This window comes from Arvicanthis niloticus, chromosome 17 (genome assembly GCF_011762505.2).
Source record: "Arvicanthis niloticus isolate mArvNil1 chromosome 17, mArvNil1.pat.X, whole genome shotgun sequence".
Classification (NCBI taxonomy): Eukaryota; Metazoa; Chordata; class Mammalia; order Rodentia; family Muridae; genus Arvicanthis; species Arvicanthis niloticus.
Genome location: NC_047674.1, coordinates 11,427,281 through 11,549,176, shown reverse-complemented (window position 1 = coordinate 11,549,176; position 121,896 = coordinate 11,427,281). Strand labels below are relative to the sequence as shown.

General features: G+C 46.9%; 5 protein-coding genes and 1 non-coding gene across 17 annotated transcripts; 4 read left to right on the top strand and 2 right to left on the bottom strand.

Moving 5' to 3' along the window:
- Nucleotides 1-1,059: 1,059 nt before the first annotated feature.
- Nucleotides 1,060-18,235, top strand: Ing5 (inhibitor of growth family member 5). 3 transcript variants are annotated; one of them, XM_076914703.1, is made up of 8 exons: nt 1,060-1,188; nt 3,558-3,629; nt 7,243-7,409; nt 8,134-8,245; nt 8,396-8,486; nt 11,618-11,753; nt 11,876-11,937; nt 14,396-18,235. In XM_076914703.1, exons 1-8 carry the CDS (start codon nt 1,152-1,154, stop codon nt 14,436-14,438), a joined length of 720 nt encoding a protein of 239 aa, XP_076770818.1. In that variant the 5' UTR covers nt 1,060-1,151; the 3' UTR covers nt 14,439-18,235. The 3 variants fall into 3 exon arrangements, with proteins under 3 accessions (XP_076770818.1, XP_034377168.1, XP_034377169.1); XM_034521277.2 differs by having other exon boundaries at nt 8,393-8,486; XM_034521278.2 differs by lacking the exon at nt 1,060-1,188 and adding an exon at nt 1,590-1,920 and having other exon boundaries at nt 8,393-8,486.
- LOC117722807 (U6 spliceosomal RNA) lies at nt 6,113-6,216 on the bottom strand. Its single transcript, XR_004608577.1, has one exon. It is a non-coding gene; the product is annotated as a U6 spliceosomal RNA (small nuclear RNA).
- Nucleotides 18,236-21,322: 3,087 nt separating the features above from the next.
- Nucleotides 21,323-39,713, top strand: D2hgdh (D-2-hydroxyglutarate dehydrogenase). 6 transcript variants are annotated; one of them, XM_034521272.2, is made up of 10 exons: nt 21,323-21,401; nt 22,392-22,730; nt 25,080-25,137; nt 25,662-25,801; nt 27,641-27,834; nt 30,999-31,167; nt 32,019-32,162; nt 32,891-33,033; nt 36,226-36,391; nt 37,950-39,713. In XM_034521272.2, the coding sequence occupies exons 2-10, from the start codon at nt 22,397-22,399 to the stop codon at nt 38,207-38,209; spliced, it is 1,608 nt and encodes a 535-aa protein (XP_034377163.1). In that variant the 5' UTR covers nt 21,323-21,401; nt 22,392-22,396; the 3' UTR covers nt 38,210-39,713. The 6 variants fall into 6 exon arrangements, with proteins under 6 accessions (XP_034377163.1, XP_076770810.1, XP_034377164.1 ...); XM_076914695.1 differs by having other exon boundaries at nt 21,339-21,401; nt 22,387-22,730; XM_034521273.2 differs by lacking the exon at nt 21,323-21,401 and adding an exon at nt 21,416-21,665.
- Nucleotides 39,714-39,869: 156 nt separating this feature from the next.
- Gal3st2 (galactose-3-O-sulfotransferase 2) lies at nt 39,870-59,089 on the top strand. Of its 5 annotated transcripts, none has more exons than XM_076914701.1 (4): nt 39,870-41,042; nt 56,673-56,767; nt 57,075-57,342; nt 57,764-59,089. In XM_076914701.1, exons 3-4 carry the CDS (start codon nt 57,118-57,120, stop codon nt 58,580-58,582), a joined length of 1,044 nt encoding a protein of 347 aa, XP_076770816.1. In that variant the 5' UTR covers nt 39,870-41,042; nt 56,673-56,767; nt 57,075-57,117; the 3' UTR covers nt 58,583-59,089. The 5 variants fall into 5 exon arrangements, with proteins under 5 accessions (XP_076770816.1, XP_076770812.1, XP_076770817.1 ...); XM_076914697.1 differs by lacking the exon at nt 56,673-56,767 and adding an exon at nt 56,532-56,618; XM_076914702.1 differs by lacking the exon at nt 39,870-41,042 and adding an exon at nt 45,275-46,681.
- A 10,831-nt stretch (nt 59,090-69,920) lies between these two features.
- Nucleotides 69,921-80,134, top strand: Neu4 (neuraminidase 4). Its single transcript, XM_034521899.2, has 5 exons — nt 69,921-70,316; nt 74,071-74,917; nt 76,408-76,640; nt 76,745-77,000; nt 78,524-80,134. The coding sequence occupies exons 3-5, from the start codon at nt 76,440-76,442 to the stop codon at nt 79,504-79,506; spliced, it is 1,440 nt and encodes a 479-aa protein (XP_034377790.1). The 5' UTR covers nt 69,921-70,316; nt 74,071-74,917; nt 76,408-76,439; the 3' UTR covers nt 79,507-80,134.
- A 20,292-nt stretch (nt 80,135-100,426) lies between these two features.
- Nucleotides 100,427-114,372, bottom strand: Pdcd1 (programmed cell death 1). The gene is made up of 5 exons (XM_034521784.2): nt 114,224-114,372; nt 103,375-103,734; nt 102,926-103,087; nt 102,223-102,257; nt 100,427-101,708 (listed from the first exon to the last, which is right to left on the bottom strand). The coding sequence occupies exons 1-5, from the start codon at nt 114,297-114,299 to the stop codon at nt 101,475-101,477; spliced, it is 867 nt and encodes a 288-aa protein (XP_034377675.1). The 5' UTR covers nt 114,300-114,372; the 3' UTR covers nt 100,427-101,474.
- Between the last annotated feature and the right edge of the window lie 7,524 nt (nt 114,373-121,896).

The window sequence follows — 121,896 nt, the reverse complement described above, 5'->3', positions numbered from 1 at the left end:
CTATTTGGATGATAGATCAAGGTCTATGCAAACATTTAAACTAACACCCAAAGAAGATACACAGATGCCACACACATATGTAAACATGCGCAACATAAACATACTGTTAGGAATCATGAATTAAAAGAAGATAATTTCACACCTCTTGAAGAATAGCCCAAATCTACAATCCTAACCATACGCCATGCTGGTGAATATGGGGAGCCAAGGAAACTGTCGGTGCAGACGAGGAGAAGGCAACAAAACAAACAAACAAACAAAAAAAAAAAAACAAAAAAAACGGTGTGGAAAACAGCTCGGCTGTTCTTCAAGAAACCACTCTACTTTTAACATAAGGTCAATATTTACCCAAATGAGTTGAATGTTTATTGGTTATAAGTGTGTGTGTGTGTGTGGGGGGGTGGGCGCGTGCTAGTGTAATAGACCAGAGGAATTAAAAGCAGTGAAAATATTCTTCAGGATGCCGTAAAGGGGATACTTAATATGCATTTGTCAGAAATATTAGACGACACTAAGAGTGGACTCTACGGATTTTAATGTATCAGCACTGTTTCATTAGCTGTAACAGAGTTGCCGTAGGAGTGTAAAATGTATTTTTGCGTGCTTTCTCCACGAAGTGCGAGTCAAGGCAACCGAGTTCCAGCGTGGGCACGCCCCTTCGGGACTAGACAGCCACAAGGAGCATCGGTGCTAAGCGATGCCTGTGAGGGGGTGTCCTTCCGGGAGGCCCACGCAGCCAGGAGAAACCACAGGCAGCTGGTGTCGCTTGTCGGCCGGCCAGACCCCAGGTCTGAACAGCGCGGGCAGAGCGGCAGGTGTCGGCTGGCAGGCGAGGCGTGGAGCCAGCACACGTGCAAGTGGAGTCCCCTGCCAAGAGCTCGACAAGTCACCGTCAGCTCTAGAGACGTAGCTTCCACATTGCAAGCTGAGAACGGAGCTCCTGGCCCACCCGCATTCCCTCAGGGTAAGCCCCACAGCGCCCCCTGGCGACCACGGCCGGCCGGAAGCATAGGGGTGGGTCCTGACATGCCCCACCTCCTTTCAGGCCAATCGGAGCACGCGGCTCATGAATAGTGAGCGCGCGGCGCCGCCCCGCCCCGAGTCCGCGGCACCGCCCGCTCGCGCAGACCCCGAGCGTGGCCGCAGCGAAGATGGCGACTGCCATGTACTTGGAGCACTATCTGGACAGTAAGCACTCTGGCCGAGCCGCCGCCTACGCGGGTCCGCGCTGCCGCTGCCCCCGGCCCACCGCGATCCGTGCGGGGCTCCGGGATGCGGGGGAGAATGGGGACCGATCGTGGGGACTGTGGGGGCTCACGGTCGGTCTGGGGCGGGGCCGCGGATGGAGGGCGTGGGGCGCGGCGCGGGGTCCCGCCGCCTCCGCCGCGCCAATTTCAGGTGCGTCACGGAGGGGTGTGGCCTGCGACTCAGCCCGCCTTCACCGCTTCGGCCACACCCCCGACGCTGACCACGCCCCTATCCCCTCCTCTCTACTTCAGTCTAGGTTGCGGGGAGGCCCGCCCCTTCTTCACCTGAGGCTTGTGGTGCTAAGATCTAGCTGTAGAGCCAAAGCCACTGTTTGCCTGTGGAGCTGTAGGAAGGAGCTCTAGGCTAGTGGGGTGCGTTTTTCGAGGGAACTCGTGCTATCACGAGCCAGCCCGGCAAGGGAGGATGCCCTGTGTAACGGGTTGACCTTTGACATCCCAGGCATTGGTAACCCCGTTTATTTATAGAGGGCGAGATTGGCTCCCGGCAAGAATTGGGAGGAGGATTATTTCCCACTCTACAGTGGAAGAATTGAGACCCTTTAGAGGGAGGTGCATCTAGCCAGTGGGGTGCCTGTTTTCTACTTGGGACTGGGCAGTGGGACTCCAAGGTGAACCATCTTTATTCTGATGTCTATCCAGTGAGCATTCTGAGGTGGGTTCAAGGCGAGTTCATGTCACTGCTGGCATGGTCCCTGTCTGCTCTCCCCACCTGCCCTGTGCCACCCACGTGTTGTCAGGAGCCTTATTGCCCTACAAGTCACTGATAAGTTGGGGCACACTTTTTTAAAACATCTTTTTAAAGCTCACAAGATTAAGACATGGGCATAAATAGAGATGCAGAAGCTGCAGATAAGGGTCCCTCTGTCTGAGAGTAGAGAGGTCCACGGGAAGATAGAAGGGTAAATAGTTGCCAGGGTCACAGGAGTCAAGCTGTAGACAGGAATGTCTTGATGAGCTCAGGAAGTTATAGGCTTAAAACAGCAAGTTTTATGAGGTTTAGCTCTAAAATGCTGGCCTTGTTGACTGTGGAGATATTTGAGTGCAGAAAGAGCCAGAGAGGGAGCTGGAGCCTGCTGTAAACTTAAGGACTGAGGTGTATCTGCACCTGGGGATGCAGTGTGGGCAGAAAAGCAGCATGGGGTGGTTTGCCAAGCAGCTCACTCTAACCACAGGTACTGGTGAACTGCTCAATGCCACCGGTTGCCTTTCCAGTTCTCATAGCTGTGTGGCTAGAGACTGCTATGTTGGGCCCTGCAGGGAGAGCAATGTCTTGGGACAGCATTGTCTGCAGCTCCTGGCATGGTAGGGATCTGGACATAGTTGGAGAAATCAAGGACCCAGGTTCTGGCTGAAGTTCACTGAGTGTGACCTAGGGAGGAGGGAGGGTGTGGTTCAGGGGCGGAGTCTCAGCTGTCTTCCCTGTCTGTGTCTGCTGGGGGCAGGTTTCTGCATCCTCCAGCTTCTGGGGCTTTTGAAACTGTCAGCCTGTTGTGCTCACTGTTTGGTACACCAAACCCCTACAAGGTCTTAATCATTTTGGTCCCCAAACTAGAACAGAAATAGATGAAGCCTGCTATTGCAGGCTTTAGTATAAGGCCCTGGAGATAGATTTTTTTTTAAAAGGGAACTCCTTATTTATTTATTTATTTATTTATTTATTTATTTTTTGGTTTTTCGAGACAGGGTTTCTCTGTATAGCCTTGGCTGTCCTGGAACTCACTTGGTAGACCAGGCTGGCCTCGAACTCAGAAATCCGCCTGCCTCTGCCTCCCAAGTGCTGGGATTAAAGGCATGCGCCACCACTGCCCGGCTTTTTTTTTTTTTTTTAATTTTTTTTTATTTGTTATGTACACTGCAGTGTGCCTGCATGTGTGCCTGCAGACCAGAAGAGGGCACCAGATCTCATTATAGATGGTTGTGAGCCACCATGTGGGTGCTAGGAATTAAACTCATGACCTCTGGAAGTCAGCCAGGGCTCTTAACCTTTGAGCCATTTCTCCAGTCCTCCCCCACTTTTTAAAATAAGGTACATTTTATGTATATGGGTGTTTTACATGTATGCATGTGTACCACATGTATGCGGTGCCCTCCGAGGCCAGAGGAGGGCATTGGATCCCTAGAACTAGAGTTACAGATGGCTGTGAGCCTTTTCATAGGTGCTGAGAGTTGAACTTGAGGCTACTGGAAGAGGAGTAAGTGTTCTTCGTAACAGCTGAGCCATCTCTCCCATCTGTGGAGGCAGGTTTTTGTCTTACTGAGAAGTACAGCAACTTTTCCTGTCTCTTTCAGGCATTGAGAACCTTCCCTGTGAACTTCAGAGGAACTTCCAGCTGATGCGAGAGCTAGACCAGAGAACAGAAGGTGGGTATAGCCTGAGCTGGGTTTTCACTATAGAGAGACAGGGAAGGACATCACAGGGCCCTGAAGAGACCTCGAATAGTAGAGGTCTTGGAAGGAGTGTTGGTCCTTTTTTTTGTTTTTTTGTTTGTTTTTCCAAACAAGGTCTTACTGTGTAGCCCTGGCTAGCCAAGAACTGGCTATGTAGACCAGGCCAGGCCCAAACTCAGCGATCCACTTGCCTCTGCCTCCGGAATGCTTGAATTAAAGATGTCACCACCATGCCTAGTTTAGGTCCTTTTTCTGTGTTTCTTTGTTTTGAGACAGTGTCTTATTCTGTAGCCCAGGCTGGCCTCAAACTCTCAGTGCACCTTTCATAGCCTTCCAAGTATTTGGGTAGGGCAGGGGAGTGCTGGTACTTTTAACTCAGGTTTAGTTTCTTACATTTTTTTAAGTGTGTGTGTGTGTGTTTGCACTTGCCAGGCATATGTGTGTGTGTGTGGGAGGTATACACTTGCCAGGCATTAAAGGGGGTCTCTTGTTGTCTTCATTGCTGCATATACAGGATAGCTGGGATTTTCCAGTTTCTGCCGATCATCTCCAGTAAGTGCACTGGAATACAGAAGCACATGCTGCCACACTTGGCTATTAAGTGTGAGAGGATTCAGGCTCATGTCCATATGCTTTTGCTGCCTCTGAGCCATCTCCTCAGCCTATTTCTTGTAGCCCTGGCTGGCCTAGAACTTGCTCTGTAGACCAGACTGGCCTTGAACTCAGAGATCCACTGGCCTCTGCCTCCCGAGTGCTGGAATTAAATGGGTGGGCCACTGCTCGGCTGTCTCCCATCCTGCACAGGTTCATATCTTATCTCCTCAACTCTCATACTATTAACTATTTTTTAAAAATTACTTTATTTGTACCAGTATTTTGCCCACATGTCTGTGCACGGCGTGCATGCCTGGTGCCTCCAGAGGCCAGAAGACGGCATTAGATCCCCTGGAATTGAAGTTATGGACAGTTATGAGCTGCCATGTGGGTGCTGGGAATTGAAACTCAGTCCTTTGGAAGAACAGCCAGTGTTCTTAACCTCTGAGCCATCTCTCCAGTTCCTATTTCCATACTTAAGAAAAAGACATATTTGTTTTATATTGTGCATAATTGTTTTGCCTACATTTATGTATCTGTATTACTTGTGTGCCTTGGTATCAGAAGATAGGGGATCAGACTCACTGGAGCTACAGTTAGGATGGTTGTGAGATGCTGGAGGATTAAGTCTCCAGCCCTATATACTTAAAACTTTTTTTAATGATTTGTTTATTTATTTTATGTATCTAAGTTCACCATTGCTCTCTTCAGACACACCAGAAGAGGGCATCAGACCCCATCGCAGATGGTTGTGAGCCACCATGTGGTTGTTGGGAATTGAACTCAGGACCTCTGAAAGAGCAGTCAGTGCTCTTAACCACTGAGCTATCTCTCCAGCCCTACTTAAGACTTTTGAAAAAGATTTATTTATTTTTATTTATGTGTATATGCCTGTGTATGTGTGTGCAGATACCCATGGAGGCTAAAAGAGGGTGTCAGGTCTCCTAGCTGGAGTTAGAGGCAGTTATGCACTGCCATAGTGAGTGTTGGAAGTCAAAGTCCAGTTCTTAGGCTCTAGTGCTCTTAACCGCTGAGCCATCTCTCCACCTCACTCTTTTTTAATGTTAATTGATTTGTGTATGTGAATACTCATGTACATGTATTTCTGTCATAGTGTACATATATGTGGAGATCAGAGGATAACTTGGGGATCGATTCTTTCTAGGAATTGAACTCAGGTCATTGGGCTTGATGGCAAACATCTTCAGCCACTGAGCCAGTTCACTGTCTGTCCCTCCACCCCTCCAAATGGGGTCTCCCAGCCTGGGCTGGCCTTGAACTTGCTGTGTAGCCAAGGCTGGCCTGAAGTCCTAATCCTTTATCCTCTATCGCTCAAGTACTGGGATTGTAGAAATGTGCTGTCCTGCCAGGCTTTCAACTCCCCGCTTCTAACCCACGGATCTTGTCGCTCACCCTTCCTTCCCTTGTTCCTTCCTTCCTTTCTTTCTGTCTTAGGTGGAACTCACTGTGTAGACCAGGATGGCCTGGAACTCACCCGAGGTGCACTTGACTCTGCCTCCTGAGTGCTGGGATTAAAGGTGTGCACCACCATACCAGGCTTCTTTTTTTTCTAAATTACATTTTATTTGATTTTGTGTACATGTGTGTGCTTGCAGTAGTCTCTGTGAGGTCTACAGGACAATTTATGGGAGTTGTTTATTTTCTTCCTGTCATGTGTCCTGGGAATTGGACTCAGATGGTCAGGTTTGGTGGCAAGTTCCTTTACCTGCCACTGTCATCCTGCTGGACTTGTTACCCTCTTGTTGATTTTTCTTATTTTTAATCAGTTCCAGACTGGTTTTATTATTTATGACAGTGAAGATGTCTTCTGGTTTTTTGTTTGTTTGTTTGTTTTGTTTTTTTAAAACATGGAATGCTCCACGGATTTGCGTATCATCCTTGTGCAGGGACCTTGCTGATCCCTGAGTTGTTCCAATTTTATTATATGAGCTGCCGAAGCAAGCACGAAGATGTCTTCTGGACAGCAAGCACTGTTTCCCTGTCTCCAGGGTGTGGTCTACTATAGTCCCTGGTGAAGAGGGTGCGTTTGCAGGGCAGCCCTGTGTTGTACGTACATGACTGACTTAATGTATTTTGAGACAATGTTACTTTGTGTAGCCCTGGCCATCCTGGAACTCACTCTGTAGACCAGAGTGGCCTTGAACTCAGAGATACTCCCCTCTGCCTTCGTGGGCTGGGTGTGCACCTCTAAGCCCGGCTCTCACAAGATTTTTTCTGAGTAACTGTTTTCCTTGGAGTTATTGATAACTTTGTTTTCTTTGCTTCCCACTTTTTGCCCTTTGCTTCCAGCCACTCCCCCGCCCCCAGGCTGTCAGAGTGAGATCCTGCTGGAGGGTCCCCATTCCCCAGACTGTTGATTACCGTGTGTTCTCCCACCCTTCTTTGCTGCTCTTGAAAATCTCTGATTGCATTCTTTTTGGAGAAGCCTGTTCCTTGGATCCTGGAAGTTCTCCCTTTTGATTTGTCCCTGTGTTTTGACAGGGACAGAAGGACAGGTAACTTTGCTAAAGGTGAACTTCATGTGACAGTGTAGTTGTTTCAGCCTTCTGTTTGACTGCTGTTCATCTGGGTGTGGAACTCTGGGTCTTTACGATCTGTTTTCTTCATAATGTTGAGAATATCTCTGCTTTGTCTCCTGACTTGCATGTTGATGTTGAGAAATCTGATATTGTTTAGATTCTGAAATTAAGCAAATTTGGTCTAGTGGCTGGAGAGCCGCCTCAGTGGTTGTCGGATTGTAGAAGACCTGAGTTTGCTTCTCAGCAGCACATCAGGAGGCTCACTGTTCCCTGTAATTCCAACTCCAGGGCATCTGATACCCCTGGCCTCCTTGGTTACTCATGTGCACATATCCACACATGCACACACACAAAACTAATAAAATGTGGCAGACCTTTGATCCCAACAGTGGGAAACAGAGGCAGGCACTAATCACTGCTTCTCACTTCCACTTGTCACCTGTCCTCATTAGATAAGAAAGCAGAGATCGACATCCTGGCTGCAGAGTATATTTCCACAGTGAAGACTCTTTCATCAGCCCAGCGTGTGGAGCACCTCCAGAAGATCCAGAGCGCCTACAGCAAGTGCAAGGAGTACAGTGATGACAAGGTGCAGCTGGCCATGCAGACCTACGAAATGGTGAGTGCAGGGGCCGGTGCAGCCTTCTGCTGCCTTCCGTGCCCCTGAAGGAGAGAGTATGCAAGTGTGTGAGGGGGTATGGGGGTGTGTGAGGGGATACGGGGGTGTGTGAGGGTATATGAGGAGAGTGTGTGAGGGGGTATGGGAGTGTGTGAGGGGGTACGAGGGTGTGTGAGGGGGTATGGGAGTGTGTGAGGGGGTACGAGGGTGTGTGAGGGGGTATGGGAGTGTGTAAGGGTGTATGGAGTGTAGGTGTGGGAATGTGTAAGGTGTATGGAAATGTATGAGGGTGTATGAGTGTGGGTGTGGGAATGTGTAAGGTGTATGAGTGTGGGTGTGGGAATGTGTAAGGTGTATGAGTGTGGGTGTGGGAATGTGTAAGGTGTATGAGTGTGGGTGTGGGAATGTGTAAGGTGTATGAGTGTGGGTGTGGGAATGTGTAAGGTGTATGGAAATGTCTATCTAGAGTAGGAGTTTTGAGCACCTAGAAAGAGGACACACTGGGGGTCTTTATCTGGGCCTCTTTTCATGATTTTTTTTTTGGGGGGGGAGGGGGTTGTTTGTCTTACTGTTGGTAAAACCATGTTTTGTTTGCTTGTGTTTCCTTGAGGTCTTGGGAGATCTAATCTAGGGCCTTTGCATAGGAAGCAAGGGCTGAGCCACCGAGCTGAATCCCTGACCTTCTTTTTACTCTGAAGTCAGATTTTAAAGTGTCCTTTTGCAGGTGGATAAACACATCCGAAGGCTTGATGCTGACCTGGCACGTTTTGAGGCTGATCTGAAGGACAGAATGGATGGAAGTGACTTTGAAAGCACTGGACCACGGAGCTTGAAAAGCAAGTTGGCTGACATTCTGTTTATTAGTGATTGCAATTTTGAAGGCTCTTGTCTAAATATTAGGAACAGGAGTTTAAATGAATCTGGGTGAATCTTGCTCCACTTTGGTCTATTCTGTGAGAATAATGGGGGTCTTTGTTCTTCAGAAGGTAGGAGTCAGAAAGAAAAAAGAAGCTCCCGGGGCCGAGGCAGGAGGACATCAGAAGAGGACACCCCAAAGAAAAAGAAGCATAAAAGCGGGTAAGAGGGTTTTGTTTGCTTGTTGTTTTTTGAAACAAGGTTTCTCTGTGCAGCCCTGGCTGTCCTAGAACTTGCTCTGTAGACCAGGCTGGCCTTGAACTCACAGAGATCTGCTTGCCGCTGCCTCCTGAGTGCTAGGATTAAAAGTGTGCACCACCACTGCTCAGTGCTTTCTTTTAAAATGACTTATGTGACTGTAGATATAAAAGCTGTAGAGTGACTGTCTCTGATCTCTTAGGGTGATTTCTTCCTCTCTAGTTCAGACAGACTGAGCCAGGGTTTCTCTCCCACACATCCTCCTTCAGGGATTGTGGGAACCTGCCCTGGCTCTGAATTGGGAGTTCTTGTTTCCCACAGGTTGCCCACGATTTCAGTCTCCTTTCTTGCCTCCGGTTCATACTGCCCATACTGCTTCTGGGTTGAGGGGAGACTGGGTGTGAGGATGTCAGGTATCCCCAGTCTGACAGATTCCAGAGCTGAGGGAATTGTCACTCTGCCTTTGTCGAAGTGTAGCTCATTGAGTTCCCACATTCGGTACATGGCCTGAGTGTCGAAGGCTGCCACATGTAGGTCCTAAAGTGTCATGTTGGTAGCTGGGCCATGAGTCCTGCCAAATCCAGCAGATGGAGAAAGCCCCTCTCCCACTAAAGATCACCCAGCTTTATTACTCCAGTGTCCTGCTGCCTCTAAGAGGTGGTTTTGAGCTTTGGGTGGCAGTGTGATGTCTTTGCTCCTTCCCAGAACCCAGAGGCTCTGTGGCTCTGCTGCTTCTGGATTTGTACAGGCGTTCTTGCTGCTGAGTGTTTCACAGAGCGTCCTCAGCATGAGGAGCCAGAAAAGGGCTTCTAGGTGGTGGGGAGACCAGTGCCCATAGGCTGGCATCCTCCTAAGGCCTCAGGCATTATAACTGCTCCTAAAAACACACAGATTGAGGCAGGCTGTTCAGTTTCTCCTTTGATGGGAGCCATCATGTTATGCCTGATGCTTAGGAGACAGTCACTGCTTTCAGGCCCATTTGCTGGGCTGGCTGCTGTGGTGGCTGGATGGTGACAGGCACCTGCTCTGCATTGACTTTATATTGTCCCTGAACGGTAGTGCAGACACTATCCCAGTTTACATGTGTTCAGACAGAGCAGACTGCTGGAACAAAGGGTGTGGTTAGACCTTGACATCTGATTCACAGAGCAGCTTCCACAGAGCAGGCATCCGGAGACAGCAAGCATCCTTGAAATCCTGGCCTTGCTGGATCAGGGTGGTAGCTTGGTGTGACTTCAGAACCGAATCTTTCAGTTTCCTGTTGCTAACCTGGAGTTCTGCATAGTCCTGGTCCCTGTGAGGACCTAGATGAGATGGGCTAAATATTTCAGTTCCAGCTTGGGGGTAGCTGTCATTCTCCATGGGGGACTTGGAACAGTGAGTGCTCAGTCAGGTTCCTGTGGCTCAGTGACCACTTGGCCAGATGATGGGTATCATGGAGTTACTTTCCTAGGACTGTCAGACCATCTGAGCTCTATAAGCTAAGGTCAATGTTAGCTCCTTAGCTGCCCCAGGGCCTCGATTTCTGTCAAGCCAAGGCCTACATGTGGGAACAAAGGGGTCATTTTCTTCTGTAGTCCCTTATTCTAAAGCTTGGATAAGCAGCTAAGTCCCTTCTGGGCTACCTGGATTGTTAGGGAATCCCATGGGTAGTCATGTCAGTGCAAACTTCCTGGCCACATCTGGGGAGGAAAGCTTACCTAGTCAAGAGCCAGAGCAAGTCACACGCCCAAGGGACAGGCATTACCTGTGGGTCCCACTTCCAAGGGTGTCTTCTCATCCTCTTCTGCTCTCCTCTGCTTTTGTTTTCTCTTTGAGAGACAGCGTCCTAGTACGTATGGGCTGGCCTTGACCTTCCTTCAGTGTTCAGGCTGGCTTTGAACTTGGGACCCTCTTGCTCCAGCTTTCCAAGTGCTGACTTAAAGATGAGTGACCCCATACCTGACTAACTAAACCTGGAGATTTTGAGCTTTAGGTCACATGATAGCTGAATGTCTGGGACTGTTGGGTGGAGCTTCCTGTGGGAAAGTACATATGTAGCCACAGGCTCACTGCTGGGCTCAGCTTGCCACCTTAGAGGAGGCTGCATGGTGTCCACTGACGGTAGGGCCATGGAGAGACCACTGAGGCCAGGACGCAAGGCACAGAGTGTCATAGGTCTTTAATATAAAGTTTCCTTCCTGCTTGAAGGACCTCTTGGGAGTTGCTTACAAACAATATTGTAGAGCACTCAGACTTGGACATGTTCTTGTGACATTTCTATTTAAAGAGACAGATGAGTGGAGGCATGGGTTCCCTGCTACAGAGAGACCCCACTTCTAGACCCCCTGAGGGCTGGGCTGGAGTGTACACATCCACGCATATCTGCAGTAACTGCAAAGGCCCAGGGACAATTGGAAATTAACTGGCAAGGAGCCCAGGCAGCTGTGCCATGCCATTCATTTGCCATTTGCTCTCCTGGGGACTGACCACATTGATTTATCACTGTACATTCCTAGTTCAGGGGTAGGTAGGGACAGTGGTAATACAGGTATAGGGACTATACTGTCAGGCTGCTGAAAGTTTACAGTTATTTGAGTAAGTAAAGAGTAAGTTTAATGTCCAGCGCTACAGTGATGGGTGCTGCTGGACTGAGTAGGCAGCAGTTACAGGGGTAGGAGTCTCACTACGCTACTGGTCAGAGACCCAGAGGCAGCTATAGGCATCAGGGAGTGAGCAGAGCAGCGTGTACCATACTGGCTCTTGTTACCCTGGTGGGCAGCTGGGTGAGGTTAATGGCTAGATACGTGGAACCCAAGGGAGGCTAAGAGGGGCTGCCAGTGTATTTTTGGGGTGAGGATACCTGAGTAAGTGCAGAGGATACACTGTCCCTTCTCATGGGACAAGGGGAAATCTGTTGGTTGTAGCGGGCTGGTGAATGCCTCAACCCTTAGGCCAGACTTGGGTAAGACACAAATAGACTCTTCTCTGATGTCAGCTGTCTGCTGACAGTGGTCCATGTCCCTACAGTATGGCCTTCTACAGCGTGGCCTTGTATGCTGTTTTCTGCTGCCTCTTGGTGCCCTTTGGTCATCAGATTCTTCCTTTCCCGTCAGGTCTGAGTTTACTGACAGTATCCTATCTGTGCACCCCTCTGATGTGCTGGACATGCCTGTGGATCCGAACGAGCCTACATACTGCCTGTGCCACCAGGTGTCCTACGGGGAGATGATCGGCTGTGACAATCCGGATGTGAGTGGATCATGAAGGATACGTATACCCGGGGACAAATGTAGACATGGGTGGGTGTTGGCCTTTCTGTGTTTACCATGCAGCATGCATGGTGTGACACAGGCTTTCTCCTTGCTTTGCAGTGTCCCATTGAGTGGTTTCACTTTGCCTGTGTGGATCTCACCACAAAGCCCAAAGGAAAGTGGTTAGTATGGGGTGACTGCAGCCTAGGCAAGTGTGCCTGGTGCTCCGGGTCTTGTATGTCTTGAATTTCTGCAACATTGGTCCTGGCTGGGGAGGGCCGTGGTGGAGAGGGACACCTGCTGCCCAGGTTTATATGTTATTTATACCGGTACTCTCTGAAGAAGAGCTGTTTGGGCTCCTTCCCTCCATCCTGGTGTGCGTCTAGTATGTCAGGCCAGGCTCTGTTGCTGAACTCTATTCCCTTCTAGCTGCAGATTGGAGAGAAGTGATTTTAAATGAAGGCAAGGAGATAAGGCTTTTGTCTCTAGGAGAATTGAGAACTGTAAAGAACAAGAGAAATTAGCTGTGAACTCAGCATGCTCCCTGGGGTCTCTGCATATGCAGGAATCGGCATAGGAGGCTTGTGCATTCTTGTTCTCATCCTACATCTGCTCAGCAGTAGGCTGGTCTTCAAGATGTCCCCAAGGTTTTATTTGATTGAGAACCTGGTTTTGTTGACTTGAGTTAAATATGGATGCATATTCTTGAAATGAAATAGTAGGAACTGTTCCCTGTTCAGAGGAGCACTTGTAGCGTCTCATGGTAGCATTCTCGGTGTGTAGATCAGCCTGTGACCAGTTAGAGAGTCAGCTGGGAGAGGAGAGTGCATGCTCTGCACAAGGGCTTTGGTCAGCGCCCTGCCGGTGTGTGTGCTGTGTGAGTGTAATCCCACTTCGTTGGGATTATAAACTACTCCACATGGCTTCTTACCTCATGTTACAGGAACTATATGGCAGGTCCTTTGGCTGTGCCTGTGCCTTGTGGGAGTTGGCTGGGCTGTGTGGCAGTGGGCATGAGAGAGCAGGTGTGTCACTGGACTGTGTGGCAGTGGGCATGAGAGCAGGTGTGTCACTGGACTGTGTGGCAGTGGGCATGAGAGAGCAGGTGTGTCACTGGGCTGTGTGGCAGTGGGCATGTGAGAGCAGGTGTGTCACTGGGCTGTGTGGCAGTGGGCATGTGAGAGCGGGTGTGTCACTGGGCTGTGTGGCAGTGGGCATGAGAGCGGGTGTGTCACTGGACTGTGTGGCAGTGGGCATGAGAGAGCGGGTGTGTCACTGGGCTGTGTGGCAGTGGGCATGTGAGAGCGGGTGTGTCACTGGGCTGTGTGGCAGTGGGCATGAGAGCAGGTGTGTCACTGGGCTGTGTGGCAGTGGGCATGAGAAAGCAGGTGTGTCACTGGACTGTGTGGCAGTGGGCATGAGAGCAGGTGTGTCACTGGACTGTGTGGCAGTGGGCATGAGAGAGCGGGTGTGTCACTGGGCTGTGTGGCAGTGGGCATGTGAGAGCGGGTGTGTCACTGGGCTGTGTGGCAGTGGGCATGTGAGAGCGGGTGTGTCACTGGGCTGTGTGGCAGTGGGCATGAGAGAGCGGGTGTGTCACTGGGCTGTGTGGCAGTGGGCATGAGAGAGCGGGTGTGTCACTGGGCTGTGTGGCAGTGGGCATGTGAGAGCGGGTGTGTCACTGGGCTGTGTGGCAGTGGGCATGTGAGAGTGGGCATGTAGCTGGGCTGCCGTGAATGTTGGTTACTCTCCTGAGGAAAGGAAAAGAGCGAGCATGTGAGGCATGGGATCTGACTCTGAGTTCAAGTTAGATGCGGTGATTGTTTGTAGGATATTCAGGTCGGGGTGTCCAACTGCACTGGCAAAGCTGTTGGGGTGCTTCCTCTGAGAGTCTGGAAGCCTAACAGCTGCCTCATGTGCTGGGCCAAAGCCAGACAGAAGAGCTGGGGAATGGGGTTCCAGTGTGGTCTTTCTGTAGATTGCCAGAATGGGCTTCCTCGGAGGGACACACAGCTTCCGACTGACACAGTCACTGTAGTACAGGCCTAGGTACTGAGCTTCTCAGTACAGAGGGAAGTGATGTTAGCTGTTATGTGTGTTAGAGGTATCTCCCATGTGGGGAACTTACTAGAATGTCCCTTTGGATCATGAGTGGCTGTTATATTCTTGAGTGTCCGTGAACACTGAGTTTCTGATGTGTGCTTGACCTGTGTGCTTGAACCATAGCACTGTGTGACCTGTGTGACCCATACAGGCTCCAGGGCCCAGTGCAGCTGTGCCAGAAACTGTTATCCACTGGCTTACCAGGCCTGTATCTGCACATGTGGTCTTCAGTATGTCCAATCTGCCAGCCAGCTGTTGGTGTCCACTCTATAGTAGACACCTCATATTATGACCAGCCTTATCAACTTGATCCTAAGGCTGTGCTGGTATGTATTCTTAGTCAGCTTCAGATATGCCTGAACCCGTAGTTCAGATGTCAACTTTCCCCAGAGGAAAGACAGCACCTCTTACTTGGTGTAGCTGTTCTCTGACACTTTCTTACCAGAGTCCAGCTACCCTGCGATAGATATGCAGGAAGTAGTCCTGGGTGTCCTGCGTGCCAGGAGAAATGGTGATCCAATGCCTTTCTTGTCACAGGTTTTGTCCACGATGTGTTCAGGAAAAGAGGAAGAAGAAGTAAAGAAGAGGCTGTGTGCCAGGCCGAAGAGCAAGCTAATATATTTCCTCACTCATGTTGCAATATTATCTTTCATTTTAAAACTACCTTATTTCGACTGATATTTAATAACTCAGTGGCCAGTTGTAATTTTGGATATTTCCTAAAACAAGAAGCCGCTGCACCATTTGCACAGAACAATCTCCTAGGGACTTGCCACAGTGACTTTAGGAGCAGGCTCCCCCATCCCGCAACCTCCCAGCACCGGGAATGGCCACTATCAGTGCTGTGTGTCAGTTTGGGCTGTAGGCAAAGTGCATGGTGCAGGGTGGACACATTTTAACCTGTTTACTGCCACTGCTTTGTGATGAGAGGGTCAGCCTTGAGTGTCCACGGTTTCCAGGACTGTCTGTGGCAGCACACCTGTTGCTCTGTGAGTAAAGTATTATCAGGCACTGTTCTGTGCTGTGCTCTAACCCTGACTGGAGACCAGGGACTCTTGGCCAAGATCCCTCTGTTGTGTCTGGAAGGGACGGGGGCACTTCCCAGGTGGAAGTGTTCTCCGTTGTCGTGTGCACCACCTTTTCCTGTGAGCTTCCAGCCCTCCCTGGAGATTGTGTCTCCATTAGCCTCGGACTGTCAGTTACCACAGCCAGCACTGCCCAGCGGCGGACAGACAGCCAGGCTGAACTTCCTGCTCTGTTGGGATTCCCGCCTATTTTTTTACTGTGAAGATGAAATTATTGTACTAGCATGAAGGTCATGGGTCTGTGTGTCTATGAAGTGAGTCAGTCTGCTGTGAGCTGATTGTAGATCTCTGCTGTGTTGCATCCCACTAGACCAGCAGCTTACGTTCAAGGGACTATGATTATGTGACATGATTTGTGATTCTGTGTGCCCAATAGCAGTTCTGGAATGAAGGTAGGAAACTAGAGTGTACTCTTTGTTTAACCACTGTCCACAAAACCAGTGTTGGAACTGTCTTGAAATAGTTGAGGGGATATATACACAGGGCCTGGTGAGCTGCATCTGTGGTGGTTCCTTTAGTGTGACAGGATCCTGAGCTAATGTTGACTTAGAATCCTCTGGCATGTTCTTCAGTAACTCAGGCTCTCAGAGAAGAATTAAGAGAGCCCAACTGGTTCTTTGCCTTGCCTCAGAAAAAGACCTGCAAGACAGCTGGGTTATGCAATTTCTAATGTAAGGAGGGGCCTGCTTTTTATATAGCAACAGGTACATTGTTTTCTTATGATGGTCACAGACAAAGCAGAAGGGAGTTGTCTCCGCCCATCCCATGTCATCATGGTCAGGTTCCTACTGGACAGCAGTGGCTGTGTTTGTGCTACTGAATAAGTTGGTCCATGTTGACCTTTCCTGGACAGTAGGTACCAGGCAAGTTTGCTGCAGTTGATAGGCAGTTGCCCAAGTTTCTCTCTAGGCTAGGAAGAGCTTTGGGAATGGGGCTGGCATTCTTCTTGGGGAACCCTCTCAATGTCAGATTAGATAGACATAACTTAGCCTTTAAGGGTTGGTTGTGAGGGTAAATTACAGGAATTTTTTCCCCTTTTTTTCCCCCTATAAAAAAGACTAGGTCTCATGTATCCTAGGCAGGCTTTGAACTCCAGTGTAGCTGAGAATAACGTTGATCTTTTGATCTTCCTTCTCCTCCCGAATGCTGAAGTTACAGGTGTGCACCAATAGGTCTAGCTTTGCAATGTTAGGGACCAAACCCAGAACTTTTTTTAGTTTGGTTTTTCAAGACCGGCTGGCTCTCTCTGTGTAGCCCTGGTTGTCCTGGTACTCACTCTGTAGACCAGGCTGACCTCAAACTTAGAGATTCTCCTGCCTCTGCCTTCCAAGTACTGGGACTAGGACTAGAGGCATGCCCCACTGCTGCCAGCTCCAACCTAGAACTCTGCATTAGGCAAGCATTCTGCAGATTGAGTCACACCCCAGCCTTTTCTTTATTCTTTTACCATTTGTTTTCTTTCTTCAGTGCTAGGGGTTAGGCCTCATGCTTCCTTTTAATCTTAAATTTTAGATTATTTATTTATTTATTGGGAGGCAGGGCTTTATTATGTAAAAGACTAGCTTTGAACTTGCAGTCATCCTGCTGTAGCTAGGAAATGTTGGGATTTCCGATGTGTGCCCTCATGTCTGGACCACCTTTTAACAGTTTCTCTAAGTACAGGAAGTTTTTAATCAAATCTTGCCTGACGATGCCTTAGAGACTGGGTCAATACTAGAGATTCAGCCTGAGGCAGCTGAGCCCTTTGATGGTCAGGAAGAAGTGGTGTCTGCTGGTGGAGGTGTCAGAGGCTGGGTCAGCTTCATCTTCTGGCTCCCTGAGGTCATGCTGGCTTTTCCCCTGAGTTCTTCTACCTGGGGCCATCCTACATATTGGCTCTGACTTTTATTTATTTTGTAAGTTTCTATGATTATCTGCTTTTTCTTTTTGACAGTTATAATGTCATGAAAATAAGCTGCATACTGCTTCGAAAAACCAGAATTCGTGAGTTTGGGGATTTAACTCAATGGTGGAAAAACTTGCCTAACAAGTGTGAAGCTCAATGTGGCGTTAGCTGCATGTAGGTGAACAAAGCTGCCTTCCAAAAGTGATGCCCTGGCAACAAAATGTGTGTGTTGGGGGGGAAGGGGGGTGGCGGAGGGGGGAGCAGAAAGGAAACTCTTTGGGTCATTGTTAGTACCCTGATGGAAGGCTTGTTCCCGCTGTTACTATGTGTGAGCAAGGAGGAAACTCAAGGAAAAGTCCCAGCACCAGTTCTGCCTCAGGTGCTGAGAAGCCGTGTGCACACCACTCAGCCCTGTTCCAGAAGCCCTAGTGTCTCCATCATTGGACCAGGCCTCATTCATGCCTGCCTGTCGAGATCTGGCTCTTGAGCTATCCGAACTTCATAAAAAGAGTGGGTAGGGTGACCCCCACAGGTCACTTTGGTAGCTGCTTTGCCTGAGCCAAGGCTGAGTCCTCCCTGTGTAGTTCCCCTTGTAAGTACATGAGTGTTTTGCTGAGAGGAGAGGAGTCATCTTCCTTTTTTTCTGTGCACATTATCAGTAGTTTCTTAGAAAAGAAGCATGATGAATTAATAAAAAACTGAGCCCCCAGATCTGTGAACATGTTAGTGGTATGATGGTCCAAGCAGCGCTGACCACTCACCTATCCAGTAGGTGGGGTCAGAAGGAGACAGGCTACCAGCCATGTCTTCCACTCTGCAGTGAAGAGCCCTGTGGTGTGAGGGTTTGTGGATGGCTGGCGAAGTGGGCACCTGCTTGCTCCTGTGTATATAGCATCTTGCCTTCTGTCCCTCACCTGTCCCAAGAAGGCCTTGGCAGGAATGCTTCAAGCAATAACATCATCTAGACAGCAACTCCTCCCATGTGGTTGCAGTGCCAAGGTTGGCCCTTAGGGGGCTGGGAGGTTAGGTAGGTCTTCAGGGTTTGAAATCTAACAGTGAGGAACATTTGTTTCAGGCTTTGAAACCCTGTTTTCTATGAACAGAGATTGGTCTTCGCTGTCTATGCTGAGAGGAGCTTTAAAGTAGGGGAGGTCTAAGAAATGTCTTTTCCCTTAGAATGTGCTGTGGTGTTTGGTCTTCACCACACTCCATCCATCAGGATGATTCAGCTTTAACATGAATGTCACATTTTATTTTCAAGGAATTATTATTACCTATGTCCCTTTGTAAAGGAGAGATACTATTGTAAATCTTTTTATTAAATAATGTAAAGATGTATATCTGTATTTTTGGATCATGGATTATGGATATATTGTTTAATAAATAAAGTATTTTTGGGAAGAAACATTTGAAAGTAGATCATTTTGAAAACAGACATGTAGATCCATGTGCTGTGTCAGAGGTGAGCGTGCCACTGAGGGACTTGATGGAATTTGGTTTTGATTGGGTATTCAGGGAGGTCAGTGGCCCGTGCTGGGTTTCCAGGCTCCCAAGGAAGATGTATGCATGAATGGGAGTACCAGGGACTGCTTTATAAAGTAGTACCGAGGGGTGGGGATGTGTCTCAGTGGTAGAACACTTGCCTGACATGTGCAAGACCCTAGGTTCATCCCCAGCGATATGAAGGAAAGCAGTCCTGGGCCTTCCCTGGCAGTGGGAACCTAGACTTGGGGGATTCTTGAGAACGTTAGCATGCCTTTGACAACATCCTAGACTGGTCGGGTAGTTTCCACACACATACAAAAAGGCCCTAAACAGTGCTTAGCAAAATTTATCTCCCACAGTTCTGAAGGTTTGAAAACAAGGTGCAAGCAAGGTTGATATCTGCTAAGGGCTTTATGTAGCCTTCTGCCTTCTCACTGTGCGCTCATGTGACGGTATGTGTGGAGCTAGGTAGGAAGAGAATTCTCTAGTATTTATCTCATTTTGTAGCCTTGGCTATCCTGGAATTCTCCCTTAGACCAAATGCCTGAAATCCCAATACCTGGGAGGTCAGACAGGTTGATCTCTGAGAGCTTTAGGTAGCCTAGTGTATATAGCTAGTTGGAAGCCAGGCTGCCCTGCATAGTGAGATACAGGACTTTGAGCATGCTAGGCAGGTACTCTACCAACTGAGCTACACCCAGTCCCCGGTGTTTCTTTAAAACAGATCCTGAAGGTTCCAGCCATAAGGCCCTGCTTATTACCCTTAATTACAGGCATGTAGGCTCTGGGGTTAGGGCTTCCACATGCAAATCTGGCCATATACATACTGAGTTGTCTTAGACATTTCCTTGGACAGTGCTGAATTACCATGGTCAGAATGAGACCCAACTTTTCACCCATCATGGAAAATACTTTGTCAGAGGCTGTGGTTTTAGGGGAAGGGTCCTGTGGCTCCATATTGGCTCTAAGACTGCATATTTCATGAAAGTTAAGGGAAAGTCCAGTTCTTTGAGTGGTGGCTAGGTGAGAGACAGCTGATATTGATGAGTTGTTACTAAGTCCAAGGGCCCAAGATGCTGTTGGCTTTGGTGATCAGGTGCTGGGTGTATAAAAGAACCAAACACCCAGAGGGCTGGGTGTCTTTCCTGAGCCTGTAACTGACTGTCTTAGGGTTACTATTGCTGTGATGAAACACCATGACAGGAAGCACCTTGGAGACACAGTTCCACATCACCGTTCATCACCAAAGGAAGTTAGAACAGAAACTCAAATAGGGCAGGATCCTGGAGGCAGGAGCTGATGCAGAGGCCATAGAGGGGTACTGCTTACTGGCTTGCTTCCATAGCTTGGCTCAGCCTGCTTTCTTACAGAATCCAGGACCACCAGCCCAAGGATGACACCACCCATAATGGGCTGGGTCCTCTCCTATCAATCACTAATTAAAAAAATGCCTTATAGGGGGATCATATGGAGGTATTTCCTCAACCGAGGCTCCCTCCTTCCAGATAACTCTAGCCAAGTTGACATAGAGCTATCTAGCACATTGACATTCTCGATAACTTCTGAATACTCTTAGAAGCCTATGGAGTATGGGCTAACCTAGTAGAAAGGGACTAGTAGAAGCCTCTGGAATGTCCTTCCAATCAGTATAGGAACCCAAATGCAGTTGTGTCTTGGACCTGGACATTGCCAAGGTGATGTGTTAACCGTATCCCAATGCCCCTGCCTGATAAACCTGGGAGGGTGAGCAGACCTGAGGAAGGGAATTGCTCTTCTGAAGGCACAGCCGTACTTGATCCACCCCCTCCCAGCACATGGCATGTAGCTGTTGACCCCTAAATGCTGCATCCTCTTTTCTTTTTGGTTTCTCTGTGTAGTTCTGGCTGTCTTGGAACTTGCTCTGTAGACCAGGCTGGCCTCGAACTCCGAGAGATCTGCCTGCCTCTGCCTCCCAAGTGCTGGGATTAAAGGCGTGTGCCACCACTGTCCAGCATATTATTTTATCCAGTTTGCAAGGACTTCCAACAGTGCCTTGGCTTTTAGTTGGCAAAGTACTATCTATACCTCTGTTCTTACCTCAGCTTCAGGAGCCTCCTGCTCTTCCTGGTATAGAACTTTAAATTATCTTAACATCATATAGAATGTACTTCCAGGCTTGTTCCTCAATGAGAAATGGGAGTGGGTAAGCTAGAAGAAGTGACAGTTTCTGGAGCTGCCCCAGGAAACTGGGAGATGGACCCTGTTTCAGATACCAGGTCTGTCCAGCCAGCAAAGTCGAAAATACTGGGGTTATTTATCGCTAAATATAGCTGGGGGATGCTGAAGTAACAGAAAAATTGCAAGAAACAGCAATTACCTGTTCCCTAGTTGAAGGGGGACAGTATCACCCAGACTGAGCCCAGGAAACTACTGCCGGGCACCTGCTCTGTGCCTTGGAGTTGCCATAAGGTACTGTGCAGAGCTGAGACAGAACTGCTCGAGGAGTGAGTGGGTGGCTGGCGTTGGCCCCAAGAGGTCAGGGTTGCTCTGTAGAACTGGACTGGCCTCTGTGGGTCCCAATAGTTAACTCCCAGCCTCGAGCCTTTGCTGTTTCTTTGAGGGTTGGGCTTTTGGAATCCTGTCTGCTGATAGACCAGTGACCCTAGGTGAGACGGAAGCCCGGAAAGAAGAGAGCAGAGATTCATCGGATCTACAGAAGTCCCTAGGGAGACAGAAACAACAGGGTAGGAGAGAAGCTTCTAAGGGTGACAGTGGCCCCTGCGGAAGGAGCCACAGTGAACTGAAGAAGTGGCCACTTATCTTTCGGGACCAGTTGGGAAATGTGCGTGGAGTCGGATTTTGGTCAAAGCAGGATACTCTCCACTTTGGGACCTGAGGGGACTCAGGTCGGGTCAGCAGGAGCACAAATACAGCCGAAGGTCTGGGAAGGGCGAGCACACTTCAGCAGGGTGGAGTCTGGTCGGAAGGGCGGGCTGACACACATGCGCAGTCTCTTGCTCCACCCCTCTAGTACAGGCCTATGGTTGTGGAGGGGTGGGAACCGGGGTGAGGGTGCCGATTCGGTTTTTGCACTCGGACGGAAGCTAGGGTGCGTAGTGGGCTGGCTGCAGTTCCTGGGTGGAGGGCGCTGGTGTATGGGTCTGTGCAGTCCGGGCTGTGGCCTGTCAAGTGATTGCACAGGTCAGGTGCGAGCCGGGATTGCCGGCGGGGCGAGCCTACTTGCAGCGCTTCTCACCTCCTACACCCCAGGGGTGTGTTGGCTGGGAATGTAAATAGTTGGTTCGCCTTGACGTCACAGCGCATTGCGCATGCGCATGCTCTGCGCATGTCGTGCTGCGTTTTTCCGTCTCAGGTAAGGCGGAAGCAGCAGCCCAATAGAGCGATCCTTCAGGTGGATGGCGGCCTCTTCTGGATAGCTACCAGTAGGAGGTGTCTTACCTGGGCGGGTTCCCTTCCCTTTCCTCCTTTAAGCCATTTTTGTTGATTACCCAAGTTTTGTAAAACTTGTGGCGGAGTATTACGTAAAATGTAAAATTCGCCTTCCGATGGTGTTTGGGTGCACAATTCCGGGATACGGTCCTTTTTCGTGCAAAAGTTAAAATACAGTGTCAGGGAGAGCCAGCATCGCTCACAAGTATACACTCAGTGGGTCTCAGGACTGTAAGACTGCAGGGCGAAACGTTAAGAACTGAACCCTCCTGAGAATCTAGTCCTCTGCATCCTGCAGCCCCAAGCCACCCTGTTCCTCTAGGCCAGTGATTCTCAACATTCCTTAACGCTGGGACCCGTTAATATAGTTCCTCATGTTGCCGTGAACCCCAACCATAAAACGTTTTCAATGCTACCTCATAACTAATTTTGTTACTGTTGTGAATCGCAATGTAAAAATCTGATGTGCAAGATGTCCGTTATAGGATCCCAAGGGGTCGCGACCCACAGGTTGAGAACCGCCCCTGTAGGCAGCTGTGTGTAGGTGACTTCAGATGTGGTGCAGAGGCTATTATGGGGGCTTTCTCACTGCTTCATTGCTTATGAGTCGCAAATTCAACCTCCTCCCTGCCCTCTCTCTCAAGAGCAGAAGCAATGGTGCTCCATTTGGTGCCCAGATGGTCTGCAAGGCTCTTCTGGGCGTCTCCAGGATGGAGGAGGACCTACACTCGGGGAGCTTCTGTGAGGTTGAAGTGGCTGGGTTGCCCTCGGGGCATGTACAGCCCCTTGGCTTGCAGAGCGTATTCCGCGGTCGCTGGCGGCCCTGAGGTAATGCTGACCCCTGAGCGATACCCGGTGCAACGGCTGCCGTTTTCTACTGTGTCTGAGGAAGACCTGGCTGCCTTTGAATACATCATACCTGGCAGAGTTATCACAGATCCAGAGCAACTGCACGCATGCAATGTGGACTGGCTGAGGACCGTGCGAGGTGAGTCAGGACCTGGGCAGTGGGGTAAGAGATCAAAGCGCAGGAAAACATGTAGGCAAGGGGAGCAGAGTCACTGGCCGTTTGTCTCACATGCCTTTGATGACACTACTAAGGTCTTCTGAGACTAAAATCGGTGGACTAAAAAGTGAAGCACTTGGCTAAAGTGAACTTGTGAACACCGCTGCCTGCATCTGCTCAGCTTCTCCTTAGCTGACCAAAGGCATCCCTCTCAGTTCTAGAAGCCTGGAGTCCAAAAGCAGGTGTGTTCTCTGTAGGCTCTAGGAGAGGGTCCTTCCTGTCACTGTGAACTTCTGGTGACCCCAGGTGTTCCTGGTAACCTTCCTCCAGCTTCTACTTCTTTCTCTATCCTTGCCTCTTCTTTCTTGTTTTTGTTTTTTATTTTGAGACAGGGTCTCTCCGTGTAGCCTTGGCTGTCTTGAGACTCTCTGTAGACCAGGCTGACCTCAAACTCACAGAGATCTACCTGCCTCTGCCTCCCAAGTGCTGGGATTAATGTTTACCAACACCACCAAAGGGCATTTTCTTATGTCTTTAAAAAAAAAGATTTATTTTTTTTTTTTGTGTGTGTGTGTGCGCGCTCGAGAGAGAGAGAGAGAGACAGAGAGAGAGAGAGAGAGAGAGAGAGAGAGAGAGAGAGAGAGAGAGAACACTAACTCTTGGAAGCCAGAAGAGGGTATTGGACCTCCTGGAGTTACAGTTTTGGGTAATTGTGAGCCATCTTATGTGGGTGCTGAGAATTAAACTGGGGTTCTCTACAAAAGCAGCAAATGTCTTTCATCCTGAATCGTCTCTCCAGCCTCCTCTTCTATCTTATAGAAACTCTTGTCGGTGTATTTAGGATCCACTTAGTCCAGAATGATCTTAATGTGAGATTTTTTTTAAAGGGATGTGTATGTGTAAGCATGTTTTTGTGCACTTGGGTGCAGTACATGTGGAAGCCAGAAGGTGGCGTCAGATCCCTGGAGCTTCCAAGTGTGGGTGCTGGGACCAAACTCTAGGCTCCTGAACTGTTTTTAACTAGTCAGCCATCTGTAGCCCTTATCTTGTCAAGAGCCTATGTCTGTATTGTGCATGGGGAAGGGGTCCTGCCCCTGTGTGTAGCCTTTCTCTGGCTTGGCTGGGACTTTTCCAGCTAGACTTTGCTCTTGGTTTGGCATTTCTCTGTACTGTCTTGGTGGTTTTGAGCCCCTTGTTCATTGTTTTTTTTTTTTTGTTGAGCTCATTAGCTACTAGCTCCTCATTTTATCAGTTTCTAGTTAGAAGGGTCGACATGTATTACAAGAGTGGACTCTTTCTGTTGTTACACTGCCTGCTAGGAGCAGGCCCTTTGCTGGGCCCCCAGTGTCTGCTGGGAAACCCACTGCAGAGTTCCTTTCTTGCTCACCTTCACTGAGCTCGCTCATGCAGGATGGCTCGACACTCTGAACACAGCCAGCAGACATTCCACTGGTGACCAGCGTCCCTGAGGTAGGACAGCCAGCCTACTCAGAAAAGGTGTTCTGATGAGAAGCAGTATGTCTCTCAGAATCACAAAGGTAGGAGCTGTGTAGAGCTTGAGTCTCAAGGTGACATGGTGAGAGAACAGAGCTGCTCCGGGGTGTTTCTGCAGCCACCACTGCCTTAGGGTTCGTGGGGATGCTGGGAAGGTAAGAAGAGGCTAGACTGTCCTGGGTGGCTGTGGTTACAAATGCTGCCCCAAGTTTAGAGAGTCTCCCAGTTGCCACTGGGCATCAGACTAGGGCAGTAAGAAGTGAAGAAGGCATGAAAGGCCTAGGAAGGAGATTTGGTTTGGGGGACAGGTGTCAGGGGGGAGAACACTGCAGGAAGGGAATTCCCTCTCCGATGGAACCTAAGATACGCAGGACGGATAGATCTGTGAGTCCGCTTTTCAGCCACTGTACTAATTGGTTAAAGAAGGGAATTCTGTGTTAAAACCAACACGCAGTTTGAGGAACACCAGGATGTCTTCAAGTCTCAAGGGCTTCCTGAGTCTGCAGAGAAGCCCGACAGAGCTCATTGCATTGATGCTGAAACCATCTTCTCTCCCACAAGACCAGGTGGGGAGGGGCCATTGGCTGTACCAGTTGCTGTAGCCATCCAGCTGATGCATATTCCCTAGGTAGGCCCAGGACCCTCCGACATCTTCCTCCTGTACTTGAGTGGCTGTGGGTCTGGTGGCCGTGCTGGTCACCTCACTGAAGGAGAGCAAATGCCACAGAGGACATTCTTTTGGATAAGCTACAATGGAGGGTGGGCATGGGGAGAGGAAGGATTGTGACTGAGCCACTTCCCTCCGCGTGGGCTGACAAGTCTGTTCTCTTGTCACAGGCTGTAGTAAGGTGTTGCTGAGACCCCAGACCTCAGAGGAAGTCTCCCAGATTCTCAGGTAAGAGGAGGTCACCTATATTCTTAGGTAAGGAGATGTCTGAAAACAGGGTGCCTTACCACACCTTGGGCCACAGTCATACCTACTCATTAGAAGATAGTTGTCGAGGACATCTCTTTCTCTACATCCTCATCTGTAAGAATACCGACCAGCTGTCGGATGCTTCACAGGCATAGCCCAAGAGCTGGTGGGTTGGGCTCAGAACTCAGCATGGTGAGGGGGTGAGGGTGATGGTGATGATGTGCTGACTCTTACCCATGAGAGGTCTCTGAAAGTACTAGAATTAGGCCACATGTACCACTTCCACAACCTTAGAAATGTTAGCCTCCCTTCCCCTAGGTACAGCTTTGGGATGGACTCTCTCTTAGACTTCTTCATGGGGTACTGGGAAAGAGCCCCCGTCAAGGCTGTAGCAGAAAGGCCTAGAAAGGAGATCTGGTTTGGGAGACAAGTATCAGCTTATGTCCTTTGGGGATAGTTGTATAGGCATAGCTGGCTTGCTATCCACACTATGTTTGCCCCAGGCATTGCTATAAGAGGAACTTGGCTGTGAACCCACAGGGCGGGAACACTGGCATGGTGGGCGGCAGTGTCCCTGTCTTTGATGAAGTCATCCTGTCTACTGCCCTCATGAATCAAGTCATCAGCTTTCACGATGTATCTGGTAAGCTTGTGTGTCTGTGTGCTCCGAACTCCTCTGTTCGTCTTGCCGCCAGGTGAGGTTGTCTTTCCTTGCTAGCACTGAGACTATGGTTAGGCTAGAAATGCATTCAGACATTTGTGTGTGTTCACGTGTGTAAGGTCCTGGCTGGGACATGTTGGTGACCTTCCCGGGATCTATAGGGTTTGGAAGGTATTGATGAGGGCAGGGTATTGGCGGTTGTGGTGGCTTAAGTTGTAATTGTTGGGGCAAAAGAAGATTAGTTTTGGTAATTTTTACCTTTCTTAAATTCTTGGTTATTCTGGGGCCAGAAGGCAATGGCTTCAGGCAATTAACCCCTGTTGCTTAACAGCAGAGAATTAGGAAAAGGATTTATTACTAGTGCTCCTTTCTTTGGCAATGGAGCCCATAACTGTTTGAACCAGAGAGAAAAAGGAAAGAAAAGATGTCCCTCACACAGACACATACACACCAGGTAAAGTGGAAAATGGTCACACCCGTGCATTTGGATGGATGGATGATGGATGGATGAATGGGGCAGAATTCCTAAGCCACCAACTTTATTTCTTTTCTATGGCCTTTTTATACTTTCTTAGACAAAAGTTTTTTTTTTTTTAAATTACCTCACAGATAAAATATTACACAAAGGGGGAATTACAGAAGGATGTTGGTATTAAGTTCAAGGCAACATTTCATCCTGTAAGCTCATTATAAGTTCAAAGCAACAGTTTCACATTGTCTTGCCTTATCATAGTGCACATCCTTGGACTTAACCTAGAATGAATGTTTTTCCTTGATCACAAATTTGTCCCAAGCCTGTTTCTCCTTTTAGTGTAATCATGAAAGCTCATTGTAGTCCTTATTATGCAGCCTTTACTTACTATTATGAGGAGTGGGCACATTCTACTCTTGCTTCTAACTTTATTATATCTCTCTAGCAAACAACTAAAACCATCTCTTAAAACTTTCTTCCTAAGATTATTTGAATCAAATCAGGAATTCTATAAAATAATTAGTTCATATAAACAGCATTAATTCATGAAAGTTCATCTTTACATTGATCTGCAGGAAGTCTACTCAATAGGGTGGGCTAATGGCCAGGAATCCTTAGGCTATGTTAGAGTGACAGGAAATGCATATCAGCTTCAAGAAGCCATCCTGAGATGAAGTCTCTTGGGACCTTGCCTCTCAGAGTTCACCCATCTTAGGCCATGCAAAAGGGTGGGCCGCTTCCAGGAAGGTCACCTGCTAGCCATAGCCTTTCTAGATAGTTCCTGTCAGGGACAGAACTGTCAGCTGTGTCAAGGACATCTTCTGTGTGCTGTAAGTCATTAGGTGGCTCACACAGTGGACATATCACACAAGTCCCATCTGCATCCAGTCCTTGCCATGGCAACTCTTCCTGGACATGTATGGCCATACAGTGATACCTGTGAAGGGATTTCAAAGCTTTTCTTCAGTACTGAGGCTGCATAGCTGACAGGGGACTGCTGTTTGCTGTTGTCGGCAACATTCTCGCCACCAAAAAGTAAACATTGTAACTCAGGAGCCCAGGGCTCCCCAGGCTGAGGCTGCTTTGTAACAGACCTTTCTAATACTCCCTCATTTTAACTATACAGGAAGCTTTTCTTCTCCATTTTTGCCCTTCTTGTTTTTCATGTTTTATATTGTAACTACAAAGGACTAAGTATTTTTATTTTGTCTAGAAGGAAGAGATGGCCACTGAGGAGAACATTCCTTCTGGGAAGTTCTTACCTCCAGGGGAGTCTGGGGTTTCTCAGCAGTGAGTTTTCATACCCCTAGAAAGCCAGAGGTTGTTGGTGACTCAGTTGCTCTTTGTAGGAATTCTGGTTTGCCAGGCAGGCTGTGTGTTAGAGGAGCTGAGCCGGTATGTGCAGGAGCGGGACTTCATCATGCCGCTGGACTTGGGAGCGAAGGGCAGCTGCCACATTGGGGGCAATGTGGCAACAAATGCTGGTGGCCTGCGGTTCCTGCGATATGGCTCTCTTCGAGGGACTGTCCTGGGCCTGGAAGTGGTGAGCCGGATTCTAAAGGGTGCAAAGCCTGCCCTGGGGGATGTCTTAGCTTCTGTCTGAGGCTGTTGTCTTGGCAGTGGTATAGAATGTGAGGTTATATTGTTGTGTGTATATCCATTTCATGTTAGGGACCCTATTGTAATGGTTTCTGGCTCTAGAAGCTTCAGAGACATGTGGAGTTCACATAGGAGCCACCAGGGGTCACTTTCTCAGACAGTGACACTCCACTTGTACCCGACTTTCAGAAATTGGAGAATGACGAAGATTTGGTAAGGCCAGCTTGGTATGGAGTCACACCCCTGCTAGGTCACCTCCAGGACCCTTGAGTTTCCTTCCCTGAACCTTTTTTCTTATTGATGTGAAAATAAAATAACTGACAGAAGTAACTAGAGGGAAGAAGGGTTTACTTTGACTCATTTTGAGAGGATCCAGTCCATCATGGCTGGGGAAGGGTGGTGGCTAGAGTGTGAGGGAGCTGGTTACATTGTGTCAGGAAGCAGAAACAGATCAATTCTGGCTCTTGCCGTTTTAGTCAAGCTGGGGGTTGTTGCTGTTCACATTCAAGGTGAGTTTTTCTACCTCAGTTAAATATTTCTAGAAACACCCACATAGACACCACAGGCCTAGGGCTTCCATGGTCCTCTCTCCAACCTCTTCCTCTCCCTCCCTTCCTCTCCCTCCTTTCCTCCCCCCCCCCCCCGCACTCCCCCCATGTGATGTTGAGTGTTTTTAATCTATCATTCTTTATTTTTTTATTTTTTTATTTTTTTGGTTTTTTGAGACAGGTTTTCTCTGTGTAGCCCTGGCTGTCCTGGAACTCACTCTGTAGACCAGGTTGGCCTCGAACTCAGAAATCCGCCTGCCTCTGCCTCCCAAGTGCTGGGATTAAAGGTTATCTATCATTCTTTACCTTGTTTTCTGAGACAAAGTCTGTTATTGAACTTGGAGCTCACTGATTGGCCAGACTGGTTGGCCAGTGGTCCTCCTTTCTCTGCCTCCCAAGACTGGGATTATAGGCACAAGTAGATATGTCAGGTACACGCACCTCTATTTGTTATTTGTGTAGTTACTGAGTCAAGGCTTCACTGTGTCACCCTGGCTGTCTAGAACTCTTCATAGACCAGGCTGACCTCAAACTCACAGAGATCTGTAGTGGTGAATTAGCCAGCTGCTTTGGCTCCCAGCAGGTTGAGTACACACATACATACACATACACATACACATACACATACACATACACATACACATACACACACACACACACATACACATACACATACACATACACATACACAACACACACACACACACACACACACACAAACATGCGCACACCAGATATATATATATATTTTTTCTAGACAGGATTTCTCTGTGTATCCTGGCTGTCCTGGAACTCACTCTGTAGACCAGGCTGGCCTCGAACTCAGAAATCGGCCTGTCTCTGCCTCCCAAGGGCTGGGATTAAAGGCATGCGCCACCACTGCCGGGCGCAGATAATTTTGATATGCCTTGACTAGCTCAATGGCTGGGCACTTCTAAACTTCCCCCAAGGCTAGCAAACACTCCCCTCTGGTATTCCTGAGTTAACATCTTTCAAAATCTATATTTCATCTCTGCTACCCCAGACCTAATGGGGAAGTGACCCCTAGGACCACTTTCCTGGATTCTTATGTGCCTGCCAGCCTTTAAGTTTCATTTTTCTGCTTCTCCATCATGGTGACTCTCCTCTTCCTTCTTTCTCAATTCCTTGCTTGCATAGTCTAAAAACCCTGCCCTGTCTCCCTGCCCAGTCATTGGATGTATGGCAATTCTGTTACCAGTTGAAGCCAGCTGGGAGCAGGGACCCTCAGGTCTGGAAGCAGGCTTTTGGGAGCCCAAGTAAGACAAAGCATTAGAGTCAATTCCCAATAGAGACCCTCCTGCCTCAGTCTCCTGAGTTCTGGGATTAAAGACATGTGTCACACATATTTATTGTGTGTATGTAACATGGCACATATGTGAAGGTCAAGGACAGATTGTGGACACTGGTTCTCTATTTCTGCTACGTGGATTACAGGGATTGAACTGGTTTGCAGGTGTAGGTGCCCTTACCCGCTGAGCCAGCTCACGAGTTCTAGCCCCGGCTTTTTACGTGGGTGCTAGAAATGAGGACCCAAGTCCTCTGCTTGTACAGCCTTTTACCCACTGAGCCGTCTCCTCGGCTCCTGTTTTTCTATTGGTAAAGTTGACAGTGAAGGCTAACTCACTTTATCACACCTACTGCTGGGTTCTAAGGGCAGAGCCTCTGTCCTATGTACCAGGTAACCAGGGCAAATGTAAAACCACGCCTTATCCAGCAAGTCCCAGTGTCCTAGTGGTTCTGTTTTCTGGCTGGTTATTTGTTATTATTATTATTATTATTATTATTATTATTATTATTATTATTATTATAATATTTACAGTCATGGAAATTCAGCATGCCTCTGACTTAAAGTGCTAGCCACCAAGCCTCAGGTAGAAAGAATTGCAATATGGGACCTAGAAATGCTTTTATGACTGAGGGACTCAGATATGGGGGAACCTGAAGGCAGGATTGCTTTCTGCTGTTCAGTCCTCCCAGATGTGCTCACCTTTCTCCAGCTGTGCTCCTTGATCCCCTTTCGTGGGCTCCCAGCCCCTTAGGTGTGTTCCCTGCTCCTAAGCTGTGTGTTGGCTACTCCCAGCTCTACAGGTGCTTTGTTTCTCCCAGATCTGTTCCCTGCCCTTTGCAGCCATGCTTCTGGCTCTTCCAGTCTGTGCTCCCTGCTCTTCCTAGCTGTGCTCCTCACTTGCACCCACTCCCTGCCCTCCACAGGTGTGCACTCTGTCTTGAGTGGGTTTTCTGCCAGCAGTCAGACAATGAACGTCTTGGCTTAAGATTCGGTTGGGGTGGTGGAGCCTTGTTCTTGCTGGGGAGAAAAGTTATCCTCTTAGTCTGAGTGATCCATCCACTCCAGGTTCCACTCATTCCCAGGCTTCATCCTGAATCAAATGGGGTTGGAATGGGCAGGATGGGTGAGGCTTTATGCCTGGCTACTTTTTTTGGGGGTGGGTGGGTGGGTGGGTATTTGGAGTTGGGTCAGCATTTACAGAGAAGGGAAGGGTGGTCGATGCAGAAAGGCCTGTCTTTTTCCTCTTGCCAGGTACTCGCTGACGGGACCATCCTGAATTGCCTGACCTCTCTGAGGAAGGACAACACAGGTTATGACCTGAAGCAGATGTTCATTGGGTCAGAGGGCACCCTGGGAGTCATCACTGCTGTGTCCATCGTGTGCCCACCCAAGCCCAAGGCTGTGAATGTGGCTTTCCTTGGTAGGTCCCTCAACTTTCTTCTGAGCCAGCTAGCAGAGAGTGAGCGGCTGCTCTGGACATGTCGGTGTGAAGGTGGAATGAGAGGAACCCATTGCTCCTTGCCTCTCTGTTTCCCATCTGGAGGATGTCTGGAGGATCTGGGTCCTGGCCCTCCAGGTGCTTCTGAGTGTAGCCTGAACCAGAAGTGATGATTGTTACTGTCAGAACACACTTCACTCTCACAAAATTGAGATTTTTCTTCTCTGTCCCACCACACTTGGATTTAAAAAGTATGTTATGTGACCCTGAGAGAGGCAGGAGGCATAGTGGTAATTGCTTTGGAGCAGTGGGTGTCTCTCTCTCTTTCTCTTTGTCTCTCTGTCTCTCCTTGTCTTTCTCTCCCTCTCCCTCCCTCTCCCTCCCTCTTCCTCCTTCTCCCTCCCTCCCCCTCCCTCCCCCTCCCCCTCCCTATCTCTAGCTCTACAGTTGGCTGTTGCTTCTGCATACATAGGACCTTCACACCGTTCAGCCTTCCTTTTCTATGCAGCAGATGTGAAGCCAGCTTCTGTCTCTGGCCCACTTCTGACAGCTCTTGGTCTGCCCCCACCCCCATCCCCGATTCCTTTGTCTACTCTGAGTGCCCTGTGGCAGCTCTTAGGCATAGTTTCACATCTAGAGACCTTGAAATGTACTTGTGGGCTGATCTGTGGACTGTTTTCTGGAGCACCAAGCCATCAGTAGTTACTCCACTTGTCGGTGTGAATTGGGTTGATGTTGCTGCTGTGAAGGGGAGAACTAGCCAGTGGTGGGTGAGGGCCTGGGTTTCACTGTTCTCCACTCTGTGGTGCCTGATGCCCTGTGTCGCATCGCAGGCTGCCCTGGGTTTACTGAGGTTCTGCAGACCTTCCGCACCTGCAAAGGGATGCTGGGCGAGATCCTGTCTGCGTTTGAGTTTATGGATACTGAATGCATGCAGTTGGTTGGACAGCACCTCCACCTGACCAACCCAGTACAAGGTATCTACCCTTGGGCAGCTTGGGTCCACTGTCTTGCTGCTTCAACACTGAATGTCTCAGGAGGATGGGTGGGCAAGGAGCACTGTGTGGCTATGGGTCATTGTGTATAGGAAAGCACTGCTGTCTTTAACACTTGATTTCAGTCTGTAGTAGGATGAACTTGTACCATTGTTCTGGAAGAAGCCTTAATGTGTTAAGGGCTGGGACAGTGCCCCTTGGTAAGTTAGTAATACAGCTTTAACTTTTTGAAAGTTGAAACAGTAAGTTTTTGTGATACAAATTATAGCCATTAGCATGTAGTGGCCATGTCTGAGGTGGTCATCTATCAACAAGTGGCCTTTCCCTGGGGTTCTGGAGTCTGTAAGAAGAGACAAGACAGCTCTTAGAGCCCACAGTTGCCTTACTGTGCCAGCCCTTCCTGCATCAGGCTGTTGGGAGGTATGGAACTGGACACAGGCATGAGGCTAAGTGAGCAGGGTGGGGCTTCCGGCAGAGGGTCACCTTTGGTCTATTTCTCTGTTAGCAGAAAACTTACATTTAACCCATGTGAATTTTAGCATGCCTGAATGATTTCTGTTTTATAGGTCACCTCAAGATATGATTTCTGTTTTATAGGTCACTTTCACTTGGGAAGAGCTGTCTTTGCTGCATGACTGGGAGGAAAGTGGTTCTAACTCTGGATGCTGGCAGGTGGGGATGCTCACACTTCATCTCCTCCTCCCTTTCAGAGAGTCCGTTCTATGTCCTGGTTGAGACCTCAGGCTCCAGTGCAGGACATGATGCCGAGAAGCTGACCAGCGTCCTGGAGCAGGTGCTGAACTCTGGCCTGGTAACAGATGGCACTATGGCCACCGACCAGAGGAAAGTCCAGGTGCCGTAACCCTGCTTTCCCCTTCCTTCCCTGCTGTTCACATAGCTAGGGCCTAATCTGTCCTGCAGCGATGAGGCCAAGATACCACGGGTTCCGTAGTATAGATAGAAAACCTCTTTGGAGTGAAAAATATATTCTTGGTATCTAGATCATTTTCACTAACACTAAAAAATTACTCCCACACAACTCCCTACCCCCAGGCTGCATGGTGAATAGATCTATATGGCTGACTATGTGCTGGCTATAAGTTGGCTACAGCTCTCCACAGACTTGTGTGTGGAGAAGCAGGAAAAACTGTAAGCACATGCAAGGCAAGCCTGAAGGCCTAACAAGTCCAGGGGAGGAGGGTGTCTGAGGAACAGCTTTGACTGTGGCAGGGAAGCCAGCTGGGCTCCTGGGAGACAAAGGAACAGGAGGCATTTCTGTGTGGGAGCTGCTGTTTACCTAAACTGGGAGTTTTATTTTCTTGGTGTCTGGCCCTGGTCCTGCTGTTTGCAGTATGGAGAGCTGCCAGCAGGGGGCAGAGGGGCTGCAGCAAGTGCCAGGATTGGTCATTGGAGAGAAAAAAGGTGTGTTAAAAACATGGATTGCTCGAGCTGTGACCCCTGGAGTCAACCTGTTATATATTCTATTCAGTTTATTAAAGTGTTTTCTTTATAGTCAGGGTTGTTTTGTTAGTTGGTTGGCCTTTAGGGTTTGTTGTTTTTGTTTCTGTTTGTTTTTGAGACAAGGTTTCTCTGTGTAGCCCTGGCTGTACTGGAAGTCACTAGATAAACCAGGCTGGCTTGAACTTGGAGATCCACCTGCCTCTGCCTCCTGGGTGCTGAGATTAACCCCAACCCCCCCAGCCTGGCCAGATTTTTTTTTCTTTCTGAGATAGGTTCTTATATAGCCTCAGCTAGCCTTGAACTTACTGTATAGCTCAGGGTGTCCTTGAACTTCTGATCTCCATCCTCTACTCCATACATGCTGAGATGTGCTCACATGCCTGGTTCACGTGGTGCTGGCATCCTAAGGCTTCATGTTGCTAGGTGAGAACTCTCCCAACTTAGCTCCATACCGGCCCTACCGTCCATACCCACTCAGTGTTACCTGTAACTAATTGCAACCATTACTTCATACCGAAGATGTTGAGGGGAATGTGGCAGCCCTTGTGGCCTGTTGATTCTGTGGGGATGTCCTTATGCTGCAAATTGAGTTTGGGGCTTGTGGTGAAAACGGTACTCTCTACCTGCTTTTGGCCTCACGTTGTGGCACTTTTATGGTTGGTGGTGACTCTGCATCCACTCCTGATGGCAGAGGTGCTCAGTCTGAGTCCTCAAGTTCCCCACATCCTCTGCTGGGTCCCTCTGGGGTTTCCTAGAAAAGGTCTGGAGACGGCTGGAGTGTTCCAGCATCCTACTCTATACTTGGCTGGTGCTGGACTTGGATTTGGAAACACCCTTTTCTGGAGCTGGAGTTCATTGGAATGACATGACCTGCTCCTCGAATCTTTGTCTGGTGCAAGGATGGTTTTAAAGATGTTCTGCTAACTTCTCAGGTTATATGGAGTCCTGGGGATGCTGGGCAGTCCTGCCCTCTGGTCCTTTGGTTTTTCCTCCAGAAGCCCTGAGTTTTCTTTTTCTTTTTAAACTTGTGTGTGTGTGTGTGTGTGAGAGAGAGAGAGAGAGAGAGAGAGAGAGAGAGAGAGAGAGAGAGAGAGAGAGAAAATGCCTATGTGTGTGAGAGTGCATGCATGCATGCATGCGTGTGTGTGCATGTGTGTGGGGGGGGTGTTTGAGGGTTTATGCTGCAGCACATGTGCTGAGGTCAGGACAGCCTTTGGGAGTTGGTTCTCTTCTTTTACTCTAGGGATTGAGTAAGGTTATCAGATTTGCCACAGCAAATGCTTTAATCCACTGAGCTGCCCAGCCAAGCTGTGCCTTGTGTGGATCTAAAGCTATCCTGAGTGTCATATGTTTGAGGAGACTGCTGTATGTGGCTTTCCCAGGAAGATATAAAGACAGACGGACTAAAGGAGACATCAAGTCTGTCTTGGCATGATGATTCATTAGGATTATTTATAGGGGCATGTCTGACTCACAGGGAAGCAGATGCCTCAGAAGGTCCGAACCTCTTGCCTGCTAAGCATCTATCTATGCAAATGAAGCATCTATTTATGCAAATGAGTTCAAAGTGTTGAGGCATCAAGTGGGCATTAGCTCACATAACATTAGGAACAAACAAGAGTCTGGGAACATTGAGATTATTCACAATCTGCCCTTGCTGGTTTTTTTTTTTTTTTTTTTTTTTTAAGATTTATTCATTTTTATTTCACATGTGTGAGATTTGCCTGCATGCACACATACATATGCATTGTAGATCTATGTACTACATGCACACCCTGTGTCTGAAGAGCTCAAACAAAAGAGGATACTGGATCCCCTGGGACCTGTAAGACTGTTAGCCACAGTATGGTTGGACAGAGCCTTGGTCCTCTGCAAGAACAGCAGTTGCTCATAACCTCTGAATCATCTCTCTAGCCTGAGTTGGCTTTTATGAAAGATTCTGTCGTTCTTCATTGTGATACTGTTAGACATAAGTATTGTATCTTACTTATATCTGCCTCCCCACTACCACCTTCAGTTCCTTCCTCCCTCCCTCCCTCCCTCCCTCCCTCCCTCCCTCCCTTCCTTCCTTCCTTCCTTCCTTCCTTCCTTTTTCCTTCCTGCCTTCCTTCCTTTTTCCCATGGGTCTCTTCCTTGCCCCAGATAGGTCCTCTTCTGCTTTCATGCCACATGTTTATATGTATACATACAGTTAAATATAGGCTCTACCCGTGATAGAAAATGTGATCCCTTTTTGCTTGTTTTTTGAGACAGGGTTTCCTGGTGTAGCCTTGGCTGTCCTGGAACTCCCTCTGTAAACCAAGCTGGCCTTAAACTCAGAGAGATCTGCCTGCCTCTGCCTCTGAGTGCTGGGATTAAAGGGGTGGATTACCACCAGCCACCACCGTCTGGTAGTAGTCTGTCTTTTCAAAGTCTCTGTCACAACATTGTCACAGAGCCAGTCTCTCTGATAGCCTGGTTGGCCTTTGTGCTTCCAGACCTTCTGCCCACTTCTGTGGAGACCTGGATTAAAGCAGCACTATTTCAGTGATCCCTGCCCAGGACCTTGTTGTGGTATTCTCTGACTGTGTCCTCACTATCACAGATGCTGTGGGCCTTGCGGGAGAGGATCACAGAGGCTCTCAGTCGTGATGGCTACGTGTTCAAGTATGACTTATCCCTCCCTGTGGAGCGGCTCTATGACCTTGTGATTGACCTACGCACCCGCCTTGGCCCTCATGCCAAGCATGTGGTGGGATATGGGCACTTGGGTGAGCAAACATGTCAACCTGACCCTGTGAGCAGCACAGCTTCACTGTGGTGAACTGAATTAATTTAAACACATTAAAGATAGCCTCGGAGGCATTAAAATACATTGATGTCACATTAAAGAGAAAGCTTAACTTGCCCTTGAATTAATTCAACGAACAACGAACTAAAGTTTGAGTTCCTGTGTCTGTTGTGTGTCTGCCTATGCCTGCCTGATATCTTTGATTTTGATTATGTTCCTATTGCTGTTTATCTGTCTGTCCCTAACAAAGAACTTTAATCTATATTTATCAGACAGCCCAGGAGAGGTCACATGAGGAAGTCATTAGTGGTAATTTACAGAAATCTTTAACAGAATTTCACAAGCGACTGGATTATTTACTTCAGCTTACCCCTACTGGCCCCAAACCACTCAGTAAAGCAAACGGAGCTATAAATATCAAGTGTTGATTCCAACATTTATGGCAGATATTTGTCGTTCAAGGTCATTTTTCAATCTGTTTGCTGTTTTTAGCAAATGATTATCATCACCCACACTGAGAGTGGGGAGAAGGGAGAAGGGAGAGGGAGAGGGAGAGAGAGAGAGACAGAAAGGGAGAGGGAGAGGTATTGCTTTCTGGGACAGGGGCATGGAAGAGTAACAGGATTATACGTATGCATTAGCTTAGGCTATAAAAGCTGATTACACAGGGAAAATCCAAGACAAGTAAGGTTGGTTGTTTTGTTTTGTTTTTTTTTTGTTTTTTTGTTTTTTTTTTTTTTTTTTTTTTTGAGACAGAGTTTCTCTGTGTAGCCCTGGCTGTCCTGGAACTCACTCTGTAGACCAAGCTGGCCTCGAACTCAGAAATCCACTTGCCTCTGCCTCCCAAGTGCTGGGATTAAAGGCATGCGCCACCACTGCCCGGCATGGTTGGTTGTTTTCTTAAAGATGGGTTGAATAAACAGGCTTCAGTATAATTAGCAGGCTATCAGGTCTCTTATGTTGTCTTATATTAACTTGGCTCTGAGGTCCAGCAAAAGTTCCAATTTCTTAGACTGTAAGAGAGATTTTCTTAAAACCGTGTCTTTACAGTGACCTCCATAGCTGAGCTTGTCAGTTGAGTTCTGTGGCTGAGACAGTATCTTTGGACTCCAATCCTGGCTGGCCTAGAATCCACTCTGTAGACCAGACTGGCCTCAGACTCATGGAGATTCTCCTGCCTCCGCCTCCGCCCCTGCCCCGAGTGCTGGGGTTAAAGGCGTGCACCACTGCACACTGTCATTTCAAGTGTTGTTTGAAAAGCCTTTTGCCATGCAGGAATGGTTCTCACCAGCCTGTGTCTTTAGACCGTGGGGTTGAGTTCCCAGTCATTTTGGGGAGGATTGAAAAGTGGCTCATGTGCCCAAATTACTGTAAGATGGGGCCCAGCAGCGGCCATTCATAGACTTGGAGGGTTGAGGGAATGGACCAAGGATCACGGTTTAGAAGCATACATGGGGGTTGAGGGAGTGAAGTCTGAGGAGGACTCTTGGGGTAGATTTCTGGGGCTTGTTCAGCCTAACTGTTCCCTTGTTCCCCAGGGGATGGCAACCTTCACCTGAACGTGACAGCAGAAGCCTTTAGCCAGGAGTTGCTTGGTGCCTTGGAGCCTTATGTGTATGCCTGGACAGCGGAGCAGCGGGGCAGTGTCAGTGCCGAGCACGGCCTGGGTTTCAAGAAGAAGAATGTACTCAGCTATAGCAAGTCACCCGTGGCTGTGAAGCTTATGCAACAGCTCAAGGCCATGCTGGACCCCAAAGGCATCCTGAACCCTTATAAGACTCTACCTGCTCAAGCCTAAATGGATCTTTTCAGAAAGTTGTGCAAGATGCTAGGACCTTGGGCATGCAGGGTTGGTGGGCCTGAAGGCCTCCCGGTGGATGGTACCCATGATAGATCAGGTTACTGACACACACTGGCTAGCCAGGAGCCGGCTCTGAGCACCCTCTGGGCTCCACCGCCTTTCTGTGTGTGGGGGTGGTGAACAGAGCAGATAGAGGTGCCTGGCCCTTCTCTTGTCTCCTACCAGCTCATTGTGGACAGAATAAGTGGGCAGACAGTTGCCCCACTCCCAAACAGGCCAGATCTCACTGGCTCTGTGGTGGCCCGTGGAGACCTGCTTTGTTGCATCTCTGTAGTGTGTAATTTTAAAAGCACACTCCCTTGCCTGGTGCCACACGAGGCCGCTGCTGGTCTCACTCAGCTCCACCAAAGGTCAGCTGGCTGTTTTTCTCCAGAGCTGTGACTGCTCCCACAGCACCTCATGGCTAGCTTTTCCCAAGCTGCCACCAACAACCACCCCAGCGGATAGAAAACTAGACAGTTTTATTATTTTAAAACTAGACAGATAACTCAATGGCTGGGCGAAGAATTTCCTGCCCTAATCTTATCAACTAGCTCCTTCCACCTTGCTTGGCCCCTTGCTGGCAGCAGAGGCCATAAACTCTTCTTTCTTTGTATCCATTTCCTTCTGCCTGGGACCCAAAAGTCCCATCTGTTTCCTTTTACCCAACAATCGGCTTCTGCCTTCTTTATCGACACAATCAAGAACCAATTAGGGAATTAATACCTCTCCCTCCGCATCTCTGGGAAGAGTGCCATGTGGTCTCTTGGGTGGATCTTACTGGATGGTCTGTCATATAGCGTGTACTCTTAGGGCTGCAGCAGAGTTGTCCAGCCCCAGATCAGTTACCACAATGACCCAGAATGTCACAACTCACCCCCATGGGGCTGAGTGGAATTGGCTGTCATATAAAGCAGGCCTTGGCTTGGTAACTGTGGTCCATCTGACCAGGCCATCCCCTTGGGTTTTGTTCGTTTTGAGACAGGGTCTCTGTACATAACCCTGGCTGTTCTGGAACTTAGGATGTAGACCAGATTGGCCTTTAAACGCACAGAGATCCACCATGCCTCTGCCTTTGCTTCTGCCCCCTGAGTGCTGGGATTAAAGGCAACTGCCCCTACACCCAGGTTACCTTGTTCTTGAAGGCCTGTCTGGTCAGTAAGCAGGTGTGGAGGGCTCTGATTGCCTGCAGAGCCTGGTCTTTCTGGATATGGGACAGTCCCCCTGCTGAATCGATAGGGGCAACTTTCAGTCATGTGCTCTAAACACTGTCCTCTAGGACTTGGCCTGTCCCATGACCTGGAGTCCTTGAAGTCTGGGAGGTTGAATATACCTACTGTTTTTTTTTTTTTTTTTTTTTTTTTTTTTTGCTGTTATTAGTTTTCAGAAAAATTACGAATTACAACCTGCTGCTGCTAGAAAATTGTTCACATAAAGTTAATTGTAAAGTTGTGGCTTCTTACACCTCTCCACGCATTTAGTGTGTTCTGGATTCCCAGTGTGCCTTCACTCGTGGATTAGGAGGTTAATGTTAGGAGTGTGAGCGAGTGAGAACTGAGAGGCCGTAGCCACCCTGGCCTGGAGCATGGTACAAACAGGTACAGTGAACGTGGGGGTCCCAACACAGGTATGTGTCAAGCTCTTCCTGCCAGGGCCAGCCTTCCTCTTGTTCCCACTGGGCATTCTTCTCTGGAGCTCACGGGGTGAGTGGCGGGCAGAGGGGCTGTCCTTTTCTCTTGACTAGCTATGTGAAACCCCCTTTGATTCATCCATCCCTGGGGAAGGGCCGCTTCTTAGGTCCACTCTAGCTTTTCTTTTGTGTCTTGAAGAGAGTAAAATTTGAAGTTCGAGCCAGTGAAATACAGCACAGCTGGTGTAGCAGGAAAATAAGCCATCTAGTGTGGTTAGCACTGACCGGTGCTCCCTAAAACCAGGGACAGTGAGTTCCACCCATCCAGAAAAACTAGTTAGATGGGAAAATAGACTTGATAACTGACCAGTGAGAATCCTCCAGAAACCTTAGGCTCCTGACACAGCCAACCCCCTAATGCCTATGGTCTCACACCTCAACACAGAAGAGTTAGCCTAGAGTCAAACGTCTCTCCCTATGGGAGAGAGCTGGGTGGTGGCGCTTGTCTGTAACCTAGCATTCAGGAGGCAGAGGCAGGCAGATCTCCGATTTAGAGAGTTCCAAGCCAGTCAGGGCTCCATAGTGAGTGAGGTCCTGTCTTAAAAAGCTAGAACAGGTGGCCACAAGGACTCTACTCCCATTCCACACAGACAGGAAGTCTCCAGTGTGCAAGCTGGGAGAGGCTATTGTGTTTGGATTAGAAGTTTAGGATTCCATTGCTAGATATCTAAGCTGTTGCAATATGAGACATAGTTACCTAACCAGGATGGTGGGAGGAGTATACCCAGGACCAGCAGCTTCTCCATGATGTGAGCAAGCATGGCCTGGAGTTTCAGCCCTAGGGAAGGTGGCTTGGGCATGGGCAGCCCTGCCCAGCACTGCAAGGGGCTATGTGGTCTTCCAGAGCAGCATGCTTCACAGAAGTAGAAGGACAGATGTCATATGAAGATGATCAGGATCCAGTGCTCTGTATGGTTGCAGACATGGAGACCTTACTGGTCCAGGTTGTGCTCTCTGGGTCCAGCACACTACCCAGTGCTACCCACTGTGAATCAGCTCCCACCCCTGGTCATGTGGGATGCAGAAGACTCTGCTCTTAGCCTGGGTCCCTTGGTTGCAGCTCCCCATTGCTGGCCATCTGGAATCTCAAAGCCTGGATTGGTAGGTGACCTATAGGCATTAGAAGGGGACCCCTTGCCCTAGAGGATCAGTGGGGGGAGAAATCAAGCACAGCTGCAGTGGAGCTACTGTTGTGAAGTCACAAACCTGTGCCTTGGTGTCCTCCGTCACGGGGGAGTATCTGAGCACTGAGCCTGGTGTCATTTTTTTCTTAAAAATGTACAAGTGACCTAAGGTAACTATTTTTTTCCTCAGCACAGCCCTTATCACTGGTTAGGGCCCAGTCTGTCCCTGAAAAGTGCTTGTCATTTCCTTGCCCCAGGTTTGAGGACAGACTGGGACATGTCCTGCATAGATTCACAGCTGAAGAGGGCATGGGACAGTCATGGCCATTATCATTCATGAAAATCTTTCTGTCTGTAGAGCACACACAGAGGCATGTGCAAGAATGTGTGAGTGTGCACACACACACACACACACACACACACACACACACACACACACAGCTACCAGAAGTTATAGCTATTCTTTTGTGGTTGGTGGGAAGCAGGGTGGGTTGTTTTCAGTACCCGGGCATATTGTTTCTGCAGGTGGAGTGGAACTGTCAGACTGGGGCTGTGTCTTTATGGGTAGAGGGTAATGCCCACTAAAACGTGTCTCAATTTCTCTTGACGGGAGGCATGTTCATGACTAGTTTGAGGTTAGCTATAAGGTTTCTAGAACAGCACTTGTCAGGGTAGTAGATACGAAGGGGCTCTGCTTCTCGGATAGTATTTACAAAAGGCTTGGATGTGGCCTGTGCTGGGTAATCTGGGCTGCCTGGGCGCATATAGGCCAGCCCATGACATTCCACATGACAGTCTACAGGACTGCAGTAGTCTTTCCCTGTTGGCAATCCTCCAGCTGGTATTTAAACAGGTGTGCCTTGAGACAGTGGCCTTGGGAGTTGGACGCCTCTTTATCTATAGAACTCGTGGCTGCTGGATACCACTTTAGTTGTACAGGCTGTGTGGTTGTGAGAGCTACATTTTTGGTTATGTGGTTCATGGGTCTTTGGGACAGTGGAAGGGAGTGCAGTGCAGATCGTTGGGATATATTCCAGGTGACTCATGGGATGTATACGCTCCATTTAACTTGGATGGGAATATTTGCCTCCATCTCTGGGAAATGAAAACCCCATGGGCAGCCAGATAGGTCTTCCTGTTGGTTAAAATTGAAGCCTGGGCTGATAAGGGGTGCATAAGAGGTACTCCCCTGGACTGGAGCCCTCCCTACTGCAGGTCCCACCGGCCTGGACCCTGACTTCCCTTGCCTTCTGTTTAACAGTCTCCTTGTCTCCCACTGGCCTGGGTTCTGAAACCCAGAAATCAAAATTGATCCTTTATTCTCTGGTCACGTCGGCCTGGGCTCAATGCTGGCTGGCTAGGCAGCGCCAACTGGAGGGTTTGACCAGCCTTGTATGGCACGCTTGTCCTGCTAGCTATGGGTCTGGCTGAGAGGGGCCACTTTCTACAGAGCACAGGTTTTGTGCCTAACACATTAGCAGAGCTGGTCTGAGAGAAGGCAGAACCTTAGGTAGGTGCAACTGTCCTTATACAATGCATGGGCCAGCAAGGCCAGTTGGAGATTTCTGTGTCTTCTGGGCCGGATCATGCTTCTCTAGAGACTAGTTTTTGGTGCTCTAAGCTGCCATATTTCTGAGTCTTTGGAAACGTAGGGAGGGGCTAGAGCCCAGAGACTCTTTGTCTCAGGCAGCCTATAGGTAGAACCCCTTGGTCACAGCAGACTACCCCTTCTGTTTGGCTGGCCACCCCTACCAGATCCTCATTCTGCAGGAGCCTGTGGCTAGGGCCCACTGCTCCACACCGTATCACACTGTCCTGTCTATTCCCAGTGGCATGAAAGTAGATGGCCTCTTCTTCCTGTTCAGACCCTGTTAAACCACCAAGAAGCCAGGGAACTGGGACCACAGCCTGGAAGAAGGGTGCTCGTTTGGGGACCTGACTACATGTGTCCTGGGTAATCTGCTGGCTTCTGGGCCACTGTCTGTCATTGTGGAGCAGCTAAAGTATCATCAGATGTTTTGGGGGGCACACAGATCCATTCTGATCCCTTGTGTCTCTGAATCTGTGTAGCCTGGGCAGGACGATCCCTGACAGCCTCTCAAAAAGTGGAGCAGCCCTTACCATTTTCTGAGTGGAATGTGGGGGAGGTGAGGGCAGGGTGGAGAAAAGGCTGGTACTGCTTATCCATCCACTCACCTGCTGTGATCCTGGAGAGCTACTTGGTGGACCCTTGCACTTTGTCTAAGTTCTGGGATGTATGCTGGCCTTAGAGGGTTATGCCCAGCACCTAACCCCAGGAGAGAAGGTTGTTGAAAGGATTATGGTGAGGCCTCCCTACTACCTTCCTCTCTTTTTAAGCAGGAAGCACCTAAGTTTTAGTGTTTAATAATTAGGAGACAATTTACCAGGATGTGAAGACTCTAAAACTGATGCGAGGGCTGGAGAGATGGCTTAGTGGTTAAGAGCACTGACTGCTCTTCCAGAGGTCCAGAGTTCAATTCCCAGCAACCACATGGTGGCTCACAACTCTGTGCAATGGGTTCTGATGCACTCTTCTGGTGTGTCTGGTGACAGCGACTGCATCCTAAAACTGATGTGAAAAGGGGAGGGGAAGGGGATCACCTTATAAATTTAATGATATAAGTTATGGTAAGAATGCATGCTTTATAAAACCTATGTACTTCCAAGTCCCTGCTCAAGTACCACTGTTGTGGGGCAGGGGAGGCTCGTGACTTCAATCCCAGCACTTGGGAAGCAGAGGCAGGTAGATCCCTGAGTTCAAGGCCAGCCTGGTCTACAGAACAAGTTCCAGGATAGCCAGGGATGTCAGAGAAATCTTGTCTTGGAAAAAACACACAAACAAACCATCCAATAAATAAACAAACAAACAAATCCTGCATGCACATAGTAATTAGATGAAAGAACCAGTTTGGTTTTCTCCTGGCTTGGAAAGTATTCTGGATTTCAGTGTAAGTCAGCAGCAGCCTCACGCCTTCCATGTGGCAGCCATCTAGTTTATGCCTTTCAGTTCCACCCCAGATTGGGCCTGAGGTCACTGCTGTTTTTTTTCTTCACAGTGTCAATGTGCCTACTCATTTGGTATCCATTCTAGTTGGGAAATGGTTGAAAGTCATCTTGCATCCGCTGTAAGTGTGTCTCCACCACCAGGGTGATTTTCTATATGGTCTTGGCCAGCCTATTTGTTACCCTGATTGGTAGTGACATCTCTGTTTACCTATTTTGTCTTAGTGTTCTGTTGCTATGAAGAGATACCATGACCACAGCAACTCTTATAAAGGAAAATATTAAAAGGGTCTGGTTTGAAGTTTCCAAGGTTTAGTCTGTTATCATCATGGCAGGAAGCATGGCAGCATGCAGGCAGACATGGTGCTGGAGAAGGAGCTGAGAGTTCTACATCCGGATCAGCAGGAAGAGAGAGAGAGCCATTAAGCCTGGCTTGAGCATTTGAAACCCCAAAGTCTATCTCCAGGGCACACTTTCTCCAACAAGGCCACACATCCTAATGGCTGTCAAGCAGCCCTGTTCCCTAGTGGCCAAGCATTTAAATATATGATCCTATGGGGTCATTCCTATTCAAACTACCACACCTATACTTCAGTTTCTCAGCCAGCAAGCTCCCAGCCTCTGCTTCTTGAGACAACACAATGCGGGGGGGGGGGGGGTGTCCAACTGTTATTAGCTGGACACATTGGTGAGCTGAATAGGAGCTGCTATGTTGGGGGCAAGACCCTCAGTGGATGGGGCTAACAGCTACCTCAGAGTCTCTGATATCTCTGAATCTACTCAAGTATGTGTGGTGGTCTGAATGAGAATGGCCCCTGAAGACTCATAGATTTGAATGCTTGGTCCTCAGTTGGTAGAACTGTGTGATAAAGATTAGGAGGTGTGGCCTTGTTGGAGGAGGTGTGTCACTGGGGTGGACTTGGAGGTTCAAAAGCCCATCCCAGGCCCTTTCTGGTTCTCTCTCTCTCTCTCTCTCTCTCTCTCTCTCTCTCTCACAAGTAAAACAGAATTTCAATCTTTATCTTTCTACATTACTTTCTCATTTAATTATATTCTTATATCCTATTTCATAATTGAGATTTTTTTGGTTGATCACATATATATATATATATATATATATATATATATATATATATATATATATATAATTCTTTATATAAAATTTGTAATAATTTGAATTTTTAACTGAATCTCTCTCTCTCTCTCTCTCTCTCTCTCTCTCTCTCTCTCTCTCTCTGACTCTTTTGGGCTCTCTCATTCTCTCTCTGCCTCCATCTTGTGGATCAGATGTAAGCTCTCAGCTACTGCTCAGCACAGTGCCTGGCTGCCTGTGGCCATGTTCCCCGCCATGATGATCATGGACTAACCCTGGATGCTTGCTATCTATCTATCTATCTATCTATCTATCTATCTATCTATCTATCTATCTATCTATCTCTTGTTGTTGTTTGTTTTTGAAACTATGTAACAGTCTTGGCTGTCCTTGAACTTGATTTATAGACTAGGCTGGCCTCAAACTCACAGAGACCCACCTTTCTTTGCCTCTAGAGTGCTGGGATTAAAAGTGTGCACCACCACCACCTTGCTTAAATGCTTTCTTTTATAAGTTGCCTTCATCATGGTGTCTGTTCACAGCAATGGGACGATAACTAAGGCAGCATCTCTGGAGCCTGTGTTGTCCTTGCCATCTGGGTGGTGAGATTTCAGGGTACTGTCCTCCAAGCATGCAGCCGACCCTGGCATATAGTCACACTTCATACCACTGGTCAAAGCAAGGAGGCAGGGTTTTCAGTGTTCTGATGCCTACAGCCACATAAGAAGGGCAGTGTTCAAGGCTTTCTTATAAGTTAAGAACCAGGGCTGGCCATGAGGGACAGGATTAGGGACCCACACCATGGATTGCTGTTGCTTTGTGGGTCAGCTGCCATTTTGTCAATCTGTATGACATCTGCCCAGATGGACTTACCTCTCAAGTGTTGACTATGTTCAGCATTTCAATTTTAAATTAATTAAGTTAGTAAGGAAGGAATTTTGAGATAGGTTCTTACTATGTATGACCTGGCTGACTGACCCTACCCCCACCCCTTGTTTTTTATGAGACACGGTGAGCCTTGGCCTTGAACTCATGTAGATCCACCTGTCTCTGCCTCCAGAGTATTTGGATTAAAAGCTTTTTATTTTATTTCCTTAGAAAAGAAATTTTCATGTAACAAAACCTATAAAAACATTTTTAAAAAAATTTATTTCCTACATCAATGTCTTCTTTCAAAGGTCTCTTTTTTTATCCCAAGATTGTAAAGAAAACAACCTTTTTAAATCTTAGTATAAAGAAAGCTTTGAAGAAGAAAATACTTCTGGCATTTGGTTACACATCTACAGAAGTATTGGCCCATCCCCAGATCTCTATTACCCACAAAAATTAGGGAATCTGTGGATTCCTCATGGGTCCACCTGGAGCAGCTTCTTCCAAAACCACTCTGGGAGGGCTAACATGGAAGGTGAGGAGAAAGAGAAAGTGACTTGACCAGGGGAATCCTCCTGGGTCAGACATCCCAGCTGCCAGGGCCCTGCCTGGTGATACAGAAAGGGGAGGTGAGTGAAGGGCCAGCTTTCCCTTCTGAGCCTTGGATGAGGTTTCTCATTAGGATTCAACAGTTAAGCTAGGTCGCTGGTGTGTTATGTGTGTGTGTCGGGGGTGGGGTGGGGAGTAGAGGGTGGTAGAGGGTGGGGCATTGGGCACCACACCTGAGCAGTAAGTGAGCTTCACAGGGATTTAAGTTCAGTTTTCACTGAACCTATGCCAGCCTGGCCTGCTGAGAACTGGCTGCCTGTACTCAAGGCAGTGGGAGGTCTTGACCGACACTTCCCTGTCCACCTCTGCTGGAGGCTCTGAGGCAAAATGCTGTCTATCCTGAGAGGCACACAGAGGTAAGGTGGCTCTGGGTGGCCAGCCTGGGGGGTGGGGGGACACTTGCCTTCCTTCTAGAATAGTTCAAGAAGCTGGCAAAACATGTTGACTGTATTTGTCTTTGGAAGGAAGTTTGCTTGAATTTGGGGAATTAGTGCTAATGTTTCTTTGAAATCAATCTTTGTAGATTTCATTTCAGCCTTTTAATATTTGTGACGCTGAGGATTAAACCCAGGGATTTGCCCTTCAGTTTGTGGTTGAACCATAGAATTATGCCTCAGGCACAATTTCACTTGGGACAGGAGAGCATTTCGGAGTTTGGGAAGCCCCTGATAAAGCTGCACCCCAGCACAGATGCATTGGAATTACCTGGACATTTATTTGGGCTGAAGATTTTTGGTGGTGGGCACTGGGATCAGGGATTTACTGGCTTGGTTCAGTGAGTGCCCACCATGTTGGTCACTTGTGGGAATGACTAGAGCTGAGGCCAACTGTGGTGGCACATGTCAGTTGTGTGACAACTTTTCTCTGGGGATATGAAACTTACATTATCTATTCACTCCAGATAGGGAACCCAAGAGAGATCAAAGCACAGATACCACTAAAGTCTAATTTGGTAAACAATGAATTTTATTGGGGTTTTTTACAGGAGTGTGGGTGAAGGGTTACTTAAAGGAGCAGAAATGGTTCAAAGTTAGCTGAATCACCAAAGCCCACCCCAGCATGGGCAACAGCTCACAGAGATGGGGACCTGGAGCACACTGTGCAGCCTGCAGGTAGCTCAACAGGCTGGAGACTGTCCTTTCTAGGTGCCTCAGTTGGTCTAAACTTCTTCGAGGTAGTTGTTCTGGTCTCAGTCTTAAAGATCAAGGGAGACTCTCATCTTTTATTGCGTACTCTGGCGGCAGGGGTGGGTGGGTATCTATTGAATCTGCTCAGTTTCAGGGACTTCTGAAGGTATTTTGAGTTGTTTACCTTCCATCAGAAGGAGTGTCCCATAAGATGGTGTTTTATTCTCTGAGGAAGCCTTTACATGACAATGCCTTTAATCCCAGCACTGAGGTCGCATAAGCAGGAAGATCTCTTGTGAATTCAAGCCACAGTTATTAGTGAGATTCGTTTCAATAATTAAATAACCAAGCAAATAAATAAATGAAAGTGCCAGCTGAGTGTGGTGGTGTACACCTTTAATCTCAGCACTTGGGAGGCAGAAGTAAGCAGAGCTCTCTGATTTTGAAACCAGCCGGACTATGTACAACTGTAACCCAATTTTTGGCTACTTTGTGGGTTATTTTTTTCTTCCACTCTTCTCTGCCCTTATTCCACTCTTTCAACCTTCTCACACTAGATAGGAGAGACAAGGGGATAGAGGGGTAAGGGGAGTGACATTCTCATTAGACTAGTTCCTGCTGATGAGGGGTATTGAGTTTCTTGGTTAAGTTTGATATTCAAGGTCAGGCTCTCTAAATTTCCTGTTGCTTCTGCCTTATGCATGATTATTCAACACACCACAAACAACCTCTCATGGGGCCCTAGCAGGTATGTAACCTCTGAAAAATCCCCAGAATTCCAAACGTTACACAGTTGCTGAAACTCCCTGCAGCTGGCAAAACCATGCCTCTGCCAGAGCACGGAGAAATCATAACCAGCTGCCGTGGACGATCTGAAGTTGTCCCGCATCCCATACCTGGGGTTAAAATGAAAACATTCATATGTCTATGTCTTTTTAAAGAAACCAAAATTCTCTCCACAAGCAATTTTCAGGACAGCCAGAACTACAGGGAGATTGTCTTAAACACACACACACACACACACACACACACACACACACACACACACACACACACACACGAAGGACGGAAGTAAGTACTGAGGCCAGTTTTCTCCTCATGGGGGAGTTCAGCTCCATTGTTGACCCATGTCTCTTATCTTTTATGGGGCATATTGGCTGGACACTGCCTGGGAAGGGCTCTCTCTGTCAGTAATACTAAAAAAAATAAAAGCCTGCCACATGATTCAAACAGGCCCTGGAGTCTAATGGCTGGCTCCCAATTAGATGGCATACTATTTTGTTTGTAGAGGACACCTGCCATTTTGTAGACCCGTGTCCATAGAACCTGGCTGGCTGAGAGTTAGGTGACCCCTCCACCAGGGTGCTGTCGAGTCTGGAGAATAGGAAGGGACATGGAAGAGAGGGTGGTATGGAACCCACTGTGACAGGAGTGGCAATTCGTGGAGTTTCCATGTCACCTGTGGACCCGTTGCAAGAAACTAACAGAAAGAGGATTTCAGAAACCGTTAGTACTGTTCACCACCTACCTGCCTTACCTTTTGGAAGGTGTTCACGCGTGGCACATGAAACTCTCTAGTCCGGGCACAGCCATCCTTCTAGATCACACGCTCTGAGTTTCTAGGTGGGCCCTAGTTTGGACTCACCTCCTGTATTAATAGGTATAGGTCAAGTTACTCATTGAGTAGCTGACAGTTTGTCCCCTAGGACTCTACCTGATAGAGTGGAGGAGAGGTGCCACAGATGGGTGGGCAGAGCAGAGGTCTGGGCACCTGGGAAGGAGTATGGCGCCTGATTTCTTACAAGTAATTTTGCTTCTTGCCTCCTTTCTGGCTATCTCAGGCTGGGTAAGGTTTACTACCAGAGTTTCTAGGTGGGCCAGATTGGAAGAACTGTACACATTTTGTTGCATGGTGCTTGGCCATCAGCAGGGGCTAGCCCACCCCTGTTCTCTGGGCCTTCCAGGCAAGTGCAGTGACTACTGTTTCTTTCTAAATTATGTTGGGATCTATGAGGGTTGTGGCCCCAGATATTCACAGCCTCTGCAGTAAAGGCTGGTGGGGTGAGGGGGCAGGACCAGGTGCTTGGGTAAAAAGACTTAACAATTAGGCCTGGGGCCACTCACCAGAAAGTGTTGTTTTTCTTGGTAGCTCACCAGAGCCTGACAGCTATACTGGGAAAGAGAACTGGAACATTCTGGGGACAGCTTTCATCAGGAAGCAAACACTCCAACTGCCCCTGTCTTCTGTCCCAGCAAACATGTTTATTGAATTACCTAAGCTTGACTTGAGCTTAGCAGCAGATAGGGTGGTAACTCTGATGTCCAGATGGGCTCTGTACCTTTCTTGGTAGTTGATAACTGGATCACAAATTCCTTTATACTGGCCCCTGTGACCAGTATAAAGAAGGAGGGGTGGGTTTCATGGTTCCCATTCCCATGTTCTCTTCATTGTGGAAACCTCTTGATTCTAGGACCCGTGTGAGTCACTCAAGCTGTGGAAGAAGTGGAGTTGGAGGGCTTGAATGGATACCAGGGGACCAGGTTCTAGGCAAAGGCCTTAGGTTATGGCCTCTATAGAAGGGTAGAATAGACAAAATGCTGGGTCTGCCTGGGCGTGGAAGGTGGTGTCCATGTAGAGATGCTTGGAAACCATGGGAAATGTGTCCCTTTACACCCATGTTCTTGACATGTGCAGTTCTTGGTCCTTAGACTAGAAGACTCAACAATTCCATTGTCTCCTGGAGATCATCTAAGATCCAGCTGGTAAACAAGGCAGCCACCTTGGCAAGTTAACTGGCTTCTTCTACGGAAAAATTAGGGCCAGCAAAATAGCTCAGCAGGTGAAAGTGCTTGCTGGCAAGCCTAACAACCTGAGTTTAGTTCCAAGAACCCTTGTGGGGGAAGGAGAGAACTGACTTCTGCAAACTTTCCCCTGACCTTTCACATGCATGTCACAGCGTGCGTGCATGCACATACACATATGAGCCAGCACACATATGTAAGATAAAAAATAAATGTATTGAAAATTTTAAAAGAAAAATAAATGTCCCTTATTTTTTGCATCTGGAAGCTGGCTTGTGAGTTGGAGCCAAGAGCCAGATGGTCTTACGTTATATATAGATATATTTAGAGAGATATCCTGATACAATAGTGCTGGTTTGAGAAGCTGGTAGAAGGTTCGTGAAGGTTTTAGAAATGTTTACATCCATTTTGAGAGGATGGCAAAGGGATTCAAAGTGGAAAGGTTTTTTGTTGTTGTTTTGTTTTGTTTTTTTTTGGGATGGGGTTTCTCTGTGTAGCCCTGGATGTCCTGGAGCTCAGGCAGGCTTCAAACTCACAGATCCGCCTGCCTCTGCCTCCTCACTGCTGGGATTAAATGTGTACACCACCACTGCCCAGCTCACAGTCAATACTGTGAGAAAGAAGGGAAGAGTTCTTTCTCTTTCTGTACATATGAATCAAGATTCATTTTTAAAATTCAAGTTTCTGTTTGTCCTCATGCAGAGGAATGGGCTGGGTGCAGGCAGGGTCTTGGACTATGGCTGCCCTGGTCCTCCTGTTCAGGCAAGGAGAATGTGTGGAGGGTTGTGGGCTGTGTTGAATCAGGGGCAGGTGGTGGGTTTGGTCCCCTTTTCAGCTTATGATTTGGAAGTCCTGGACTTGGGACTTAGTATTAGGACTGCCCCTGTAAAGGCTCATTCCTGACCAGCCATAAGACAGATGGTTAGTGTGTGCTGAAATTTTATGAATCTGAGAGGAGGCCAGTAAAAGATGTTTAAGGAAGGATTTTTATGTGGAAGAACAAAAGGATGTCTGAGGAAGAGAAGAAGGTGAGCTGTCATTTGGCCATGTTCTGCATTGTTCTTACCATATGGGGATCTTACTCTAACTACAGAAGACTGTAAACTGTCCAGCCCTCTGCAGTCACCTCCCCAGGGAGTGCCAACCACAGTGACATGAGAAGCTCTTGACTCGGAGTGGTGCCTAGGTTGGTATTGGGAAGACTCATGACCTCTAACTCAATGATGTATCTTCAGTAGACAATCTACAACATCATTTCTGTGTTCTGCTTCCCAACCTCCTCTGTGTCAATGCTGCTCATCCAGGAGAGAGATCACCTGGAAACTATCTGATCCATTTTAGACCACTGCAGCTGTGATTCCTGTTCTGTTCCTTCATTGTCATAAGGGCTGTGATGCCTATTTAATTCCTTCATTCCACAGAAGGACCATGGCGTCTCCTCTGAGGAGCTCCTGAGCTCTTTGTCTATATAGACTTCCAGGGAATATGTGCACATGACTGACACACAGCAGAGGTGACATGTCCCATCCTAGCTAGGGTAGAACTTTGAATGGCACTGTGGGTGGCAGTGGGTAGTGGTGCTGCATTGGGGTGTGTCTCAGTTAGGGTTTTACAGCTAGGAACAGACACCATGACCAAGGCAACTCTTATAAGGACAACATTTAACTGGAACTGGCTTACACATTCAGAGGTTCAATTCAGTATCATTAAGCATGGCAGCATCCAGGTAGGAGGAGCTGAGCATTCTACATCTGAAGTTTCATCTGAAGGCCACTAGGAGAAGACTGGCTCCCACATGATTAGGAGGAGGGACTCATTGCCCACCCCCACAATGACACAGTTCCTCTAACAAGGCCACACCCCCTCCAATAAGACCACACCCTCTCCAAGGCCACACCTCCTCTAACAAGGCCACACCTCCTAATAGTGCCACTCTCTGGGCCAAGCATGTTCCAACCACCACAGGGTACTGAGGGGTTTTATGCTGTATGTCATTATGAGTTGCCCACATGTGCCATGGCTTGTGCCTTTGGGATCTGCACTATGAGTGGGGAAGTCAGGAGACAAGTATGACTAGAAGAAGCTCAGTTAGTAGCTGTACTTTCTGAGTTACACATGTAGGTGTAGCCCCAAGAGGGTTTCTGTCATATGTGGAGCCCCAGCTTTGTCTGTGCATAAGACCTGGAAGATCTAGCCTTCTTAGAGCAGCAAGAGTCCTTAGCCCCCAGATTAGGGTCTCCAGTGACTGCTTTCCTATCAGAGGGGCTCAGCGTTCCTTAGAGTCATGGATGACTCTAGGCCTGTACCATGAATGTTGAAGATGAGCTTAGGTTAGCAAGCTGACAAAGACCAGGGAAAGATAGCCAGTGGTAGGCAGGACTCATGTGTTGACCAAAGCCTTGTAGCTGCAACCAAGAGTGTTTTGCAGCCCCATATATGATGAGGGATGCTAGGATTTGGTTGGACTCACTTGGTTGGGAGACAGAATGTCAGAGTATGAAGGTTTAAGGGGTGAAGAACAACTCATGATTCCTACAGTACAGAAGCTTCCCAACTGCCTTTCCACACCCACTTTGAGCTTTGGCCACTGTGATCCATCTGCCTGGGACACGTGCAGCAGATGTCACTGCTGTAAACAGTTCAGTAAAGGTACTCGGCCTAGAGCTTTGAGTTGGAGCCAGCCAGGATGTGTGCCATCTGTTCCTATGGTTACTGCCTTAAATGCCCTGGTAGGAAAAGAGCAGAGACTAGCCAGTACCCAGGACAGCTCTAGCAATGAATGTTTAGAAAGGGAACGTAGATAAGTGTTTTGTCTACAATGGTAACAAAAGCTAGCAAATCTAAATAAATACCAGGAAGCTAGGATAGAAAACTCATGTTGACAATTTGATTAGAGAAACCGTGTCCTGTGGGATGAGATCCACCACCTCCCTGGGTGGATAGGCAGCAGTGTAGGAAGCCACGGTTAGCGGTGATACATTCCGCCATTGCAAGATGGCGCTGACATCCCGTGTTTCCACAAGTAAACAACTGACTGCGCAGGCGCAAAAGGCAGAAAGCGCGCCAAAGTCACTGCCCATCCCGGGGCGTAGTATGGGTAATGAGTGAACAGCCAATCAGAAGTGAACACGTCACTCTAGGGTGTATTTAAGCAGTGCCTTTTCCGGGCTTTCCGTCTTTCCGCTTCTGCTTATACAAGAAGTAAAGCCTCATTGTAGTAACCACCCGAAGACTGCCTCATGTGTCTCTTTTCGCGGGCGAAGGGGACACAGAGGGGCTCGGAACACAGCAGCTTAGTAAAGCCCTGCTTCTTCATTCATATCCAGGCCAACAGTACCATTCTGGCTTGTGGGATGTACTACTGCCTTACTAGGTCCTGCTTTGTATGCGAGCTCAGCATGGGATGGTTTGGTCCTGTTCTCCTCTCTCCTTCCCTTCTGACCTAGGCCAGAAGGTCATTTTTTTTTTTTTTTTTTTTTTTTTTTTCAGTGACAGATCCCCGAGAGATGACTGGGGATGAGAAAATTAAAAAAAAAAAAAAAAAAAAAAAAGTTGGGAGTAAGAGGTCTTACATAAATGGATGGGTTAAGACAAACAAGTTTATTAAGAAGTACAGCGTCTTAGATACTGTTTGCAGGGAGGTAATTGGGCTAAGTCAGCAAAAGGCTATCACATAATGGGATGAAGTCAGCAAGAAGTAATCAAGCCATGCTGTACAAACGGGAGCATAGGACATCTCAGGTGCACCAAGTGCCACAGACCAGCACTCAGTGACATAGAGACTGATTACCACAGCCCTCAAGGAGGGGAAACTCGAGTTCCCAGGATCTGAAATTCCCCTCAGGCCCTGGCCATCATAGGCCTTGACAAGACTGTTCTGGCTTTAGATAAGGGACTAAGTCTCTTCATTAACCAGCCTAGTCCTAAACGTGTTCCACCTTTTCTAAACAAAAGTTTGGATCCACAACTGAGCCTAACGCCACAGGATATTACTGGGTTTTCACGTATTGGTAAGAGGTAAGTGGTCTTACAGAGTCCTCCCTGCCAGCTCCCATGGGTCTGCTCTGAAAGAATGCATTGGTGGAGAGGTGACCAGGCTGCCTTGGGACAGGTGATGATACTTGTCTGCTCTGTATTTAGGAACTATGACCGAGCACACCCTACAGTCTCTCAGGTTGAGCAGCCAAGACTCATCTAGTCTCCAGCAAAGCCAAAGGAGGGTACCCAGGCCCAGACAGGTGCTGGACAGGGCTCTCAGAGAACTAGACTCCTAATCTATTCAGCTGTCCACCTAAACTGCGGGCACCATCTGTTCTTATGTCTGTCTTATGTATGGGGCACAGTCATCTCAGGGAGACTTCCAGCCCTTCCCAGTATCTATCAAAATGTCCTCTCAGAGCTTATCAGAGAGCATAAAAAATCCCCTCATGATTTTAGGGAATCGAGGAGCCAGCGGAATGCTTGGGGTTGGGGTTCTGGTAAGTAACTCCTCACAGAGCACAGGCTGCTCCCTGGAAAACTAGACTCATTCACTACAGAGGTGAACATACACTCTCAGTGTCTACAGCGGAGATTGCGTAAGAAGGCAGGAAAACAACCAAAACCCAAGATCTCCAGGGCCAGGAACTATATATAGGGACAATTTTGGAATGCTGGTTTCTTAAAACAAAACAAAGCAGAAACAAAACAAAACACAGAAATAGTATAAGAATATGTTTTTGTTTGAATCCAGATGTGGCATGTGGGGCTGCTTCAGATCGTCCACAGCTGCTGACTACAGTCTGCCTCGTGCCCTAGCAGAGGCATGGTGTTTGCCAGCTACAGATAGTTTCTGTGATTGTGTGATGCTTGGAATTCTGGGAGTTTTTCAAAGGGCATTTAAGGACTAGGGCCTCATAGGTGGGGTTGATGGTTGTTGGTCGTTCAAGGGGGTTGTTTGTTAGAAGTGCTCAAAGAAGAAACAAGAAGAAATTAGATTCACAGATCTCTTTGCTCTCTCTTTTCTTTTCTCCCTTATCTAGTGATAGGGGTAAAATGGGGGGTGGGGGAGGGTAGATAAAGGTGGAAAAAGGAAGAACCCACAAAGTGGCAAAGGCCAGCTACAAGGAAGACATGGTTTTCTAATACATGTGGAGGGTGCTCTCAGCCAGAGTGGCTGTGCCTCATGTGCTCTGGATTACCATGGCCTATGAATTAGGCAGTTGCAGAGGCCTGCCCTCCAGGCAGCTTTGGCACACAATCATGCTTTTCACTATGGCTTGAGGCAGGGACAGCTGCAAAACAGCAGCAAATCCTCTGATAGGCTTCTGCTTCCGCTTTAGCAGGTGGAATGCCAGCACACTCCTTCTCTGTCTCAGGATGTCTACTTGCCAGCCAGCTGCCTGACACAGCCCCTCCCCACACAGGAGGCTTAAGCAAGAACAGTTCCTTTCAGCACTTTGGAAACTAGAGTTTGTGAGAAGGGTGTGTGTGTGTGTGTGTGTGTTGTGTCTGTGTAAGTGTGAGAGCGAGTGTGTTGTGTGAGTGTGTGTGAGCTTGTGTGTGCGTTCCTGGGGCTGGATCTCTCCTGGGCTTGAAGACAGAACTTCTCTTTGTCTTTACAGGGTGGGGTTGAGTGTGGAGAGGGAGCAAGCTTGGTGCTTGTTTTCCCAGGATTCTAATCCCCAATGTTCCCTCACATTCCAAGGCCTATTTCAAACTCGTATTCTATCGGGGGCTGGGGCCTTACCATGGGACTCAGCGCATACATCTACTCTTCAGTCTTTCCTCTGCAGCTCAGAGGCTTGGGAGGGCTTGTGAGCCCCCAGCCCTATGTGTTCCAGGTTCTGAGATGAGCAGGCTTGGGTCACCCTGCTCTGGGCTTGCCAGTTACCACAGGGCTCCTTGCTGAGCAGCTGTGGGACTGTGTATCCAAGTGGCACTAAGCAGGTACTGCCCACAGGTCCTTCCAGGTGGTACTCTTGTTCCTGGTGTTGGTGATGTTCCTGTTTGTTGCTTACCTGCATGTGGACTTCAGACTACTTACACCGTAAGTCCTGTGCAGTTGCCTTCTGTTCTGGGACGCTATGCTCTTTCTCTGCAGCCCCAAACTCAGTACCAGGACCCCATCCTGCCTGCTTTAAGAACATGAGCACTCACTTCCCTTCTGAGCTTTGGTGTTGTCTCTGGGAGAGAATGGTAAGCTATGCTTGTCCTGGGCCTGTCTCCTGTGATGACAAGCCCACTGGGGAGGTTTCTTAGGAGACGCTGGGAAGCAGGAACTGAGAAGCATTTTGAGAGCTGTTGAGAGCATTTTGCTACAGGGGGAAATTGTGTCTGTCACAGAGAATCCCCCTGGACCAAAAGATTACAGAGTGGCAGGGGCTGGGCTAGGACCTGGCACTGGGAGATGGTGAGAGGAAGTGGTATAGGGACCTCCATGTTGAGGGATACTCCTTTAGGGGAACACATGGCTCCTTTACTGATGATACACTCTTTCTACTAGTCCATTAGGGGACAAGGCCCAGGAACCACCAGTCACCAACATCATGTTCCTCAAGACGCACAAGACAGCCAGCAGCACAATACTCAACATCCTGTACCGCTTTTCAGAGTCTCACAACCTGTCCATAGCACTGCCTGAGGGCTCTAGAATGCATCTGGGTTACCCCTGGCTTTTTGTGACACGGTATGTGGAGGGCCTGAAGCAGGACGACCACCTGCAACATCACTTCAACATCATGTGCAACCACCTTCGGTTCAACTTTCCTGAGGTGCGAGACGGGGAGGTGGGAAAAGGGGGTGGGGCTAGAGCCCCGTTGCTTTGAACTGTGGGTGTAACTATGGTGTTCCAGGGGTGGGGTTGGCATGGGTTGGCCTGTAGATCCTTCCAGGCCACTCTTTAGGCTGCCAGTGGCCTGTAATTGCTCTTGGCATGAGACACATAGCCCCAAGGCTATCTTCCTGAGGGCATCCCAACCCTCTCTCACAACTCTGAATTTCTAGTTCTCGAAGAACACACCGGGCTTTTGCTGCCCCCTTAATCTTGGCACTTGCTCCTTCGGTGCAGGAATGAGGCTCCAGCTCTGATTGGGGGAGCTGGGACAGATGGAAGGTGGGGCTTCGTGGGCAGCTGTGCAGTCCAGTAACATGAGACTCGGTGTCTTTAGTCCCACCTACTTCTTCTCCAAATAGGTGCAGAAAGTCATGCCCAGTGACACTTTCTACTTTTCCATCCTCCGGAACCCGGTTTTCCAGCTGGAGTCTTCCTTCATCTACTATAAGAACTATGCACCTGCCTTCCGGAGAGTCAAGAGCCTGGATGAATTCCTGGCAGATCCGTGGAGGTACTATAACGACAGTGTGGGCCTGAATAACGTCTATGCGAAGAACAACATGTGGTTTGATTTTGGCTTTGACAACAACGCCCCAATTGACATGGACTACGTTCGCACGTGCCTTTTGGAGGTAGAGCAGCGATTCCATCTGGTGCTCATCGCAGACTACTTTGATGAGTCTATGGTGCTGCTGCGCAGACGGCTGCGCTGGCAGCTGGATGACGTCGTGTCCTTCAAGCTGAACGTGCGCAGCCAGAGTACGGTCTCACACCTGACGCCGGAGAGCCAGGAGCGTGTCAAGTGCTGGTGCGCGCTGGACTGGCAGCTCTATCAGCATTTCAACCGCACGTTTTGGGCCCAGCTGCATGCGGAGCTAAGCCCACGCCAGCTCACAGAAGAGCTGGAGCAGCTGCGAAAGAGACAGCGCGAGCTCACCTCACTATGTCTTCAGGATCCTGAGCCCAAGAACGTGACCCACATAAGTGACCGGAATCTGCGCCCTTACCAGAGCGGAAAGGCTAAAATTTTGGGCTACAACCTTAGGCATGATCTGGACAACACCACACTGCGTATCTGTCAGATGATGGCGATGCCAGAGCTCCAGCACATGGCCCATCTGTACTCGCTGCAGTTTCCCAACAAGACTCCCAAGGACATCTCATTCCTGAAAAAGTAGGGGTTTGTGGGGAGCTGACTTTTAGCAGAAAGCGGCTAGAAAGCAACTATCAGCTTTGCAGCCATCTCGAGCCATATACCCTGACATGAGACTTCGTTTTCAACAGCCTACAACAGCTGAAGCACACTCTGATAAACATTATGTTTATCCCACATATCTTGTTTTGCTGTTTAGTGCCCACAGCTACAAGGTGCACGTGGTATCCACACCTGCAAGGCATGCAGTGCACGTGCTATCAATGCCATACATGCCTGTAAGGTGCACGTGGTATCCACGCCTGCAAGGCGTATGGTGCACTGCTATCCACATTATACACGCCTGTAAGGCTTACGTCATATCCACACCTACAAGACACGTGGTATCCACGCGCTTACAAGGCACGTGACAAAGTGTATAAATACCCTGGACTTCTCTTCAAATGAGAGAGACAATGAGAGAAAAGGAGAGATAATAAGACAGACAATAAAGAAGGCGAGACAATAAATGAGACTTGAGACTTGATCAGAACCTCTGTCTTGTCTCCATTCTTTGTGTCTCTTCCCCTTTATCCTTACTCTCTCTCTTGTTAGACCCTGACCCACAGACCAGAGCAGCTTGGGCCAGGACAGGGGTTCAGCTAAGTGACCCTTTTCTTCCCAGTCTACCTTTCCAAAGTGGAGAACGGTGAAACTGTGAAGAGACATATCCATCTCCAGCTCTGGGGAGAGGGCCTTATACTTAAGACAACAGGCACAGCTGTTCCAAAGCTGAATCCACCCATTGTAGAGACAAGTCACAGAGGCAGTCTAAGCAGCCCATCAAGTGAACATCAGCCTAGAGGAGCACCAGAGCCCAGGTGGTGGGCCTGTGGGTCCAGGAAGAGACCCAGAACGGTTCCCTGGGATTTTCTAGCCACATGGATTCAGCGCTGGTGACAATGCCATACCTGTATAGGGCACAGAGGCAGTAGCTCAGAGGTGGGCTCGGAAGAGACAATAAGCAGCCTTCCATTTTATGAAGAACCGTGAAACCGAGAGTTGTGAATGTTGTTGGTTAGCCTGACCACAGGCACAGTCCACTCTTCGGCTTCCTGCTGAACAATCCTGAAGGAGAAAGTGCCTGACTTGCCAAAGGTGCTCAGAGGGGCCAGGTACCTGTGGCTTCCTTGGAAGCCATGTTGTATATAATCTCAGGGAGCATCTTTTGGGTGCCTCTCAGTCATTCATGGAGACATACTAAGTACCTAGCACCCAGCTCTGGCAGAATGAGGTACTTGGTTACCTTAAGGGTGCCTGAGGTGTTGTGAAAGAAGCCACTGTCACATACTCAGCCGAGAGTTTCAGCCTGAGCCTTGCTTGCTGAGTTCTGGTGGAGGCCTTTCTTCTGTGTCAGAGGTCTCAGCTTTAGACAGACAGTCCATGCTCCGTTGGACATCAATTTAATAGGGCACTTTAAGAAAAGTAATTGTCAAAAGAAGTAATTGTTGGTGAGTTTAGAGATGGTACAATGAGTTTATCAATCCAAAAGAACATTGTAAACTGAAAATCGACTCTCCCAAACTGAACAGAGATAGTCAAGAATGTCAGATATGAGCCGGGCAGTGGTGGTGCACGCCTTTAATCCCAGCACTTGGGAGGCAGAGGCAGGTGGATTTCTGAGTTCGAGGCCAGCCTGGTTTACAGAGTGAGTTCCAGGACAGCCAGGACTACACAGAGAAACCCTGTCTCGAAAAAACAAAAACAAAAACAAAAAAAAAAACCCAAAAAAACAAGAATGCCAGATATGCTAACTCAGACCTTTAATCCTAGCACTTGGGAGGTAGAGGCAAATAGATCTCTGAGTTCAAGGCCAGCCTGGGCTACAAAGTGAGTTCTAGAACAGCCAGGCTACAAAGCAAGACCCTGTCTCAAAACAAAACAGAAAACCACAAACAAACTAAAAGCCCAATCAAACAAAAATCCAAACTACTGAATTTAGACAAAACTACTTTTAATAAACTTGAGTCCTCTGGAAGAGAAGTGAAAGAAAAAGACTCCAAAGACCATGTTTTCCCACCAAGTTCTCTGCATAAAGGGGATTTATTTACCCTAGAGGTACAGAGGTTATAGATAAGGGACAAAGGCAGGAGGGTTAGGGGTATTTGTCCCAGAGTGGGACAAAGGACTGCCTCTGGATAGAGAGAAGACAGACGTGGCCCATAGGAAAATGGTAGTTTATAAAAAGGTAAAGGGGAAACTCTGTGTTAGGATGAGGTGTTTGACTTTGATCAGGCATGTTGAATTAGGTGAGCCAAGGGGGCTTTCGATTGCTGGACTTCAGTACTTTGATAGCTGGACCTTGGTAGTCAGCCTCTGGAGGAGGGCGTGGCCCGACCGTGGTGGCAAGCTTTAGGGATGTACTCTAATGGGTGTTAGCAAGGCAGAGAGGATGCAGGAGAAGAGCAAGGCTTGCCAGAGCTATGCTCACCACGCTGGAGCTGGCCAGAGTCCCTTCATGAAAGAAGTTTCCTCAGCCTCTGAGCCATCTCTCCAGCTCCTTCGTTAGAACTTTTCATTCTTAGTATCCTTACTTTTTTTTTTTTTTCTCCTTTTTGTCAGTTCTGTGGGTTGAACCCAGGACCTTAAGTGTGCTAAGCAAGTGAACTAACACTGACTGATCCATGTTCCCAACCCTGAAACCTTAATTTCTAGGAAAGACTCAGGAAAAAAGAAACATTCAGTTGTGCACATGCGCGCGCACACGCGCAAACACACACACACACACACACACACACACACACACACACACACGAGATGATTGTCTCTCTCTCACACACAAACATGTGAGACAATTAAACATTGTCTCATTGTCTTGTGTGTGTGTGTGTATGTGAGAGAGAGAGAGAGAGAGAGAGAGAGAGAGAGGAATTCTTGAAAACACTTTGTTTCCTTTACATATGCTTTTTCTCAGGAAAACTTAGAGCATAAGAAAATGAGTACTTGAATTACACTCAGCAACTGATTATTTTTCTTTTTTAAGATTTATTTTTATTTAAATGAGTACACTGTAGCTGTCTTCAGACATATCAGAAGAGGGCATTGAATCCCATTACAGATGGTTGTGAGCCATCATGTGGTTGCTGGGAATTGAACTCAGGACCTCTGGAAGAGCAGTCATTGCTCTTAACGACTGAGCCATCTCTCAGCCCCAGAACCCAGTTTTTTTTTTTTTTTTTTTTTTTTTTAAGGAGCTGGTCATTGGGAGTTTGACCGTGCTATCATGGGTGGGAGGGTGTACCTTGAGGAATGGAGATGGAGTGTGATAGAATGAACTGTGGGAAATTTCCAAATAATTAATAAAAATATTATATTGGGGAAAAACCCTAGATTGATTATATGTTTTTTCCAATATTTACAATTATTTATACTCCACAAACAATTTATATGTAGAGTATTAAAAATCATCTTTTTCTTTTCACAGTTTGATCTAGCTATAACTTCATTGAAATAGTTATTTCTAATTCTTCTTTTTCTCCTCCTCCTCCTCCTCCTCCTCCTCCTCCTCCTCCTCCTCCTCCTCCTCCTCCTCCTTCTTCTTCTTTCTTTAGTGGGGAAGGCATTGTCTCACTGTGTATCTCTGGCTGGTCTAGAACTCACTAGATCAGACTGGTCTCCAATTCACATAGATCCACATGTGTCTGCATTCCAAGTGCTGGGACCAAAGGCATGTGTCACCACACCTGGCTTAAACTTTAATTCTTAATATAGATTGATATTTAGTATCTAAATTATTATAATTCTTATTTGTGGATACTGACTTGATAAGATTTTATTTTAAACCTTAATATTGTACAAGGTTATAGCGTCCTTTAAATATTTTTAAACAAGATTGTCTTTTCCTATACAGCTTTATTATTATTAAGAACAGTGATAGAAAAAGAGCTCAGCTCTGAGATTATATATATATATGTATATGTATATATATGTATATATCACACACATATATATATTAAAGGATATCTCTATGTAGCCCTGGCTTTTGTGGAAATTGCTGTGTAGACCAGACTCTCCTTGAACTCAGATCCAGTTGCTTCTGCCTCTCAAGAGTTTATGTTACCACTGCTGGCTCATAACTAAATCCTTATTGATTAGTAGGAATTATCTTTGGTATTGTTTATTTCCCTTTTATTAGGAGAATACAAATATTTTAAATCCCAGCTAATTGTAGATACCTTTAATATTTATTTAATATTAAAGGATACCTTTAATGTTTATTTAATCAAGAAACATCTGTCTTTGAAGGTATAAAATATCATGAATGTTACTTTTAGGAACTGACATCTTTTGTATAATTTGATTAAGAAGAATTAAGTGAAGAATGTTAGATTTCTGTATTACTTGGCTTTTTGCTGTTGTTATTGCTATGGTGGAGCACTGACTGAACTTGTTGGAGATAGGCTTCATTTGCCTTACCCTTCCAGGTCATAGGTCATCACTGAGGGTAGCCAAGGCAGGAGGAGCTTGAAGCACAAACCATGAAGGAATCTTGCTTTTGACCTTGATTTTGCTTTTCCTGACTTGCTTCATTACCTTCCTTATACAACCCTGGGCTCACCTTCCTAAAGATAATGCCACCCACAGTGAACCAGGCCCTTCTACATCAATTAACAATCAGGGAGATTGTCTTATGTTGTTGAGAAATACCCAAAAGATTAAACCACTCATCTATGAAATAAATGGCAAATGTCAAACCATTTACTAATGTGGACAAAGCTCCCTGACAGAACCTGTTGTTTGGTAATCCACAAGATGGTATAAATCTCAATAAAAATATATAAATCTTAATATATAAGTCTCAATCACAAAGCTTTCTTGTTGCTTCTCAGAATACTTTCTATTTATTTATTTATTTATTTATTTATTTATTTATTTATTTTTATTGGGTATTATATTTACATTTCAGATTTTATTCCCTTATCCCACTTCCCCCCCACCACCCAGAAACCTCCTATCCCATTCCCCTCTCCTCATGCTTCTATGAGGCAGTGCCTCCACCTACACCCCTCCACTCCCACCTCTCCACCCTCACATTCCCCCCACTCGGTGTTCATCCTTCATGGGACCAAGAATCTTCTCTCCCACCAATGCCCGACAAGGTCATCCTCCCCTAAATATACAGCTGGACATGGGTTCCTCCCTATGTGCTCCCAGGCTGGTGGTTTAGACCCTGGGGAGCTCTGGTTGGTTGGTATTGTTGCTTTCCTCATGGGGTCACAAACCCTTTCTGCTCCTTCAGTCTTCTCTCTAACCTCTCCATTGAGAAAACCTTGATCATATCAGTGGTTAGCTGTGAGCATCGTCCTCTGAATGTGTCAGTCTCTGGCAGACCTCTAAGGAGACAGCTATATTGGGTTCTTGTCAGCATGCACTTCCAGCCATCCACATCAGTGTCTAGCTTAGGTGACTGTGCATGGGATGGATACCCAGGTGGAATGGTCTCCAGATGACCCCTCCTTCAGTTTCTGTCCCACGTTTTGTTTCCATATTTGCCCCCTTGAATATTTTTGTTACTTCTTCTAAGTAGGACTGAGGCATCCATACTTAGTCTTTCTTTTTCATGAGCTTCATGTGGTCTGTGGGTTGAGTCTTCGCTATTTCAAGCTTTTGGGCTAACATCTGCTTATCAGTGAGTAAATACCATGTGTGTTCTTTTGTGATTGGGTTAACTCACTCAGGATGATAATTTCTAATTCCATCCATTTACCTAAGAATTTCTCGAATTCATTATTTTTAATAGCTGAGTAATACTCCATTGTGTAAATGTACCACATTTTTTGTATCCATTCCTCTGATGTCCTTCCATTGAAGATGTCCTTCCATTGAAGGACATCTGGGTTCTTTCCAGCTTCTGGCTATTATAAATAAGGCTGCTATGAACAGAGTGGAGCATATGTCCTTGTTATATGTTGGAGCATCTTTTGGGTATATGCCCAGGAGTGGTATAGCTGGATCCTCAGGTAATGCTATGTCCAGTTTTCTGAGGAACTGCCAGACTGATTTCCAGAGTGGTTGTACCAGCTTGCAATCCCACCAACAATGGAGGAGTGTTCCTCTTTCTCCACATCCTCGCCAGCATCTACTATCACCTGAGTTTTTGATCTTAGCCATTCCGACTGGTGTGACTTTGGTATCTCAGGGTTGTTTAGATTTGCATTTCCCTGATGACTAAGGATGTTGAGCATTTCTTAAGGTGCTTCTTGGCCATTCGAGTTTCCTCCATTGAGAATTCTTTGTTTAGCTCTGTACCTTATTTTTTTTAATAGGGTTATTTGGTTGTCTGGAGCATAATTTCTTGAGTTCTTTGTATATCTTGGATATTAGCACTCTATGGATGTAGGATTGGTAAAGATCTTCCCCAATCTGTTGGTTGCCGCTTTGTCTTATTGACATCGTCCTTTGCCTTACAGAAGCTTTGCAATTTGATGAGGTCCCATTTATCAATTCTTGATCTTCGAGCATAAGCCATTGGTGTTCTGTTCAGGAACTTTTCCCCTGTGCCTAGGTATTTGAGGGAGGGTTTTCCTCACCTTCTCTTCTATTAGTTTCAGTGTATCTGGTTTTAAGTGAAGGTCTTTTATCCACTTGGATTTGAGCTTTGTACAAGGAGATAAGAATGGATTGATTTGCATCCTTCTACATGTTGACCTCCAGTTGAACCAGCACCATTTGTTGAAAATACTGCCCTTTTTCCACTGGATGGTTTTAGCTCCTTTGTCAAAGATCAAGTGATCATAGGTATGTGGGTTCATTTCTGGATCTTCAATTCTATTCCATTGATCTTCCTGCCTGTCTCTGTACCAATACCATGAAGTTTTTATTACTATTGCCCTGTAGTACAGTTTGAAGTCAGGAATGGTGATTCCCCCAGAAGTTCTTTTATTGTTGAGAATAGTTCTCACTATCCTGTGTTTTTTGTTATTCCAAATGAATTTGCAAATTGCTCTTTCTATCTCTATGAAGAATTGATTTGGAATTTTGATGGGGATTGCATTGAATCTATAGATTGCTTTTGGCAAGATGGCCATTTTTACTAAGTTAATCCTGCCAATCCAGGAGCATGGGAGATCTTTCCATCTTCTGAGATCTTCTTCTATTTCTTTCTTCAGAGACTTGAAGTTCTTGTCATACAGATCTTTTACTTGCTTGGTTAGATTCACTCCAAGGTATTTTATATTGTTTGTAACTATTGTGAAGGGTGTCATTTTCCTAATTTCTTTCTCAGCCTGTTTATCCTTTGAATAGAGAAAGGCTACTGATTTATTTGAGTTGATTTTATATTCAGACACTTTGCTGAAGTTGTTTATCAGGTTTAGGAGTTCTGAGGTGAAAATTTTAGGGTCACTTAAGTATACTATCATATCATCTGCAAATAGTGAAATTTTGACTTCTTCCTTTCCTATTTGTATCCCTTTGACTTCCTTTTGTTGTCTAATTGCTCTGGCTAGGACTTCCAGTACCATATTGAATAGGAGAAGAAGCCACACCCTCTCGTTGTTGAACCTTCTGAGGTGCTGATGAGAAGACCAGGATCTTCTGACAGTAGAGGGGCTGGAATGTAGTGGCTTCAGAGCCTCCTCACAATCCATCCTGGCCCTTCCTTAGCTTCCTCATCTCTGCCTGATAACCCTGATTAACACATAAGGCCTTTGGAATGTTTTAACAGAGCCCTAGTTTTCACCAGCCCCAAGGCTCCGAGTGTCTTCAGACAGCATTCATGGTCTATAGAGGAGATCTCCCCACTTCACTTTAGCTTGCCTACCTCGTATTTCTATGGATGTATTTGAGAAGTGCCTTAATTTATGACTGTTCTTTGGTACTGTCACTCAAATTTTTTTTTTATCAAACTACTATCACGTTGTAACATGGAGTTTGGGGTACCCTAAATCTGGGCGTTTCAGGCAGGACCACTTATATTTACCTCCAGAATAAACTATGTCTTCTTAAAACGTTTTATTTTATGTGTATAAATGTTTTGCCTATTTTTATGTCTGTGTATCCGGACCTGGTATCTGAGGTCAGAAGATGGTGTGGGATCCCCTTGGATGGGAGTTATAGGTGGCTGTGAGCTGCCATGTGGATGCCCTCGGGGTTCTCTGGAAGAGCAACCAGTACTCTTTTTTTTTTTTTCCATTTTTTATTGGATATTTTATTTACACTTCAGATGCCATCCCCTTTGACCATCCCCCTCCCTTAGAAAACCCCTATCCCATGCCCCCTTTTCCTTTTCGCACTTATACATTTTTAAAAAAATGTTAATCAAAGGCTTTATAAGTTTGGTATTGCTCAATCAGAGGTGTAACCCACTACCCAACCTAGATATATCAACTATCTTTGACTGGTGGAGATACATGAACATCTGCCTCCCTGTCTCCCCCCTCTTTCTCTCTTTCATCACCTAGCTTCTCCTCTCCTTCTTACTCCTTCTCTTCCTCTCAGTACTCCTCCCACCTTAGCTCCTCCTACACATCACCCTTCCTGTTAAAATGAAGCTTTTCTCTCAAAATACAATTAGAGCATAATTATGCCAATTTGTACCAGTGAGGTACAAGATAGTCCTAATACCCAGTCCATCATTTTGTTGACAAACCAGAACCTCTGTCATCTATCCTAACTAAAACATTTAGTTCTGAACCTGGCTTTAGGATGAATGTCAGCTGACGACCATCCACTCAAATCTTTTCTCTCAAGGTAAATAGCCAGGATTGGCTATGAGACTATAAGTTTTCAACCCCGTCAGAAACCCAGAATGACTGAGTTAACTATAATTGTGGGAAGCACAAAGCATAGCTTCTAAAACTTAGCCAATTTATAGAGACCTCTGAACACCTGGACACTCCCTCTACTACACAACGTTGGAGCATCTGTTCTTCCGTCTTCTGGCTCAGGATCATCTGACAGACCTTAGTGCTGCAGAATTATTAAGGGCGGATTACTCTGTCTAGGCAGATATAATCAGTCAACTATTCTGCAAGTGTGTCCTTTTCTGGACAGTAATTTGTCTGTAGAAGGAAAGAGGCAATTCTTGTCTTGTGGCTGTCTCACCACAACTGGAGTAACTCCAAAGATGCTCAATTTCTTCTTAGAATTCAATATAGGACACTGTCAGGAGCAGACAGGTCTCTAATCAAAATGAACATTAATACAGAAATGTTTGTCGTCAATTCTGTGGATTTCTGACGTTTTGAAAACCAACTATCCATGTAAGGTAATCTGGACTGTTGTCTGTTAACTCCACTTAGCTATTTCTAAATAAAACAGAAAACACCCTAACAATAAACTCCAAGTTATGAATTTGCTATAGTTCCTTAACTCACAGCCTGACCATCTCAAATCGTTAAAAAAGTTAAAGAAGGACTGGGTCTAAGCCTTGTATTCCTAAATGTGTTATACTGGTACAATGCCTGTGAGAGTAACAATATTCATCTTAGTTTTATATCAATAAGAAGCTCGTACCAATGAAAACCTTAAAATTTGTAATCAAGGTAAATTGGTGCCGTTTAAGAATTTATATCTTCATCTTGATAATAATTATACAGATTTCTACTAATAGGTTATAGCTATGCAATAAACCCTAGCTAATCCTCTCTATTCCCACAAAACCACTACTTTTCCCTAGAAAGACAGCCCAACATTTACCACCTTAGTCCCCAAGCCCAGGGAATAGGGGTGTCGACTCTTCATTAGCTTCTTCAAGCTGATTATGGGTGTTGAGATATTAGAAGAGGAGTGGGGGGAAGAGCAAATTGATAAGCCTCTGATGCTGTGTCTTCACTGCCTCCAGATGGGATTCCCGGACCTCAGAGGTTTGAGCAGGTCTGCCCAGCTTGCTTGTTGAGTAGATACACCAAGGCTGATCATTCTGCAATATACAATTCTCAAAACAAATTTTAGTATCAAGACAGTTTTTTTTTAAAAAGAGGGCTGACATTTTATTAAGGATGTTGGTTCTAACCGCTTTTCTTCCCCCCCCTCTTTTATTGGATATAAATTTACATTTCAAATTTTATCTCCTTACCACATTCCACCCACCACCCAGGAACCCCTTATCCCATCCCCCTCCTCCTGCTTCTATGAGGGTGTTTACCCACCTACCCCCCAATCCCCCTTCCCCCCTCAGATTCCCCCCCCCCCCTCAGTGCTCAGCCTTCAAGGTACCAAAGACCTCGTCTCCCATCTATGCCCAACAAGGTCATCCTCCCCTACATATACAGCTGCAGCCAGTACTCTTAACTGCTGATCCAAACTATGTCATTTGAGTTGAAAATTGTGAGTTTTGTATTGACAATTATGGAGCCTGGACTTGAGGCCCTGAGAATTATCCACGTTTCCCCTAAGGAATCCCCTGGATGAGAGCAAGGTGCTGTCTGGCAACGTGGACTTTTCAGGTAGATTTTAGTCAGTTCTTTCCTGAACTCTGACCTCTCTTGGTCCATTTCTTGTGCATTCTGAGCTGGTTGTTTAGGACCTTATTTGGTAAATACTTTTTTCTTTTCTTTGAAAATGTTTGGTTTACATTCTCTTTGGTAGTTTGAACCAGAATGGCTCATGTACATGAATGTCTCGTTCCTGCATTTCTAAGTAGACTTATTTTGTGTGCTTAATGAAACAGAAGTTCTAGAAGTTCTGGGCAATAAAATGACTCATAAGCGGGTAGTCTATTTGAACTAAGATTTAAAATCATAAACCCTCATATTTATATTGGTTGAAGCAGTTTTACTGTGTCTTGTTATGTGTTCGGTTGACATCACTGGGAGGCCTAATCTTTTCAGAAGGGAAACAGAAGCAGTGGATCACGAGGAGCAGGGAGGAAGGGAGAGTGGAGCAGATGAAGTGGGACAAGCTGGGTTTGGGAGGTACTGTATGAGAGAAGAAGAAAGAAAAAGGAAAAATGTAAAATTAATTACCTCACTGAATTGTAAAAAAAAAAAAGATAAAAATACATATCTAATAAATACATGAAAATTTTTTAAAAAGGAAAAAAAAAAAAGAAACCATAACTAGATGCTCCAGAAAGTAACCTCAGGATTCTTTCTTCCTGCAGCCCTTTTCACTCCAGATGCCGTTTTGCCAGAATTCTTGAGTGTTCTCTCCTTTGTGCTCCTGTATTGGATCGCTCATGAGTAAGACGGGAGCAGGAGGCTGACGATGAGTTAGAGGAAGAAGATGGCGATGAAGATGAAAATGCTGAGGCAGCTACAGGCTCGTGGGCGGCTGAAGGTGACCAAGAGGCAAAGGGCTTATGATGTTGACTAGACAGTCAAAAAAAAAAAAAAAAAAAAAAAAAAAAGAAAAGAAAAGAAAAGAAAGAAAGAAAGAGAAAAGGAAAGGAAAAAAAAAGAAAAAAGAAATGTTAGATTTAAAAAGCCACCATGACCTAGCCGATTGTTCATTCATTGCTGGTCTCAGAATTTGATTAGCGAGGCCAACCCAACTGCCTGCCTGCAGGATACAGTGCTGCCCACTGTTGACCAGGTTGAATTTGTAACAGGAAGAAGAAAAAGAGCCGAACTTGGTTTTTCCACGGACCTGATTTTTTGTTTGTTTGTTTTTGTTTCCTACAAGTGTTTTAAAAAGAGAGGACGGAGAGAGGTTAAAAGCACTTATTACTCTTGTAGAAGACCCAGTTTGGGGGTATCCAGTACCCACACGGCTCACATTCACCTATAACTACAGTTCCAGAGGATCTGATGCTCCCTTCTGGACTCAGCTAGCACTAGGTATAGGTATACACATGGAATATATTCATGCAGTCAAAAATATTTATATGTATAAAAAATAATTATACTTTAAAAAATAATTTAAAATAAAATTTTGCATTTTCTAATTTATATTTTATATTTTTATATGTATTGTTTGGTGTGAGCCATTTTTTTTTTTTTAAACAGGGTTTCTTTGTGTAACAGCTCTGGCTTCCCTCGGAACAGGTTTTTCCACCAAGCTGGCCTGGAACTCGCCTCAGCCTCCCAAGTGTTGGGATTAAAGGCTTGTACCACCTCAGCCCAGCTGTATCAGTCACTTTTGGTGATACAAAGTAACCAACCCCAACCTTAGGTACATTCTAAGTCCTTTTCCTTTTGTCTTTTTTGTTTCTTTCTTTGTGTCTTTGTTTCTTTCTTTGATTCTTTGTGTCTTTCTTTCTTTCTTTCTTTCTTTCTTTCTTTCTTTCTTTCTTTCTTTCTTTCTTTCAGATTTATTTATTTTACTTATACGAGTACACTGTCATTCTCTTCAGACACACCAGAAGAGGGCATCAGATCCCATGAGCTACCATGTTGTGTCTGGGAATTGAACTCAGGACCTCTGGAAGAGCAGTCAGTGCTCTTAACCACTGAGCCAGCTCTTCACGCCCCCTTCCTTTGACTTTTTGAGACAAGGTCTCTCTACATAACCCTGGCTGTCCTGGAACTCACTTTGAACATCAGGTTGGCCTCAATCTTGCAGAGATCTGCCTGCCTCTGCTTCCAAGTGCTAGAATCAAAGATGTGTACCACGTTACCTAGCTCTGTGTCTTCCTTTCCTTGTGGTATAACCAGGTTCATTATAATTTCAAAGGAGGAAAAAGAGATCTTGAAGAAAAGAAAGCAAAACACCACCAACAAAGTCATATTCTGAGTATTCCACTGACATTTTTTTTTGGGGGGGGTGTACTTTATTTAGTTGGTTTGTATGAAATGATGAAAAAGGCCAAAACCAAACACTTTCTCTCTCTCTCTCTTTTTTTTTTTTATATGAAGTTACTGTTTATTAATTTGTTGGTCTGTTTGATGTGTGTATGAAACAATCTCCAAGAATAAATAAACTGTAGATTATTTTCTTTCCTTTTAAAAGTATTTGTTTGCCGGGCGGTGGTGGCGCACGCCTTTAATCCCAGCACTTGGGAGGCAGAGGCAGGCGGATTTCTGAGTTCGAGGCCAGCCTGGTCTACAGATTGAGTTCCAGGACAGCCAGGACAACACAGAGAAACCCTGTCTTGAAAAAGCAAAAACCAAAAAAAAAAAAAGTATTTGTTTATTTTTATTTTATGTGAGAATATTTTCGTGTGTGTGTGTGTGTGTGTGTGTGTGTGTGTGTGTGTACTGTGTGGATGCCTGGCGTGACCACAGAAGTTTGAAGGTGGCTCTGAATGCCCTCGATATGGAGTTATAGGTGGTTGTGAGCTGACATGTGAGTGCTGGGAACTGAACCTGAATCCTCTAAAGAGTGGTGAGTTTAACCACTGAGATATCTCCTCAGCTCCAATAAACCACACTTTTATTTTAGTAGGAAAAAAAAAAACCTCACCAAAATAATAAAACTGGTAATTTATAAGAGTTAATAGAAGCTTTAAAAATGACATCTAAGTTAAGAGACATTAAGAATAAAAAGCTGATAAAGTATTAGAGAATATCTAGAGGGTATGTCAGAACTTAAGACCACTTCTGAGAACCATCTCCTATTCTGGACAAACATCTCCTACTCCTTATAACTATCTTCTACTTCTGATAACCATCTCCTACTTCTGATAACCATCTCCTACTTCTGATAACCACCTCCTACTTCTGATAACCATCTCCTACTTCTGATAACCATCTCCTACTTCTGATAACCATCTCCTACTTCTGATAACCATCTCCTATGCTCTTCTTCTTTTTTCTTTTTTGCTTTCTCCTTCCCTCTAACTCTTTAGGAGATAGTTTCTCTATATAAAATTCATCAGTTTGTTTTTTAATATAAACATTAAAGAGAAAAATTTATACTGTATTGAAAACTCCCATTTGGCCCCTGCACGTACGTAGTGGGTATTCAGCTTGGTTCTCATGCAGGCTGCCTACAATTGAAGCCAGTGCTGTCCCTGACTCTGTTGTCTGTCCGTCGATCCTGTTCCCCTAACTGGGCTGCCTTGTCTGGCCTCAGTGGGAGAGGATGTGCCTAATGGGATGATACGGAGTGTGTGTGTGTGTGTGTGTGTGTGTGTGTGTGTGTGTCCCTTCTCAGCGGAGAAGAGGAGGGGCCATACGAGGGAAGGATGGGAGGGGAGCTTTGATCAGGATGTGGAGTGAATGGATGTAAATTAATGAAACCAAAACCCAAACTTCCTCCCATTTGTAAAACCACTCTATTTTGAGAACTGAATTTCCCCCTATTTTCTCCTCGAATGACTTGCTTTCTCTTAACCCTGGTGCCTAAGTCCATACTAAAAATATCTTCATTATACCAGCTAGCCCCAAAATTCCTGTCAGTGTTAAAGCCCCAAATCCCAGTTTGGCCTGTGAGTTGAGGTCCCTAACAGTATAGGAGAACACTTCAGGTGACTAAGGATATCAATGTATAGCTCACCGGTAATGTTTTTGGGTGTCAGCCTTACTAAGCACAGCTTCAGTGTTACACTTGTACTGTTTCTTCAAACCTAGAAAACCTCATCATGATCAATTTGAGATTTTAACTGCTTAGTACTATGTTAGTAAAAAAAAAAAAAAAAATCAACAGTCTAACTTAAAATTGACAATGGGACCTGGAGAGATGGCTCAGCCATTAAGTGCATCCTGCTTTTGTAGAGGATCAGTTAAGTTCCAGCACCCACATAAGGTGGCTCACAACGGTCTGTAACTCCAGCACCAGGCAAGCCAATGCTTTCTTCTGACTTTTATAGGTATCCAAGGGAACATGCACACTAGTATACACACACACACACACACACACACACACACACACACACACTAGAAATAAATCTTTTAAAAACCCGACAAACTATACATAGAAGTGAAAGATTTGCACGTATACTTTCAAAAATCCATCTTTATATATAATTACGTATGCATTGTCTCATGTGTATATACCCACACACAGACATACTCACATACACAATTAGAATAAATCTTTAAAAATTTAACTTCTGTTTGAAGTAATTTACCTCCAGCTATTCTCAATAATGCTTTTATTCTTGGCCGGTTTTGTTATTTTTTTTTTTTTCCTGAAATGCATGGTGGCACAGTTTCTAGAGGCAATCCTCAGTGAGCTCCATCTGCACATCACAGTTTGCCAATATAATGTATAATGTATGCCAAAGGGAGCAGCCTTGGGGTCTCCTCAGTGTTGTCATGTTACTGGAAAAATTGGGAGGCCTTCGCTGACTTCTCAGTTTCATTAAAAAGAATTTATAAAATTCTTTTACATCAATTCATTAGTTAGATTAATTAATTTAATTTAACTAAAAATTTATGGGGCTGGACAAATGGCTCAGTGGTTAAGAGCACTGGCTGCTCTTCCAGAGGTCCTGAGTTCAATTCCCAGCAACCACATGGTGGCTCACAACCGTCTGTAATGGGAACTGATGCCCTCTTCTGCTGTGTCTGAAGAGAGCAACAGTGTACTCACATAAAATAAATAAATCTTAAAAAAATAAAAAATTCATAAAAGAACTTAACAATGGACTTGGGAGGAATCCTTAAGACAATTTTTATTAGAGTTTAAGAGAAGAATCTGTGTCTTCAGATGTTATCTGACTGGCCAAGGACCCAAAGAAGGAATCTGACCTCCCTGGGATGAAGCTGACAAGTTCAAACATGGGGTGGCCTGCAAGGGTGTGAGGCAAAGACCTGGCTGGCTTTGGTGCTCTAGGGTAACAGCTTACCCAAGTCAAGCTGTACCATCTCTGCCAGAACTGAAAGACTTCAATTTCCTCTCTGTGACTCTTCACCCAAGGAAGACTTCAGTCAGAATGGCATGAGTCTGTATAGAAACACCGTATTCTTGGACAATCCCTGTCCCTGGAACTTACTGAATGGGCCACTTGGGCAGCGGTATGGGGGAGGTCCTACTTGTTGACTGAGGTCTCCATGGAAACCCAGCGCTGTCTCAGAAAAGGATGCCTCTAATGCGTGACAGCCCTATTCACTTCGTAGACCTCAGTTTACCCAATGTGCAATGGGAATGACTTGATCGTATCTGGAGCCTCTCTGGGTCCTGCTCTGTTTCCAGACTGGGGAGTAGGCTCGGGCTCTCAGAGGGCTAAATTCACAGTTCTTATGGTCCTAGACTTTGGGAAACCATCCAAATATACAGAGAATGTCTCTCTTGTGCCTGTTCAGTCTGAAGCGACATGTGGCTTCTTGCACCTGCTTCTACTTGGGTACAATTGCCCTTTGAGTGCAGAGCTGGGGTCTTCCAGGAGACAGGAAGCTGCTCAGAAGCCCCAGCGCTAGCAGTGGGTGAGCAAGACAGTGTGCACCACGGAGCTTGTGGCCCAGATTGTGGTTGGTAGACTCAGAGGACCTAAGGCTTGGAGCTAGTGGTGGTCAACACAGCCCTCTGTGGTCTGCGGAGCCGGATACTGCTTTACGTGAGTGACGGTCCTCTACTTCTCTATCCTGTGTTCCAATCTGTGAGGTCATACTAGGTTACTACTGAGGATGACTTGATCAAAGACTTGATCTTTGTCCAGGTACTATGCTAGGATGCTTCCTCTTGGTGTTCTCAACTGGTTTCTTCTGTATGGCTCATGATAGGCTGGTCAGGAGTGACTGGTGTGTGCTGTGTGCCTGGCTGTGTCCTGGCCTGGGGTGCCTGGCCACAAGCTGCTTGCCTGGCAGTGGTCTGGCTAGATGGCTGTGGGCTTGGACAGTTCATGTCCTGTGGGTAAAGCAATCCCTGCCCTGTTTCCCCATCAACCCCACAGCAGCTATGTACGCTCACCTTCTGGTCTGCCGCACTGCAAATCAGACAGCGGTCTCTGGCAGACTCAGTCCACACTCCCAGCATACCCCCAATAAGTCCTCCTGTGTGGGAGGTTAGGTGGGGAGAAATCATGCTCTGGGACTGCCTGGCCACCCTCCTGTGGCTTCAGTTCTGTGTGGAAGCACTTCCCAGCTGTCCCTCGGTCCAGGGCCCCATAGATGGGGATGCATGGGGAAGGGGGTGGCTATATGGACAAGAAGGGGTAAGGTGATCATAAGCAGGGCTCTGATTGCACAGACTGATAGCTACTTGATCCTTGGTTTGTGGGTGAGTTAGGAAGTGGCTGCTAGGGCGGGGTGTAGAGTGGGGGACAGGACAGTAGACGACCATGAGGAGAGACCTTTGTTCTTCCTTAGTCATCACATCCTCTGAATTGTGTCTACCCCTCCGCCACCTTCTTAGCCTCACGTTGACCCTTGCTCTGTCAGGGAGGAATCCATTTAGGGCTACACCAGGGCTTCTCTGCTTTTCTTGGCTTTTCTTTTTCTGCCTTTTGATCAACCCTGCCCCCAGCACTCTCTCTGGTGCGTATGAGAGCCACTTGGGGTATGCTGCAGATAAGGGTCGTTCTGCTGTTTTCCTCCAAACCCCTAGGCAGGCTAGGGGTTCAGTGGGTGTATCTCCTGTGTCTGAAGCTATTCAACATGGAGACTTCTGGAGCTCCCGCCTGCTGCCATGTGGGTAGGTGCCAGGGTTCATCTGCTCCTGCTGTGTGATGTGCCTTCCCTGGTCTCACATACCATAGTTGCAGGCACTGAGCACCTCACCCCCATTTTTTTTGTTTGATTCTGTCCACTTGCCTGTACTCTTTTTTTGGGTGAGTTCTGTGAAGATGAGTGTCCAGGACACACCAGCTGGTAGGATATGGTTTTTCTGCCCAGCTCTCCAGCGCTAGGTAGCCTGGCAAAGGAGCAGCTTGGAAAGGAGGAAGGGGCCAGTTCCATAGACATTTGGGGCACAGTGTGGCTGTGAGGGGCCTGGGGATGGGTTGTGAGAAATCTGGGCTTAGGCAGCTAGAAAGTGCCATTAGGATGGTTAGGTGGGCATGGGGCATGTCTGTGGCCATGTAAACTTGTGGAGCCTCCTCCCCAACAGACTCCCTGGTGCCTTGCTCCTACCGGAAGGGCATGGGGCCCTCACGTATTCCCAAGAGAACTGTGCTCTTCCAGCGAGAAAGGACTGGCCTGACCTACCGTGTGCCTGCGCTGCTCTGTGTGCCTCCCAGACCTACCCTGCTGGCCTTCGCGGAACAGCGACTTAGCCCTGATGACTCCCATGCCCACCGCCTGGTGCTACGGAGGGGCACACTGACCAGGGGCTCAGTGCGGGTGAGTGCTAGGTGTAGAAGAAGCCGAACCCCAGCTTTATCAATATCCCTGGAGACTAAGGACAGGCTCCAGATGTCTTGACCAGCTGTTTCTCTTTCCCTCAGTGGGGCGCTCTGAATGTACTGGAGACTGCAGTTCTGGAGGAGCACAGGTCTATGAACCCTTGCCCGGTGCTGGATGAACACTCCGGAACCATCTTCCTCTTCTTCATTGCCGTGCTGGGTCACACACCGGAGGCCGTGCAAATCGCCACTGGCAAGAACGCTGCTCGCCTCTGCTGCGTGACCAGTTGTGACGCTGGCCTTACCTGGGGTGGTGTACGAGATCTTACTGAGGAAGCCATTGGTGCTGCATTGCAGGGTAGGCAGCATCTGATGTGTGGGGTGGGCTGCTGGGGTAGGGTGGAGGGGTAGAGTGGGTAGGGACCTGATAGGGAAAGATGGGCGTGGACTGTAGTGGACTTGGGCTTGTCCCTTGCATAGGTCCACCAACTACCTGATGGACCACTCTGCCTTTCTTCTCCCCAGCTTCCTGCCCCACCTCCCCTGAGGGTAATGACCTCCTAACACCGACTTCAGGACTGTCTGGCATGTCCCAAGCACCTTTAGTGCCAGGCCAATTAGATGTTGGCCAACTTCTTCACACTGCCTGCTGGCAGGGCTGGCAATTTAAGCCCACCAGAGGTTCTTCTTGTCTTGGTCTGTGAGGAGGGTTGAGTCTTTTATTTCCAAACCTATCTTTTTACCTCTTCCTTTTGCTTTTTTGCCTCCTCTTCATTCAGCTCTGGTCTCTGGGATTCAGTCTCTTTTTCTACCTCTGCAGTCCCTACTCTCCAAGGATTGACTGTCTACTGCTCTCCCTACTACCCAGAGCCCTGCTGTGGCCCTAGGGGTTACAGGACATGGCAGGTCCTGAGAGGAGGACAAGGAAACAGGGCTCTTTTAGTTAGGGTTTCTATTACCATGACCAAAGAGCAAGTTGGGGAGGAAAAGGTTTATTTGGCTTACATTTCCAGGTCATAATCCCTCATTGGAGGATACTGGGACTGGGACTCCAGCAGGGTTGGAACCCAGAGGTAGGAGCTGATGCAGAAGCCATGGACAGGCACTGCTTACTGGCTTGCTTTCCATGGTTTCCTCAGCCTGCTTTTTTATAGAACCCAGGACCACCAGCCCAGGGATGGCACCATCCATCATAGTCTGGGCCCTCCCCCATTGACCACTAGTTGAGAAAATGTCTTACAGCTGGGTCTCATGGAGGTATCTTCTCAACTGAGGCTCCTTCCTCTCTGATGACTCTAGCTTGTGTCAAGTTGACACAGAAAACCAGCCAGCACAAGGGCTCATCCAAAAACCCCATCCGAGGCCTCTTCCTTCCTCTGCTCTTGGGTGGCACCTGCTTCGGAAGTTGAGCTCTGATGGTGATCGTCAAGCCTCTGGTGGCCAATGGCTGGGGAGTGGCTCAGTGGTGGATGACTTGTTTAGCTTGCCTTCTAGGCTCAGCATCTCAAGACAAAAAGCAAAACACTTGACCTAGGGGCTGGAGAGATGCCTCAGGGTTAGTTAAGAGCTTGTATGATTTACAGCTCTTGTAGAGAACTGGAGTTCAGTCCCCTGCCCTTGGACTGGGTAGCTCATAATTACCTATAATTCCAGTTCCAGGATATCTGTCACCTCTAGCCTCTATGGACACCTGCACTCATGTGTGTGCCTTCCATGTGCACATAGTTACAAATAAGTCTTTTTAAAAACTAAGAAAACACTTGACCAAGTAGACCTCTAGGATTCTGAAGACAGCCTTGACAGGCTCTTCCGGTCTAGGTGCATTCAGGTATAGGGAGACAGTCAGCTCTCCTAACCCAAGGGTCTGGCTTCTCTCTGTAGACTGGGCCACCTTTGCCGTGGGTCCAGGCCACGGAGTTCAGCTGCGCTCGGGTCGCCTGCTTGTTCCCGCTTATACCTATCATGTGGACCGTCGGGAGTGTTTTGGCAGGATCTGCTGGACCAGTCCCCACTCCTTGGCTTTCTACAGTGATGACCATGGAATCTCCTGGCATTGTGGAGGCCTTGTGCCCAACCTACGCTCTGGAGAGTGCCAACTGGCTGCAGTGGACGGAGACTTCCTCTACTGTAATGCCCGAAGCCCTCTGGGTAACCGTGTGCAGGCACTGAGTGCTGATGAAGGCACTTCCTTCTTACCAGGGGAGTTGGTGCCTTCATTGGCTGAGACGGCTCGTGGCTGCCAGGGTAGCATTGTGGGCTTCCCGGCCCCACCATCCATCGGGCCTCGGGATGAACGGTGGCCAGCGAGTCCTGTGAACACCCCACGTTCCCCACACCTCGATCTTAGCGTACAGGAGTCTTCAGGGGAAGGTGCCAGAGGTCTTGTTGAAGAAGGTTGGGCGCCCAGGTTGCCTCCCTGCTACCCACAGTCCCGGGGCCCAGAGAATCATGGCCTAGAGTCTGGGCCAGATGGAGATAAGACGCCCTGGACCCCGGATCTCCCCATGTCCTCTGCTTCCATGCTTCAGAGCCCCACATGGCTGCTGTATTCCCACCCAGCAGGGCGTAGAGCTCGGCTCCACATGGGAATCTACCTGAGCCGATCCCCCTTGAACCCCCACAGCTGGACAGAGCCCTGGGTGATCTATGAGGGCCCTAGTGGCTACTCTGATCTCGCCTTCCTTGGGCCTGTGCCTGGGGCATCCCTGGCTTTTGCCTGTCTGTTTGAGAGCGGAACCAGGGCTTCCTATGAAGACATTTCTTTTTGCTTGTTCTCACTGGCAGATGTCCTGGAGAACGTGCCCACTGGCTTAGAGATGCCAAGTCTCAGGGATAAGCCTCGGGGGCATTGCTGGCCTTCTTGATGGCCTGGCCCTCTGGCGGGCACCTGGGGAGGAAGGGTAGACTTTATGGAGGAGGTCAGGGGTAAGTCAGGATGACCCCAGGATGGAGAGAGCTCTGTCTCCTCCCGGCCGATGGTGGTGACTCACCAGGGAGCCAGCTGCTTTCTGAGTGTGAATGAGAAATGAAGGGGCTGGGCTGTGACTTTTCTTTCCACATCAAAGCTTGGGTGCCAGTACTTTATCTCACTGCTCTGACTACCATGCACATCTCCCATCAGCACCTTGCTCAGCTTTCACACCCCAAGGGTGCCTGCCAGGGGTGAAGGCAACAGGGACAGTGGACGTCACTGCACCGCTTTCCACAACCCACTGTGCGCCAACCTCAGCCAATCTGAAATGTACCGATGACTGAGGTCTGTTTACTTTCTGAATTTCCTTCAAGAGAAGCAGGTTGGGGAGCCAGCCTCCTCACCTAGAGGGGACAGAGCTTGACTTGAGCAGCAGGGTACCTCCTAGGACCTGCTCCATGTGCCCATTTCTTTACCCTTCTCTGGAGAGGGCTCTTGTCCTATCAGAGCTGTTCCCTGGGTTCTCTTTCTTTTCTTTTTTCAAGATAGGCGGTCTCTGTGTGTCCCTGGCTATCCTGGAACTCACTCTGTAGACCAGGCTGACCTAGAATTCAAAGCTTCATCTGCCTCTGCTTCCCAAGTGCTGTGATTAAAGGCATGTATTACCACAGCCTGGTGCCCTTTTGTATTTCTTATTAAAGTCCTAATGTCTGATTATAAAAAACAACCTGTGGGGGCTGAAGAGATGTCTTATTCAGTAAAGCATTTGCCATGGAATCAGGGGAATCTGAGTTCTGTTTTTAGCATCACGTAAAAAAGCCTGATTTGATGGAGAACTTGTAATCTTAGCATGGAGAGGCAGAGATAAGTAAGTCCCCATGACTCTCTGATTGGACAGCTTGGCCTAATTGGCATATTCCAGGTCTCAGTGAGAGACCCTGCCTCAAAATACAAAGACAGAACTGAAGAATGACTCAAAGTTGATCTCTGACCTCTGGAAGAATATGATACACACCTGTGCATGCACAGTTCTTTACAAAATTAAAAACAAAACAAAAACCCAACAGGAATATGGCCATTTTAGAAAAATTAGAAGATTTAGAAAGCTATAGTTTTTTTAAAATGACCCCGAGAAAAATCTTTACTGCTTTGGGTACTATTTCTATTAAACCTCTGTGTTCCTTGACCAAGCCTTGGGCACTGTTTTGAAGTGGGTCCTGTTATCTTCATTAGGTAGTGGAGTTTTGTATCAGACTAACTGGGGCTTAGAGCAGTCTTAAGACCATCAGGAGTCTCAGCAGAGCACACCATGAAGGCCAGGGTCAAGTCTTCTTCCCGAGTTGCCTTCCAGCAGCCCCTGAACTCCTAGGTCCTAAGCTCTGGTCAGCTGCCAAGGACTATGGGGGCGGGTCCTCTGACTGTGGCCCTGAAGGATAGGGAAGGAGGATGTGCTTAGGCTTAGGGTCCTGTTTTAGTCCGCCTTCACTGTTAGTGGCACTGTGCCATGTGCCACAGACTGGGTGAGCTTTAAAGGAAGGAGGCTGATATTGGTTCACACTTCTTGGGGGTCATGGTTGAACAGCCATGTCTAATGATGGTCGTCTTGATGGTAGATTGTGAGGTAGTTGAAGATATGACTTGCTGAGAAACTGTGTGATCTATCTATCTATCTATCTATCTATCTATCTATCTATCTATCTATCATCTGCCTATCTGTCTATCTATCTGTCTATCTATCTATCATTATCTATCTATCTATCTATCTATCTGGAGGCTGGAGAGATAGCTTAGAGGTTAAGAACATTCGATGCTCTTACATAGTCCTGGATTTGGTTCTCAGCACCCACATGGCAGCTTACAACCCATAAATCCTGTTTCAGGGGATCCAACTCCCTCTTCTGGCTTCCATAGGCACTACATGCAGGTGGTACTGAGACATACATACAAGCAAGACACCAATACACATAAAAAGAAACAAATCTTTAAAATTTATTACTGTTATTGTTATTACTATTATTATTGTGTGCTGGGTGGTATGTGCACATGTGCATACTACAGAATAAATGCCTGTAGAAGTCATAGAAGAACCTTGTGGCCACTTTTAGGGCTCTGGTTATTGAACTCCAATTGCCATGCTAGTTCAACCTGCTGAGCTATCTCACCATCTTACCAGCCCTCTCTCCATATTCTGATAGAGCTACCAGCATCAGCCCTGGGGGATATGCTTAAAAGACTGTCTTATTCCCATCACCTCTTTGTGGGCTTTCTGATACCCATAGTAGACGATGTCCCCACCCTCTTAGTACCTTACAATGTGAGGGGAAGGAAAAATGTGTCCCCACAGAAGGCCTTTCCTTCTGCCTTCCCACCTATCCCACATCTGGCCCTTCCTCACCACTCAGAACATCTGATGTCTCTTTTGTGGTGCCTGCTATGCCTTGAGATCATGCTTCCCCTCCTGAGCCCAGGCTTCCCTGGCACTGCATCTTCTGTGAGTCTCCTGAGTGATATGTAGCTCTCTAGCTTCTGTGATCACCAGCTCCAATATTGCATAGACATGATATCAGGTAGGTAGAATAGTGCCCACTAAAGACAGCCCTGCCCTGACCCCAGAACCTGTAGAATGTGACCTTGAAGACAAAAGAATTTTCAGAAAGCTGAAGAGAACATGGGTTACCTAAATGGGTCCAGCACCATGACAGGGCTCTAATAAAAGGGGCCAAAGAACAGGGGATTTGGAGCTGAGTTTGAAGACAGGGAAGGAGCTGAGCACTTCCCACCAAAGTCTACAGGAGTCATTCCTCTTGATCCTCAGCGTTAGCCCATTGACTGGTGTCAGATTCCACTGTTGAACATGTACAGTAAGTCTGTTGTCTGGAATACAACTGTGTTTCAGGCTCCTGAAGCATGACCATGAGACATTGTTGTGGGTAGCCAGAGATAGGTACTCACTGTCCATTTTCAGTCTGAGGTACAGTTACAGCCCATCAGGAATCACAGATAAAGAGGAGGAACCGTCCCCCTGTCTTCCCTAGCTAGAAGCTGTGAACTGAAAACAGCTGTTTCTCCCTTCTCATTTCTGTCACCAAATATCAGAGAAAGCCAACTTAAAGAAAAACTTTAGGTTGAACCATGGTTTCAGGTTTTAGTCCAAGGGTTTTACTGCTGTGAACAGACACCGTGACCAAGGCAACTCTCATAAGGACAACATTTAATTGGGGCTGGCTTACAGGTTTAGAGGGTCAGTCCATTATCATCAAGGTGGGAACATGGCAGCATCCAGGCAGGCATGGTGCAGGAAGAGCTGAGAATTCTTCATCTTCATCTGCAGGCTGCTAGCTGAATACTGGCTTCCAGGCAGTTAGAAGTAGGGTCTTAAAGCCCATGCCCACAGTGACACACCTACTCCAACAAGGCCACACCCACTCCAACAAAGCCACACATCCAAATAGTGCCATTCCCTGGGTCAAGCATATACAAACCATCATATAAGGTAAGCTGGCTTCATTGTCTTTAGGCTCGTGACAAGGCAAAGAATCATGGTGGGAGGTATCAGAGAGGAAAGCTGCACACATGATGGCAGCCATCAAGAAGAGAGATACAAGGGCTGGGGCCAAAGTGTAGCTGTAGGGCACACCTCTGTGACCCACAGTCTCTGACTATGCTCATTTCCTACTTTCTACCACTTCCAAGCAATTAGATTATGGATCCATTGATAAGGTCAGGTCCTTGTGATCCAGACACTTCCCCAAAGTGCACCTCTGAACATTACAGTGGGCATGGTGTTTAGCATATCAGTTTTGGGGAACATTTTATATACAAACCATGGCAGATTAGAGTGGTAAATTTTATGTGTTATCTTACCACAATAAAAAGTTATAGGAAAACCAGCATAGTGCATTCTACAGCATAGACATACTGTAATTGTTCAGCCTGTCCTCATTCTAAAATGTTCAGATTGTTTTCAGTGTTTCCACTTAAAAACACTCTGGAGCATGAGTCCTTACAAATAGACTTACTTGCATTTCTGTGGGACAGATAGTCATATGTGGGTTAGCTAAACAGAAATCTCCAGAATCTTATAATTTATTTTTATTTTATGTGTATTGGTATTTGGCCTGCACACATGTCTGTGTGAGGGTGTTGGATCTACTGGAAGTTGAGTTACAGACAGTTGTGAGCTGCCATGTGGGTGCTGGGAATTAAACCCAGGTACCTTGAAATAGTGGCCAATGCCCTTAACCACTGAGCAACTTCTCCAGTTCATTAGAATTTGAATTAGTAGTTCTTTCTTGAAAGAAGTATCCAGTCTCAGCTTATGAGGAAGCTATGTTGCATACCTTCTCCTGGGGAGATATGAAAAAGTCTCTATTTGTCTTAGCTAGGGCACCAATGACAGACCAGAGAAATGCTTCTACCCCTAGATAGCTTATTGAACAAATGATATTTTTGTCTTTACTTACAGGTGCACAGATAAAGGGTTACTTATAGATGCTAGGGGTGACTCGAGGCAGCTGCATTACTCAAAAGCCTATTTCAGAGGCTGAAGATGACTCAGTGGCTAAGAACACAGGCTACTCTTTCAGGGGACCCTAGTCCTATTCCTAGCAACCACAGAGGCTCACAACAATCTGTAACTCCAGTTCTATAAGATCTTCTGGCCTTCTCAGGTGCTGCATGCATGTGATGCATACATGCAGTCAAGAATGAGTTTAAAAAAGAAAGAAAAGAAAAGCTTGCCCCAGCATGGGTGAAAACTCACGAAAGCCGCATCTGTGACATGCCTGCATAGCTTGCAGGCAGCTCAGAAAGTCCTTTTCCTTCAGCAGTTGTTACTGCCCCTTGGTGAGGGGCTTTGCAGGGTCCGTCCCTCAGGGAACCTGGATATCGACGGTCTGGCCAGTAAGTCCCTGGGATCTTCCTGTCTCTTTCCCCAGCTCCGAGGTTACATATGCACGCCACCATTCTGGTTTTTGTGTGGGTGCTGAAACACAAACTCTTGTCCCTTGTTTGTGCAGCAAGGTAAAAAGGTTACTTGTTGAGATATTTCTTTAGCTCCAAGGCTGTGCTTTGTTTTGAACTCGGGTGATCTGTTTGCCTCTGCATCTGAGGTGCTGGGGTTGGAGGCAGGTGCCATCACACACTGCACTTCTAGGAGGTAATAGTTTTCAGTTCAGAGCAAATACCTACATATCAGCTTCCTTTATCAACACATACCATACCAAACATCTGTCTTCCCCCTGACCCCCGGCATCTCTCAGAGCTGTATGCATACTCCTAAGATGAGAGAGCACTTTATAATTCTATTACTTGTCTTGTTGCTATGATAAAAATATTCTCACAAGGTTGGGTGTGGTGGCACATGCCTTTAATCCCAACAGAGGCAGGCAGGCAGATCTCTGTGAGTTCAAGGCCAGCCTGGTCTACAATTTGAGTCCAGGACAGACAGGGCTCTGTTACACAGAGAAACTCTGTCTTGAAAAACCTGGGGGTAGGAGGGACCTGATAAAGGGTAATTAAGGGAGAAAGGTTTTGTTTTGCCTTACAGTTTGAAGATACACTATATCATAGAGGGGACATCATGGCAGCAGGAAGCTGATTACATTGCATGAGCAGTTAGAAAGTAGAAGGTATACATGGTTATTACCACCTTGCTATGGTCATTCCTACCTTTTTTATTCAGTCTAGGACTGAAGCCTATGGGTTGATGGTTAAGGTGGGTCTTACCAATTCAATTAACCCAATCTAGACAATCTGTCTCAGATGTAGCGCTCTATCTTATCTCTGAAGTAATTCTGGATCCTGTCAGTTGATAATATTAACTATCACAATAGCAACAAATACCACGAAACAGTGATCTTAACTATCCTCCAATCCTTGTTACTTCCTCCTTGCTGGAAGACACTATGCCGTTAGGTTCCCCACAGTGGGACTGTTCCTGTACCACGGGGTTGGAAAGGTCCTTACTAGGTGGCACCTGCAAAATGTAAAAAAAAAGGGGGGGGCAGGTGGAGAAAGAAAGAATTCCAATCTGAACAACAAGAACAAACTTCGGTTTAATGAGGGAAGATGGGTTATCTTCCCTTTCCTTCAAATTCTGAGCCATTGTTAAAGATAGTGTGGAGGCTGGGGAGGAAAGAGGGTGTCCTGCGGGACAGAGCCCATGCAGAGGGGAGTAAGAAGGGCTGGTAGGGCTGGCAGATCTCTTCTAGGGTTGCTAGGGACAGCATATAATGACAAGGACTGCCTTCAGTAGGCTGGGATAGAGACATCTCAGAAGCCCATGGCAGCTCCTTGTAAAGAGGATGGTGTCTGGGAGGATCCTGAGAAGCAGGAGACACATCCCTCCAGGGGACCCGCCATCTGAAATAAGGGACTGCCTGCAGTAGGTCAGGATGGAGACATCTCAATACCCTGTGGTAGCTCTTTGTACAAAACAGTTGTTCCCGTTTCTCCTAACCTTAGCCCTGGACAACGGCTGTATAGATCTCATTTGTGCGTGACTGTTTTTCAGTTGGCCTTGGTGTGCATAATAATTCTATTATATCTGACCTTCTTACTTCTTTCTCCTACTCTGGTGAATTCTGTGAAACTAGATGTGAAACTTTGTTCTGCGCCCCTTTTCGAGTCCCCTTCGCCCGTGAAAGAGACACGTGAGGCAGTGTTCGGGTGGTTACTACAGCGAGGCTTTATTCTTGTATCAGCAGAAGCGGAAAGACCCAAAGCCCGGGAAAGACACTGCAATATGTACCCTAGAGTGGCGTGTTCACTTCTGATTGGCTGTTCACTCATCACCCCATATTACGCCCCGGGGATGGGCAGTGACTTTGGCGCGCTTTTGCCTTTTGCACCTGCGCAGTTAGTTGTTTACTTGTGGGAGCACAGGATGCCCGCGCCATCTTGTAATGGCGAATGTTGTCACGCTCACTGCAGCTCCTAACAAAACTTGATGTAATGATTCTTTTTTTTTTTGTTTTTGTTTTTAAAATTTTTTTATTGGATATTTTATTTACACTTCAGATGCCAACCCCTTTCCCCATTCCCCCCTTAGAAAACCCCTATCCTATGCCCCCTTTTTCTTTTTGCATTTGTACACTTTTTAAAAATGTTAATCAAAGGCTTTATAAGTTTGGTAATGCTCAATCAGAGGTGTAACCCAATACCCAACCTAGATATATCAACTATTTTTGACTGGTGGAGACACGTGAACATCTGTCTCCCTGTCTCCCCCCTCTTTCTCTCTCTTATCACCTAGCTTCTCCTCTCCTTCTCCTCCTCTCCTTACTCCTTCTCTTCCTCTTAGTACTCCTCCCACCTTAGCTCCTCCTACATATCACCCTTCCTGTTAAAATGAAACTTTTCTCTCAAAATACAATTAGAGCATAATTATGCCAATTTGTACCAGTGAGGTACAAGATAGTCCTAATACCCAGTCCATCATTTTGTTGACTAACCAGAACCTCTGTCATCTCTCCTAACTAAAACACTTAGTTCTGAACCTGGCTTTTTCCTTGGCTTTAAAATGAATGTCAGCTGAAAACCATCCACTCAAATCTTTTCTCTCAAGGTAAATAGCCAGGATTGGCTATGAAACTATAAGTTTTAAACCCCGTCAGAAATCTAGAATGACTGAGTTAACTATAATTTTGGGAAGCACAAAGCATAGCTTCTAAAACTTAGCCAATTTATAGAGACCTCTGAACACCTGGACACTCCCTCTACTACAAAACGTTGGAGCATCTGTTCTTCTGCCTTCTGGCCCAGGATCATCTGACAGACCTTAGTGCTGCAGAATTATTAAGGGCGGATTACTCTGTCTAGGCAGATATAATCAGTCAACTATTCTGCAAGTGTGTCCTTTTCTGGATATTAATTTGTCTGTAGATGGAAAGAGGCAATTCTGGCCTAGTGGCTGTCTCACCACAACTGGAGTAACTCCAAAGATGCTCAATTTCTTCTTAGAATTCAATATAGGACACTGTCAGGAGCAGACAGGTCTCTAATCAAAATGAACATTAATACAGAAATGTTTGTCATGTCAATTCTGTGGACTTCTGATGTTTTGAAAACCAACTATCCATGTAAGGTATTCTGGACTGTTGTCTGTTCACTCCACTCAGCTATTTCTAAATAAAACATAGAAAACACCCTAACAATAAACTCCAAGCCATGAATTTGCTATAGTCCCTTAACTCACAGGCTAACCATCTCAAATCTGTTAAAAAAGTTAAAGAAGGACTGGGTCTAAGCCTTGTATTCCTAAATGTGTTATACTGGTACAATGCCTATGAGAGTATCAATATTTATCTCAGTTTTATATCAATAAGAAGCTCGTACCAATGAAAACCTTAAAATTTGTAATCAAAGTAAATTGGTGCCATTTAAGAAATTATATCTTCATCTTGATAATAATTGTACAGATTTCTACCAATAGGTTATGGCTATGCAATAAACCCTAGCTAATCCTATCTATTCCCACAAAACCATTACTTTTCCCTAGAAAGACAGCCCAACATTTACCACCTTAGTCCCCAAGCCCAGGGAATAGGGGCGCTGACTCGTCATTAACTTCTTCAAGCTGATTATGGGCATTGAGATATTAGAAGAGGAGTGGGGGGGGGGGACAGTAAATTGATAAGCCTCTGATGCTGTGTCTTCATTGCATCCAGATGGAATTCTAGGACCTCAGAGGTTTGAGCATGTCTGCTCAGCTTGCTTGATGAGTAGATACACCAAGGCTGATTATTCTTCAATATACAATTCTCAAAACAAATTTTAGTATCAAGATAATTTTTTAAGAGGGCTGACATTTTATTAAAGATGTTGGTTCTAACAGCTTGATGTAATGATTCTTAAACAATTAAAAACGGAGGCACAGGGCACAGCACAGCACAGTCCTAATGGCCCAGGTACATGCTGTGTGTTCTCATCTTAAAAACAATGCAATAACTGCACAATGGTAGTTCCAGATTTTTTAAAAAATATTTTTAAAAAGATTTTATGTATTTTATATATATGGTGAGTACACGTAGTTGTCTTCAGACACCCCAGAAGAGGTCTTGAAAATGGCATTGGATCCCGTTACAGATGGTTGTGAGCCACCATGTGGTTGCTGTGAATTGAACTCAGGACCTTCGGAAGAGCAGTCAGTGCTCTTAACTGCTGAGCCATCTCTCCAGCCCTGGTAGTTCCAGATTAATGCTTGACTTGCAAAGAAAGTTTGAAGAGATTATTAGAAAATGAAATAGAGCCAACACTGGGACCCCAAGAAAGGAAAAATCTATTGAAGTTATGAAATAAGTTTTGCATAACATTTAAGAGTGGTTCCTAGATAAGGAAGTATAGAATACATAAAATTTTATACTAGTAAAACTAAGTCAAAGCACTGGGACTCTTAGGAGAGTCATTGTGTGCAATGCACAGAAGTAGAAAGCTAGTGAACTATTGAGTTAAGGGTTAATTTGATTCTTTCTGGTCACTGCCTGGAAGCTTTGCCCCTGTCATTTATCATTAGAGCTTCACAGGAAAATGCAAGTAGCTGACCTCAGAGCTCTGAGCTCTGAAGTATAATAAGTTAAAAGTTAAAGTTTAAATGATGATAAGTTTGCAATTATTATTATTTTGGCTATAGGCCTGGGAATAAGGAAGCTTGAAACTTTGGGGGAACAATTGTAATTATTAACTCTTTGTGGGATGTGGTTATTCTTTTGAATTTGATTTGACAATGATTATACAATGTCTTTTTTTTCTACCTGCTTTTGGAGTATCAATAAAAGACTGGGGCAAGAGAAAGGTGAAGAAGTATGTGAGGTGAATGTGGTGAGAGAGAGAGAGTGAACGAGAGAGCAAATGAGAGAGCGAATGAGAGGGCGAATGAAAGCATGGAGAGAGAGAGAGAGAGAGAGAGAGAGAGAGAGAGAGAGAGAGAGAGAGCATGAGAAGAGAATGTGAAGAGTGAGTGAGGAGAGAATGTGGAGAGTGAGTGAGGAGAGAATGTGAGGTGTGTATGGAGAATGTGTATGTGAGTGAGTGAAAGGAGAGTGCATGTGGTGTGTGTGCGGTGTATGTGAGATGCGTGTGAAGAGTATGTGTGAGAGTGAGAGGAGAACACACAGAGGTGTGTAGGAGTGTGGGAGCTCAAGAGAAGAAAAGCCAGAGGAGAAAAGCAGAGTGCACAGGAGAATGCAGAGTGTGTGCAGCCACAAGCTTCGAGCGAATGAGTGAGAAAGAAAGCAGAGAGTGAGAGAGGAGAGAACTTTAAGCCTTTAAAAATTGCCTGTCAGCTTGTACCCAAAAAGTAGTCTGTGTATATTTATTATGCGCCTTCCAGATATCCCTGCTTCCAGTTGAGAACTCCGATCCTGTGTTGAGGCTGGACCCTAACACAGGATGTCTAGGAAGAACAGGGGTCTTCCCCTGGTATTGGATTGACAAAGAGCAGAAAGACCTTAGACCTGAGGACTGACATGCCAGGCACAAAGCCCAGCCCTACCAGAATGACTGTTTAACTTCACAAAACCTGTCCCTTAGTCTAGGATTGTGGCTGGAGCAAAAGCCAAGAGCTTTCACTGGGAGGTAGACTTCTTGATCCCACGGGCCCCACAGTCTTCTTTGGGTGTGTCAAGGGAGTGGCTGTGGTCACTTGATATTGCCTTTATCTTTGAGCAGAATAAACCAAAGGAAAACCACAGCTGAGCACGTTGTATTAATACAATGTTGGTTTAAACCACTGACACCCAAGAAGCTGGGCAATCAAGTCAACCAGGGAACAAGAACACAAGAAAGACAACAGGACTGCTCTTCAGAGAGGCCAGAGAGAAAATAGCTGCCAACCCAAGGGGCATGCACCAAAACCCTCAATAAGGAAAGAAAAAGCTTATGCTTATAAGCACAGAACTCCTGGAGGTTGAATTTTAGAATCCAGGGTTTAAGGCTAGCCTGGGCTACATAGTAAAAACCTACCTTAAAAATAAATCAAGAAAAAAAAATCTCTTCAAATAAACAAAATCATGGACTGAAATTAAAAAAGAAAGAAAATCTAACATTGAAGCAAGAAGCAGAGTGGTGGAGTGGGGGGCAAACAGAAGGGAGGTGTTCCTAAGAGTTCCTGAAGTCCAAAAAAGCTGATAGTTCTAATTTGTATAAACTATTGATGTGACGTACCATGTCAGCCAGAGCAGACACGGCTGAAGGTGGTTTGATCCCCACATGCAGAGGTGACGATTGGGAAAAGAGAAAGATAACTTAAGCATACAAGGAACAGGAAGTTAAATACTGAGTGGGGAAGTTAAAGGCACGAAGTGGATGCAAAGGACAAATCAGCGAAACCCACACATACCCAAATTACTCTAAACACAAACTGACATGCCAATTAAAAGACAAATTGGCTGGGCTGTCGAAACCAGAACAGTCACACACTGAACATCCAAACAGTCACATGCCACCCGCAGCTGAGAGAGATAGACACACCGACACAGAAAAGACCATGACAGGCACTGGGACACTTCCTTGAGAGTGGGTGTGCAGGAAGAGACCTCTGCCAGTGGAGAAGGAAGCATTCAAAAGAAAGTGACAGCAGATGTAAATCTGTATTCTGTGAATGTTATGCTTCAAAGTTGAAAGCAAAATTGTACCAATTCATAGAGACAAACAGGCCGACTCTTAGTTATCACTGGCCATCTTTCTGTAACTGCCCGGGCAAGCAGACCAAAGGAAAGTCAGCTCAGAAGGTGCATAGCCCTGACAAATCAAATAAGCAAGTACAACCAGTAGGCTCTATTCCTAGTGCAAAGGGGTCTTGTGTCTCATTCGGATCGATCAGAGCTTGGGTCTAATATAATCTGGAGCACTTATTTTGATTTTAAAGAAAATGCTGATTTGGGAGGGATTTTCATTAAATACTGTTTTTACAATGCTTTTGTTTTTAATGGTGCATTTTGGAAAATGTACAAATGTGATATAAATGGTTCTGCTACATTCTGTTTCTATAAAAGTGGTTGTGAAATATTGTACTGTAAAACATCTCATTATTCTATTGTATACATTACTGACTTCACATGCAATAATACTAGAAGAAAATATAATTTATTTGAACATAAAAATGGTGCTTTTCTTGTCTTGTTTAACACTTTGATAGTTCTCATGAAAAACTAAACATAGTGTTTATTCACCATCTTTATTCACACTTGGTGAAACTTGGAGGCAATTGCTAATCCTAACCTAAACAAACCCAACCCTAACCCTAACCTAACCCTAACCCCAACCTAAACAAACCCAACCCTAACCCCACAACTTCCATCCAGAGAGTGGATGGATACACAAATTGCAGCCCACCCAGATGGCAGACTATTAACCAACACTGAAAAGAGGTGCATCACTGTGGAATGCTGTCCTGCAGACATGGCCATGACCACTTGAGTGCTTAGAAGTGATTACCTATGTGACGTCTGCAGAAAAGTAGGCCCATTAGTGTTCTTTCCTCCAGGAGTGAAGGTGCTACAAGGTTCTGCCCCTTCCTGAGTATGTACAGTGAATGGTTTCTGGGAAGAGAGACTTAAAGGCCTATCTTCTGTTTGATCATACCAGAAGTTAACAATTTCTGGGCCCTGCCCCTCTCTGAGGGGACTATCTATCAATGTATGTATGTATGTATGTATGTATGTATGTATGTATGTATTATGTATGTATATATGTATCTACCTACCTACCTATCATCTATCTACCTACCTATTATCTATCAATCATCTATCTATCTATCTATCTATCTATCTATCTATCTATCTATGTATCATCTATCTACAATCTATATTATACATATTATATACTGCAGTTACTGATTGTTGGGAGAGTGACTTATACAGCTGACTCCTCCCTGGAGATATATTAACTGCTAATTCTTCCTGAGAAAGACATTTTCTTCAGTGCTGTAGTTGTTTATAACTTGCCATGTTCTTGTAAATAACCTCTCGTTCATTCTATAAGAACCTTAAAGTCAGCCGGGTGGTAATGGTACACACCTTTAATCCCAACACTCAGAAGGCAGAGTCAGCCTGTGAGTTTGAAGTCAGCCTGGTCTACAAAGATGAGTTCTAGGACAGCCAGGGCTACACAGAAAAACCCTATCTCAAAACAACAACAACAACAACCAAGAAAGAACTTTAAAAGTCATTGGATCACCAAGCTAGACTTAAGTGAAATAGTTTTTTGGCTGTTTGGGGTGAAAAGATGTTCATTCATTTAAAAAAACAAGTTCAACAGCTATAAAGGTTATGAGAAGGCAGTGATGAAATTCAAATGCATATAATTAGGAGAGGACATATGGAAAGCCTCTTACCATGTGATTCCCAAGCATATGGCTTTCTGGAAAGGGCAAAGCCAACGGGTGAAGGAGTCAGGGCTTGAATGAGGGGTGTGTGTATACAAACACAGAACTCGGATTGTTCCCAAAGAGAATCTTGGGTATTTTCTGTGACCTGATATCCAGGTTCTTTGTGTCTTACAGATAATTGAATAAGACATGGACATGCAGTAGCTAAAGTATAGGTGTTTTTAAATAGAGACTGAAGCATAGGTATGCTCCAGAGTGTGTGTGTGTGTATGAGAGAGAGAGAGAGAGAGAGAGAGAGACAGAGAGAGAGAGAGAGACAGAGAGCTCTGTGTGTGTGTGTGTGAGAGAGAACTGTCTGTCTTTGAGTGGTGTCTTTCTGCTGTATAAGCTTTGTGTGTGTGTGTGTGTCCCTCGCAAACAGGCTCTGTCTTTATTGAAAGAATCATATGGGGGAAGGGAGGGTAAACTTTTCAGAAATCTTTAACAGAGTTTTACAAAGGATTAAGTCACTGGCTCCAACTGATTTCCACTGACCCAGACAAGCACCATTATCAACCAATACCCATAAATAGACGCTTTCAACCTTTGTGATAGATTGTAGAATACTGCTTTCAACCTTTGTCTCCGCTGCTTTCAGCAAATGATACACGTTATCTGAGTCAGGGGCCTGGACCAGTACCCAACTTAAGATTGCTTCTGTGCATTGCTTACATTGTAAAAGCTGATGACATGGGAAATCCAGGGGGAGTACGGTTGATTGTTACATTGTTCTCTTAAAGGCAGGTTAAACAACAGGATAAAAGTCTTAAATACTTCAAGGTGTACATAAGGTGTTATTAACTCTGGCTGTGAGGCCCAGCAAAGATTCCAGTCTCTTAGAATGTAAGAGATATCCCCAGAACATTGCATCACCACATCCAGAGGTTTCTCCCCCTATTGTAGGAGACTGATTTTTTTTTTTTTTTTGGGTTGGGAAGATTTTTCATAATTCGTGGAGACGTGGGAGGACTGGGGCAGTTCATGGGGTGGTCTTTTTTGCTGAATCTTAGAGTTAGACTCACAGGCTTGCACATCTGACCTTGCTTTCCTGCTCCAATGGGAGGTTTAGGCAGTGGAAATACTCAATAGGACTCTGTAAGGCAGTGAGTGACCGTATACATCTGTCACGGCCCCCAGCAGTGCCACCAACAAGGGGATCCTGATGTAAGCTGCACTCTGAAAGAGAATGTTGTGTGAGTGTTGTTTGTGGTAGCAGCCAATGCCCCCCTTATTCTCTTAACTGTAGGGACTCTGCAGCTCAGTGTCGGGGTGAAAGGAGGAACACTTGTGAGCTTTGTACTTTCTGTAAAGTCAACAGAATAAAAAACGAAGTCTATCAGTTGAGATATCTATCTATCTATCTATCTATCTATCTATCTATCTATCTATCTATCTATCTATCTCCTCCCGGCCACTTAGTTCCCAACAATAAGGACTCTGAGACTAATTATTTATTAATAAATGCCCAGGCCACAAGGTTTGGCCCATTTCCCAACAATCTCATAGCTTATTTAATCTATTCAAATAATTCTATGTCTTTCACATGGTTAATTACCTCTCCTCAGCAATGTGTCCAAGTGGGGGGTGAATCTTCTCTTTATCCTGAGTTCAGGTATTTGCTGGTTTACCTCTGTCTCCTCAGTGATCAGGGCAGATCTCCCCTTCATTCTTTCACTATTTCCCAGAGTCCTCTCCCTTCCTACCAGTGTCTCGGCTCTTTTCTGCCTCAGCTCACTGTCCATAGGCATTTTATTGACAGATGTTGCTTATAAAAGAGTTTCTCTACAATCGATTAAATAGGTGCGACAAGGCTGTAAAGTTAAGAACAGAGAACAGAGCACCTTCTTCTTGAGCGTGTTTGCTTCAGTTATCCACATGGGCCACAAACTTGAAAATGGGAACAGCCACAGGACCGGTCTGCCTTGGCTCTGGAGAGTGCCTGTCCTGTGACACCTATCTCACCTTCAAGAACCTGTCATTACGGGCAAGAGTTCATGTCCTGGTCCCTGTTCATCTAGTCTACCTGGGCCTTGACCAGGTTGGCTGGTTTTGTGGCCAGGGGATGGTACCCAGATGTGGGTCACACGCCGCACTAGCCCAGATGCTGGTACGGATGTTTTTGTTTTATTTAGTTTTATTTTTAACACACACACACACACACACACACACACACACACACACACACACACACACACAGAGAGAGAGAGAGAGAGACACAGACACAGACAGACACACACACACACATACACACACACACACAGAGAGAGAGAGAGAGGAGAGACAGAGAGAGAGAGAGAGAGAGAGAGAGAGAGAGAGAGAGAGAGAGAGAGGAGGTACATACACATACAGAGGCATTAGAATAGCTATAGTTAACAGGCAGTTATGAGCTTCCTGGTGTGGGTGTTGGGAACCAAATTTGGTTCGGCCTGGAAGAGCAGTACCTGCTCTTAACCACTGAGCTGGCTCTCCAACTCATTTTCAGATAAGATCAATGACTACATCGGCAGACCAGATGAAGCTGAGGACCATGTTGTGTGTGAGCTTTGATGTACAAAGTCCTGAATGAAGAAGCTTCCCTCCAGAAGGCTAAGTTCTAAGCCCTGGCTTCACCTTGTCTCCATGTGGGGACATCTACTGCCCTGTCACTTGCCCTGATCCCAAAGAACCCTAAACATCTCTCCTCCTAGATTCTGCTGATCCGGTTACCCTGGCAAGCTCTGACTACTAATAGAGATCCTCTTGGGGCCTCAGTCTCCTTTTACTTCAGTGAGGGGTGCCAACCCTCACATGCTCACGGATGGACGGTCTTTCCCTTTCACTCAGCTGAGGCAGCTTCTGGGAGCAGGCAGAGGGTCAAGGCTCACATCTCCCATCTCAGAAAAGAAGATTCTTGTCAAAAACCCAAACTCCCCATTAAGTGCTAACTTGTCATTTCCCCTGCTCCTGGCAGCCACTCTTTGACTCGCCACCTCTGACAGTTTGTCTCTTCATGCAGATGGCTTACTTCCTCCCAGCACAGCGTTAAGACTCACCCATGGTGTGGCATATGCCAGACTTCCTTTCCCTCTCATGGCTAGTGTTCCATTGTACTGGCAGATTGTATCTGCTTCAAACATCCATTCCTTGATGGACATATGGGCAATTCCCACATCATCACTTTTGTGAGTGAAGCTCCTATGAGTGTGGAACCAAAACATTTCTTATTAATTAATTAATTAATTTTTAGGTCTTTCGAGACAGGGTTTCTTTGTGTAGCCCTGGCTGTCCTGGAACTCAGAAATCCGCCTGCCTCTGCCTCCCAAGTGCTGGGATTAAAGGTGTGAGCCACCACTGCCCGGCTTATTTTTATTTTTAAAGAATATCTATATCTATATCTATATCTATATCTATATCTATATCTATATCACACACACCACGCTGTAGCTGTCTTCAGAAACACCAGAAGAGGGCATCAGATGCCATTGTAGATGGTTGTGAGCCACTATGTGGCTGCTGGGAACTGAACTCAAGACTTCTGGAAGAGCAACCACTGCTCTTAACCGCCGAGCCATCTCTCCAGCCCATTTCTTCTTCTTTTTTTTAATGGCTGAAGAACATTTTGCCTGTATGGTTATTTGGTTTGGAGCTTTTGGATAAAAACCTATGAACTGTGCAACAGCCGTTGATTGGATGCAATGGGCAGCTCTGTGGTGCACGTATGCCCACCAGGTGTTTCTGAGCACTTGCTACCTGGAGCCAGGTTTCTGGAGGTTGGACGAGTGCAGGGATCCTTTTATTGAGAGGGGGAGTCTCACCAGATCAGAGACACTAAGGTCTATCCAGTGGCTGGAGAGATGGTTCAGCAGTTAATAACGGGTGCTACTTTTGTGGAGGACAAAGGTTTAGTTCCTAGCACTTATACCAAGTGGCTCACAACTGCCCGAAACTCCAAGGGACCAAATGCTCTCTATATCGTTTAGGTGTGGGGTGGAATCTTTAATTCCAATACTTTGGAAGCAGCGGCAGCCAGATCTCTGAGTTTCAGGACAAAACCAAAATAAGCTATACATGATTGCGACTGATGTCCTGTTGTTGCAGATGGAATGATTGCCCCCTGCAGGAATTCCACATCTTGATTAAACCCTTGAGAAACTGAGAGCTCCCTTAACGCAAGCAGGCCCCAGCTACATCTGCCCACTGACCTTGTCTGACTGAGAGCACCAGGGCTCAGCCTCTAGTCCTCACGTGGATCTAGGTGTCAGTCCGGCCTTCCACAGCTAGAGGGCGGGTTCTGGCAGATCCCTGCTGCATCTCCTGCCTCCTCCAACCAGCAGGGCCAAACTGAACCAGAAGCCTTGTTCACCTCTGCAGACCAGTTAGGGAGGGCATCCGTACCTGGGAGGTAGAGAGGAGAGAGCAAAGGGAAGAAGCCTTGGGTGGGGCTCAACGTAGGTGCTTGGTAGCTCAGACGGACGCCTGGGTCCTGCTCCCCTGGGGTCAGCTCTGGTTTAAGAGCTTTCTCGAGGCTGCAGCCTCAGCCAGAGATGAATAGATTAAGGACAGCGCAGTGGGAGGGGACAGGCGCAGGGTCTTAGCTAGGCGGTAACGGTGACACATATGCCTGGGGCAGAGCGAGCGGATGGAAAAAATGAGTTCGGGGAGGTGCAGCTACTGCTTTACGGGAAAGCGGATGTGAAGTGCTGACTGGTCCCTGCGGCTCTCTGTTCTTATCTGAACGAGGGCTGCCACTACCGGATGGCCTGGCCCAGAAGAGCCTTGCAGCCCTGAGCCAGGCGGGAGGTTCAGAGACCCGTTGAAAGTACGACCACTTCCTCCCGCCTGGTGTGCCTTTTTTTTTTTTTTTAAATACTTCTGCATGCGCTTTCCATCCCCGCTGTATTCTTTTGAACTTATAACGATGTTCTTGTAACAATATATTCAAAGGGGATTAATCAGATTTTAATTCTGGTATGTTTTGATGCCCACACGGCTCCCTTGTCGTTTTTGACATAACCCTAGGTTGTTTCTTTGCCTTCAGACACAGTGAGCTGCCGGTCATCCCTACTGCACTATGTGCTGAGTCTGCTCAGGTTGTTGAGACCACACTGCTTATGGGGACAGGAGGACTTGAGCCAGTTCAGATTTCTATGGCTGGGGAAGTTGTAGACTTAGCCCTGACAACCCTGTACCTCTGTACCTCCCAGTGTTCCACAGGGTCCAGATGGGCAAAGGTGAATGTTATAGCTTGATGCTTTCTCCTGCCACAGAGGGATCCTGGCACAGATCAGCCAGGCCATCCTTGCTTTCCAATGTTTGCTCTTAGCAGGTGTGGTTTTAATTTGTATTTTTGTGATCATGAGTAAAACTAAATGCTCTTTCGTTGTTTGGGCTCTCTGTCTCTGTCTCTGTCTCTCTCTCTGTGCATACACACGCATGTATGCAACATGCCTACATGAATGTGTGAACTGCGTGTGGAGCACACATTCATGCACACACACTGTGTACACATGTGTATAATCACATACACATGGATATCCACACAACACTTGTATGCACATACACATTGTACAAGCACGAGTGTATAAGCAGCCGCCGCCGCATGTGCACTCACACGGCTCGGTGAACTGACGACTGGTTACACGTCCTGCCTGCTTTCCCACTGAGCTTTTAGATTTTTTCCTTCCCAGAGTTTTTAGATCTTTGGGTAGAATGTATTTTAGATCTAATTTAATTTTAGATGTTAATTGTAGATCTTTGTGCGATAGCGCAAATGTCTCACTTCAGTTTGCTTATGGTATTTTCCACTACGTTGTGGGTTGTGCCTTCTACTTTATTTTCCTTTTTTGAGCCTAACGTGTCGGTCTTACACTCAGTTGTTCCTTGTCCGATGTTCTTTAATAGCGAGGGTTTGCCTTGCCCCCGTGCTGCTTGGGAACATGCTCTCACCTACTCCAGCTTCTTGCAGGCTTCCTTTCCACGCTGTCTGCTGGTTTGGGGCTGCGCAGGTGTGTTGCATGTAGTGTGTTGCATGTGGTGGGACTCTGATCACCGACTCGGGAGGAGGCCAGCACCTCGTGCAGGCTGCCCCCCCACTGTCCTACACACATTATAGTTCTATAGGTAAGACTACTTTAAAAAAAAAATCTCAATGATGTTGAGTTTATAGACCAAGTAGGAAGAGCCTCCTTGTCTGTGGTACGGTACGGAGCCACTGTGAGTAGCAGTCTATTCTGTGGGGAGGCGTGTCTGTACCCTGCTTCTCCTGTGTCTACCTCACAGACTTCTAACTCGTCGGCTCTCACCTGTGGGTCGAGACCCCCACAGGAGTTGTAGATCAGGAGTTTACATTACGGCTTGTAACTATAGCAAAATGACAGTAATGAAGTAGCAACAAAACAGTTTTATAGTTGGGGGTCACCGCAACGCAAAAGCACTAGGAAGGCTGAGGGCGACTGTAAGTAATGCTTCATCTGCAGCTGCAGGCGAGAACTCTGCTACCCAAGAAGGTGTCTTGAACAATGAAAAGCCACCCATTTCTTGATGTTCACCTTATTTCTACGAGCTGTGTGACCAGGTTTCTTTTTGTAGTACCTGTGAGGTATTTTTTTTTTTTTTTAAAGATTTATTTATGAGTACACTGTAACTGTCTTAAGACACATCAGAAGAGGTCATCGGATGGTTGTGAGCCACCATGTGGTTGCTGGGAATTGAACTCGGGACCTGTGGAAGAGCAGTTAGTGCTCTTAACCATTCAGCCATCTCTCCAGCCTGTACATGTGAGTTTTTCCAGCGCCTTGGCTTACTCTCTTCTAACCCTGCCTGTCCAACACATGACATCTCCTTCTCCCCTGCCCAACATGGAGTGACAGCAGTGAACTCAGGAGGGCTAGGGAGGGAGTGAGTAGCTGTAAGCACCCAAAGGCCTTGGGCCGGGCTCTCTGTTATCCAGACAGAGGTCTGAGAGGGGTATCTGCCTTCCTCTGTGATCAAAAGTCAAGACCCCAGGATAGTAACAGGTTAGGAACAAGTTTATCGTTTTTTAAAAAAGTGTCCTATCCTGTGTCCTGGGGGAGGGACCCACAGATACCTCTCTCATAATGAGATATACTTCTCCCACCCTATTAAGATGGCTCCCAGCACATGGCATCAACCCTGCTGGGAAGGACTCATTAAGGACACGGTGGGGGACACAGGCAAAACAGCTCAGGGTACCCTCCTGCTGGGGTGAGGTTTGGAGTGTGTAACTGTGGGAGCCTGGGAAGGCCTGGTGTGGGGGAGCATACCTCTTCCTCAATGTCTGCACTTGAGGTCTTTCATACCTGACCTGGGTGGTGACTTGAAAATGTGGGGATGACAAGTGGAGATGTGGCTAGGGTGTGACTGTATATTTCAGTAATGGCAAGGACTGACTCAAGCTGGGCCTGAACAGGGTGATGACCTGCCCTACTTAGCCTGGAGCCTCCGCCTGGCCCTGGAGCTCTTCCTCCCCACCGCCTCTGCCTCAACACATCCAGAAGTAGAACAGAACTTCTTAAAGCTTTTGGTACCATTTAATTATAATGGGCTTAAACCAGAAGAAAGGGACTTTTGGGACATAGAGTCATTTAGAGCACCCACCAGACGGCTAGGTTCTTGCTACCTTGACTGTCTGAAGTGCCAAGGGAACCCTTAAAACACTTGCTCATTTCAGAGCCCTACGGTGTGAAAGGAGAGCCAGAACTGGACTCCAGGACAAGGAAAATGAGGAGATCCTAACACCTAAACCACTGCCTGCCATAGCCAGAGTTGGTATGAGTCAAGGTTGTATCCCCCCTTTCCTTCCCTGCTGCTGACATGGACCTTGTCTTTTTGGTTCCTAGGAGGGGGAGGGAGAGTCAAGTGCCTCACTGGAGGTGTGGGTGGGTCTCTAGCTCTGCTGGTTACTTTTATTGCCTTAGTTTCCCTGCTGTAGAAAGAACTGAGGTACCTGGGCATGCCGGACAGCAGAGACTCTCATGGAGTTTTTGCCTGGTAAGTGCTCATGATTCCCAGACCCCTGAAACTAGGAGCTTTTTTTAGTCTTCATCAAAACTTTTCCAGGTCTTGGGATCAGTTCAGTCCCCTAGTTTATGAATTTCCCCACCTGAGTATCTCCCAAGGGCTGATTTAGGTGCTGGGCCCACTGTATACCTAGACCCCCTTGTTATGGGGTTGTCTCTCAGGGTTACTCAAAGCAGGCTGTCATCAGGTCCCTCCATTTCCAGGCACAGAACCCACAGAGGCCATAGGGTACAATGTATCAAACCCCTAGAAGTGTCCAACAGTAGGACTCAGGAGACATAGTCTTAGGCCAGCTCTGCACCTTGTGACAATAGGAAACAGGGAAGCTTGCTGCCCCCAGCTTGTGGTACACCCGAAGAGTGCTCTCACTCAACAGTGCATGCACTGGAATTGGTGCAAGTGCTGGGCTGTCACTCCAGATAGCTCAGACCCTGGGAGCCTTTGCTGAACTGTAGCCTGCATGCTCCTCTTGATGGAGGGACGGACTGGTGCTCTCCGTGGAGGGTCTGCAGCATGCTAATGGCTGAAGAATCTGGTCAAAGAGGCCAAGAGCAGTGTCCATCCTCATGTCTTGGAGGCCGAGGACCCTGGGGGCCATCAGCTGAGCCCCTACGTCCTATGGCTGAGGCGCCCAGTCCTTCAGTGAAGACAATGGTGGCATATTCTGTGTGCACACAGGGGATAGGGAGCTCTGGTGTCTTCTCTCGCCCCTGGAAGTCCAGCTCCTCGTAGGCCACACTGGGGACAGGTGCTGCTGAATGCTCCTCCTTCTTCAAGGGGGGAAGAAGAAAGAGCCATTGGTGTTGTCAGTTGGAGGGGGTGTATTATCCCATAATCTCAGCCCCTCCCTATGCTGGGTCTCCAGCCTGTCACTGAATTTGGGATTCTTCTTAGAGCCATTGAAGCTGGGCTCTGACCTAACAGTTGTCCCCTTTCCCCACTGCCCTCTGTGATATTCAGGGTGCAGTTCCTTCTTTCTGGCTCAGTTTCTGCTTCTAAATGTTTCCCGGCTTCTTGTGGGTTTAGGATTCCAAAATTTGACTTGGGTACCTTGTCTCTGCACAGAGTAAAATAAATAGTGACCATGTTGGACATGACAGGGGTATGCACAGTGGGTTTAGCTGCTGGGGGGAGCAATAGGATATGGCTCTGGAGGCCTGGTGGGAGGTGTGAGCTGGGTTCTCCAGGCTTCAGCCCTGTAGGACCCATAGTTTTTCTGCCTGTATCAAGACCTGGGGGGTGTGGACTGTGACAGATCAGTCAAGAAAGGAGACCCATACTCACCAGAGGGTGTTCCTTGCTTCCAGCTCCTCTGGCCTCTGTTGAGACACACAGTTTGAGTTAGAGGGGAGCTGCTGAGACATCCCTAGTGGAGAAATGTCGTTTCTCTGTCTTTCTCTGTTTCTGTTTCTGTCTCTTCCGAGTGTGTGTGCGCACACATGTATGCGTGCGTGTTTGTGTGTGTGTGTGTGCCTGCTTGGGAGGGGCATGTCAGGCACTAAAAAGATGTAGACCATCAGGCTTTCTCTTCTCACTGGTACTCTTCCCATTTACTAGTCGAGAGTTCCCAGTGTGACTATGAATTGTGGAATATGGGCCTGCCACAGGCACAGATGTATCAGTTTCCCCTTTCCTGGTGCACCATAGCGCAGGGTAGACATGCAGCAGATATTATGTGTGGCCCTTTAGCTGGCTGATGACCAGACCTCCTGGAGGTGGCAGTGTAGGAATGGTCCACTCATGACAGGGGCCTGGAGGTAGACTTAGACCTTCCTTCCAGCCAGAGAAATGGCAGCTCTCACCAGCTGTTTAGTAAAACCAGTAGCCTGAGGCTAGGTGTGGGTGGGGTGGCCACAGGCTTTTGTAGTGGTCACAGTGTGTGTGGTGTATGATAACCATTTTGGTGAACACAGGCCCTCCTGATGATGTGTGAAGTACGGAGACTACAAGGCTTGGTGGGACAGAGCCAGGGCACAATGAGCCTTACCTGATATACCTGTTGAGCAGAAGGCAGCTAGGGCCCAGGCCAGGAGCAACAATATGGGGATACCCACTAGGACGCTCATGATACCAATAACCAAGCCTTGAAACTGGCCTTCTTGCTTGGGTGAGGGGCTGGGATATCTTGTTGAGTTCTTCAGGATTCTCTCTATAGGACCACAAAGAATAGAGTTCTAGGACAGCAATAGTGTATTCTCTTAAAGGGCATACACCCTGCCCTCTCCAAGTCCCAAGGCCTGTCTATTTTGAATGGGCAGTGACTGGCCATATGCCTTATTTCCACGTGCCCCACCATCCCTTAAAGATAAATGAGCATCTGAGGATTTCCACAGAGAGAGGGACAGGGTCTGCAAGGCTATGGGCAGAGCCATGGAAGAGAGCCTAACAGGTCCCTGGGCAGGAAGGGATCTCCTACTTAGGCTCTACTAGCTGCACCTGTTACCACGAGCTCTGCTCCAGGGCTCTCCTTGATTTGTGTCTTGGGGGGCAGGGAGATAGCCCCACAGAGGTAGATGCCACTGTCGTTACGCCGTGTGTCAAGGATGTTCATGTGGAAGTCATGCCCACTGGGCAGTTGTATGATCTGGAAGCGGGCATCCCGGACCGGCTGGCTGAAACCGTTGCAGAAGGCAGCCTGTTTTTCAGTCTGATTGCTGGGACTCAGACGGTACCAGTTCAGCCTAAGATCCTCCGACCAGTTGGAGAAACTGCAGGTAAAGGTGGCATTTGCTCCCTCTGACACTCTGAGCCAGGCTGGGGAGAAGGTGAGGGGCCTCCAGGGCCCGTTGGGGACCTCTGAGATGGAGAAGAACAAAGAGATATGAGGAAGGAGCCTGGGCGCCCTTTCCGACATTTTCTGAAATCCCTGGGAAGAGGAATGTCCTCTCAGATCCATCCCAGGGCAGAATCTCGTAGTCAGTTCCCCTACCTTGGAGCTCGTAGCTTCTTGCAGGTTGTGGATATGTGACCCCCTAACAAGCAGGGCTCTTCCTTCAGCATAACTGAACCTAGGGGCTGGAGGCTACTATCCTGTCTTTTGAGAATTTGGGATATTTTCCCCCAAGCTGTCTCTACCTTCCCACTTCTGTTCAAGATGTCCCAGGCCTGACCTGGATGTTCCAACTTCTGTTTGGCCCGCCTAGTTCTGTCTGAAGGGTCAGTGGAATAGTGGGGTGGGGGTGTGGGGACTTCCATGAAAACCCCAGACTTGGAGAGGGTGGACTCTTTAGTAAGCTTGGGTCCAGGCAGTAGCAGAAGATAAAGGACAGTCATGTTTTCCCGCCAGATCAGAGGTCACAGCAAGAAACCTCCAAGGATCAGCTGTGCCACTGCCCCTCAAGCAGACAGAAGGTCTAGGACTCATCCAAACAAAGATGTTCTGGGCAGTACGACTACTAGGGTTTTGTCAGGGATGCCTGATGCAGCATTCAGGGTCTCAAGGGTCTTTTTTAACAGAGGCCTGCCCCACTGACAAGCTTCTCCCCACATACATGCACACTGACACACAACCTCCCACCAGCACTCAAAAGCACCCACGACTGGGACCCATGTGATGCCAGCAGTTGAACCTGCGGTCTGATATGTAGGTACAGTCAGAAGCCTCAGGGTCAAGGAAATATAGACTCGCTGAGCACACACATGCTGGGTCTTACCCAGGGGAGACCGACATGCACACAGGAAGCAGGCATCAAGACATCTTTGAAGCTGCTCTGGCCTCAACTCTGTCTGGGCTGCCAGCTCTCTTTAGCGTATGTAGTCATTTGGCAACTGGGGCTCGTAGAGAAAGAGCCAATGCGAATAGAGATATGTCCCTAGCTGCATCCTTCCCAGCCCTCTGCCCTCTCCTCCCACTGACTTAGTCATATAGAGAGGGAATTCTACCCGATTACACAGCCCAGGGCACTGCACCCCAAACATCACACCCTCCTCTGATGTGGGGTATTTTACAATACTTACTGGGCATGGTTCCCTCCCAGGGGTACAAAGAGTGAGGCTGTGCTGCCACAGCTAAGGTTACAGGCTGAAAATTCAGGGGTCAGAGGCAAAGAAGTTAGGGAAAAGCTGAATGGGAGGAGAACTGAGGACCAAAACACACGGTAAACAAGGTATATGAAATCATCCAGTGCAGAAAGGAAGCCAGAGATACTTGGAGGAGCTGTCTGCAGTGAGCAAGCAGACTTCAGCAGAGGCAGACCCCAAGACATCCCCATCATGTAGCCTTGCCCAGAAATGGTCTCCATCACCACATGGAGAAAGCAGGACTATCATTTCCCCTCCTTGATGTTCTCAGCTGTACCATGGATGATGGACAGACAAGAGAATCTAGTGCCACTTGGACTTGAGAGTGGACATGGTCTATGAGCTAGGCCTGGTGCACCTCAAGGGTCAGGGTCCCTAGATCCCCTGCAGGATCTAGGCACCGGGACATCTTTGAAGCTGCTCTGTGTAATCGGATAGAATTCCCTCGATATATGACTACTCAGTCAGTGGGAGGAGAGGGCAGAGGGCTGGGAAAGATGCAGCTAGGGACATATCTCTATTTGCATTGGTTCTTTCTCTACGAGCCCCAGTTGCCAAATGACTACATAAGCTAAAGAGAGCTGGCAGACAGAGCGGAGGCCAGAGCGGTTTCAAAGATGTCTCAGTGCCTGTTTCCTGCTGGTGGGCATTGGCCCATGTAGGGCCAGGAGAACCAGCGGTGTTAGGGGGCCTTGGAGGAACTAAGCCCAGGCTAGAGGTTGCCAGTATGATGTCTTCCTATTTAAGAAAGGGTTCTGTTTCTTCTCAGAGGCAACACAATCACCACAGGGGCTTCTGAATACCCGTTCTTTGGCTTGCAATTGTGTGTCCAGACCACACACAGCTAGCATGTCACAACACAGCAGTGTCAATGGATCTCTTCTTTAGACATTCACTCAGGAAACATACAAGCCCTTTTCAAGAAAGCCTACAGCAACTACAGTAAGGTTAGACTCAGATTTGACAGAGTAGCACATCTTGCCCTTTTAGGCTCCATCAGTGTGGTCTGGTCCATGGTCTCCCTCCCTGGAAACCTGGGGTGCTTTTACAAGTACCCCAGGAAATCTTCAGTCTGTACAACACTACTCTGACCCACCTAAATCCACTACTACAGCCACACTGAACCCCCAATCACCAAACAGAGTCTCAAGACTTTCCAGGTGATGAGGACCAGAAGAGCCTCAGAAAGCCAAAATGGCACAGTGCCCCTCTTTGTTTGGGGCAGGTTTATCACACTTGCCCAAGGTCACCTGTGGTCTGTGAGCATGCCAGGCACCTCTGTCCAGTTACCATCTCCTGTCCCCTTTGATGGGATTCCATCCACTAGGGACTGTGGTGTGTCCTCAGAGAACCACTTGCTATCCTCCCTCTCAAAGTTGACCCCTAGGTTGCTCCAGATGAGCTCTTGGGGAGACATTTGTTAACGATTGCAGAGCCTTGTCTCACCAGTTGTTTGCTTCCAGATCTCTCGAGCTCCTGAGTCTGAATGTGTGACAATTTGAGTCACCTGTCCCCTTACTGGCTCTTTGCTATTCCTCTAGTGGCAGGACCTGTGACTTCCCAGGTCTCTGTTCTTTTATGAGTCTTTGCCTAAGTCCATCCCAGGGCTCTGTCTGGCTCTCCTTAGGTCCTGGTGGCTCTTCCTTCCTCCTCAGACTCGACCCTTCTCCCTCTGTGCTCTACAGCCTCTTTACTCCTCCTAGCCATCTCCCCTCAGAACTCTTTTATAAAACTGAGACATGGCTTCCCTCAGTGTGCCTGTGGTGAGCCTGAAGAAGACAAGTGAGGACTTCCTCAGAGGATGTTTTGCTACAGGGATGGACAGGAGAGCCTGGACTCTGGCAAGAGAGAATCTCTACCCGGAGGCCACCAGGTAGTAATACCATATGGAGGATACCCTCAGACACCCAGTTCATCCGTAAAGAGTAGAGTGCCTCCCCAGGAATGAATAGGCCCCTGGAAGAACTGCTGGGAATTGGGCTGGGTGTGATGGCTTCTAGAGGGTTCAGGATCAAGCCACTCCAGTGATCCTGGCTCCCTGCACTTCTGAGAAAGTGAGATACCTACTTCAGTGGCTGAGGCCCCAGACAGTACCTCTGAGTCTCCCTGTGGAACATAAAAGATGGAAATGAAGTGTCACCGTGGTTAAAACACACAATGGTGGCTTCTCTTTAAGAGACAGGAACTGGCTAAGTAGCTGAGGCTGGCCTTGAACTAAAAATTCTCCTTCTCCTTCTTAAGTGCGGAGATTGCAGGCAGGTACCATGCTGTGATGAAGACATACTTCTGATTAATCCACAAGTGGTGGGTAGGGAGGAGGCGGGACAATTCTGATGTAGGGCACCGTGGGTGAGGACACCCCTGTGTTCCTGCACTGTGAGTCCACTATTTTGATGCTGTTTGCATCATTAGAAACTTCACAGGAGGAAGATGGCCCAGCAGGTAAGAACATTTCCTGTACAAGCATGGGGACCTAAGTTTGAATCCTCAGCACCCAGATAACAGATGGGAGGGACAGGATGTGCCTGCAATTGCAGCGTTGTAGTGGCAGAGACAGGGGGATCCTTGGAGATTTGTGGCTAGTTAGCTCTGATGGAAAAACACAGGTTTCAGGTTTAATGGAAAATACTGTGAGGAAATAAAGGGCCTCCTAGAGTTATTAATTCACTTATGACTATGTACTCAGTCTCTGTGTGTGTGTGTGTGTGTGTGTGTTTTAAGACAGGGTTTCTCTGTGTAGACCTGGCTGTCCTGAAACTCACCCTAGACCAGGCTGGCCTCAAACTCAGAGATCTGCCTGCCTCTGCTCTCAGAGTGCTTGGATTAAGGCCTGGTACCACCAAACTCTGCTTTAACCTGTCTTTAAGAGAACAATGTAACAACCAACCATACTCCCCCTGGATTTCCCATGTCATCAGCTTTTACAATGTAAGCAATGCACAGAAGCAATCTTAAGTTGGGTACTGGTCCAGGCCCCTGACCCAGATAACATGTGTATCATTTGCTGAAAGCAGCGGAGACAAAGGTTGAAAGCAGTATTCTACAATCTATCACAAAGGTTGAAAGCGTCTATTTATGGGTATTGGTTGATAATGGTGCTTGTCTGGGTCACTGGAAATCAGTTGGAGCCAGTGACTTAATCCTTTGTAAAACTCTGTTAAAGATTTCTGAAAAGTTTACCCTCCCTTCCCCCATATGATTCTTTCAATAAAGACAGAGCCTGTTTGTGAGACACACACACACACACACACACACACACACACACACACACACACACACTCATACAAACACACCCCATACAACAGACAGATACCACTCACAGACAGACAGCCATGACACACACAGAACAGGAGACACAGACATAGGGACAGATTCACAAGACAACCTTCACGCAGGCAGAGATTCAGACTCATACAACAGACAGACAGAGGATGGAAGACACGTGAAGCATGAAGTAGAGAATTCTAATCTGGACTCTCTTGGTTAAATGACTCCAAGGGACAATGCTTCTCTTTCTTTCCTGAATGTGACACTGATTCATTATTGGTGACTCAGAGTTAATCAATAATGCATTCAATTTGCATAAAAGTAAAGTAATAAGGCAGGATATCATCTTTTAGCCCCACGGACATCAAAACTGACACCCATGTAAGTTTCATGGGCCTTCTGTGTTGGCTCCGTAGCTAAAGTGTTTGCCAAGTGGAGATTAATTTCTAGCACCTATCTAAGGCCAGTGTGGCAGCACCCACACACCTGTAATCCCAGTAGTGGGAAGGCAGAGGCAGGAGGACCCCTGGGGCTTGTTGAGGAGCTAACTTGGCTCTCCAACCAGTCAGTGAGTTTCAGTCTCAGAGAAAGATCCTGTCTTAAAAATTAAGGTGGAGAGAAATTGAGGAAGATGCCTGATGTTGATCTTTGGCCTGCACATACATGTTCACATACATGCACATAAACACACACACACACACACACACACACACACACACACACACTCCTTTAATTTGTAAAGATCAACAGAGGAGCCTACCTTTGACTTGGCAGTGTGCATGCCACTGAGGAGATTTGGTCCCCTTTCATGTTTAGGTCACATTGTCTCTCATCTTGTGGGTCTCTAACCAGGATATAAGAGCCTAGGACTGGCTGGGTTGGGGGCACATCCAGAAGCAGCCTAGTTCAAGTCACTTCTTTTCTACCAACCTAGTGAGGTATGCAGGTGAGATTGTGATAATAAAGACCCCCTTTTCCCTGCCCAAGCCATCCCAGGACTCCTCCTTGGAGGGCCAGTGTGGAGGTGCTGAAGGTAATAACTTAGCTTTTTGATCGTCAGCCCCATTTCTGTCCAATTTGGGAGTTTTTCACCCAGCTTTCATGTTTCATCATACCATCAGTGAATGTCTGTCCCCAGAACACTAACTCCAAAGTAATATATTAGTGGCACTGGGAAGGGAGAGTTGCAGAGGCCACTGGGAAGCCACTCACAGATTGTTGGGTCAAGTGCTGTCTAGGGAGGCTGGGTTGTAAGATGGAACATACTAGCTCTGTCCTTTGATACAGCCCTGGAACCACTCTGGTGACTCTGCAATCTTTCCACTGACAAGAAGACTCCCAACTCCTAGAACCCTGTGATGATCAAACCTTGTTCTTCATAAATCACCCAGTCTGTGGTGTTCTGTTACAACAACGGAAAAGGCACTAAGCAAGGCTATCTCCTCCAGGGAGCCTTCCTGGGCTTCTTAGCCTTTATAAGTTCTGCATAGAAGGTAAAAATCAGAAATGACAGGGGGGCTTCTTGATTTCCCTGAGCTTACTCTTGAGTTTGTGTACAGAGGTCAACTGATAGATGGATGGCATGTTCTGGTTAGCATTGGGAGGTTGAGAGGGAGAGTCCTGTTAGTCAGAGCCTGAGGCTGGAGGGCCACAAGGCAAGCTCACTGCAGACCACAGGCTCTTGAGTGCTGGGCTCAAATCATAACCACACAGACACACACAATACCTTATTTAGGCAAGACTCATTTGGGTAAAAGCATGGTCAGGCGGGTTACAGGGCTTCCCTTATTTGTTACAAATGGATTGGATTCCCCATGTCCACCTGGAGAAATATCCCCAGTGTGAGGATCCCAGAAGGGCACCTACAAGGATTAGGACTGTTGTTTCAAGTAGACGTGGGATGTTGCAGACACTCCACATCTCCTGTCCAGGCTGTTAAGGGCACAGGCTTACCAAGCCGAAGGAGAAACAGAGGACCTACAGACATCAGCAAAAGCCATCTCTCACAAGGGTCCCAGCCAGGGAGAAGCAAGCCAGCCAGAAGCATGACGTCAGAGCTCTAGCTGCTTCCAGGTGGGGAATAGGTCCCCAGAGAACTTGGGAAATGAGAAATAAAGGTCTTTCTAACATTTGCCGCCGATGCTTGGTGGCCCAGAACATCACAGTGATGTGAGAAAATGGGAGATGGGGAATTATTTGTTCCTAAACTCATGCTGGAATCTTTACCCCAGGACCTCAGGTTAGAACTTTGCTAGGAGTAGGAGCTGGCTGTAGGATTAATTAAGATAAAGTCACCTAGGAGTAGGGTAGGCCTTAGCTAGTAGGACTGGTGTCTGTGTAGAAAGGAAATCACAAACACTGTCTGATTCCTGTGGGTAAAGGCAGAGTGGAGGATGTGTCTAGATACCAAGAAACCTAAAGGTTGCTGGAAAACTTAGAGGCAGGAGGGGGACCTGGCATATGCTGGTCCACAGCGACTGAAGATCTTCTCTTGAATTCCAATTTAAGAACCTGAAGTGTGCTGTGAGTGGTGGCACACACCTTTAGTCCCAGCAGAGGCAGGGGGATCTCTGTGAGTTGGAGAGCAGCCTGGTCTACAGAGCAAGTTCCAGGACAGCCAGGGCCATAAAGAAAAACCCTTGGGGGAAAAAAAGAACCTCAAGTCTGAGACAATGTTTCCTAAAGCCCCTCTCAGCCAACTGTGGTACTTAGTGACGACCAGCCAGCCAAGCCAACGAAGGTTGTACCAATAAATCAGATGAAGTTGTACGTGCCTGAGATCTCAGCACTTGTGAAACTGGTACTGGACGATTTTGAGTTTGAGACTGGCCTGGAAAATCTGAGGAGACATTGTCTCAAAAAAAAAAAAAAAAAGTTGGTTCCTAAACTAATGTATTCTCTCTCTCTCTCTCTCTCTCTCTCTCTCTCTCTCTCTCTCTCTCTCTCTCTCTCTCTCTCTGTCTCTCTCTCTCTCACATCTGTAACTGTTTTCTAAATGTGTATCCTTATACAGATAAGTCTAGCTCTCACCCCTCATCAAAAAAGATTCTTTTTGCAGCATAAGATGATTGCAGAGACACACAGCTGTTCAAAATGCAGAGTGAATAGGTGACTGTGGGTTGTGTAACTCCAACTGGCATGTGTGGGATGAAACCTCTAAGCCTAAGGCTAACAGGAGAGAAAGTGATAAGGTTGTAAGAGCCCCAGGCCCAGGACAACTGTTGATAGTGTTCTCTAGACAGGGAAAGCGAAAGCATACCCATGAACTCTGAACCATCGTTGACTGAACACAAGACAAACATAATTATAACACTACCTGACACACAGTTGTGAACAGAGGGAATGCTGTATGGTCCTACCCCTATATGAAGAGCTATACGAAGGGAATGACAGAGGGAGAATCAGTTGCCTCAGAGACATTGAATCCCCACATAAGTTGTCCAGTCTCAAGTACATATGCACACATGAACAAAGCTAAATGGATTCCATAAGTTATATATATATATATATATATATATATATATATATATATATATATGAATGTATATGATGTATGTTTTTCAAAAGCATAAATTAAAAAAAATCAAATCCTTGGGAGGCAGAGGCAGGCAGATTTCTGAGTTCGAGGCCAGCCTGGTCTACAGAGTGAGTTCCAGGACAGCCAGGACTACACAGAGAAACCCTGTCTCAAAACAAAAACAAAAAAAACAAACAAAAAAAAAATCAAATCCGACTTTAAGAGAGATGTGTCTGAGGATATGTTTGGCAGTTTTTGAAGACGGCCTGAGTAAGTCTCATGGCCCACATGGGGCAATACTTGTTTCTTCCAAATTGTAAGAGAGAGGCTGGAAAAATGCCGCAGCAGTTGTGAGCCCTGGCTGCTCTTCCAGAGGACCCAGATTCCGTTTCCAGCACCCACACGGCGGCTCACAACCAGATATTTATTGCTCCGTTCCAGGGAAGCCAATGCTGCCTTCTGGACTCTGCAGACACCAGGTACACACATGGTGCACACACACAGACCATACCCCATACAGTAAGATAAAAGTAATAAAGCAAACAAACACCACCCCCCCCAACAACAAAAGAACAAAAGGAAAAACATGTTGGTGAGAAAATGGTAAAGAGATTGACTGATATCTTTGGAATAAAACCTCTAAGCCTAAGATTCAGGGAAAAATCACAGAAGAGAGTGATCAGGTAGTAAGAGCCAGAGGTTCAGGACACCTGTTGACAGTGTTCACTAGACACAACAGTGAAAATGTACCTGTGAACTCTGAATCAGGGCTGACTGAACACAAGCAAAAAGTCACCACACTCAGCAATGGTTTTACGGACTAACTTTTTGTTTGTTTGTTTGTTTGTTTGTTTCTTTTCTTTCAGAAAGTGTCTGCTACAAGGCGGCCCAGGCTGGTCTTGAACTTCAACAGGCATGCTCTACTATGACGGTCTTTAGTCTGAATATGAGACAGTCCATTCCTGAGCCTGAATTTTCCTCACCTTAGTCACTAGGCAGCTGCTGTTAAGGTTGGGAGACTTGTACAACAGAGTAAGCATGAGAGGGACTGTCTACGGGGATGACTGAGAAAGAAGGGCAGCTGATCAGGAAGGAAGAAATGTACTAGACTGAAGGTCCATGGCCACCAAAAGGTGCTGGCCTTGTGAAGTGTTCCATGATGAGCTACTCAGGTGGGGAGGAAGGCGTGCCAGCTTTGGGACACTTGTCAAACACAATCTAGAATAGGCCTGCATGAATACATCTGTATTTCCATAGTCTCTCATTTGGGGACATGCCCAGTGTGCCAGGTCACCCGAGTGAGTCACAGTCCCCTTTCTGTCTCAGTTGCTTCTCTCCAATGACACATAATTCTTCCGACTTTGTTCCCTGGGTTTCCCGACAAGGTTCCCACAAGGGTCACCTTTCACCCATAGGGCCTCAGACCATCTCCCCTGTTCAGGTCTGTTTCCTCCATCCAGTCTTGACAGCAAACCATGGGCTGTCTTAAGAGGCTAGCATGGAGAGAAAATGTCCCTGGCTTCCCAACTAGCCTTGGCCCGCAACCCAGGAGAGGGCCTGCTGTGGTGAGCACCCAGTTCCCAGTTCCATCCTGCTTTCATCATAGTGAAGAGGCTGGGGTGAAGGTGACCGGGACTTCATCTAAGCAAAGAGACATCATTGCAGGTCAAAGATGTATTAAGGCAGCACAAGAGCATAAGCTTGTCTGGGTCACATGTCCATGCTTTGCAGGTATAGCCCTGACTTAGGAGTTTGGTGACCTCCAGGGGGAACAAAGCTCCCCCTGGTCCTGGGTTCCCAGTGAAGGTTGGCTCAGTCCAGAGGATGGGACAGGGGTGTCAAGGGGTACAGGGTAGTAAGGAGAACAGAGAGCTGAGTTTTCACTGTGAGAAGTTTGAGCAGGATTCTTGTAACCCTCGATTTCACACCCTTCCTGCCCCCCAGAGTCCACCATGGATGCTATGAGGTCAGGGATATGAACTCAGGAGTTCCCCAGAAATGCTAGCATGGGAAGCTGGCCCATGAGGTTAGACGGCTGATTATACTCTTGGACCTTCAGTCATCTATATAGTGTGTAGAGCAGGTCCAGTGTAGGAATGTTCCCAACCACAGGAAAACACAGAGAAAGGACAAGGATACCAGAGCCTGGTAGAATCCTAAAGCAGGGCCACAGTGGGCGAGGTCAGAGCTCTGTCCAGACCTACCATTGATCTACAGAGAGGGACATAGAAGACCAGCTGAGATCAGACAAATGTTCTGTTTGTCTAAAAGCAAGGAGGGGGTGGATTTTGAGCCCCAAGATGCATTCCACCTGTAAAACCCACCTAGGGCTAAGAAAGGAGCCAATCCGTGTAACCAGGGACACAGGTGTCCCTTGTGTTCAGTGTTCCTCCCTTCCAGTAATAGAAACCGAGGGTGAAAGTTTCTTCAAGCCCTGACCCAGCCACCAACCCTGGTCCCACATCCCTGGAAGCCACATACCTAGAAGCCACCCTGATTGCCAGCTCAATTGCAGCACAGCCCAAATGAGTGACCAGGGTACCTGCTGGACCCACATGCCCAGAGCCCCTGGCTGTGCCTCCTTCAACTGCGGCAGTCTCCTCTTCCTCCTCGGCGGCAGCAGCAGAGTTGTCTGTAGCGGAAAGGAAACTGTCCTGGGTCATGTTGGAGGGAGGAGACCTGTTCTTGGCTCCCGCCCCCTCTTCCTCCACCTCCACAGGGGTGGGAGAACAGGCAAGTAGAGGTGGGGGAGGGGCATGGAAGGGGTAGGGGAGTGAGAGGGAAAGATGCCTGGGAGGAGCAGGTAAGGGACTAGTGAGAGATTGGAGAACAGAGAGAGGGAAGAGAAGACCAGCTGTCCTTGCTTATTGTCAAGCTATGGGATCCTCTCCATTTCAGGCCCCTCTTGTGGGTAGTTTTGGTCCTTTCCATTCCTGGTACCCAGATCAATCTGGGGGCTGAGAGACATCGAGACTAGGGCCAGACTCTTGTCCCTTTGGAGAGTAGGTGTCTACCCTGGCTCTGGTACCTATGGCTGCAGCGAGGGCAAGCTGGATCTTCCCCGACCTTGTCTGCCAAGCGTGGCCTTGAATCCCCTGAGCTACGCCTTAGTCCTTTACTTCTGAGGAGCAAGAGCCCAGTGATTCTACATGCTCCTGTCTGCTGGGTCAGAGGAGGCCTCAAAGGGCTATAGTGAGCATCTTCTAGGACCCTGAGAAGATGCCTTTCCTCCCCAGACACACCCATAGGTTCAGAAAGCCCCTGGGCCTGGTCTCCCTTTTTCTCGTGGCTTTTCTTCCTTTCGAGACACTGGGCCTGCTGCCTGGATCACTCTCTTCTCTGCTTCCACAGTTGAACCAGGTTTGCTAGCTCTGCTGACCTGGAGCTTCCTCTTTGCCTGAGAGACCTAACATCAGGCCGGGGTGGACACAGTAATTTTTAGGTCTTTCCCAGTCAACTTTCCTCAGTCTCTAGGAGGTGGAGACCCCACCTCACCTCCTGCCTGTCCAGCCCCTGTCTCCCTGGGGATGGGTGGGGTGGGCAGGCATGCGGCATAGCACCAGGTCAGCTAGTCATTCCTGGGGTATTCTGATTATTTAACAGTTCTGCTCTCTGTGTGTCTCGCCACAGTGAATGGGAAAAAGGAACAACGAAACTGCTAATATTAGCAATGAGATGTGTGGGTCTCTCGGTGTTTCGCCACAGTGAATGGGAAAAAGGAAAAAACGAAACTGCTAATATTAGCAATGAGATGTGTGGGTCTCCCCACCCTAAAATAAGCAGCCTGGCTGGATACCATCTGGCAGCTGCCTCAGCCACCCCAGTTCAGAGGCACCAGCTTGGTGGGGAAGGAAACGTTACTTTGAACAGCACAGAAATGGAAAAAGAGTGTGAGGCACAGACTGGCCGCCTCCAGTCTCAGTATGGGGCTTGTGGGCAGAAGCTAGGGGGATCCCCTCCCCAAGCCTGGCTGTTATTGAGCCTCCTTGATAGCTTTATGTCTCTCAGGCATGCTTAGGGTAGCGAGTTCCCTATCAAGGATAGGTGATTAGGTGCTGACTATAGGCCTAGGATGAATTCTGGATAGATCCCACCCAGCTTGCTCTGATGTTCTATCTAGAATCTTCCTATGGGACTCAGATGACACAGAGCAGTTCATGAGGACCGGAGAGGAGCAAGAACCTGAGCAGCTGGCTGACATCCCATCCCTGGTGTTTTACACAACACCCCAGGCCTGTAAGAACTGGGGCATCTTTTCATGGAGAGCGAGGGAACCTCTGCCTGTCTCTCTCCTCCCCCTTTGGCTGTACCTTCTTCCTCTTCATTATCTCTGGCCCTTACTTTCCCCTTCTTTCCTATTTCCTCCCTAGCAGTGTGGTGAGGAGCAAGGCTGGGCCTGGGGTAGCCCTAATTGCTTTCCCTATGCCAATAGCCACACACATGCAATCCCCAACACACATGATAGAACCCACACAATCTCAAACACATATACTATCCTGCAACAAGCACACACAATCCTGAGGGCTGTCCTCTAATATCCACACTGTCTTCTGATATGTATGAGATCCCTAACACATTCTGTTCCCCAGTAAGGCAATCTCCTGTGCAATGCTATCTCTTAACACACATGCAATCCCCAACACACATGATTGAACCCATACAGCCTCAAACACATATACTATCCCACAATACGTATGCAATCTTCAGGACGCATGCATTCCTCTAATACATATGTTCTCTTCCAATATACATGCTATGTTCCAGTAGACACTCAGTTTCCAACACACATACTACCTCCCAGTTTGTACACAATCCCAAGCACACACACTATTCTACTGTGCTGGCTGCCTGCACAATATGGCACAGCAGGTGCTTGTTGCTCTGCTTTTCTCTGGGCCATCATTCCCTGAAGCATTCTCTTGATACATGTCAGCCTGCTAGTTCCTTTGAGTTTTGAGCCAGGGTTAGTGATGTGGATTCACTGTGGCAAGTGTAGGACGCTCCTAGTTGGTGGAGATCATAGACAGAAGTCCTCAGAAGTCCTCCTGGGGCCTTTCTTCCTTCTGGACAGGGCAGAGAAGCATGAGTTTCCTGGGTGCTGACCTCAAGATTGTGACACAGAAGCATCATGGAAGAAAAGTTGGGGAGAGGGGATCTCCGCGCCCCAGAGGTAATGGCAAGTTTCCATCTAGGTGGGGACAGGGACAGAACGTTCAGGAAACCAAAGGATCATTTTGAAACAACTCCAAGGGAAACGGAAGGTAAAGAGGTAGCTAGAATCTAGACACCAAACCCATGGTGGCCTGCTGGATAGAGTGAAGCATCATGGGGGCACAGGGCCCTGCAGCCCAGGTAGCAAGCTGATTCACAGGTGGTTCTGAGGTTGAAACAGGAAATGGTTAATAGTGTTTGCAAATAAAAACTCGCTGTTCTGCCCTGCTTTGAAACATTTCCCAGAAGCTAAAGGAAGAACCACTAATTTATCTGCCCAATTTAAGCAATTTAAGATCCAAAAATCTCAATCTTCCTCCCCTCTCCCCCCAACTTTACCATGTACTTGTTCTTTAAAACATGTGATTGCTAGCCCCTATTTTCTCTGAACTTTCTCCAGTGAATTTAAATTCTAATTGTGCATTTCTGTGTGTCTGTCGTGTACATGTGCTCCCTGTGTGTCTGTATTATGTGTGGGAACACCTTCCAGTCTTGTCACTCTGGCACAGAGGGTTTCATCTGGGCCTTTGTTGGTTATCCCATTGTCTACAGGATGCTGGATCCTCACTAAACTCCTGAAGCTGGGATGGGCTGAGATGGATATCCGTCTGGCCATGTGAGCACAGCACCCTCTGGAAAAGCTTGCAGAGCCAGTGGTATCTGAGCTGCAGAGGATTGGAAAGATGACTCTCCAGGCTGGGTGGAGGTGTTAGTTAATTTTATGTTTACATGACACAAGTTAGAGTTATCTGAAAGGAGGGGGCCTCAATTGAGAAAATGACACCAGAAGATCTGGCTGCAGAGTGTTTCCTTAACTAGTGACTGATGGGGAAGAGCCCAGCCCCTTGTGGGTAGTGCTATCCCTGGCCTGGTGGTCCTGGGTTCTATAAGAAAACAGTCTGAGCAAGCCATGAGGAACAGTCTAGTATGCAGCACCCCTCCATCAGCTCCTACCTCCAGGTTTCTGCCCTGTTTGAGTTACTGTCCTGACTTCCTTTGATGATACACAGTGATATGGAAGTGTACACCAAAATAAGACTTTTTTTTCCTCCCCAACTTGCTTTATAGTCACTGTGTTTCATCACAGAAACCCTAACTAAAGTCCACTCTTAGATGTTACTCTGAGCTTTCAATTAGGCTGCCACACTGTCAACTCTGCTAGCCTCCGTCAGAGTTGGGTTTAGAAGCTGAGCTACAGGGTGAGGGTGAGCAGGAGCAGGAGGCTGGGGAAGGCTTGGGTATCTTGCCAGATGGCTGATAGTATAGAAGTTGACTTGGCTTCCCCAACAGCTTCTTCCCTGTGCTCTTCCCTTCTCGGCTCATTGTGAGCTATTTATGAACAGGCTGCCCAGATCTTAGGACAGGGTTCCCATCCATACCGAACTCCTAAAGCTTGTCCTCAGAGGTCAGCATCCCTGAAGTTTGCTGATGGTGGCTCCCCACACTCAACTAGATGGGTGTCCATCAGCACAGCTGGATCCAGGCTTGAGATTTACCTTTTGGTAGGCACAGTCTTTATCCACTGGCTCTGTGTGTGTGTGTGTGTGTGTGTGTGTGTGTGTGTGTGTGTGTGTGTACAGATGAGGAGACCACATAGGGTTGATTGACTTGTCAGTGAAATGATACATGTGAGTAAGTTATATGTCATCAGATTTATTAAGCCAATTAAGCGTATAAGGAGTCCGTTCTTTTTGGCTGGTGACCAAGAGTGGGCTACCACTTCAGAAATGCTCTTTGTACTGGAGCTCAGGGGGTACTGTGTTCTTAAAGGCAAACTCCACAGTGATATTGGTGGTAGATGAGGGTCAGAACAATCTTGCAGCAATTTGTGTTGGCAGAACATGGCAGTCATTTCAGCCACAACAGAACAACTTGATTTATACCTCTATCAGTTTATCTTAGTTTATTTTTAGTTTGCATAAACATTAGGTATTTTGTTTAATGAATCTGGGCCATGGTCAGGGTCATAAAAAATGCCAAATGTGTTGCCAGGGCAGTTGACGGGTGTTGGGAGCCAGTCAGCCCCAGACTTTCTCAGAAGGCCCTGATGAAGGGATAAAGGGAAGGTTAGTTCTGTGTCCTTGTCCAGGAGCAGGCTTAGAAAGGTCCAGTCTCAGGGTGGAGCCTGGGCCTCCTAGGAGTTAAGGGTTCTGTTCCTGGAAACCTTCCCTAAAGGGCTGTGATTATCAGTCTTGTGAAAGATGTTTCTGTGGTATCCTATGTTCTCTTGTCTGATTTAGCTCTCTGAGAAACCTGGTCCATTCTCTCCCTGCAAATAGTATTTAAAATGCTGTATTTCATATATATATATATATATATATATATATATATATATATATATTTTTTTTTTTTCCTTTTGTGTGGTGTTGCTGGTTGGTGATCTCCAGTGAGATATCACTGCAGTCTTTATATATATATATATATATATATATATATATATATATATATATATAAAATGTATATATAATATTATATATTATTATTTTATATAATATTATATATAAATTTATATTATTTATATATTAATAATATATATTAATAATAATATATTAATAATAATATATAAAATATCACATATATTTATATACTATAATATATAATTATATATTAATTATATATACTAATATACATATATTATATATATGTATATACATACACACACTATATATATATAATTTCTTGCTTGGCATAAGTTATCAGCTTATGCAAGATCTTCTGATTCCAGCCCAGCTATTGTGTTTGTCTTCATTTCTTCCCCCGCCATTCCTACCCCCTGACACTTTGCCACTTGAGACCCTCATTCCTATCGGCTGGAGTCAGGTGCATAGGGGCCTGGATTGTGATTTATTGAGACTGGAGTTATAGTGTTATACCCAGGTCTCAGGGACCACAAATTGCACAGAGCAAAGTTGCGGCCCTGTGTCTAGGGGTGTAGGGAATATATACAAGCATGGGTGTGTGTGTGGGGAGAGGGGGTTACATGGTGGATAAAGGAAGCTATAATGTTTTTACAAACTGGTCGCAGCTGCCTGGGAATGCTTAATTGGCATGATTTCTCTCTGAGGATGTATGGTTTTTGCTTTTCTCAAGGCCATAAGCCACCTGTGTTGGAGAGTGCTTGGCCGTCCATCAGAGAGGACGACAAATTTGGTGACAAGGAGGCTGAAAGCTGCATTTGTTTATCTGTTCTCAGGCTGATACCATCATTCCCAGGATAGAGGTTCACACTTAGGGAGTGCTACTGGAATGAGGATTTGTGGGCTTTTGATGTATCTTTTGGGAGAGGCAGGTGGTAGGAAGGAATGTGGGGGGGGGGGGATTTCTATGTGCGAAGGGCTGAGGGGGAAGTGCTGAGGCGAGTGCCAGCCTCTAGGTTTCTGGGGAAGTGCTGAGGCCAGTGCTAGCCACTAGGTCGGCTTGGCTTCTTCATTCACCCCTTTGCTAGTAACTCTGGAGGCCAATCTTGGTCTCACTAACAGTCTAAATAGTCTTCATTAGCTGGCTGGTATTGAGACCTCATAACCATCAGTTGAATGGTTCCTAGCCTCTGTTTCATATACTGCAAAAGTTTGTTAATTATGCATGGCCCGAATGTGAGCAGCAGTAAAATTAAAATTATAATCAGGGGCCCTACAATTGTTGAGATTGTAGCGTGGTTAGCCAGGGGGAAGAATCGAGCAGTACATGATACCAGCTTTTGGGATTTTCCCATTCTCTTTGACATTTTTCTAAATTCTCTCTAACTTTAGCTAGTGACTCTCTTAATAACCCTGCCAGTTCTGGCCTCATGAGCTTGGGAACTGAATCTGGGTTTTCTGCAGGAGCAGCAAGTTCTCCTTGCCACTCACTCACTTCTTAACTCTAGAGACTGTGCCTTTATGATTTAGGTATTTTAATAGGAATCTTTGGTATTTCTTATCCATAAAAACATCAAAGGTGTGGGATGATGCTGGGTGCTAATGCACATGTGGGGTGTTGCTGGTTGGTGATCTTCAGTGAGATACCACTGTAGTCTTTTCTGCTTCTCTGATGCACAGTAGTTGCCATAGAGACCATACTGTTGTCAGGGCAGCTAATTGGCTGGCATTTAGATATGGAATGCTTCTTTGATATCTGAGTGTATTCAGCCCTCAGTCTACACCTTAGAGCCCAGTAGCAACATGGACAGGCCTGAGGCAGATGTCCTGAGGAAGGTAACTTTGCCTAGCTGATGGCAGAGAGAAAGCCTGTTGTCATCGGGGCTCTGCATCCTCAGGAAAGCTTGGTTTATGGTCACTTGGACAGTGGCTATTTCCAGTACCATCTGAAGGTGTGGAGAGGGCTGGGAGGCCTCCTGTTGGATTCTGGGAGACGAAAGTGCCTTGTTTTGGGCCTTGGTTGATTTGGTTCCCCAGGCCAGTGTAGTTGTGGCAGGGAGTGGATGCTGCTGGGGTGGGAATTGGGGCTTGGTTAATCTTGTTTCAGACATGTGGGTGTAGCTAGGTACAAGCCATCCCTATTGAGAAACGAAAGTTTCCATGAGCTGCCCAGGTCGGGTGATTGTGGTGGCATTTATGTAACACCTGTCAATAAAAAAGCCATTGGCCAATGAGCTGAGGCAGGGGATGGGAGGTAGAACACTGGCAGGAAGAGAGAGAATTTGGGGGAAATAGTAAGAAAATAAAGGGAGATTCGAGAGAGATCTGAGAGAGAGATGGGGAGAGATGAGAGGAAGGATTAAATAAGTTACAAGCTAGTCAGTGAATGAGTCAAAGTGTACAGCTTAGTAAATATTTATTTATTAGTAAATAAATTAGTCTCAGATCATCACTCCAGAAGCAGAGGCTGGGAAAGGAAAAACGGATTGTATTATTTTTATAACACATCTATCTATGTATCTATCTATGAAATCTATGTAGTATGTATGTATGTATGTATGTATCTAGCTATGTAACTATATCTAT

Excerpts from the sequence above, each read along its gene's own strand:
- Ing5 (XM_034521277.2), top strand. The coding sequence starts at position 1,152 with ATGGCGACTGCCATGTACTTGGAGCACTATCTGGACA. Across the intron at positions 7,410-8,133 it reads CCATGCAGACCTACGAAATG|GTGGATAAACACATCCGAAG; the intron begins GTGAGTGCAGGG and ends GTCCTTTTGCAG. Across the intron at positions 11,754-11,875 it reads TCGGCTGTGACAATCCGGAT|TGTCCCATTGAGTGGTTTCA; the intron begins GTGAGTGGATCA and ends CTTGCTTTGCAG.
- D2hgdh (XM_034521270.2), top strand. The coding sequence starts at position 21,622 with ATGCGCATGCTCTGCGCATGTCGTGCTGCGTTTTTCCGTCTCAG. Across the intron at positions 21,666-22,386 it reads GCTGCGTTTTTCCGTCTCAG|AGCAGAAGCAATGGTGCTCC; the intron begins GTAAGGCGGAAG and ends CTCTCTCTCAAG. Across the intron at positions 31,168-32,018 it reads TGTGAATGTGGCTTTCCTTG|GCTGCCCTGGGTTTACTGAG; the intron begins GTAGGTCCCTCA and ends GTCGCATCGCAG.
- Gal3st2 (XM_076914697.1), top strand. The coding sequence starts at position 40,960 with ATGCAGAAGACTCTGCTCTTAGCCTGGGTCCCTTGGTTGCAGCTCCCC. Across the intron at positions 41,043-56,531 it reads GAATCTCAAAGCCTGGATTG|GTCCTTCCAGGTGGTACTCT; the intron begins GTAGGTGACCTA and ends TACTGCCCACAG. Across the intron at positions 57,343-57,763 it reads TTCGGTTCAACTTTCCTGAG|GTGCAGAAAGTCATGCCCAG; the intron begins GTGCGAGACGGG and ends TTCTCCAAATAG.
- Neu4 (XM_034521899.2), top strand. The coding sequence starts at position 76,440 with ATGGGGCCCTCACGTATTCCCAAGAGAACTGTGCTCTTCCAGCGAGAA. Across the intron at positions 76,641-76,744 it reads TGACCAGGGGCTCAGTGCGG|TGGGGCGCTCTGAATGTACT; the intron begins GTGAGTGCTAGG and ends TCTTTCCCTCAG. Across the intron at positions 77,001-78,523 it reads CATTGGTGCTGCATTGCAGG|ACTGGGCCACCTTTGCCGTG; the intron begins GTAGGCAGCATC and ends TTCTCTCTGTAG.
- Pdcd1 (XM_034521784.2), bottom strand. The coding sequence starts at position 114,299 with ATGTGGGTCCAGCAGGTACCCTGGTCACTCATTTGGGCTGTGCTGCAA. Across the intron at positions 103,735-114,223 it reads GCAATCAGGGTGGCTTCTAG|AGGTCCCCAACGGGCCCTGG; the intron begins GTATGTGGCTTC and ends TCTCCATCTCAG. Across the intron at positions 103,088-103,374 it reads AGCAGAGCTCGTGGTAACAG|AGAGAATCCTGAAGAACTCA; the intron begins GTGCAGCTAGTA and ends GTGGTCCTATAG.